The sequence below is a fragment of the Apus apus genome, chromosome Z (assembly GCF_020740795.1).
Source record: "Apus apus isolate bApuApu2 chromosome Z, bApuApu2.pri.cur, whole genome shotgun sequence".
In the NCBI taxonomy this organism is placed as follows: Eukaryota; Metazoa; Chordata; class Aves; order Apodiformes; family Apodidae; genus Apus; species Apus apus.
In genome coordinates this window covers 66573459-66717637 of record NC_067312.1, presented here as the reverse complement: position 1 = coordinate 66717637, position 144179 = coordinate 66573459, and the positions used below count along the sequence as shown (strand labels likewise).

The following is a 144179-nucleotide window of genomic DNA, read 5'->3' as shown; positions in this document are numbered from 1 at the left end:
GTTTTGCCAAGCTTTTATGGCCCACAGGACAAAAAAAGAAGTGAGAGGGGCAGGGAGAGTGATACAGGCTGAGCAGGATGGAGTAAAGAGGTGGAGGCTGGGAGGCTGCTGCTGAACCACCCACAGCATATTCTGCCAGATGTCAAGAGACTTCAGGGTTGGGGACTGGTAAATGCAACCTGACTAACCCCCAGAGTTGGAAAGCCAGGAGCTGCCACGCAGGCAGCACAGGCTGACCTGAGGGTTTTGGGTCAAGCTGAGCAATTGCTTGATTCCCAAAAAGGAAGCTCCTGCACAGATGCTAAGAGCCCCAAGGACTCCGGTGGCACATTGCATGGAAACAACAACAAAGGAAAGGGGACAGGGATTAAAATGGAACAAGCCAGAGATTCCCAGTGTCTGAATCACAAGTTTAACATCCAGGTCTGCATTATTAGTTTGTAAATCGCAGGCAGCAAGCCTTGGCTCAGATGGTTTTCCTCCTCCCAGTCCCATTTGTACACTGGGAGTGAGAGGCTCAGAGAGCAGGGCTTTCCTGCTTCCTCCTCTAATCCCTGGGACACTGTTCCCACAGTCTCTGGACTATGTGAGGAGGCCAGGTGGTGGACCTGAGTTCATGGTGGGGTGGTAGATGGAGCTGAGCCAGGGTGAGTCCAGGAAGGGCAAAGGCACAGATGTAGAGCCAGCATGAGGCGAGAAGGCATGCTGGACAATGGCCTTGGGAATATGAGAACCAGCCCTGCTCTTTCACACTTCTTGGTTCCAGAGAAATGCAGGGAAAGATGCTTCAGGGAAGTCTCTCTCCTCTGTGAGATTTCCTCCTACCACTTCTCCTGAGGTGGAACATGGTTGTGTCCTGCACTAAGCTCCTCTACACAGATTGAAGAGAAAATGATGGGCAGGATAGCTTTGAAACCAATCAGAGAAAAGGCTGGTGGAGTTCAGTTCTTATTCCAATCCTTTAGAAAAATGGATCCAAAGGATGTAAAAAGCAGCTTTCAAATGCCATGAATTTCAGCCTAACTTTGGTCTCACAAAACTCAGCAGGAATTTTACTCCTGATTAAAAACAGGAACAGAATGAAGTTGGAGCTCAGCTTTTCTCCAAATCTCACCTTTAGAGAGAGGTATTGTTACCTTTACAGAGCAGTATTGTTCCTTCCCTCCAGAGCTGAGCAGAGGCGTGTTTCAGATAATCAGCAAGAAAGCCTGTATTTAATGTCAGCCAAAGAGGGGAAAGTGTTGGAAACCTCAGAGAAACCCTGGGATGTAGCACCCAAAGAGGGGGCTGTACTGAGCAGGGGATGTAAAAATAAACTGGGTGAAAGCAGCACTCACACAGACTCTGACAAAGAAAGACTGAAGGAGGGAAAGAGAGAGCAGGAACACTCGGGGAGCAAAAGGACTAACTAACTGCTTTTACCCAAGCTGAAACAAATCCTGCCGAACTCAGTGGTAACTGAGTGTATCACCCCAGTAGCAAATCTGGGGAGTATGGGAACACTTGCTTTTCCTTTTATTTTTCACAGAGGAATGCATTTATATATATATTAAGTGTCATAGCTGTGCCACACAGATCTGGGTGCAGCAAGTAACTGCTCTGTCCCAAAAGAAAAGAAAAAATAAAACCCCAGAAGTGCCCATTATCAAACCAAAAGGACAACCTTAGTAAGACTTTATACACTCTAAAAAACAGTGACACTTTCTGACTTCACATCTATTACTATAAGGGGCCCAAAGCTGTATCCCTTTAGATCATTACTCCAATACCGACACTGAAAATTAATTACAAAAAATAAAATCCAGAGAATAAAATGCGTTGCTCACCTCTTTCTTTTATATTTGTAGTGGTGAATAGACCTCTAGTGGCAACAGTAAAAATATCTTATCAAGTTCTTGGGTAAGGAAATATACTGGGTAAGAAAGATAAAAAATACCTGAATCAAGGTGAAAGTGAGGAACAGGTACCTTGAGTAAACATAATATTTTTGCTTGTAAATAGCAATGTCATAATTATATCATTATGCTACTAATTTGCTGGTTTTGCCATAGCAAATAATAGTGTTAATCGTGAAAAACAGTTGAAAGTTTCCTCCTAATAGCTATAGCCCATTTTGTGCCTCTTATAATTTTTTTCCTTTTTGTGCAATGGCATCAAGATTAGCTTTTGTTCTTTGAAGCTGAAATTTATACCTGTGAAATATGAAAGACTCTGAAACAGTGCAGAAAATTAGTAGATTCAATCCATACTCATGGCAGTATGACAGCATGGCAGAGTTGCTCAGCTGAAAGATTTTGTGTAGTTTACAAACCCAGACACTTACTTCCAACTAATTCTTCTTGCCTATCATTGCAGTAATATGAATTCCCCCAGGACTGGCCCATGAATTCACCTCACTTTTGGCACTTTGAAAATAGACAGTTGATGTGTCCTTTCCAAAAGAGATTCAGAAATTTAAAATCCTAAGTCTTATTCATTCTTAATAACGCATTAAGTTCTCAAGAAGTGAAGCTAGCTTTGAAAATGACAGTGAAGCACCTGAGATTTTTCTGCTGAAACCTCCAACCACCAATTTTGCAACTAAAGAAGAAACACAAGGATTACGAAAGTACTGTTAAAGCAAGGGCATGTGTGAACATGGTAGAATGAAAATGTGAACAAGGTAGAATGAAAAGCGAATACAAAGAGAAGATGAAGAAAGATAACCTAACAGAAATGTAAATACAACTACACATATGTATACACATATTCCAAATAAAGTGTCCATTTGTGCCTATTGGCCTATATGCAAAGGGATATTGTCTGTCACTAATATGAGTCACAGACCTCTATTTTGTTTAAAAAAAAAAAACACAACTGACATTTTAGGGTCAGATTACAAAGTGGCTCACACAGGACACGCTCACCCATGGTAAGCTGGCATCTTCAAAAGTGGCTTTAACTGGTTTCCCCACTCTGCTTATTAACTGTGCTGAAGCAGAGTGGAGTAGGGGAGACCCAAGTCCTCAGGGATCTGTGGACAACATTGCAGAAGGTTTTGGACCATGAGAGAGCCCTTTTCACTGTTCCTCTGGTTTCTCCTCTTGACAGTCCTTGCCTGGTTTTCTGGCATCTTACTCTCTTTGACTACAAAATCTGTGAATGTCAGAGGTTTTATCGCTGGTATTGACCTCAAAAAACTGTTCTTCACCTGACATAAAGCTCCATTGTGCTACCAAAGTAACAAAAAGCAGCCACTGAATAACAGAAAAATAGGCCCAGATTGTCTCAATTAGATTACTAACTGAGGTGCTGTGAGGAGTCCTACTGCAGCACAGCAAGTCTTGAAGAAACTGTAATGAGCCCAGCTCTGCATAGATACTGTTGTGCCTCCCTAACAGGATCTGAGTACCTCATGCTTTTCATTTTCCTTTAACTTTCACTGGGATGGGGAGGCTTCACTCTTCCTTTTTTTCAGGTGGATAACTGCTGTGCCAAAGGACCAAACAGCCTCAGTGGATCAGAGAGACTAATTGAGGTGTTGGGTTTGCCCCCATCCACCAGTGCCACTGTTGGCCCCAACAAGCACCTCAGCAGGAGCTAGAGAGGTCTCAGCCACCTGCAGTGTAAGCACCTCAACTTGCAGCAGGATTATGCAATGACTTACAGTTCCTCAAGCCAGTGAATGGCTACTTGGCAAATATTTGCATGGGAGCCAGCCCTGAAATGGGGCAAGTACAGGTGGTATAATTGAAGTCCATCTGGCTGTAGGCACAAGGAGTCAGCCTACACTTTCAGTTTAGAGAGGCCAGGTTGTCTCAGTTTTTTTCCTCACGGGAGAGTAAATCCAGGCATTCTAAGTTTGCTCTTTAAAATTAGCAGCTTTTGTTTGTTTGTTTTTCTTTTTTTTTCTTTGTTTTGTCTTTTCTTCTGGAAGTTAGCATCGCACACACCCCAGCTCAGCTCCAGCAAGTGCTGCCATATGTGCAATGACAGGCTGTTCTTCCCTTTGGTATGGCTTTCCCTTTTCTGGCCCCTTTTCACCACTCCTGCAGCAGGAAGGGATGGGAGAGGAGTATGGCTTCCCTATTTGTGACTCGTGGGGGATAGCTGGGTCTTTTAGCAGGCATGGGACTACCTGTGGGCCAAGCTCCATGTTTCCCTCCTCCTTGGTGGGGGAGAGTCAGGAGTCTTGTGCTTTACTGTTGGTCTCTACTCTTGCTTTTCTGACCAAGTTATTGCAGCAACAATGGTAAGTCTCCCTCCTCTTCTGTGCCACATTTATTTGATTATCTACTAGTGGATAACTGAAAGGGAAATAACAGTATATTCAGGTTTAACTTCAGATAAAAGTTCACTTTTTGACCTTGAGGGGGCTGCATCATGTGCAAAGCTGTGCTAGCCAGAGACCTGCCACACTCTGAAGGCTGCTTGTCTTCTTCATATTATTTCTAACTGTATCACTATTGATTAAACAATGGAGTGAAGAAGCCTAGTTGGTCCCAAAACTTGGAACATGGCCTCATTTTGCTAGGCCCCATACAAAATGCTCTTCTTCCCTGAATGACCTTGAAGCAGAGGTATATATGAGTGCTTTACAGAGTTGGATTTCAGGCTGAAGGAACAGCACAGAGCCACTGAGAATCAGGTTTGGAGCCAAAACCCATGTGTCCTAGAACACAGTTGGCAGCTGTAAGCCGCTCCTTTTACAAAATGAAAAGAACAGACCAGCCTAGTTGAAAGAGAAGAATGAGAGCAAGCATTTTCCAACAACTTTCAGTAGATTTCTGCACAGGTAGGACTCCTAGCAGAATAAATCTTTCAGAAGCTAAACCTCTCAACTCTCACCCTGATGCAAACTGGGAATGCCATAGTGCTGTGGGAGACAACTGGGGTACACTGGGGGAGCCTGGCTCCAAGTGGTGCCAAAAAGATTGACATCCATAAATATTTTCAAGACTTTTCTGGCATGCATTTGAAGGTGTGAAACTGCCATCATAGTTTTAATCATGCAAATTTGACAGCCCACCTTGGCCCTAGAAAAGGCTCTTTCTCAGAGCATGTGAGAAATTTATCTGGACAGGTCTGAGGAAGTTTGCACTGCTGCTGCTCTTGCTCTGCAGAGGGGATGATTTTGACTAGTTTGAAAGATGTCGTGCAGATTGCTCATTTCTCACTGTCTCCAAGTTGTCATTAGACAATAATTATTATTAGACAATGTGTTCTAGCTGGGTGGTGTTCATCTCTCCCATCCCATCACTGACAATGCAAAACCTAGTCAACCAGGTTTGTAGCACAGAACAGCTTAGGATGTAACTCATGGGGAAGGAATCTTTTTAGGAGGAGGAGAGGGAGATCAAGCAAAATAAGGCCTACTTTTCATAGAATCATAGAACTATTACAGTTGGAAAAGACCCTTGGGATCACCAAGTCCAACCATCATCCCTACTCTACAAAGTTTGCCCCTAAACCAGATCCACCAACACCACATCCAAACAAACCTTCAACACATCAAGGAATGGTCACTCAACCACCTCCCTGGGCAGTCTATTCCAGCATCTAACCACTCTTTCTGTGAAAAAAATTCTCCTAATGTCCAGTCTAAACCTCCCCTGTTGCAGCTTGAAGCCATTCCCTCTTGTGCTGTCACTAATTACCTGTGAGAAGAGACCAGCACCAACCCCTCTACAATGGCCTTTCAGGTGGCTGTAGAGTCTGATGAGGTCTCCCCTCAGCCTCCTCTTTCTCAAACTAAACATTCCCAGCTTCTTCAAGCGTTCTTCATAACATTTATTCTCTAGGCCCTTCACCAGCTTCGTTGCCCTCCTCTGTACTCGCTCCAGCACCTCGAGATCTCTCTTGAATTGAGGTGCCCAAAACTGGACACAACACTCCAGGTGTGGCCTCACCAGTGCTGAGCACAAGGGAACAATCACCTCTCTACTTCTGCTGGTCACAATATTACTAATGCAAGCCAGGATGCCATTGGCTTTCTTGGCCACCTGGGCACACTGCTGGCTCATATTCAGCCTCTTGTCAATTAGAACCCCCAGGTCCTTTTCTGCCAGACACTTTCCAGCCACACTTCCCCAAGCCTGGAGCGTTGCCTGGGGTTGTTGTGGCCCAAGTGCAGGACCCAGCACTTGGCCTTGTTGAAGCCCAGACCATTAACATTAGCCCAACTATCCAATCTATCCAAGTCTCTCTGTAGAGCCTCCCTATCCTCATGCAGATCAACACCCAGCTTGGTGTCATCTGCAAACTTGCTGATAATACACTCTATGTCCTTATCAAGATCATCAATAAAGATGTTAAGCAGAAACAGACCCAATGCTGAGCCTTGAGGAACACCACTTGTGACTGGCCCCAGCTGGATTTGACTCCATTTATCACCACTCTTTGGGCCTAGCTGTCCAGCCAGTGCTTGATCCAGATCGTGTGCTCATCCAGGCCATGAGCAGCCAGGTTTTGTATGAGAGTTCTATGGGTAACTGTCAAATGCTTTTTGGAGGTCCAGATCGACAATATCCACAGCCTTTCCCTCATCCAATAGCCGGGTCATCAGGTCATTGAAGGAGATCATGTTCGTCAGGCAGGACCTGCCTTTCATAAACCCATGCTGACTGGGCCTGATCCCCTGCTTATCCTCTAGATGGCTTCTAATGACACTCAAGGTGATCTTCTCCATGACCTTCCCTGGTACCGAGGTCAGACCAACATGTCTGTAGTTTCCCATGTCCTCTTTTTTGCCTTTCTTACAGATGGGTGTTACATTTGCTACCTTCCAGTCCATTGGGACCTCCCAAGTTAGCCAGGACTTCAGGTAAATCATGGAAAGTGGCCTGGCAATCATGTCTGCCAACTCTTTCAGCACCCTTGGATGTAGCCCATCCGGTCCCATAGACTTGTGTGCATCTAAGTGGTGTAAAAGTTCTCTGACCACTTCCTCTTTAATTGTCATGACCTCGTTCTGCATCCCCTCCCTGTCTCCTAGCTCATGTGGCTGTGTATCCATGGAACAGCTAGTTCCACTGCTAAAGACTGAGGCAAAGTAGGTGTTGAGCATCTCAGCCTTTTCCTCATCCTTTGATACTAAGATTCCCTTTGCATCCAGCAAAGGATGGAGATTTTGGGCCATGTCTGCCTAAACATCACATTTTTATATCTTATCTGCAAACGATGGCTGTTACCAAAACTCTTTCGGCTTATTTATTTATTTTCAAAACTAAAGTCACAGTTGGAAATAAGTGTTTTCATTCAAGCTCTAAGATTTGATTGTCTCTGAACAAGTTTTTCCCCACTCCGTTTATTTTATAGGAGAACAGTCAAGTGAAAGATAGGGTTATAAAATTGTCCATGGCTAGTAAAGTTAAAATAAGGTAAAGACCTATTTTTCACAAAGTTCCAGGTTTACCCAACTCTAATATAGACAAGGCAGTACAAGTTTCAGCATCCCTTGTCTTGTCCCCATCTCTAACCACATAGTTTATTGGCATATTCTAAAATGTATGCGGAAGTGCTGCAGATTCAACAGTGCCCAGGTGATGTAGGAGGATAAGCCCCAATGAATATCAATGAGAGCTCAGAATATCAAAGCCTTCTTCAGTGTTTTTAAACATCAATTTAAATTGGCACCTACTTGACTGTTATTTGTAAACTTTATGTGGTCCTCTATGCTGGAGAGATTTAGTTGTAACAAACTGAGAAAACACTTCTTTTCACTACATGCTGCTTGTCTTGCAGTCTATCTATTATGTATGTATACAGTGCATGTCAAGTATCATTGTGGGCATGGTGGTGTCAGATATATCACCACATGTATCTTCAATACCCAAATCAGGCTTATGAGGCCTATGCAGGTTTCCAGGTTCTTCAGAGACCTTATAAAGAAATAAGCAAAGAGGTTACCAACCTCCTCTCAGGAAACTGCCTTTTTGGTATTTGTTTGTTGATGAACATTTACTAAGCCCTCTAGTATTAGTAAGCTATTGAAGTCCATGCTTGCACTGTAATAATAATTAAAATATCACCAGTGGGAATCTGGCCCTGTGTGAACAAATCCTGTGTGACAGTTAATGTAGTAGTGAGGTTTGCCTAGAAACAATTAAGATGTAATTGGATGAGCTGATCCAGAAAGCGTACAATTTATTTATAAGAAGACAGAGGGGGAAGAAGTAGGTATTCTCAACATGGTACAAATTAGAGCACAAGAATAGACTACATTATTGCACTCTAATTAATTGAACAGTTTAGTGTCTATTTTTAATTTATATTTTGTCATAGGGAGAACACTGCCTAATCATATGATTTCACAGGCAAAATTTCACTTCCACAAGTTCTTGTGCAGCCAGATGATGCCACCCTCAAATAGATAACAAAGCAACCCTTTCTTTCTTGCATGCAAAATTGCAATCACTAACTCCCTTCTCCTTAGGCCTAAATTTGCGTGGGGCTGGCTTATCCTGACACTGAAATAAGTTAATGCAAGGTAGAGATCACCACGTGATGACAGGAGTGTGGTTTGACAGCAAACAAGAGAGCTAGAACCATTGGAGGATTCTTAAAAGATGCCCCAGGGACAGCCAGCTACTGGTTACTCACTATGCTTTCCTCCTCTCTGCCCAGTCAAAGCTGACCCCAAAAAGCAGTCAAGAAGTACTGCCTGAGTATTAACCTGCTGTTCTGGGAATGATCCCAGTTCATGTCCTTTGCTATGCCACAGGCATCCCTCCTGACTGTGGCTGGATTCATGACTACCTTCTGCACTGTCCATTGACTGTAAAGTAAGATGACCATATTAGGCTGTTAGAAATCCAATGTTAGGCTAAGATCTTTTTCATCTATGTCTATTACATGATTTTATTATTTATTCAATAAAAGGCAATGCATTTCCTTCTTCCAAGCAGTTTCTGGGATTAAAACATAGAAAGAGGGTGTACAATATACACTAACTCTGTTATAATAGGTGCCGTAAAAACACAAGCAAGAAGAAAGTAAGATCTCCAAAATGGCTTAGATAATTTGCTTGAGGATTATATATACTATGAAAGGTTGAGGAGGTCCAATGAAAACACTCATAGTTCCAGTGCTGGGGGGTGAATGATGTTGTGCAGAGACAGTATAAAAACATGGCTGTTTTATGAAAAATCCTGGTCTAAAAGACTTCCTAGACTTCCTTCCATCAGTGCTTGGACCTCTTAGGAACAGTCTTTTCTTTTGGGCTTTATGATTACCCAAAATAGGGCAAGACCACTAATACTGTAAGAGCTCTCCTTCTCTTCCAAGAGAATGAGCAACACTTCGACTCCCACAGTAAATAATGGCATTCTAATAATGCATTAAGGGCATTCACTGAGACAAGCAAGATGAGATCATAACATCTGGATGAATCTTTATGTTCATGATGGGCAGAAAATAACTGCATTCAAACAAATTCTCTCCTTTTTTATGTCCTCTCCCCAGCAAGAAAAAAAACTTATATCATGAGCAGTTAGGTCCACACCACTGCTGTGGTTCAGACCACCTGAAGCCTGGTTGTCTCCACCCCTGTCAGTATGGACTGTTTTGTATCAATAGTGCATGAGACTGGAAGCTACTAGGGGCAGCAGGCTACATTCACACTGTGCCAGTTTTGGCTGACTGGTACCTCCTGATACCAGATACCAGACTGGTATCAGGAGAGCAACCAAAGGTGTGAACAAGTGCTCAAGATTTCCACTGGGCACTTCAGGTGCCATTTACTGAATATAAGGCAATTTTCCCATTGAAAGTAGCTCATACTGTCTCAGTCCTTAACAGAGCCTGAGGAAATCTTTGGATTACGGTAAATATAAGATTAGATAAAGCCTGTTTTTCCTTTGTATATTTTGAACTTTTTCTACCTGCTGCACCGGGAATGATGTAAGGAGGTTACAAACAGTTAGCTATGCCTGCACCAAACACTTTTCCCAAGCAACAGTACCAGTTACAGCTTCAGTGCAGTTTTCCAGCCTGTGTTGTTTCTAAGGACAGAAATTTTGCTGACATGCTTTCCAAGGATGACTATTTAAAAGCCCAGAGGAGAAAAATTCCAATGTACATAAAATACGGGACCCTTGAAACACATCTGGATGCCTGCAAGACACATTTAATCAAGTCATTATCCCATTGGAAATCCAGATTTAATTACATTGCATCAGGAAATGAACCCACCTTTTTCTATAATTAAATATATACTTCAGTGCTCAATCAACAATATAGTCTCAAACTGACAGGGTAGGCTGGATCATCTATAACTTGGTGCATTCTGTTAAATAAGTGAGATAGAACATAGGTACTATTGCTTAAAGAAATTCTGAACCTGAGAAAACTGGTTCAAGTCCTGAAAAAGTTAGAGATGTCTTATATCAGCTAAAAGAATCAGTAATATATAGGTGTCTTAGGCCATATTTTTGGCTAGTAGGACATGCAGACATATCTGTTGCAACCTTTTCGCTTCTTATGTGAGCCCTTCCAGCTCTGGCTGTTGCAATAAGACTGGATTCAAGAATCAAAGGAATTAATTGGTACAGGGGGGAACATGAAGCCCAGTATTATGCATACAAAACACTCCTGGTAACAGATAGTCTTGGGCAATCTGTGTAACTGTTGGTGAGTATCATAGGAAGATTTGGGTATCTGTGAAGTAGTAAAAGAAAGTGAAGGAATAGCACTTTTAAAGTTTTGTACCTTTTCAGTGCTGAGTGAGGCACTGTACTCTGGCAGTCTCTGAAAGTCACATTCCTGGCTATACTGCTTGGTGAGGAAGAGATTCTTAATGCCTTTAGCAAGTTTGGTGAGACCCAAAGCCAGACAGAAGCCTCAGCTATAAAAGAGGTCTGTGTCTCAACTCTGCATCCTTTCCTTGTACAAATCTGTGCTTCTATGATGCATATCTGAAACTGGTATTTTTCTGCATGAGGTAAAACTGAGACATCTTTGAGCTTCCTTTTAGGGAGAAATTATTTAGTGGAATGGAGATTATCTGGGCATAATAAACAGTCAATTTGCAACAATATTCAGATAAAGACTGTGTTCAGTATTTTTCTATTTAGTATCTTTATTGATTTGAGGGACTTGAAAGTATGTTCTTTAGTTTGTAGATGGTAAATAGGGCTTTGGAAATGAGGCTGAGAATTGAAACTGGTCTTGACAAAATGGAAAATTAATCTGGAAAAAGGATTTTAAACTGTCTTAAAAATAATAAAAAAAATTAGGCAGGAACAATCAAAGGTACAAATACAGGATAAAAATACCTGGAGGTCATAGCTGGTCATAAACTAAATGTAAGCTGTGATATCTAAGACATTGTCTGTCCGCTTCTTCACACTTTCAAGTCTTTACGTGTATTTACTTATTTTGGGCATTTTGGGGCATCAATTTATTATAGAAAAGAAAAGAAAAGAAAAGAAAAGAAAAGAAAAGAAAAGAAAAGAAAAGAAAAGAAAAGAAAAGAAAAGAAAAGAAAAGAAAAGAAAAGAAAAGAAAAGAAAAGAAAAGAAAAGAAAAGAAAAGAAAGAAGAAGTAAATTTATTGCAGCAAATTCAGAGGAGAGTGATTGAAAGGCTGGAAATCATGACCTGCAAAGATGGACTGAAAGCACTGCTGGTTGTTCAACTCTGAAGAGTGCAAAGGGTGGTATGACAACAGTCCCAGGCTGCTCTGAGGAAGAATAAAGTAGCCTGTTTTCCATTTACATTGCATGTGGGATACAAAATTATGCTGTGATTTGCAGGAAAAGGTTTTCAGCTCTGTCTGCAGGAAACAAATATTCAAACATCAGGAATAGCTGAGCCCTAGAGCTGGTGTGTCACACCTTCACCTCTGCAGATAATAAATAAGAGATTAGATAAATATCCATCTTGGATAACTTTGGCAAGACTGAACCAGCCTTGCTGCACAGTGATGGAGTAGATATATACCTCTTCCAGGCCTGTATTCTGTGGTTTCCCAATTACAAATTGACTTTTTAAATAAATGACCTTCATAAACTTATTATTTTACTCTTTTCTGTATGAACGATTTGCTCATGCTCGGATTCACTTCCTCCGCTTTTCTCAGGCTCGTTTGTGGATTTTACATTGCAGACAGTCTGAGAGCAGACTTCTCTAGTCATCTGATCACTTCAAGTGTATCACTTGTTTGGAGACTGACACATCTGAAGATTGTGGCCTCAGAGCAGGGGAGGCACTCAGAATACATGAGGTGGAGGTATCCTGAAGTCTCTGAGTGAGAGACTGAATTATACAGTGACATTACTTCTACTTAGTGAGTTGATTGTTGTCAGCCTAACCCACAGCAAAACCAAAAGTGAGGGAAGAGGTTTGCTGTGAGAAGTCTGAATTGGTTAGCCTAACTTCTCTGCTGGAACAAGCAAAGCACTCTCAGCTGTGAGCTACCACAGCTCAGCTGGTACAAGGCACCTCCTCAAGCTATGATTGATCATGTGCTTGAGCCCTGATGATCCTTATGTTACATCCCCAACTCTATTTACTTGTGAAGAGCTTGAAAACTCTGGGGCAGTCACATTTGGAAAGATCACACCGCTCTTGACCCTTCAGTGCTAGAGCTCTATGTGGAGGCAGAGCTCTAAATCACACTTATTTTTGGTAGAGATAAATTTGTAATTAATAAGCCTTTATTCCCCTACCTAAATATCCTCACATGATTCAACTCCTACTCCCACTTCTCTTAAGTCTAGTAACTGGGAGTGCCCAACCCAGAAATTATGGGCTTTCTTGCCAACTGCAGGAGTGTGAAATCAACAGTTTGAAAACTTGTTGATTGTGTACCTGCAATGGATAATTTCTTGTGTGCTGTGTGTTCTGATGCAAGATCACACATGTGATTTAGATAAGAAGGAACTTTGCCGCAGGACTGGGTGATAAGAGGATCCAGAAACTAGTGTTGAGAGGACAATAACAGGAGTCAGAAGAAGGAAGGAGTAGGAGGAATTTCCTGTTGAATGCACACACAGACACACAGAAAAAACAAAATAGCAGCCAGAAACCCACAAAACATATTGCTTACCCCAGAGCTGATATTCACTGCTACCATTCCTTGAGGGACAGGAGGGAGGAATGTATACATTGTGTGGAAGGATGGCAAACTATCACCCAATTTAAAACCACTGCTTTTAACAGAAGACACCTATCCACATCAGCAATCATGGTGTTTTTAATGGCTTGATCCAAAGTGTAGCAATTGTTGGAGAGGAAAACTTCTGTTCCATCCATCAGTCTGGGTGGATGGGGGCCCACATCCTTAGCAGCTGTCCAAAAGCAGCGTAGCTCATGATCATCTGTACAGATATGCTTTCCCAACAGAAAGCCTAGCTGTCTGCCAGCAAAATTCCCTCACTCTAATTTTGGACTTGAGATAGGAGAAACATTCCCAACTGTGTTGCTGTGGCACTTGGATCAAAATGAGTGTTATCAGGGGAAGGAGGAGGAGCTTTTTCCTAGTGTATCTTATTTCTGCTTATCTTTTTGTCTCACAGCCTGAAAAGTTGTAGCTAGAATATGTTGGGGATTTTTGGTTTTGTTTTGTTGGGTTTTCTTGTTTGTTTGGTTGGATTTTGTTGTTGGTTTTGGTTTTTAAGAATAAGATAATCAGGGGAAAAAAACTCCAAAACACTAGTGCAAAATTTGGGGTTTACTTCAGAAAAATATTTGTAGGAAACCACCTTTTTCTGTTCAGAAAAGCTTCCAATAACCACATTTTTCCCTCCAAATGCTGCATTTCTCATGGTCAATTGTTGCCATGTTTAAAGCAACTCGATCGATATGGCAATTATCAAGAACTACCCCAAAAGTGTTATTTCTAATTAAGGATTTCAAAGCTTTTAATTTCTTACACCACATTTGATACTATCACTATTGCTTCATTTGTCTGGAAATAGCACCTAGCAACCTCAATCATTTTGGCAGATGTTATGCAAACATATTGCACATTTACACTTCTCTACATGTCAGCCAGTGAGCTCTCCTTTTATTGTTAGGACTGATTTGCATAGCTGGTTAGTGTTACTATGCTACCTGCCTTTCAGACATCCTTGTCTCAGCGAGATCTCTCAGACAGCTTCTTTAAGTATAAGCAAGCCAAGACTTGGTTGAATCTCTCTTCAAACTGTCATACTCCCTGGGACAGTTTTTTTTGGTCAAAATTAGATGCACCAATGCAAATGGATCAGAAGAGCTCAATGCTTTCTAAGCACTAGGCAGTATGTCATTTATATTCCCCTCACTTTTAGAAACCCTTCTCAAGGCTTTGTTTGCTTTTCAACTGCTGCCAAACATTGTCCAGATGGTCTTAATGTCACATCACTGTAGGTCTTTTATTTTCTAGTCTGTGCTCTGTTTTGTCCTTCCTTCTAAGCTAATGTCTCTAGGACTATTTTTGGCCCCTTACTTCATTTCCTCTCCCTTCTGTACATCTAGCTGGGTGAGTCACACTCATCCACCCAGGATACCTCATCTATTACCCCAATTGTTTTGGATTGAAAGGAGGAGAAGAGCAGTCATCTCCAGATGACATTATTTGCACTACCCTGAAGTGTCTCACCAAGGATTTAGGTACTTAGCACCAACTACTTACTTCACACACACACAAGGCTGCCATAGGGTGTGTAACAACACTGACTGCACCTCCGGGAATGTGCTTTGGAAAGGACCATCTTGCCAGGACCCTGTGGTTATCACACTCTGCTGTACTTTTTAACAGTACCAAGAGATCCAGTTCTCACTATGCACACATGCAAAAGGTACCCATGCATGCCAGTGGAAGAGAGTATGAAAATGTCCAAATGCAAACAGCTGAGCCTGCTCATGTAGAGCAGGTAAAGAAAGATGCACAAAACCTTTGGCTCTTAAATTCAGACAAGTGGATACTTTTATCTAGTGTTTTCCTCACCAACATGGTCATTAGAATCCTCCATTTCCCTCCTTCTTCTAAGTTTCTCTCCTGTATTGCAAGTAGCTATTAATTTTAAATATAACCCAATCATCATTATCTCTTTCCGATTCCTTTTGTCCCATGCTCATTCTCAGGGAAGAAAACTTTTCAGTCTTCTACTACTTCCTTCCAAATTCTGAGATACTATTTTTCCATGCCTATTGCTTTCATCATTGTCCTTAGTCTTCATGCTTACCTGCCTGTTCAGCTTGAAAACCAAATCTTATCTATCACATTCCTCCACAACAGGCAGCTCATTCTCTGGGATGCTACTATCAATTTTGGCAAACATGAAGGCAAAGAAGTTATTTAAGCCTCAAGGAACAGCTATTCCTACACTTCAGAAGTGGAATAGAGGAAGACTGCAGGTTTTGGAGACAAGGCTCTGCATGGTGGCATCCTAGAGCTGCAGACTCCTTTGCCATCCATAGTGTAACAACCCTAATTCACGAAGGAAGTGGAAAGATTCCTGATTTCCTGTTGAGGAAGGATGTGATCAATAGGTCTCTCACCTGTTTGCTATCAGGATCTAAGTAACCAGTGTAACACTCTACCCCCAGCTTCTAGAAACTGAAATGTCTGGTATGAAGATCTGTACTCATAATCTGAACTTGTTCCTACTCCATAAATCCAAGCATTGAGACAAAATGGCGGAAAGACAATGCAGCTCTTCATTCAACACAGTGTGAAAAAGTACTTAGCACCTCAAGCTGTGGATGCCTTGTCGTATTGTGATGGACAACAGGGGTGAACCAGTGTATCTGAGCAGAATTCTAATGCTCTGCAATTTTAAACACTGAATCACAGAATTGTCATGGCTGGAAAAGACCTCTAAGATCACCAAGTCCAAGCATTAACCCAGAAAAAGAAAAAAACCCAAACAATTCCAAACCAACCAAACAAACCAAAACCACACCAAACAAACAAAAAAACCCACGCAGAAGACAAACAAAACCAAACAAAAAATAACAAAAAAACCCCACCATGCCCACTAGGCAATATCCTGATGTGCCACATCCACACGTTTCCTGAATACCTCCAAGAATGGTAACTCCACTACCTCCCTTTGAAGTCCACTCCAGTGCCTAGCTACTCTTTCAGTAAACAAATTCTTCCTGTTACCCAGTCTCAACGTCCCCTGGTGCAACTTCAGTCCATTTCTCCTGTCCTATCATTATTCACTTAGGAGACGAGGCCAATGCCCACCTCACTACAACCTCTTTTCAGGTAGTTGTAGAGAGCAATGTGGTCTCCCCTCAGCCTTCTCATCTCTAAACTAAAAAGTTCCAGTTCCCTCTGCCTCTCCTCATAGGTCTTGTTCTCCAGCCCCTTCACTAACTTGTTTGCTCTTTTCTGGACATGCTCCAGCAAGTCAGTGTCCTTCTTGTAGTGAGAGATGCCAAACTGAACACAGTACTCAAGATGTGGCCTCCCCAGTGCCGAGTACAGGGGCACAATCTCTTCCCTACTCCTGCTGGCTACATTGAGAAGATGTGGCCAATTTGTGCAACTGCACCTAAACTTCTCACCCCCTCTGCTCTTAGCTGACCTATTGCACTATAATAATGTGTGTTAGATGTTGCTGAATTATGCAGTTGGGTGCAGTTCAGAGATGTTCAAACCAGTGTCAACCAACCTCACTCTGGCATCAGAATAGCCCCATCATTGTCATACCCAAGCTAAAATTATTAAGTAAGATGAAAACATTTTGTAAATGGAAGAGTTGATTGACAGGAGTCAAACAGGATTCCCCATGTTCAATTGCCATCATACTTTGTAAGACATGGAGCCAGATTCTCACATTGTTTACCATGTAGATAAGATCCCCTCTAATTCCAGAAAAAAATTTATTTGGAGCTACATACTGCTGTGCTAAGACAGTTCCCAAGAGGAGAACTTGGTGTTTGCACCCTCATCCAGTTCCACAATTACAAAACCAGCTCAGAAGTACTGCAAAACTTTCAGTGGGGAGACAGCCTTTGTATGCTTACCAACATAAAACGTGAAGCAAAAAATTTCTGCAGCCAGCAAATTAACAAGGTAGCAAGATGCTGAGGATTGCAAGCCCTGCATACAGATTAATTTTGATAGGGAAGGAATTTTTATCCTTGCAATCGAGAAAAAATAAAAATGAACTCTACTTCAAAGAAACCCCCAGCTGACCTGATTTTTCTAAAAGCTCTCAATTCCCATAAATCAAAGACACCTGCAACCATTCAACATCTCTGTGAAATCAGGACAGATCTTGGGCTTTTCTTATTTCTCAGAGTAATACAATACAGCAGATGCAAACCAAAGGATCCCTCCCAGCCTGCTCCTGAGACCATCCCATAGGTCCTGACACAATGCTGTCAGTTGGCTGATGGGATCAAATAGCATCCAGGTCAAAACCATGGTAATCCAGAGAACAATGGTTTCAAACTCAGTGGGCTGGGAATGTAAAGGTATGGTGTTCCTTTTATTTTTTTGTACATACACAATGCGACCTTAGGCATATTTTTCATGCTGAGAAAATGAGAGTGAAACTCCCAAAGGTCACACAGCACCTTGCCTGCCCACCAAGGCAATGATCTAGGACCTAACAGCTTGAACTACACAGACGGCCACAGGAGATTACCAAAACCATATATAAAGCAGAGATGTAGTTTACAAAGTCGCTGCAGCAATGATCTAGAGAAAGATGAGTAAGGCAAAGCAGTGTTTGTTAAGGTCAGATAAATGGTTTGGTAGTAATTGACATGCATGGTTTTGTTTGAATGGGTGAGTAGAAAGGGCTGATTTTTGAGTTGTTATGCAGACTGAATAGGCAAAGTCAGAGCATGACCTGAATACACAAGTCTGGTGAGAATCCCAAATAAAAAATTCTTATGAACAGTTTTCCCTGCCACTGTTGCTGTTGTTGTTGTTGTTTCATCAGTTCTAATGGTTACATTTATTCTCCATCTGTCAGGCAGCTGCTGCAGGGCAGGAATCCTCTGTGTATATACAGCTACTTTGGTGACCCAAGTAATTATAGAAGTACTTCATAGCTTTTTCATCCCTAGCCACTACAGAGATGACATCCCTGAGACAGCAGGATACAGCTTTGGTCTGTGACTGTGGATCATCATTAAATTGTTTCCTGAGCTTCTGTTACCACCCTGTAAAGATTAATGTGAATGAAATGGAAAGCAGTGTTCCTTTCATATCCTTCACTTCTCTTGCTTACAAAGGAGGATGAACAACATGCCACGTGTTCTCAGCACTTGAGGTAGAGCACACAAGCCTGGCAGGTGAGAAATAAGGGGCATGTCATTGCACATTGAGGCGCTGTGGATGGGGAGGTCAAAAGTAAGCTGAGCATGCAACTCCATGGCCTACTTCTCCAGGCACTTCTGAGAACAGAGCTGTAATAAAACAGGAAAAGGCTGAGCCTTGGTAAGGGACATCTCTTTGTCAAGAAGTGCACATTTCTTGTTTTCACACCAGTTAGAAGCAGAACAAAATATGAGTGCTACCATGTCTTGAATCTTTTGTGTCAAGAATCACTCAACCTCAGAAAGCAACACTCAGTCACAGCTGAGTCCATACTACTCATGCTGCTTCACATCCAGATGCTCAGCACTATTATATTAGGCCTCTTAGCTTAGCAGAAACTCCAGTAGTACTCTGTGCTTTTGAAATAATGTATACAGTGACCTCCTGAGAGCTCCTCAGTTTTTTGCACTCCTGATATCGGGAGCAACAACTCGCAGATCTGCACAGATTTGTGAGCCACAATTCACCTCATTGCAATCACCATCAGAACATTAAAGAACTAGATCTAGCTGGCTATTTATAGAGCAACATCTGAGAACCTTCCAAATCACTGAAAAAGCTCAAGGGTGACTCATTTTGTCACTGGAACCAAAGGATAGAATTTCAAAGAACCTGACCATGCAAATCTGCACCCCTGAATGCCCAACAGGGCAGCAAAGGATAGAGCATGCATCAGGCCATATTCTTCAGAGGGCACACAGGAAAGTGAATCCATCAGAGTCAGTGGACAGGTGCTGATTTATGCCAGTGGAAGAGCTGATGCCTTGGGGAACTTCACAAGTACATTAGTCATACATTCCAGTTTATCAGGAATTTTTTCTTGAATAGACACTGCAAGATGCATGTGTGTGCATGTGTGAAGCTAGACAAGTATTTTTTTGTAATTTATTTTCTGCCACAGGTTGCGAATAGCTTCATCAAGGCTTATTATGGCCTTACCTTTGTCATTTTTCCCTTCCCAATGCATGTTCTTAACATTGCACCCTGCACCACCTACATGCCACACTTCTGTCATGCAGCACTTGTCCTGGTGATGCCCCAGGCACCACAGAAAAGGATCTGGAACAAGACTTAATGCCACAGCTGCCCACATCAGAGGCCAGAATCTTCACTGTCACTGCCATAGGCTGGGAAATACCATTCAGAAGGTGTCCTTCCGTTGCATTGTTTTCTCTCTTTTTGCAAAATCCTTTTAATAGTACTCAGAGTTTTGTTGTAGATACTCAGTCTTCCTGGAGATAACTTGACAGATCTCATTATCTTCTTTTTCTGCAACAGCATGAAGTGCTAGAAGAAGCAAGAGCTGACCAGTGTGGGTGGGGAAGAAGATGCTGACAAAACTTCTGGATTTTTTTGCATTCTCCTTCACTGAGAAGAACAGGCCACAGATGTGCAGTTGAGCAACATAGGTGTTATTGTAAAGAAGCATTAAAGTTCTGGGTATTGTGTAATCCTCAACATTTCCTGAATTACGGAAACCTCTAGGTAGCAAGAAAGAATACTGAAGAAGAGCAAGTCCACTGACAGTTCAAAACTCTGTTTATTTCCCTTGGTTATATCCCTGTCAAGGCACTATGGGAGGAAAAGTCTCCAGTTTTCAGCCAGGAGCAGATGGTATGAAGACAATAGGGAAAGGAGACAACCAACGTGCTTACATGCTTTAAGACATGCTCCAGCTCCCTGAGACCTTGTTATTTTTCTGCAGAGTAGTATGAGGTACATGCAGTCCTTTAGGATCCACTGTTCCTGTGACTCCTTGGTATCTCTTCTGAACTTCAGAAGATGAGAAGCTGAGCCTAGTGAGGTAATGGGAACACCATCACCATAACACCACGGAAATGTTGCCTGACATGCTCTGCCTTTCCTCAGCCTGTGCTGTTTCTGTAATCCTGACCTCATCCTTTTCTCTGGTGTCCAGCCTGGATCCAGAGATGGTAAAAGAAACTTGTCATCTCAGTTGCTTGACACTTTACCAGAGAAGTTGTCACTATGAAGCACTGACTCCCTGTCTCCTCTGCTGCTGTGGCTTGAGATGACATCAACCTTTAAAGCTTCCTTCACCCTACACCTCAGCTCCAGGTTCACAGAGATGAGGTAATACAGCTTTAATCCCTCCTGTTTGCTCTGCTCCCATTAGACACTCCCACCCTCTGCATTACCTTTAATAGAAATTGGAGAATATGGATTCCTACAGCAGAGTATCTGTTTCACTTTAATTAAGTCTCCAGTTGTAGAAGGATATCAAATGTCTCCTGCACTGAGGGAATTTTGTGAATCTTGGTGAAACAGGAATGCACAAAACCAAACAGGATTCTTGGTTAGGGCTAGACAAATGTATTGCCAGTGAGCAGGGACTGTGGGACGAGCTGCTGAGGTGGGGTTGCTTGCTGCCCCAGCTGGAATGTTCCACTCTGAGGCATCTGAGGCCAGGCTTCAGTGAGGGAAGGGGCAAAACTTCCAGTCATGTTTATTGAAGTCACAAGACAAAACATGATTGGACCCTGCCAGCCTGTAGTGCTTCTGCTCAGTGCTTCCCACAGAAGGGAGCAGAAACCTCTGGGGCCATGCCAAAGGCAGGCAGTAGGAAGGAAAAACTGCAGTTCCCAGCCAAATTGAGGGCCAATGTCAAATCCCAGGGAAAAAGCAGATCCAGCTCTGATGCAGGCCTTAGAAGCCAGCTCTCCCCAGCCAAGGACTCTGCCAACCCACACAGCTGGGGGTGACATACCACACATCCACAGAACTAATCCTTGGGACTGCTCTTAATCCTCTGCCACCTTGAGGTGGAGCTTTGGCTCCTTACACAGGCAGACAAGCAGCCAGAGCCAGGCAAAAGGCAACAGGGTCCCTCCCAAAGAGGAGAAAGGAAATTGTATGGTTCAATCAAAATTAAAATCTTCCATTCCAAATTGAACTCTCAGCAGCATTTTGTCTGTAAACAAAGGCCATCCTTTTCAAGACTTCAAACAATTGAAACAATTGTTTTGATGCGAAAGGAGATTCCAACCAGGGCAATGCTCTTGCAAGGCAGGATTTGCATCCTATGAATCAGCACTTCTCAACAGAAAACCTAGCTTTTGGAAAGTTTACCACCATCTCTGTTTTGGAGACGGTTCTTAAGACAAATCACATTGTCACATCAACACTGAATCATAGTTCAGATGGAGACACAAACCTATAGGATACCCAGAGATACACACCCTTCGTGCAAAATCTCTTTTCCACTTTGAGTTCTTTCAACAGGCAGTTAGCACTGTTGTAAGTTGCATTGCTGCTTTATACCAAATTAACATGGTAACTCTCACCACTATGGGGGCTTCTAGGTAATGCTAGTTACTTGCAAAAAAACAATTTTAGAAGCACCAAAACCAACCAGGATAAATGGTTACATCTGACTGAATCTGCAGTGAAAAATTCTACTGCAACAAACAAGCTTAAATTGTAAACTATGAGGAAATGCTAGAATTTCAGATTTTTCAGTACCTTTCAGATACTTTCAAGCAAGTTGCTTTGAGTGCATACTTTGTTGCTCTTCATTCTTTCAGGCACCATTCCATGGTTGCTATCATATCAGAAGGTAGGTAGTTAGACGTAAGCAAAGCACTACCTAAAATACAAGCTGATGCCATGAGCCAGGTTTGCACAGGTCATTTGATGATTGCCTGTTTTTCAAAAGTCACCTTTTGGCTGCCTTGAACCTCCTAAGGAATTCACTTTCACCATATTCCTGCTATGTAGGATAGCATTGTCCTGACTAAACGAAACATGAATCATAGTGTGGTGCAGAAGACTGAACAATATTAATCTGAACCTTACCCCAAAGACTGACCTTTAAGACTACTTTCCCTCTTCCAGTTGCATGTGGCAAGTCTTGATGCATCATTGTCAGTGGGAAAAATGTAACTGCACTGAAGGAGGAAAAGAACTGGGAGATGTGAAAGTAACTGAGACAATGCACATCTGCCAGAGCTGCTGAGGGCAAATTTACAGTTTGACATTATGCAAATCCAGCTAAATTATCACTTTTACATACAGTTTCCTGGGGGCACAAGAACTAGCACAAATGCACAAGGGATTTTTTATTACTGTCACTTTGTGGGGAAAGTATTAAAAGCTCCATTTCACTAGTGACCATTTCTGGAAGGGGAAGAAAACCAGTGGAGTTCCTCTCAAACTCTCTAAAGTGGGTTAAATGAAGACATTCCTTCAAAAATGTTACACGTACCACGATAATACAGGGAATTACACAACCCTTTAGCTTGCCAAAACCTCTAAAATTAGTTTTCCAAAGTTTTCTAAAAGCTTCTATTAGTTTTCAACAACAATAACAGGAGCCTAAACACTGTAAACAAAGTATTTTTTTCCATGCTGAGCAGTTTAAGGAAAAAAAAAAGAAAAGAAAGAACCAGAATGGAGAAAGCACTGGAGCATCAAGGCTCTCCCTGTTTCTGTGAACGCAGCTCCTCAGTCTTGGCCTGAGTGTCCCACATCTTCAGATTGAGCCCTAACTTTGCCAAACAGGTTCTTGGCTGGTCTCAGCTCATGCTGTTTCATCAAGTCTTCAGCACGCTGTAGGAGAAAGTACTTTCCCTGCTGATTAGTGCTGAGTGACTTACAGCTTGGTGCAAGCTGAAGCAGCATAGCCCTGAGCCTCTGCTGAAATGCACAGTGCTGCCTAAGGGACTTCATTTCTTAAGTCTTGTTAAAATCCATGTCTCAATATTCTCCAGGCTGCCCAGAAAGTTTTGGCCAAGCTTCATCAGTAAGATAGGATGAAATATGCCATCTTGTACTGGAAATATTAATTAGTTACTGCTTCTGAAGTGTATTGAACGTGAAAATGCTTCGTGTTATTGTATCTCTGTCTTTTCTTATCTGCAATATGGGCTTTCTGGCCCTCCTATCTACCCCAGACAATATTTTATATAAACCTGGAGTGCAAAGCTTTCACTGACAACTTAGGGGATGAGCCAAGTGACTATCATTCAAATATTTATTTCATGAGAAGTTAGAACATTTTGCACTTTCCTCCACAACTCTTTCAAAAGCAGCTCATTTCTTCTCACTGGAAGAGTGCCCATTGTTCATTTGACGCTAAAGATAGGGCTTTGCTGTGTTCTTTTAAGTCAGCAATTGGAGGGTGGAGAGCAAAGAGGGAGTTAAGCTTTATTATGCTGCCTTGTCAAAAGGATACAACATTATGCAAAAGGAATGATGTGGAACAAAAAATTGCTTTATTTTCCATGCACTCTCTCTCCCTGGCATACAGATTTCCAACAATATTCTGTCTTCACTTCGACCAGTAGATTGGATTTCATATGGTTGTGTCAATTAAATGGCAAGTTCTCTGTGTACCTTGCTGCCTCAGTCATTTAGGAAGCAGACATCAGTTTCTTGTTGCCCTCAAAATTTCCAAATTGCTGGGGCAGGAGGATGGTGCTATTTGCCTAGTTTTAAATCTGTCTTAAATATCCATTAGATCTCTTCAGTGTTGGAGGACCCTGTGGTCTGGAATGAACAGTGTTCCCTCAGAGTAAAGATGGGCAGAGTTTCATCCAGAGAATGCTAAGTGAGGCACTTACTGATTTTCCTGAGGTCACACCGAGATTCCATGGAGAAGCAGGGATTTAGCCTTACAGCTTCCCTGTCTTTAAACTAAAGGCAAACACAGAGGAACTCTGTGGTCTACCAAGAGAAAAGAGGACAGCCAAATGCTTTTCTTTGTGGCTTCTCAGGATAAATCAGAAAACCCTGAGTGATGCCCCTCCTGATTTGTTTTCCTAACAGTGTGTCCCTACCTCCCAGCAGTTCTCCTCGCTGAAGCATGTTGTGCAGCAGGATCATTTTATAGCCAATAAAGTGTTTCTTGGCATGTGTTTATCATCCCTGAAAGTGGAATCCCTCATGGCTGAACGAAGCTCGCACAGTGAGCGGTGGGGAATGCGTGGCAGACTCCTGGCGAATTCCAGCGTGGAATGTGATTAGCTTCCCTCTACCTCTGAGGAATAGTACCAGCAAATTGCTAACACTGTAAATTGTCTCAAATATGCACTTAGTAAAGCCTTTAAAGAGCAATTACTGTATGTTAACTGAACACCAATCAACTGTAAAAACAGCAGTTATGGGGGTTTAATAGGTATATAACGGAGAAAATCTCACCACCCTGCAATTAATTCTAAAGCATATAAAAAGTATAACTTGTACACTTACTACTTATTAATACCTTAAACATGTATGACATGTTAAAACATTTAATTAGCACTTACATAACAGGCTAAAAGTTAAGCATCAAATTATCACTAAAATACTGTTGAGCTCTTCATTAACCATGTGAAACAACCCCCCAACATGCAGTGCTCAGGTCATTCTAGCAATTAGATGCTTTCAGCTACCGTTCAGTGATTTTATATTGGCTGTGTCCCATGATCTGTTGGGAACAATGATATATTGTCCAGTTTCACTGTCTCCAGAATCACCTTTCTTACAGTAGGGGAAGTTCAGCATGGGCTGAGAAAGCCAGAAAACAAAGAAGGGACATCAGGAAGAGATGCTCCTGAGCAAGCTCTCATGTCTGTGTAGCTTTTTGGAAAACTCCAGCAAAAGATAGCTTAATAGTAATTCACAATGTGTGGGAGACAGCGAGGAGAGTAAAACTGCAGTGAAAGTCCACATGTGGAGGAAGGGAAGATTAGTGCTAAATGACAGCAGCTGGAGGGCTTATGGCAGAGGCCAGGGAAGAGGGGAGCCTCCAGCATTGCCAGGAGGAGAGCAAGGGACTAGGTACAGCACCAGGAGTTCGAAAACATAGAAGGGGGAGCCCTGCACCTTAGACTTGACTTGCCGAGATGGATGCTTACTGGGGATCCCAGAGGGAAGGAAAATAATAGCCAATATATGCCATTGGGAACTTCATCCAATCATACAGTCTGTTGACAGAAGGAAACCACAACATAGAATTACCCTTTGTTTAGTCTAAATCAGCTGCCAGTATGCACATGCACCACATGAAAGGCGAAACCTGAACACGTTCCCAGAAAGTCTTCCTGAAAAAGCCATCTGCTGCCCAAGCTAATCTTACCATCCTCCCCATCACAATGAGTTTTGAAAGGATAAATTCCATTTTCCAGGCAAGATAACATCCCCACCTCAGCAACACAGCTTAAGGCTGCCAAGTGCAGTCAAGAAACTGGTTTCTTTACAGAGGTTCTCAGCTATTGAGTTCAGACTCAGATAAAAGGCACAAGTGTAGAAGGGCTTTGCACTCAGCCAGCACAGCTCATCATTCTTGCAGGTTTGTGAAGGGCTGTGGACTTGGACCACAGGTTCAGAGAAAAGGAGAGATTGCTAATGGCCAGCACAGAGGAAGACAGAGGCACCAGCAAGCTGGACACGGTATTGGAGGGAGACATGTGCTATTGTTCTTCTCTGCTTGCAGAAGGAAAGGTTTACCTTTCCCTCCTTCTTTGCTGCCCACCTTGCTGTTTCTCACACATTTTCTCATTTTTCTCTCACAGCTGCTGCTGTGCAGCATTTCTTGGCCTTTCTTAAATACAGTACCACAGAGGTGCTACTAAAATGGCTGGTAGGTTCAGCTTTGGCCAGCTTAGGGTTGATCTTGGAGATGGCTGGAGCTGTCTCTGTCCAACATGGGAATAGCTTCTGGCATCTTCTTGCAGAATCCACCCCTGTAGCCCTCCCTTCTACCAAAATCTTGCCACATAAAACCAATACAGTCCTAATCCCTGGAAACTGATTCTCCTCAATAACCGTCATCAAGACTACCAGTAATCCTGCTATCAACTAACTTTTAAAGTAACTGATTTGTGAACTTACCAAGACTTTGAAAAGCACAAAACTGCTGAAAGGAAACAAATATTTTGTGGGAGGAAAAGATTTCTCCTCTCTCCTGGACCTGCACATATCTTGAAACCTGTTGTAGACAAAAAAAATCTTTTTACTTTACAACATAGCATGTTCTGGTCTATATTCTTTGTTCAGGGGATATTATTCCTCATCTGGCATTTGTTGCCTTTTTCTGAGATGGGTTTAGTGTCCTTTTATGCACAGGAGCAGATGTTCAGTGCATTTCTCAGGGCTGAACCAGTTTTTTTGTTAGCTTAGTTTGGCAGAATCCAGCTCCATGATGCAGACAGTCCCTTCTGGTTTTACATTCTTATTCCAGTAAATGAGAAGGAAAGGTCTTCAGGAGAAGGCCATGGACAAGGATCCAACTGGCCAGAATTTTTTTTTCTGGTTATGACAGACTTCCCCAAGACAACATGATTTCCTCTACTTCTTATACCAGTTCTCCCTCTTGCAAATGGATATATTAAAACCTCCTTCTTCTCCAACAGTAAGCCACAACTTGTTTGTGCTTTAGATGGTAGATTTTTTCGGTGAACGATTTGTGCCCTTTTCATACTACAGCATGCACCGTGTGACATGACTTCCTTATGCTATTGCCATGTACAAAAAAAATGTCTTGCTCAATTCTTTATTCCAATTCTTCTAACTGTGATTTACTCTCTTTGAGAAAGCATTAGTGAAAAAAGATACTAGCATGGAATACTAACAGGATTTTGCTCAATTTATGACTACCATTAGTAAAAAGAAACACAAGAATTAATATAATTTAAATAGTTCATGAACAACACAAGCCTTCCCAGTGCTATGGATCCTCCATAAAATGGACCTGTAAGAGCTGATAGGAGACATTTACATATAATTTTAAGCCTTTGTCTGTCACTTGACTAAAAACAGGAATTAATGGTTAGGAATTTTGAATGCAAGTTTGAACAACTCTTCCTCCTTTGAGAGGAGTCTTATCTGTCTAGATATTACAGATTCAGTGAATGTTATTCACTACATGGGAAATCTAGTCAAGGGAGGACTATCACTAACTTTCAAAGAAAGAAATTCCAGCCTGAAAGTGGACAGAATCTGGACTAAGTAAAGCTGTGCTGGAAACCTGCTGCTGAAAGAAGAAAAAGAAGTTTCCTCACTGCTCATGGACAACTAAAGATGTCTGGAAAACTTTGTGCAGAACAAAGCAGTCCAACAATGAAACAGCTGCACAGAGAAGTTATTTAGGAACCATCAGTTCAGATGTGCAGATAGAGATGGATTTGAGCCATGAAGTTTTCACCAGGATTCAGACATGCTATAAGTTTTCAGTCTGACTTATCATGGGGACTGGGCAGTATTCAGACCTGACTTGTCCAAAGCTTATGCACAATTTGGATCTGAGAGGACAGTTCACAACCAGCTCCAGCTCCAAGAGATCAGATGCCTCGGTGATGAAAAGAGGAAATGCTTGCATTTTACTCACTTCAACTTCTTCTTTGGGGTCTGCACTATGTCAACGTGGATGGTAACTACACATAACCCATGGACAGAAAAAAATTAGGAAGTGAGCTTGTGTCATGATCCTCTGGTTTTGCTTTTTCTCTTTTCAGTCATTAGCTTTCAGATAACATTAGACATCCAGAAAATACAAGCGTAATAGCCAGTTTTGAGATACTGAAGTCACCTTCATAAGAAGGCAAACCACCTACATGTGCACAGGAACCAAACATGATATGGAGCTCTTGTTATTTGCACAAAGTGCAATAAGACAGTAAACTCTCATAAAGCAGAAACACATCTGAGTGCTGCTCATCTCTATTAGACCCTTAACATTTAATTTACAGCCTTCATACTAGGATGGATCTCTATGAAGTTGAATCTGGTCATTTTAATTGAGAAATCTTGGAGGCTCATCATATTCAAGGTTCTTCTTTTGTATGAAAATCAAAATTATCACTTCTTCCCTGAACAGAGTAACCACCTGTCAGCACAGCACTTTTCCATTGTTGACTGATGGCAGTGCCTGATTATGCTCTGCTTGAACGTAGGGCATGTAATCACAAGGTTGCTCCCAGGGATGACACTGAGGAGGAGGTCTCCTTTTTTATTTTCCCAGGCAAAGACCAAAAAATCTGCAGCAGATTACTGAAGTCCTCTGCTCTAGGTGAATGTATACTCCCCATGAAAAGCAACTCTTCCACATCTGCAATCAGAAAGAAGTGCCAGGAGATTCTGTTGATCACCAGGACACCTATAAAATGAACTCCAGTATTAAGCCCTTAACTCACATCTCCTGCAATGGAAAGCGTGATTTTAAGACCTTTTCTGAAATGTTCAGTTGCCAAAGTATGTCAACAGTCCCCCTGTGACTTCTAAAAATCCCCCTCTGCCATTACAAATGTTGAAAGGGAAGGAGGCTGCCAAGGAAGTAATGCATTCGCTTGTTTTTGCCACCATATGTACAAACCAGTATATTGTTTTGGAGACCCTTAACCTTTAATTCCTCTCTTCCATCTCTCTCTAAGGCTCTCCCAGACTGCACAGTGTCCCCGGGACCAGCCCACTCTGTTAGGGACAACACCCATTCAATGTAAATTAATGGGAAAAAAGCATCTCCTTGTCAGCTTTCCAATTACATTCCATGGAAAGAACTCTTAAGCTACAGCACGAATCCCTGCAGAATGAGGTCCTGATTGCTAAACGTGAATTAAATGGATTTAATAACAACATGCAATTAATCTGATTATAAGAATATAATTATACTTTTATTGCTGCTGTTAGATGAGTTAATTAGATGGGATATGATATCTACATCTGATCACCTGTCCTTCCTGCTTTTGTTGAATAGGACAGAAGAACAACCAGTTGCTCAGACAAGGATCAGGCACCTTTAAATCTGTTCACCACAAAAAAACCTTTTTTCTGCATCTGAGGTGAAAAAGCACACCTCCTGTTTGCACTTCCCCTCCAGTATAAGGATTGATGAAGGCAAACACCAAGATACTCTTTTGATCACCAGGCGTATTATGTCTAGTCCCAAGTGAAGCCTAGCAGACACCTTTCTTTTCTTGCCTTGCTTTCTGCTCCTGCCTGTCAGGCAGGGATAGTGTCTGTATAGTCTCAGTCTTGCATGTATATGAGCCTGGGCTTCCTCTAGCACCAACAAGCACGATGATGTTCTCAGTCTCCTAAATAAAACAGCCCATCTCCTACAAGCTCCAGCATGGCCAGACTTTGTTGTCTGGTTACTGAGAATAATCCTGCAAGGGAAAGTTGAAGAGCTGATTACAGGGGCAGCTGAAGAACAGGAGAAGAAAACCTCATTTTCTAACCTGTTTTCCAGGATGAGACTCCTATACTAACAGCAAGAAACATCTTGCACCTGCAGCAAGGTGGCTCAAAGATCTTACTTCTTTCTACAGACATCAGGCTGTGTTTTTATTTACCTGTGAGAAACCAAATCCTTTCTACTTCTGAATGACTGTTTTTCTTCAATCATGTATTTTCAACAGTCACATACCTGAGGTTCTGAAGAGTCTAAGCAGAGCAAAACATTTTCTCTGGATGTAACACATCAAAGACTCATTGCTTTACAGAGCTTGCCTTCCAATAATCCAATTATCTACTAATTCTAAAGGGCCAAAACTACCACTCCTTGTACTGCAGCATCTCTGTTAAAAATCTTTGGTGACTTCAGTCTGAGTCTACAAAGAACCTGAAGCATCATTTGGCCCAGTAGCTTAATATGATTTCCTTCAGTAGTTTGAAAAGTTCAAATTTCAGCCCAACATTTTCAATTCAAGCTGAACTAATTTGAGGCATAGCTGATAAATATATTTCTCTCTTTAAACACTACTCAGAGCACAACAAAACAGCTGCAGAGAGACATATTTTGCTTAGATTTGGAAGCCATGCATGTACATTTGGCGAGACTGAGTTAAGCTCTTCATTAATAGAAGTGTAAACTCAACAGAGAATTCAAGAATCAAGATGAGGTGTATTTGCTTTTACACCAACTATTCAAAGAGTCAGAGTATTTGAGAAGCAGAGAAGCATGTCTCTTCTCATTCCAGCAGCTGATTTCATTTTGTCCTAAGCATCTTAGCTGAAATGAATCAATTGGAATTCTTGACATATTATTTTAAGCACACGAAAAATGCATTTTATGAACAACATAAGAACAACAGAGATCACACAACTAAATTTAGGGAGTATTTATTTTTGAGATAATAAAATAACAATTATTTTTCTACCATAAAAATATCTTCCCTCAGTTCTCATCAGAGAAAACAAGAGCTGAGTAGAATTTAAAATAGCAAAAGTAACAAAAGTACTGTAACTTACATTACTATAACATAAAATGAATGTGAAAGAGGTAGAACTCCTTCAGCATCTATGCATAAAGCTGTCATCAAAACAGATTAAGATGAGACTTTCTTTAGGGACAGATTATTATTCCTTTCCTGCTTCCGATGGTATTTCCTGCTTTTTCCTTCAGGAGTCAAGACACTGAACGGGACAGGGAACAGATGTGTTCTGATAAATTCCCACATTCTGCTAGTACAAAATAGATCTCAATGCAGTAAAAGAAAAGCCAATAATGCTACCTGACACTTAGCTGCACACTCCATCTGTTGCTCCACAATGGAGTGCATTGCACGAGAAGTTATTTTGCTTTTTCATGCAGTTTTCCTCATATTTTTTCCAAGCTGACATAACTTTGGATTGGATTCTTCCAATTGTAAGAAGCGAGAATACTGGCTCACAAAACAAAAGCAAAAACAAAACCTCACCACACGGACACTACTTTTTTGGGTATTTCACTTGATTTGTAGCATATCTGGGGAGTGCTGGAGAAAGGGAACTGCAGAATCCAAGTCTGAACTAATGAAGTAGTTTGGGCCAAGAAGAAATGCAGAAATACAGATCCATATCTTATCCTAAATAATAGCAATTTTCTGTGGCTAAGAGCTGTTCAGTGCTGCCCCTGCTAATGATGCATATAAAAACATAGAGAAAGTCTGCTAGAGACTTGCTTTGATCCTGCTAAGAGACCATTGCCTTAGGTACATTACATGTCACAGAGCATACATCTCCATGGAAAGCATGCCTTCTGGTAAAAAATGTCTGGACATAGGACAGACAGAAATTCTGGTCAGGGAGAAGTCTGTGATTCAGTGAGCATGTCCTTGAGGTAGATCACACCTCACCAAAAATGTGGCCTTGCAAAAAGTCAGCCAAGCTGGAGAAATCAAAGAACACCCAAGAAATGGGGAAACATGAAATTCAAATAGGAAATGGCCTGGCAGTGAGTTCTGGTGGTCTCTTATCCAACTTGTTGCCAAAAGCAGGGTTATTGCCAACACTAGACCAGGTCATTCATGGCTTTGTCTGCATTACTCCAGAAAACCACCAACACTGAAGACAGTACGTGCTCATGGGGTGACCTGCACCAGTGCTGCACCACTCTCCCAATAGGAAAACTATCCTGTTGTCCAACTGGAATGTCTTTTCCTTTTATAGCCACCCATGCATGAGTCCCATGAGTCTGGTGAATCCAGGTTTCTTCTCTGTCTCTGCCTTGCACTGTACTTCCACACACAGGTAAGTAACTGCAAACAGCACGAAAGACAATGCTTTCAGCTAGGCTCTCTGAACACTATTTGAGCCAAATAGGCACCAGCATTTTTTACCTAGACTTTGGCTGAGAGGATTGCCTTTTAACTTATGTCACCCAGCCCCACCTTTGGTACACACAGCATTTTCACCCATTTCATTCATCTGAGGACCATTTGGTATGTGCAGATGAGAAGACACTAAAAGGTTTACAAGCTGCATCCTGGATGGACTTTAGCCTTCAATGCTCAACTTTGTACTACAGGCTGGTCAAACTGAAATCCCCATTTCCAGCAGTGGTTGGTGTGAAGGACATGGAATTAATGATGCTGCAAATAATGAGAAGTTTCTCTAATATCTTAAGCCTATCTTGGATTAAAATATTCCCTTTTCCAAAATTTTCTTACCCAGAATTAATGTTGCTATCTTGCAACTTTGGAGCCAGACAGCTGGCTTTCCAGGTAAAATAGTCCTGTGCTACCAGAAAAATATTGAAGAAAGATTTCAGTGTGAGGAAGAGTGGAGAAACTTGGGGCAGTTTCCATTGAAATGTACTGAACGTCTGCAATTGTATTAAGATGTTTTCTTGAAGCCAGGAGACTGACTTTTGCTGTCTACATTCACATGAAGTCTTCTGCGTGGCACCATTTTCCAAGATAACTGGGCCACAAGTATCAACTTTTCACACAGTCCTTCTCACGTTGGCGATGAGTGGACTTTCTGCTGGAAAACCTACAGCTCTGGGCCTATAATGCTTACTTTATGTGCCCCTGCCAGTCCTGTGTTGCTCCTGAGTCACAGGGTAACCTTAACTGTTCAACTCTTCTCCAGGGGGGCTGTGTGTTTGCAAGGGAGGCAGATAGCAGGGTCCCTTCCTATAGCAACTCCTGCAGTGCCTTTGCACCGGTGTGAATATGATGGCAAGATCTTTGCATAGAAGGCATTCAGGCACTCTAGATCAAAAGGAAATGCCAGCAGTCACCTAGCAATAACATGGCAAACATTTACCCAGACTTCTTAAGCAAAAGAAGGACAATGAGCCTGTGAATACAGTGTGTGCAGAACACCAGTTGTCCCACGGTAGAAATCCTCCCTATGAAGTCCAGGGCTCCCAGTTATGAGAAAGGGAATTATCCTGCAAGGCAGAGAGGTAATGTGAGTAAAGGGTCATGTCAGAAACTATTTCCTTCGCCTCTTCCCTCTAACCCACTTGTAATTCAGTTCAGCACAGGAATGTCAAAGCAGGTGGACCAGGCATATTCAGTCAGAAACCTAACATGGGAAAACCAAGGGCTTTGTTTCAAACTCACACAATCCTGCCATGGAGGCAAATGGGAGGGATAATGCAACTGTAATACTCTGGAAATCATCTCAGGGTCTTTCACTACTTAAGTTGTGTAGTTCTTGCTAAATGATGTGCCGCTGAGCAACCCTTTCTCTTTTTAAGTTGGTGGAATTGCAGGTTAGCTCTGGGCTAGAACACACAGTGTGCAAATTATTTGTAAGTCTCCCTCATGAACAAATATTTCCAAAGACCCCTTTAAAAAGGCAATGTCTAAGAGCCTAAAACACAGGGGGTTTTCTGTCTTGTGTTTTTGTTTTGTTTTGTTTTGTTTTGTTTTGTTTTGTTTGTTGTGGGTTTTTTTGTATGGTTTTGTTTGGTTTTGTGGGTTTTTTTTCTTTTCTTTAAACATAGGATATGGAATTAAGCACTTTAATAGAGATGTATGTTGATTCCTAGGGAGAAAGGTGGAAGTATCTAAGCTACCAAGCAATCAAAGCTTTCATACTGTTTAACATACACATTCAGTTGAGATCCAATTGCAACACAATCTAAAAGCTACTTCAACTGGAAACAGGATCTGATTAAAACATAGCCAAGAAACCCCTCTGACATCTTCTGTCTTTACAATTATAAGTCAGTGTTTGGTAAAGAATGATTCCAAGACAATGCCAAAAAATGATGCCAAAGCATAATTTTAAACTTTCAATGGAAAAAAGGGGAAAAATAGCACCTTCTACTCCATCTTACTGGTTGTATATTCAACTCCAATTAAGCACAGCCTCAAGAATGGATCTAGGAGGTCTTCATATATTTGAGAGTACAGTTTCCCAACTCATGAAGAGACTGAGTTGATATTTAACAGCCTGTCCCTACTTACTTTGATCTTTCAAGACAGCCTGCAAAATGTCTTCATGTCTATGCTTAGGTTCAGGGGGAGTCAGCAGACCTTGGTACTGTGCCCTTGACCTCTAACAGATGTTGGGCTGTGGATATTAAGGCATTCTTCAGGCATGTGGTAGACCTCAGCCTTGTGTAAGCTAGGGAAAGTCACCCCCCACCCTGCCAAGATCCCCCTGTCCATAACCTAAAATCCCCTGTGAAACAGGGGAACAAAGGGGAAAAAGGGTGCTTTGCTCCCTCCCAGAGCTGCCAACTGCAGCAACAGTAACCTGTGCAGACCCATCATCAGAGCAGCAAATAAAAAACCACACACACACGAGCACACACTCTTAAAAAGTTTTTATTAAGTTTCATTGTTTTTTTTTTTAAAAAAAACAAACCCGTCAGTGCAACAGTTCAGTATCCCCTTCCTATCCCCCATCAGTAAGCAGTAATTTTAAAATGAGGAAATACCGAGTGCTGAAGCCAATGGGTTAGCATTTTGCTATTATCTCCTTCTGTCAAACTCTGAAAAAGTCCTCTGTATAAATTAAACAATGAAAAAAATGTTATTTTTCAATTCTATGCCATTACAGTCAACAGAATCATAATAATGCATCTAAAATGTGTGACCACAATATAGCAGGTATACATTTTTGAGAAAAGAAAAAAAGGAAAAAAAAATATGACATTCTAGGCTTGTTAAAAGGATAATGGTCCCGTATTTTTTATTAACAGGTTAGCAAAACAAAATCCAATGGATTACAATATTTACATGTTATTTGAAAAATAAAGTAGTGATAAAAGCATGTCACAATCTTTTTTTTTTTTTTTTTTTTCTTTTTCATTTTTGGTAACCATTACAAACACCCAATCCAGGTATGGAACTGTTTAAATACATTTGAAATGAGGCCAATTAAAAAACAAATACAGACACAAAATGTGTATTTATACTTGTCCCTCCAATGTGTGTTTCCATGACATTCCCTCCCTACTTCAAAAAACAAAACAAAAACAAGAAAACAAAAAAATTCAAAAGAATCCCCCTAACACACAACTGATGAATCCCCAAAAAAGCAAAACACCATGCTTCTCAAGTAGCACTTATTCCACAAATGCAACATTTTTGCCATCAATTTAATGTGAAGCTCTCTAGGACACCGTTTCCCCAGCAGCTTCCTATTTTCCCCCCTCCCCCTCCCACAAATCCCCCCGCAAAACAAAAAAAACAAACAAAGACACATGCATTTCTAAAACTAGGTTTCAGTCAAGTACTTTCTACTTTTTGGAAAGAAACTTTTTTTTTTTCTTTTTTTCTTTTTTTTAATTTTTATTTTTGTTCACAATCAGAACATACCATGGGCACCAGATCCTGTATTCGTTGCTTAGGCAAAATTCCCATTGAGTTTGGTAGGCTTTCCACCCAAAAAGTAGTGCAGGATCAGCCACTTAGGTATGCAGGTTCCTATTCACTCTACACTGCTCCCCTCACGCTAAAAGCTAAGGAGGAGGGGAAAAACTCCATCTTGAATCGAGTAAAAGTAGTTCTCCAGGCTCAATGTCGTATGTAACTATTTCACCTCCGCTTGCAAAAAGATGTGTTAACAGACACCCCTCCCTCCCACCACACTAAAACAAAAAGAAAACACGCACACCACAGACAGAAGAAAAAAGGCAGCCAATCTTAATGAAAAGTTACTGGTGTGAGACTGATAGATGTTAATATGACAAGCAACAGAACGGTTATGAGGACCTATGTGTTTGGCCCGCGAGCTGCATAGCTGTGCCGTAAGTTTGGTTCTTTAGTTTTTTTAAAAAAAAAGTTAAAACTTCTTTGTTATATCCACATGTTTAAAATTAACAACAACGACAACAACAACAACAAAAAGTTCTATTCACAAGATCTAGTCTCCTTTCCCTGTCCTCCCCTCAAAAAGAAATACTCATTTTACATGAGAAACTTAATTGTGCTGTATTTGTAACACCTCAGGTTGATAGAAAATAAACATGTGGCAAACAAAACCGCACAATAAGTCACATGAAATCTATCAAATCCTAAAATTATAACTGAATACTAACAAACAGCTTACCTGGAATAAAGGATGACAATTCACAAACAGTTATCTAGGAATTAAAGTCTCTCTCTTTTTTTTGTTTTTTTTTTTACTAAAATAATTAAAAAAATCACAGTATCTTAAGAAATAAAACCCACACTGGGATTTTAAGCACAATTTGTTTTCCTTTCTTTAAAACTTTTTTTCTTTCTCTGTTCACCACCTTGCTCAGCAGTCTCTCTACATTTTAACCACAATGACAACAGGTAGTACTGACAAATGCAGAGATCTCCCTTGGTTAATTCTGAGGTACTAGGAAACAGGTGACTGTTTCAAGCAAAGCAGTTTCTGTTTTGTTTTTGTTTTCTTTTTTTTTCTTTTTTTTTTTTTCCTCTTTTTTTTTCTTTTCTAAAGCAGTTGCATTCAGTCTGGAAAAGCATTAGGTATTAAAACTATAAAAACGCACCCAAATTTGTGCGTTGAAAAGTTGTCCCCCCCCACTTCTTCCATGCTCACGATGCTTCCACTCACAAACAATCCAAGTCTCCACTGCAAAGCACGATGTGTAATGTAGGAATACAGGGAGTTGCTTCATTAGTCCAAGATGAATGTAACTTCCCATTGTCAAGATCCAGAAGAAAAGATGCAGTGATGTAATGGAGCCACTTATTCCATCACTTAAATAATTTTAATATACACACACTCACACGGGTACCAGTGCTTTGAAAATAGATCATTCAGTCCTAAAAGCAGCTTTAATTCTTCCTTCTGCCCACCCCACCCACCCACCCCACCCCATTCGTTACGTTCAAGTACGTTGATTAGAATCACACCAAATGCTTATTCATTTTTGGCCTCCGAGTCGTCTTGGAGAGGTTTGTCAGCAGCTACCATGCTGACCGATGTTTCACTGTTGTGGGAATAGTCGACCACCACTTCAATGTCTTCTTTTTCTTCTGGCAGTGTGCTAACCGTTTCTTCTATATCCTCCTTCGGCTGACTGTCCTCACTGGTCCTGTGCTTGCTTTCACTGAGTGCCCTGGAAAGCCAAGCAGCAGAAACACAGTCAATAAAGAGAACAGCAAAGCCAATCTGCTTGTATCACATCAGGGAGAAAAACAGATCACGTTCTGAAAAGGCAGACACAAGCAGCCACACCACTGCCACCTCATGCTCAGGAGGAGAGGCAGTGGCATCAAGTTACCAGTGGGACCCATGACATTCTAGCTTTGAAACAAAATCTTTATTTGCTCTACACTGGACAGATATGAGATGAGAGGGAAGAACTCCAATTCTCATGTTTAAAAGTTTATTGCCATTTCCCCAGTCCCTTGTAAACAAGACTTACAGGGCACCAAACAAAGGTGCAGGAAAAGAGTACTTTTCCAACAGTTAACGACCCAATAAAACTTTTTATAGGTTGCAAAATTTCAAGTACTCCTACTTAGGCAGAGAAGACAAAGGGTAAGAGAAGTACTATTTCTCATCCTATTAACCTACAATATTGTATTCAAAAGTCTTCTACATGTCAGCAATCTTGAATGAAATCTGCTCTTGGAAGAAACTCTGGTTAGCAAAGGTATCACTGCTACTGATGAGATCTTCATCAAAAGAAGAAAAATTACTGTTCAGGAGATACCTATTTGTGTTTCGTGTCCTCCCAGAGTGTGCAAACTGCTATAGATACACAAAGATCTTCACTGTGAAGATGAACTACTGAGCTTCACTATGCACTTTTTGGGAGTAATTAATTCAGATTGATTTTACTCCCCTTGAAGGTCTTGACATTTCTCTGCATATAACTCTTTGCACTGTTATGAAAGTTTAGCTGCAAGCATGCAAAAGGAGATATAACAATAAAGGGGGGGAAAAAAACCCAGTTCCTTCCTAGCACATTGTGTATAATTTTCCTTCATTTTTATGCTTCTTTGATGGCAAGCAAAAGCAACAGTACAGTCAGGTAAAGTTAATGCAGGGCCAAGTAGTATTCATCTTGGGACAATCTTAAATTCAGAACCACAGTTAAACCCTGCAGTCTACAGCCACCCTGGGCAGCAGAGTTGCAAAGGATGAACTGGAAGTTCCCATGCAGAGGTACCTTACAACGGTACCCACACTTGCGACAGACAGAACTGTTCTTCACAGAACTGTTTGCCTTCACCACTTTAGCTTTTTGGGAGGCAAAGAATGTGGTGGGGGAACACACATATATCTACTGTTACCTCTGGCTGTTTGGCAAAGGAGTGTAAATCAACTTACATGCCGTGTCTCAGCACATGTCGCTCCCACTCTGAGCCTTCTGTAAATGAGCGGCCACAGAATTCACACGGGAAGCGTTTCTCTGGAGCGCCACTGTCAGAAAACATCATGGCATCTGGAAAAAAAGACAGCACAGCCCATGAATTCAGAAGTGCAAGGGCAAGAAGATCCACTGTGATCCTACTCTGACCCCTTCTGCTAAACCGTCTCATTCTTGAGAAGCAAAATTACTTACCTATCAAATAATCGTATTTGTGAAAATGCAACTCCCCCAAAGCAAAGTGATACTGAAAGTGACAAACCCTGTCCTAAGTCTTAAAGCATCTCTGAAAATAAGGGTAATGCATTTCTACTCCCTGTTCCTGTATTTCAACAAATGAAGAGACTGTGGAGCTTTAATTCAAAACCAAAACTGAGGAGTTGAGGGCTGAAATGGCTTCAAAGCAAAACAAACAAAAAAACCCCCACTTAAAGCCCTTCTCTAATTTTTGCATTGGTAGTACAAATTTTAGGAAACAAAGGTCTGTTACATTTAACCTGTGATCCTCATAATAAACAGATAGCCATTCCTCATGAAGTCTCACGGGTAAAGTCCTACATCTTATTGCATAGGTGTGTCATCCCATCCTAATCTTTTATATTAAGTGCTTGGGGCCTCATTTGCAGAAGCATCAAGCATCTAGTAATACCAGTGAAGTCACTGGCAGCTCAGGGAGCGGTATTTCTGAAAGCCAAGCTCCATGTGAACACAGTCAGCTTTAACAAAAGATGAAACATTTTCTCACAAATTAAGAAGATCACCACACAAGCCATTAAAAATAATTGCATGGACTATCTCACTTGCTTCTTTTGCTGGAAATGAGACAGCACCATCTGCTCAGAGGATTAATTCCTTAGCAGGGATCATTTGAACAGAGAAATCAACAGAATGTCTTTCTTACTCCTCCCAAACCACACAATGAAAGAAAAGGGATTTTTCTTCATTTTGGTTCTGCTCACTTGGTGTCTTCACTCTCAGATTTAGTCTGTTCAAGATCAGCCTATGAACTTAAAATTGCCCACACATTCCCTATTAACCTTATTTTAGTCCTGTAAATGTTTTTTTGTGACACACTTCCCACCAGTTAGCCTTTTTCTAAAGTTCCATAAGGAGTAGTTTTTAACATTACATTTTTACCTTTCCCCCCAGAAGAAAAAAACCCTCACTTTGTATTTCTTACTATCAGTGACTTATGTGGTTAAATATCACAAAGCAAGGTGCTGTGTAAAGAGGAATACCAGAGCACCAGGAAGTCAGTGCCGTTTGCTCAGTTTATATATGGATTTTAGTATCTTGTGTGTGGTACAAATTTATAAACACACTGAAACATGCAGATTAGTCATGCCATGGAGACAAATATTTATGGAGGGTTTTGGAGGCAAACTCTGCTGTTCTGTACAAGAACACACCTGCCATATAGTACAGAACAGGAAGTTTATTCTGGGCCTCTGCAGAGAGGAGACAGGCAAGACAGACGCTGCTTTGCTCAAACAGGGAGGAGCTGGGGCTGTTCAGCCTGGAGGAGATTCTGGGGAGACCTTATTGCAGCCTTTCAATACTGAAGAGAGGCTTATAAGAAAGATGGAGAGGCTTTTTACCAGGTATTATAGTGAAGGTCAAGGGGTAATGGTTTTAAACTAAAGGAGGGTTAAGTTTAGATTGGATATAAGGCAATACTTTTTAAGATTAGGGTGCTGAGACACTGGAAGCAGGCTGCGCAGAGGAGTTGTGGCTGCCCCCTCTCTTCAAGTGTTCAATGCCCAGCTGGATAGATCTTGGAGGAATCTGGTCTAGTGGGAAGTTTGCCTGCTCATGGCAAGGGAGTTGGACTTAAGGTCTTTTAAGGACCTTTCCAACCCAAACAAGCTTATGACTTACACCTGCAACTTCTGTTAAGATTAGCAAGTGCTATTTTAGTATATCTATCACCTCTTCAGAAAACACTATCTTGTTCACCCTACTTCCTGATCAGTTTAGCTTCTAGGGTTGGGAATTTGGATCGCTTCTCCGGAGGAGCACCAGAAGCTACTCTCCTCTGGGGCTTGCAGAAGAGAGGTAACAGACTGCAGCGACACCTGACCTCTCTGCAGTTTTCCTGTATCACACACATATGAGCATTCATGGACATTTATTTTTGTTTACTGTGGAAAAGTATCACTTGACTCCAGTTTCTGTTAAGATCAAGACATAAAGGTTGGTGAAGACAGATAATCCCTCTAGGATGCAGTCCCTACCAGTGGCAGCTGTTCTGTCCATGGTGTATGGAAAGACATTATCTTTTTCCTCCCTCATCTTCTCCCTGGGTCAATATATTTCTACTATCCTGCAGCAGCAGCCAACCACTCCATTTCCCATCCTAGACAGCAGTTAGCTCTGCTGCCCAGCTCTGTTCACACGGGCAATAACCCTTATTTGGTCCACTGTCCAACAGCCCACTCTTGTTTCCCCTTCTGTACTACACATACCAGCCTGAAACCAAAGTGGCCAATCTAGGCAGTTTGACTTCTGGGAAGAAATCCTGATTCTGTCAAAGTCTCACTCTTCAGAAGGTTCAGACAGCATTTGCTTCCAGATACTCAGAGGCACTCTCAGCAAATCCCACTTCCTGCTAACACCACAAAGGCTAGAATTGTCAAAGGCACCCGAGTCGCATACAGGATTACACAGTTTGATGTGGTTTGAGTGCTGTGACAGCATTAGCTCCTGTGACAGGCTATATTTAAAACCATAGGTCTAGCCCTCTGCTAACAGGGCAAACCATTTCTGTGTTAGAACTGTCTTCTGAAAATCCACAGGGAGATGTCAGCATGCATCTCGGCATCCAACCACACCTTCAGTTCCAGTCTCACCAGGGTATTTTTCAACAGTGTATCTTATATCTTGCACAGTCATAATCCACAATTTGTCTGGAAAAATATTGTCAATACAACTGGATCTTTTCTAAATGCCCTTGCTGTAGCAGGTGTAAGGGTTTTATGCATTTTCTATCTATTTTATTAAAATATATTACAAATGGTAAGAGATTAAAAAGGAAAAAACAATGGTGAAACACGGGCCCTACAGGCCAGTCAGGAAAGAATAGCTGCAAAACAAACTCGGATATATGCATGGCATTTTTTTTAGATTGGTCATCTGAATGATCATGCTAAGCATTTTAGCCATTCACAGATTAAAATAACACAGATACAGATGAAAAAATGACAAAAGAAAAAAAAAAATTACTAAGACACTGTCCTTTGCTCAACTTTTGAACACAGGAAACATGGGGATAACACTTCCCTATTAGCCCTGCTAATTTGTATCTCCAGTATAGAAGGTATTGTTTTCCCAGTGTAACCTAAAGCCAGTTTTAACCATGAACTTCACCTTGTGCTGTTCCCCTCCTCATGGTGCATTTACAGAGATTTTTAAAGCCTGGCAAATAGCATCTTCTTCTCCTTGGTCTAGATACCATGCCTTCCAAGGTCACTTCAGCACCTGTGCTTGTATGTAATGCTAAGGTAATCCTCACAAGGACGGCATGACTCTTCATATCCTACTAGCTGTGGTCTCTATGAAACATTAATCAGCTTGCAACATCTGCAACTAAGGTGAACTGGTCCTTTAGACAAACCGTATCACAAGTAATTGTTCCAGCCATAATGCTCTGAGGGACAAAGCTGTCCCTGAACAAACACCCAAGTACATTTCCAAATGAGTTACTAAAGTTGAACTTTGAAATGCATTATTGTCAGCTATTAATTGAAATAAGTAGAACTTTGGTTGAAAATCACATAAAAGAGAACAAAGAAACATACAGAATAAAAGCAGAGCTTACATAACACTGAAACAGCAAGAATTAAAGAAAAACACATCCCAAGTTGTCAAGAAACCATCGTTGAGACATAAGCCTGCAAGACAGAAGAAAGAGATGGAAGGGAGTACTTCCCACAACTTATCTTGGCCATAGCCTTGAGCACGAGGTGGAAAACACTGACTAATTGGACTTAACCATATCAGCATCTCATCAGTATATTAATGTACTGTTAGCACACTAAAATACCCACTCATAGGCTAGAGGGACCCCTGCTAACAAAAAGCCCCCAACTCTTTGAGCGTGGGTAGTGAAATTACTAAGTACTGTCACTTTAAATGGAAGTGAAGAACTAGTTAACCAATCCTGTATACAAGTGATAAAATATAATTAAGAGATAATTTTACATGTTTCTGTGTATAAAAGTGGCCCTGGTGATTCAGGAAGATGAGCTTACTTTGTGGAACATCATCCTGCTCCCTGTTCTGCAGAGAACTGGAAATTAAGGCAAGTATCTTGACTCTATATGGATCAGCTTATTGTATACCCAGTGATTGACTCTGCTTTTGGGACAGCATTATGGAACAAAGATCCCTCTAGGTCCTCCTCTGATTTTTCTGCTGCTCTACTGAAGATCTTGTGAAGGATATTTTTCATTAAAACAAATGGTTTCCTATCCAACTGGCTTCCTTTCTCATTTAAACAAAAAGTAACCAAACTTGAAATGATGTGCTAGTGATAAGCACCAGCTGAATTTATGCAGGGTCATTAAACAAAAGGCAAGGTGCTGAGGTCTTGCTATTAAAATGTTAAAAAGCATGATCTGAGCCCCTACTGTTCTGTAAAAATCCTGTGAATCCAGAAGTTGAAATTTTTCAAGGCCTGGAAAGATATAGGAAGACACATCATATTTTGCGAACAACTCCTGAGTGAGTTTGAAAGCTGAAAATTCAACAGGAAAAAGGTAAACATGTTGGCACACCTTCTGTTAGAAGTAACTAGAACTTGGCTAACTGCAGTTGTCAACATCAGGAGAGTGGGTGACCCCATGAACCTGACATTCAGACATCACAGGGCTTAAAATGTTAAAAAGCAATGAATATACTGCATTTGACTGATTAACTGTGCAACAGAGCCAACTAGACAACACACAGTCTACAATAGATACTGCAATAACCTGGTTTTCATGGGGGAAGGCTGTTGCAAGGGAAGGTCAAGAAACCCATAGTTTAATTTACAGAAAACTTAACATTTTTCCTGCTGATCTAACTTTGACCAAAACAAAACCTTATTAGCAAGCATGTGGCCTAGTCTTGCTGAAGTCAGTCAGATTAGTCTTAGATACAAAATTAGACAAATACAAATAAATGTAATAAATGTATTTATTTGTTTAATAAAATTTATCTCAAATAAATTTAGAGATACAAATCTCTAAATATGCAATGGTACAGGTGGGGCATGGACCTACCCTGGTTCCAGAGTCACCTACTGCAACAATTGCAACAGGACTGACTGCAACAGGACTGACTCCCTCTGCTAAGGAATGCTGGGCACAGAGTTAATAACAGCACATACAAAAGTTTGTCCATAACCCCATCATCCCCCAACTGAACAACATCCAATGAAAAGTTGAAAACTGGTCACCAAAACAGAAAATCTGACAGACCACTGAAGTACTCCACTCACATAGTTTTCCAAGCCCTTATAGATGTTATCTGTATGGGCATGTAAGTCACAGATGCTATCTGTGTTTTCTCATAGTACTTATTTTCCTAACAGACAGAAAACTTGTAACAGGGATTAGAAACACGAGACTCCCTCAGGAGCAGTGTCTTCACAAAAGCCCCATTCTGCTCCTGCTGGCATGTTTGCGTGGCTCTACAGGAATGTGCTGTAGAGTCAACAGCTGACCTTGGTGGGACTGGTGGGGCATGCTGCAATGCCAAAAACAAAATTTAAAAAATAAATATAAAAAAAGAGATGCACTGACCTCTCTCTTCAGTATTGGGGCTTAACTCTTCTTCTTTTTCTTCTTCATCACTGCTGGAGGTCTCTGTTTTCCCCTTCATTTGTTCCAACTGGTCCAAGTTAACCCGTCCAACCAGCTCAAAATTACGACTCACCTTTGAAAGAAACACTTTTATCAGCAATTAGCAAAATCATCAGCTAATCAGAAAAATCACCACTATGCAAAACAAAATCTACTATACCCCACAGCCTACTCAGCTTTAGGTGACACGCAGTCACCTGAACAAATTAACATTAATTTCATTTCAATGAGTGAATCTTCTTTTGCTGTGTATTCTGCATTTTTCATCTTTGGTTTTCAAAAATTAATGACATTCAGTAAAACTTCTTCCTGTTTTCCATGTATTGAAAAAAAAATAATTCAAGAAATGCAAAACACTAAATTGTATCCCCTTTTTATGGCACTACTCAACCACTGTAATCAAATGCTGCTGTTGCACATCGACATGGAAGGAAAATTCTTTGTGACTGGTTCATTCAACTTCATGCATGAAAGGATGAGGCCCTCACTAAGCACATGGCTGCTGTGTGCCCCATACACTTTCACTCATTAATAACAGATTAATTTTCATTACCAAGGGCTGCAAAGTGCTTTGCAAACTGATATACAGACTATAATGGGAACACTTCACCCAGCCGTCAAATTCAGCTAGCCCTAGGGAGAAATGTACCAGCTACTTAACAGCTCACAGCAACAGCACCAAAGCAGCAGCTTAGGGCACAGAAGTCAGGAACTCCACCACATCCAATAGAAACAGCAGATGAGCAGACCAGATTTACAGTAGAGGCACAGAGCGTGGAGCATGACCAGGACTAGGGCTAAAACTTGTTGTATGACAAGCACCCTCTGAGCTCATTGATCACTGCTGGGAAGGATTCTGGATTCATCTTTCATGCAAAGAGACAGCTCGCCAGAGCACAAGCACTGAGCCACAACGGAGGCACAGAGAGAATGGAGGCAGGGGCACCTCTTGCAAGATGCTGGATGAAATATCAACACCCATTGGCTATTTTTTATCCCTATGCAGAAAAGAAAACATGAAGGAACATAAAGAGCTTGTAAATTTGACTGCAGTGTATCTCCAAACAGCATACCATCCTAAATGTGGTGGTGTGCAGATTCCTAGCACTGCTCCACAGAGACAGCTGTGATCAGGTTCTCTGACTTGTTATCCACTGAGATGTAAAGAAACAAGATCACATGCAAGGCACTTAATTCAACTCAGTTCATGGCACAGGAACTCTTTAAGGTGCAATATATCACTTGGGTGTCTGCACCCAGATGACAGGACACCAATTAGCAAAACATAAATTACCAAAGAGATATGGGGAAAAGATACCCTAAACTAGAGGCATCACCACTGCAGGTCTGGATTGGAGGGAGAGCTAACTAAAGGCATAATCTTCCCAGCCTAATGCACTGTGTCAAAAGAATCTCCTGGATATGCCAGACACCTTGCTCTGGTGACTAGAAGGGGTGTGGAGTATCTCACATGCAGTGTGAATTGTGGAAGACTCTTCAGAAGTAATAAAGAAGAGGGTAGTTAAGCACAGCAGGCAAACTTAAGTTTACAGCATTTGTTTTTATGAGGCTGTCAAATATTTTAAAGTTTTGTCTGTACTTCTACTGCTAATGCTATCAATACAAATGTATCAGGCTGTAAGAAAAGTGGTGTTCAATCAGTGAATCAGGAGTGGGTTGTTAGTAAAGACCCGGGCAGTGGAGCTCCAGCAGGTGGAGACATGTAGCTGCCCTCTCCCCCCGCCCCGGAAACGTGAAGGAAGTACTCTTAACAAATACTCCAAAACACATCTCGGTTCTAGAACTTAAAATGCCTCTCAGCTACATAGTTCACAAGTACAGAAATTGAAAAACTAATACTCGGTGCAAAGTCTCTAATGACTTCTCAAAGTTTGGATGAGGCCTGCATTCAGGCACTCCACAAAAACTCCAAAGCAGTCTTAACGTAGGATCTGGCTATACTTACTGTTTCTCTTTCCCTTGAAAAATGTAAACAGCAATGTGCCAATGTACTGCCCTCTTTGTTATTAAAATATGCACGGCATGTCATGCTGCCAGAGCAATCTTATGTTTGCAATCTCCTGCCTTTTAGAGAGCCTGAATAACACAGCCTTAATATTGTTTTACAACTCTCCCCCCGCCCCCCCCCCCCCCCCCCCCCCTCTTTAAATAAACTTAGCAACACAAGTGTCTCTTCCAGATAATCATACTCTGCATAAAACAGTCTGTCAATTCTGGTCAATCTGAACAGCTTTAGAAACCCTCAATTTTATGTTTTTAAAAAACAAAACAAAACAAAACTGAAATCAGAGGAAGTGAAGTCCAACACAAAAGGGATTAGTTTCCAGATTTAGGGAGGGAGAGAAAAAAAAACAAACAAAAAAACCTATGGCAAGTTGGCTACTCAGAATTCATATGCAAACAAACTAATACAGCATTTACAAAGAGCAGATTGCTACAAATTAGAACTATTAGGATCTTACCTTGTGCTCATCTCGAAGGTGAGCATCCAGCTCCTCTGTATGTTTGGTCTCATAGTAGCAGAGTTGGCATTTGTAAGGTTTCAGTTCATTGTGCTTCTCTATGTGCTGCTGCAAGCTCTCATCACTGGAGCAGGTAAAGGTACACTTATCACAGCGGAAAACAACTCCCTGCAAGTACTTTGACAGTTTGGAACGGCAGACTTCAATGGGAACGACCCGCTCTTCTGTAGGGACAGGACAACATTCACTTAACAAATTTTATGAAATATGAGGCCCACTTGGGCACTAATACCCACACAAAGAATAGGATCTGCTATATGGCAAGGCAGTCCGTCTATAAAGGAATAAGAGCTAAGCTGAACAGAACAAAAAACCCACAAGACAAAAATTCTTCCTGCTATGACAGGGTTAATCCTCCAAGGCTACAAATGCAGGTGTCCTCACAAATTTAACTGCCTAGTGGGTGAAGAGAATGGGAATGGAAGCTTGGGGGCAAATTAGACTCCACCTGTAAGACAGAGTGGTAGAGCCTGGAAATACAAAACCATCCAAAAAAATCAGCCAGACCAGAAGTCCATTTTGGTTCAACACTTAATAGGAGCCAGGAACGGCTAATAGAAATGTAGTGAACAGGAAAGCTGCAGGGCACTTCCCAATGCATCACCTTGCTGGGTCTATAAAAACTGGAGCTGGTATCCTCATCATCACATCTAAATGTACTCTCTTGGGACTAAGGGGTCATAAGAAGATCATCATCATGGGCTTTTGTTACTCAACTGGCCTTTTGAACTAGAACAATGAAATTTAGTACTGTTACTTTTTACAGACTGCAGATGAAAGGAGGAGTTTGATCCTCCTTACTAAAGTTAATGGCAGATTAAAACAAAAGAATAAAAAACACAGGCCTGAATCTCAGATGGTAGATTTGAAGGCTAGGGGAATCTGAGATGTGGCAATCCACAGATGGATCTGAACCAATGGCCCCTTTTCTATAGTGATGATGATAATATCATATCCAAAGACAACTATAGAAATACAGCTCTTAGGGCTTCTCGAAGGTGGCAAAAGCTCCACTGTTCATTCACTTCTGACCAATCCACATGCCACCACTGCTCACAACACTTTTTTCACAGCCCAACAAAATACTTCATCCTTCTCAGCTACTCCCTGAACACAAAAGTTATCCTACCTCAGAACTTCCCCTCTGACCATTTAAAAAGTGGAAGTTTCCCCTAAAGCTATACTTCTAAAAAAAGCTGCAGACTTGTAATTCTTTTCTACACCAACAACTGCTTCTCTAGCTATAAAGACAGCAAGTTGTAGACATTCAGGGTAGGAAAAGGGATTGGAGGTGGGCGAGAATAGGGTCTAGGAGACAACAGAATTTAAAGCTGCTGTTCTGAGGTGGTAAGACTTCTTACAAAGTTGTTGCAGCTGTGTGGTTTGAACTCACTGAAATAAGTGATGCAGCTCATTTCAAAAGTGAGTAAGTCAAATAAAGTTTTCAAAAACAGAACTACTAATTAAATTATTTGAAAATTCACTTTTCCTGTAGCAGCTGGCACAGATTAAAACAGCTAAAATATAGGATGATGCAAATTTTTTAACCTACCAGCACGAAGTAATGCAGCATTCCCCATTTCACATTAGCAAAACCTATTCTCCCACAATCACACACACCCCATCCCAAATGAGAGGCAGTACAACAATATGAGGAGAGCAACATAAATATTAATTCTAGCCTGAAGCATTTCACTTTCAAGGGACAATTTAAAACTTTGCAATGGTGTATTCCAGTCAGTGAACTTCTTCCAGGCAATGAATTTGTAACTTCAAGGGTTATTCAGATCCAGAACCCCACATTTTATAAGGTGATGCTCTCATCTCCAGCCTGCCCCTACAAAGCTCTATTTACTTAATTACTCATTTAGAATGCACTTACGTATCTGGCAACTCATAAAATTACAGCAAACCATAAAGCCCAATACACAAATTGGAAGAGGTAGCTTCTTCATCCATGTTCAAGTTCAGCTATATCTAAACAAATACTACTGTATATCCCTCCCAAAAAGGTGTCCTGAATTGTGGAACAATTTAGCAAGAGGAGCAATTAAAAAACCACAACAAAATACACACCTAAAAAGTATCATCTCAGTTTAAGAAATCCAGTCCTTCCATTAGACTGAAATATTCAGGCTAAATGTAATGCAGATCAGAGATTAAACTAAAAGGCTATTAATGCACTAGGCATTTACAGTACAGTAACTCAAAGCAGATATACATTATTTTGCTCAAGGCATAAAAGAGCCCATGACTCTTATCAGTTCTTCGCTGTAAGGAAAAATCTTTACTCAGCAACACAACACAGCATATAAAAGTTATTTCCTTCCCTTAAAGGTAAACCAAGTACAAACAAAAGAGGCCTACTCTCTAGACATAGACCAATTATTTGGTCATGTTGAGTGTTTGAAAACATGCATTTTTGCCTGCAAATCCAAGCTACAGTCAAAGAACATGTTGAAATTGCATTCCAGTAGCTAAAAGCAAGCACAGCACAAAGGGGTCTGCATGTATCAATGAAGCTGTGTGTACAAGGCATAATGCCAGAAAAAATCATGTGCAAGAAATCCGTATATATAACAATGAAGCCTTTAGTAAGGTAAATGACTTTGAAAATGTAACTTTCTTAAAAAATCTTAAACTTATTCAAGAGAAATGGGTATGCTTTCTATTCTCTATCAGGAAGAGAATAAAATTATCACTAAAAGAAGAAAACATAATGCTCCAAGGATTTTTAAGTAGACCAAATGCTGATCTTTTTAAGTTCATTTAGCCCTGGAAAAATACCAATGTGTTTCAAAATGTGTGATAGGAATGCCACTGGAAGGGATAATGAAAACTGATTTAATTGTTTCAGACTAAATTAAAGATCAACACCTCTTCTAGCCACAGAGCAAGAGTTCACCATCTCCTCTGTCTCTCCTCTCCCCAGGCTTGCCTGTCACAAAGGTCAGAAGAAACCAAAAGCCAAACTTCTTTTCACCTACCTGCACAGCAGCTTCTAGCCATGTCAGTCCCCTGCTACAAGCTACCTGTAAGGAGTCTGTGCTCCATCTCTGTCTGCAGAAGGCATGGTTAACTGCTTTTACACTGATGAGGTATAGGTGATAACATGGAAGAAGGCTCTGGGAGGCTTCCTGTTTGCCAAAATTCAATAGGAAACAAATTTCTTGCCTTACTTTTTCTAACTAGGCATTCAGCCTTCTTGCTGATAATGCTTTAGGCCTGTAAAACTTAGCTTCTGTAGCCACTTGTTAAGAGGCAAATACACTCTTCATTTCAAACACATAGTGTTTCACCAAGGATTAGGGGTGCAGAAACTTGGACGTAATTTTAAAAGTCACACACCTGTAAACATATCATTTATACAGGGGGAACATTAACTATGAAATTAATCAAATCCTTCACTCTTGATTTTACACACTGCAGCACTCCATCTACCTCAAAACTAACTTTCTTGGGCCACAGCTGAGGGTGCCCTTGTTTCACCAACGCAATGTCTATAAAAAAGGAAGGCCATCTCAGACTACACTCGCAACAGCTCAGTCTGTCTTTCAGTACATGCTAACTATTGTCAACACTGGCTGCTTCAGCTGCAGCACAATTCAACATTAGAGTATTTTTTAGCTGGATAAAAGTGCCAGAAAGAACTTTAAGGAAGGACCTTACTTCCTCTCTTATGTGGATGCTTGATGCTACAGAAAATCCTCATCCTTTCCTCAGTGGCTTCCGAGCTTTTTTATGAGATAAAATTCTATTTGCATTAAAACTTGTTTTACTCTGTTCTACCTCTCCCAGCACTCTAGCAGATGCATCATTATGTCCTTTGCTATCAGCATTACTTCAGCAGGACAAAGGCTCAAGGATGGTTTGGGCAACTGAAGCCAACAGCTCTACAAAACGACTAAGTGACTAAGTGTCCTTTACTCAGGAGGTAACCACCTCCCTGCTACTGGTCAGAAACAGCTCTGTATGGACAGTACAGCTGTTGAGCTCATGAAGTACTCTTTGACTTCTGCAACTGGATATTCCCAGTGTCAAGTTGGAATGGTGGAAAAATATCCTAACTAAGCCCATCAAGTTCTCCCTCAGCCTGTCTATCTGTGTTTCAAAGGTCTGGTGGTGTGCACTGGAGCCCTGGCACAGCCACAAACCCGAGCACACTTCAGTAGCACTTGGAACTGCACGGTCCCCTGCTCAGGGTTAACTAAACCCTCCTCTGCTCGAAAGTGAGGTAATTCTGGATTATGCCCTGAAGCTGAGCAACATCCACACAGTAACACCTTCAAAGACAGGAAGTAAAACCTAAAGTACCTGCCAAACTCATACAACCAAATAAAGCAGCTTTGTAACATGCTTTCTGCATGACTGACAGGTCATTTTTCCCAGATGTTCCTTCAGAATACCCCTGCTAGGAGAGAGAAATTTGTATGAACTCTGCCAACCTCACTGCTTAGGTACAAGAATGACTTTAAGCTACCAACACTGAAAAGGGATATGTTACATGGAATTATGATAGTGCTTGTCACACCAGGATCTCCTCCAGGAAAAAGATGGCATGCAAAACTTGTGTTTGCTCACCACCAATAGCGTACAGTGAAATTCTGCCCAACCTGCAAGCAGGCAGAGTGCCATCCCAACACATGGGTTTGGATTTCGGCAGCCAACAGACCATCTACAAGCATCAAGTGTGATAGCTATGGGCAGGAGTCCCAGCCCAGAGAGCCCAAACAGCTGTCTCTTCTGAGCTAGCAAGCCTGCAGTTAATGGAATACAGAAATCCCTAATCCCACTTTTAACTGGCTTAAAAAAAGGAAGGGAGAGGTGAAGATAGAAAAGGAGTCTTTAAGAGAAACAAAAATATCATAACTCATTTTTGATCCTAAGAATGCTCAAGAGAAAAAATTCAAGTGAGTAATCAAATGATATTTTGGCAACTCTATGGTTAGTTGGTACACCCTGTCACAGAGTTTATTATACCAAGGACTTTATGATAACAAGGACATAAGCAGGAAACAACTCTGGCCTAAATCAGATCTGTAAATTAGGGCAAGTCTTGCTAAACAGGTGTTTGATGACTGTTAACCTCTCTTGAGGAAAAGCTTAAAACCAATTTTAAATCTGCCCTGTTTCAGCACTGGCTAACTGAATTTTACAGGAAATAAATAAGAAACCTCATTTAGAAATTAAACACAAGATACTCAAGGGCTGATGACTTATTCAACATACTTGTCCTCATGTACAGAGAGGAGAAAATTTAATCATGTACACAGATGGAAAATTTTAATGAAACCAGACTGAAAGACAAGGACATTGTTCAGCATTCCCCTCATCAGATACAGACACATACAGGGATATTGTTACCTCTGTGCAGAACTATATGGTCAATCATGTTGCGTTTATATTTGGTGTGATATAGGCAAAGAGGACAGCGAAGGTCTTTGGGTCCTTCCTCAGGAACTGCCGAATGCCCAGCTTCCACGTGCATAGTAAAAGCAGATCTGTGAAACGGGAGGGAGAGATGGAAGCAGTCAGAAGAAGGTGAGCAGGGAATGATGAAGTGTCATAGCTCTATAAGGGACGTGTTGTGTAAAATGGTACAGATACCACTCAGCCTTGTCTTCACAGCGCCGCATGGCATTTCAGCAGGGCTACTCACATGAGTAACATGTGAGCAGAGATATTTGCAGGCTTGTATCCTCAAGTAACAAACATTCATTCTGGCAAGATACTATTTTGCATGGGTTGCTATACAGTCATATGGCTATAGTTAAGATGGCAGAAGAACTCCCATCTTCTAAGATCATTATTTGTCTTCAGGCTGAAATATTCAGTGCACTTACTCTGGCAAAGATTAACATTTTACCAAGTTGTACAAAACCTGTCAATTGTTCTGGACTTGAAGAAGTGAGGACAGACTTATTTCTGGAGGCAGAAAACACCCTTAACCACCTCTGCCTTTCTAGGACAAGCCCAAAACCAGCTAAAACGTTTAGATTCAGGAGTCAAAACAGTCTTGTGTTCACAGTGAGTTTGCACCGAGTTAAGTTTTAAATCAGCTATCAGGAATTGAAAACCTAAGACTAGGAATACTTAGTAATGCAGAGCAATTAATGAATACTCTACAGTATTTTTATACAAAAAGAATAAAATAATGCTGTCTTTACAATGTCTGCATATATAAAAGTTGCAAAAGACATGCATACAGGGGAAATTAACTATACACTTACCTAATCAAAAGCTCAACTACTGAAATTAGAAGCATCTGTAAACTTGGGGAACTTGGTAATTTTTTTCCTAAAGCAGTGGTAAATCTTGAAAAAGCTAAAGAGCTTGCCACACTGAATTAGAGTAAGAAGTATTTTTTTAAGCTCTTCAAGACTGTTACCTTGAACACAAAAAAACTTACTAACACAAAGTGGCTTTGGGCCTAACCCAGCAACCATTAATTCTACAGGTGCACTTCCATCAAACTCAGGGAGTGCTTTCATACATTTAACTTTCTCTAGTGAGTTGAAGAGGGCATTTGTATGGGAGTTTCCCAAACTCCTGTTTTTTTGCTGTGCTTCTAAAAGATGCAAGACTTACTAATCCCTGAATGTCTGAGACACCACATGAAAGGAACGGTACGCCCTTATGCAACTATGAAGGTGTTTAACGCTGCTTGATTTAAGATTATTTCACTGCATCCAGGTAGAAGAAAATGGCACTCCCAAGACATGGACTGACTGAATGGACCTGGCAATTGCTGGTATTCCTTAAGACAGATAGCAATCGGGATATAAAGCACAAGCAGCAAATTATACCATAGTGGCAGCAAGGGGCTGAAGAAACAGCAACTAGAGACATGTAACTAGGTATTGCTCATGTAGATTCTCTCAGGTTTGTGCTCCACATTGGCTTCAACAGAACTCCTCCCATTTATCCAGTCATACTGCTTATTGTCACCAGACTCCTAAGTAGAATTTAGCAAGTTTGAAACTTGAAAATGTCAGCTGAGGGCGTTATGCTCAAGGGTCCAGCATATCAGGAAGAAATGATGAACAGCACAGGTGCACAGGCCTTTATTTTTTCCCCTCATGGAACAGCAGCTAAAAACACACATAGAGAAACACTCAGAGCACCAAGTTTTAAAATTTTGCACATCTAATGGGATTTTCTGCAATGTCTCTATATGCGATCAGATATGCTAAAGAATGCTTTGCTTTTCAGCTAAAGAATGGTGGGAGAAATAAAATTACATGAGAGAGGTTTCTTCATGAGGCAAATTCTCCTGCCTCCCTAGGACACGTGATTGTCCCACGCATGCTTCATGCTGGTTGCTCCAGGAAATGACCTTTTGTAAAGAATATTGTCACATAAAGATAGCCTTCTGATTGCCTAGGTTGAGGAAAATGTACTACCTGTACCATTTGCTCCAGCAAATAAAACCTACTGTAAGGTCTTACTGTGCTTTCGCCTGCAGCAGATGGTACTGGCTGTTGCAGGAGAGAGGAAAATGGATTACATGGATGCTGCTGTGATCTGGCTTGGCATTTCCTACATTCCTATCCCTGGTCAGCAGTAGCCATGTTTCTATTAGCTACAGCCAGCTCTCAGAGATCTCAGAAGTCTTTTCAAGTGCCAAAAAACCCCTTAGGAGTTCAGTTTATCTGTTTTGCACTGTACTTACTTAAAGCCTGTATAAAAGGAACAGTCTTTGCACTTGAAGAGCTTTTTTCCTCCATGCTTGTCACGGTAATGACGACGAATGCTCTGTATGTAACCCGAGGAGAATTCACAAAATTCACAGTTAAGGATGGCTTCTGTTTTTTCCAATCCTGCAGCATTCCCAGAAAGTGGGATTGGGCTGATGTTGTTGTTTTTCCTGGCCAAAGCTGCCGACTGGTAGTGGTTCAACTGCTGCTGAACATCAGGTGGCTCAGAGTATGAAGAGTCTGTAGAGAAACAAAGGGAAGTTGTTATTCCAGGTGAATTGACGAATCTTAAAAAGGTTTGAGGCCTGCTCCAGCAGCTATTGGCATTTTGAAGCGGTTGATCAGGATGTTAGTTTTGAAATTTACTGACAGCTTTCTGAAGGGATTAGGAAAGGAGTGGTGTACCACTTCTTAATCTAATCTAATGTGCATTCTACAATTTAAAAGGTGATCAGTATAAATGATGCTTCTTAGATCTCATTTGGGGGGCAAGAACTGAGAGATTTAAAGTAAAAGTAGTCTAAAAAGAAGTCTGGTTTTAAGGCATTTTTAATTTGTGAAGGTAAAGTACATTAATCATACTGCCAAGTGTTACGTGTTTTGTGCATAAATCAGAGCAGATCCTCCCAAATGCCTCATGCCAGTTTACATTAGATGAAGATCTGGCACAGTATACATGTAAACAGCATATCTAAAAGAGGGTGGGTTATAATAAAAATTCTTCTCTTCCCTGCTTGTTCGTGGAATTATTTAAGAAACCCGTATCTAAAGTTAACTAGCAAAATGATACAATTTTGTCATATTTGAAGCAGTCTTCACAAAAGGTAAACTGAAGTTCTCCTAGATGATGATGTTCAAAATGAAGTCATCATTGCAAGAAAAGATATTGAATCATAAATTCCAGTAAAGCAACTTCTACATCACATTTCCTTAGAAGATGCTAACTTTTGCTCTACTGAGAAAGAGATCTCATTATAAAGGTACTTCTGTATCGATGCATCCCTTCTCTAACCCAGGAGAACTTTCTTACACCATTTTAATGGCATGTGAAGAAACAGACTAGAGATGTCTTAGCACTTAAATGGAAAACTCTAATTCTTTAGTTTGATCTCTCATAAAAGGAGTAGGTGCAGGGGGGTGGTACTGAACCTTTCCCAACACACTGCTTGAATATGGAAGTTAGGAATTCATCTGCTGTGTCCTATGTAACCCACAGCTGCCCATGAATGGCACAAATTAAAGCACATGAATAAAGCCCAGATGAATTTCAGTGTAACTTTTCAGGAAAGAGGACAAAAGGCTATCCTCTTAAACCTTCTGGAAGAAGGAAAAAACATCCAAGGAGTGGGGGGAGGGAGGGAAGTCATGATACAAACTGTACCAGTTTTCCAAAGGTAATTCCCTAAGGCTGAGGATATGTAGGAATTCTATAACACACATACTTGTGGGAACTTAACACCATCCATTCTAACCAATTAGTACTGAGAAAAAAAAGGCAAACAAGCCTATTCAGCACTCAATGTGGGGACTTCTTCACCTGTCTTGAAAAGTGCAAAATGCTTGCTTTCTTTTCTTATTACCACAGAAAGGGGTTATACATGCCCATGAAATGAAAAACAAACTAACCAAAAAACCCAAACACACAACAAAACACAAGGAGATGAATGTCTCCAGGCTTCCCTGACTCCAACACCAGGTTTACAGCAAAGACAAAGGCAAAGACATGAAAGATTCTAGTAAAATAAATGAAATAGTTTTTGCGTTTCCTTTCTAAGCCTCCTGAACTCAGGCTGGATTATAATGCAGCATTTATCTCGTTTCAAACATTTCTACAGCAGGTTTGCTGACCATGGGGGCTGACAAGTGTGTTCCACTGGTCAAATGTCAAGGCCTTATTTTCCTTGTGTTTGAAACTGGCTGCCCACTTCCTCTACTTTGGCACAGGGCAGACCAGAGGAGCTGCAAACCTCTGCAGAAGCCTCTTCTCCCTCAAAGGCAGCAACTGTGTGCTTGCCCTCTTCTGGAACAGGACTTTGAGGTCCAAAAGGACACATAGCTCAGAGCAGATTTGCCGACTTGCATATCTGCAGCCTGATGCCTGGACTAGTGGGTTGAATGTTTCTAAAAGCTCTAAGCACAGTTAAGACAGATTTCCTGACAAGGACATTACAGCCTGAAAAAAGTTCATAGCACTGGAAACAGGTATTTCTGTATGTGTACTAGTCAGGTTACTTGTAGGGCACTGATTAAAGTTTAATTTGTAGCTTACTTTTCACTTCCTCAGGAAGAAAGGATGAAAAATTTCCATCACATCTTTAAGGTTCCTAACCAAAGCCTCAATGATATCCACTGCAGAGAAAGTTACAGGTTTAAAAACTATTATTTTCATAACAAGGAATTTTTGTTGTTGCTTGGAAGATACACTATACTTTGTAAGTTTTTACTTCCTCTATCATCTGGTGTCTATTATTTCAGCTTTCAAACTTTCAGTCAGATATTTATATACTTCTGTGGAATCTGGTAGAAGACTACAACAGTAGATAGCCACATGTCTATTTCTACAGAAAAAAAAATAACCCAACAACAACCTACAGAGTAGCTTTCCTTGTCATCAGCTATAGCCAAAAGCAGATTCTTCTTTTAATATCCAAATTCTTATTTTCTTTCAACCAGGATTCATGTTGTCCACCTTACAATTTTTAGTATACTGCTCCATTACAATTAAGATTGTTATGTTTTTTACCGAAAGAAAAAAAAAAAGCCACATGAAGAGCTTATACAGTCTTAGAATTAAGCAATGGTTGCATGCATGTCCCTACTCTACCTGTGTACTCTTCACCTCTTCCCTTACCAAATGCTTTCATTATTTTGCAGTCCTTCTGGAGTGCAAGATTTAACATTTCCTGAAGAAAAACAGCCAGGATTAATGCATGTGCGTAGGGCTTCTGTCGTTTTCTGAGAATCAGCTTGCCAAAGAGATATCCTAGAATGCAGGTGCAACCCAGCTCCACCAGAAATGCTTTGGACAGAGCATGAAGCCAACTAAAGGCAGGGGAGGTTTTCCACTGACTTCAGTGAACCGCACTTTTTCATGTCCACTCCAAAACCACTGAAGGCAGTGGAAAGATAGCAACTGACTTCTGTGTGTTTCCAAACATGCGTTTTAGCACACAGCACAGAATGAACTCCCATCAAATGAGAAGCAGATGATGGGGTTGAGATCTGGGTTTTTTTCATTTATTTTTCAAAAGCAGTACCTGAGAAAAGGACTAGGGAGACAAATCCACAGCCAGGGAGCAACAACACCGCCTTGAAGTGGCAAAGCACTTCCACACAGGCACCTCCTCTGTTTCTGCTGGAAGAGCACACGGATGTTCCAAACAGCTCTGCATGTACTTAAGTGCTATGCTGACTTAAGATGATGACCAAGTATTATAATAACCTTAGCATTTACACAAGCCTTGAACATCTGTGCACCGAAGAGCTGGACACCTTTTGGCAGTGTTGCTGCAACAACTGGATGCTTAGATGTACAAGTGGAGAATGAAGGGGGAGGAGAGCAGAGCTTTTCCTCAGAACTGACCAACAGCTGAGCTATGGCTGTACCCAATGCATGTTCCACCTCAGTCTTGTTTCCTGCACTCAACACACAAAGGGTTGAGAGCATTGCAGGAAAATGTTAACAGTGTTGGCCTAGAGGATGAAGAGGGTCTAGCCATCCATGTCTGAAAATAGTAAATGGCCTTAGAAGCCTACGTCAAAGTCAGAAAAGAGACAAAAGACCTAAGAAAAGGGATGAGTTCGAGAACTTGTATTAAGTAATGTAAAACATGAGGGCAAATAGAAAACACGAAGGGGGAGAAAATGAAGAAAAATGGAACATCAGGAAGTACCACTTACATATTAAGGAAAAAAATGTCATTTTTTTTCTTTGAACAGCTTGGAGGCAGCACAAGTAAATAAGGATGTTGATAAATGCAATGCAACAAAAGAAAACTGAATACTTAGCCCTGATTTAAAACAATCGGATAAACAAACAAAAAAAGCTCACTCCAAAAACAGTGAGATCCATTTTTTAAAGTAAATTATAAAAAATGAATGGAGGGACTTCACCATGCAGCTCCAAAAGCAAGGCATGGGATGATCTGACATAAAAGGAAGGACACCGATAGTCATGCCAAGAGGCAAAAATTAAGAGTAATTGATGTAGTCAAAAACAGAAGAACAGCAACAATGCTGGAGATTTCAATTTTGAGATTTCATGTATCACATCTACCTACAGACTACCTGTGTAGGAAAAATAACAAGGTTAGTAAGTAGTGTAATCCCTGGCAGCACCTATGGATCTAAAAGACCACAGAATCTACACTCAGTATACAACAGCGTTCTCATATGCAAATGCAAAAATGAAAGCAGTGGATATAACTGTCCACATGGTGCCCCATTGACATGGTCATATCTAAATTACTACTGCATGCTGTTAATAATCCTTAAGTAAGTCTCACAGTGTCTCTGCATGAGGTAAAGAGAGACAGTATTTCCAGAGTGCCTAACCCACATAAATGCCTTGTAAGTGATGTTGCCATCCCAAAAATTTTATTCAGAGTACAGACACAAAGATTGGCACAGTAAGTCTATCAATAGTACTACAAGTTGCTACCTCATCCAGAAGAGCATTCACAGTCTCTACAACACAATGCATTAGTGAAAATGCAGTTTAATACACACCTGCATAACCTGGGATCATGCACTGGGGAAAAAATACACAGTGGAAACCCACCACAAAAGCAAAATAAAGATCCGGGTTTTAATTGATCCTCTGCAGCATGTAGTGTGTTTCAGGTACCTTAAAAGACAACAGCAAAATACACTAAAACAAGCCATCTAAACCAAACACCAACAGACCAGAAAACCATCTGGACATGTCTAAGTAAGAGCTGCTGAGCAGCGGTTGAGAAACCAAAGGAAAAATATCTATTAAAGGAAATAAATCAAACCACTGCTTCACCCTTTGAGGGTGAATAGAACCAAACATATAAAATACAAGTGTTTGTATGCCTGCACAGTGAGTGATAGGGATGGAGGGAGAAACACTGTTCAGGAAAAGCAACTGTTTGAGTACACTGTAAAGCAAGCTTATTGTATTTGCAAACTACTAATAATTGAGTAGCTTAATGACCAGGAGACAGTAGAAGACAAAAATGAAGACACAACAATTTCCTGGTATATCCACACACAAAAAAACAATCCAAGTCAAAAGAGATCAGCATTTGTATGACAAATGAAACTGTGGAGGGGCATGTTTGGCTCCTGATATTTAAAAATAATAGTATAAAGATCAAAAAGAGCTTGAAAACAGTTTTGAGGAAAAAAAATCTAATGTAGCAACAATATAGGCTTAGGACATTATGGACTAAAAGGAAAATACTTGGAATGTTTTTTTATTTTCTCTGAATTTCTTCACATAAATAGAGTATTTCTATGAAGAAAGACACAGAAATTCCAAGGAATTAAGAAAAGCAGCAGACAAATTGTTTCCTCTGGATTTCACATATTTGTGAAATTAAATCAAGATGCAATAATATATTAAAAAAAAATTATTTAAAAATGTACTACCAAAAGCATGTAGGATAGAAATAATAAGGAGAATTGTTATTATTTTAAAAAGACATAAGATAAGGCTTAGAGTAAAACCTATGGCATTTAGGAACACAGTCCCTTCTGAAATCCTACGAAACTCAAAATTACCATCTCACTGAATGGTAGGATAACATATAGTCTTGAATGGCAACAGCTTGAAAAGTGGGAAGGTGGCAAAGCAGGGTGTCATACAAAGATTACACACATTTGTTCATTTTATGCCATGCAGCATTGACCTGGAAGGAAGACTATGTGGGAGGGTGAAATGTTCTGGCAGTAAATTAAACTGAGGGGAGGGGCAGATAGAAGAAAATAAGATTCAGGGGGATGCAGCAGAACATTCAAAAAGAAGCTGAGAAAACCATACAGGACAAGGAAGCTTTAATCACTGCATGTTTAAAAACAGAATGTGAACCTACTCCTCTATATAAATTCTGAATTCCCATGAAGAACTTTTACACTGCTAGGATGTTGTTAACAAGATGAAACAGAAACAAACTTTTGCACACTCTGAAAGACCAAAGAAAAGAGTAATCACAGAGGAATAAAATTGCCATTTAAAGGATTTACACAAAAAAATACCCCAAAAAAACCTTGTGGGAGGAATTTATTTCAGCGTTATCCATAAAGCCCAATTTTTGGATCATTTTGGGCCAGATTTTGCGAGAAAGATATTACATACATGTCTAAGGCTCAGAAGAGGGCAACTAGAAAGACAGATGGACTGTGAAATCTTGTTTATTTGTAAGAGATGAGACACTATATCTGTATTTCTTTATACCTTTTAATTTCCTTCTGAGTTATGTGCATACCTATCTCTGAATGGAACTGAGAAAGAATATATACTATGCAGCTTGCTGTGCTAATAGGAAAATCATCTCAAAGGGACATAAATGTCATTTAAGAAGAAAATAATGAATAATTTTATCATCTAAATTCCTTTATACAGAGAGAGTCTTCATGCTGCTTCCTATTGAAGAATCTTTTGAGTTTCACAGTTGAGATAAAGGAGGGAGTGGCTATAAAACTCTTTTATAAGATGATGCAAAGGAAAGCAGTAAGCATTGTATAATTCTTTAGAAGAAAAACTCATTAGGAAAGAATAAGGTGATTAGTAAAATAAGTTATATCATATTATTTCCACCATAGAGAAGGGTCGTTCCAAGAGCTTCCCATGCCCTCCTGTTTTTTTATCCAATGCTTCCAGGAATTTCTGTTAGCATCAGCTTTCAAGACAGGCACAACATGGTCATGACCACTGCCTGCTTCTTTATCCTGCTCTGCAAGTGCTGTGATTTGCAAGGATCAGTTTTAGAGGTCAGGAAAAACATCATCATATACCCATTGAATTTCTAGTTATCCTTTCTTTTCATCCATCCTCTTTACCACAAATTTTCTTTCCTGGCTTCAACTTTATTTAACTCTCCTATGGTTCTTTAGGTGACTTGGCCTCTTACTAGTCACATTCAGACTGCACACAGCCCTCCCAGTATAAACTGGACTCTCAGTACTGCTCTACTACTTGCAAGCTTTGGAACATCAGTGCCAAGCCACTACAGCTTTTCAGCCCCACCGGTTGCTTTGTCCATTGCTATTTTCACTTACAACACAGAGATTATGCATGAGGAGCACATAGTGTTTCTCTTCCTCTGGCATTCATATTATCTCACCTCTGTTTATCCACTGCCTTCTGTTTAAAAATTGCTGCAGGCTAAGAATCTGCTGCCACTGGCTTATACTGGGTGAACAGTTCAAACTGTCATGTTTCAACCCTATGTTTTTACCATTTGTTATTCAAGGAATAGATTTCTATTGTCTAAAACCCAAGACTTTTGTTACATGTCAAAACACTGGGATCTCCATGTGCTTATCTATTTCTATAAAATGCATACAAGAAAAGTTCTCTAGCTACTTCTTAGCCTGTTGAGCTAAACTCAAACCACATGAATGGAAGTGCACTTACAGAAAAGAAGAACACAACAGATCTGTAAATAGCTTTAGCAAGATGATGACTTAACCAATCTGTCAAAAGGCCTTACTGGTAACAGGTTCTTTTCTGAATTTACAAAGATTTCCTACCTTGATTGATTCTTCACTCAGACAATAACACACTGACCAATTTAAATTTTTTTTGGCACTGGTAACAGAATCATCCTCATGCTACTATGCTCCATGATTTCCTTGTTTTTAAGGGCAGTTCATAAGGTACTTCCCAGAGCACTCCACATTCCCTTCCCTATTGCTATGGTCCTTTTAAGTATTTGTATTAATGCAAACACATAGCCACAAATTCACATGACGCTATTGCCTAAATCCTCGCTTGCCTCTAAGCTTGAAATGAAGAGGGGAAAGAAGTCCAGCATTATAAAGTGCTGCATTTTTACATTTTGCTTTAAAACTGACCCTAAAATTACAGTGATGATACTTAGAGGTCAGGAACTTGTAATTTGTTTTGGTGACTTCCAGCATAACACCTTGACATTATTATTATTACAGCCAACAAAAAAACCTCATCTCTATCACCAGTTCTGTGTGATCTCAGATCACTTCAGGCAGTATTTTCAAACATTGGTACCCCAATTTTTTTTATTTTTTTTTTTACATTGGCAGTAACAATGTCCCTTAAAGATGAAATAAAACCAGCTGCTTAAATGTCAAACTTTCATCTGTCAACTATGACAATGGAATACGCCCATTTCGACAGAGCTAAAATGGGCAAAGGAGTTTTACCTCTCTGTGAAGCAGCAAATCCCTCTAGCAGGTTTTAGATCAACAGAAAGTAACTGGAGTCTCAGGGGACAGGGACAATATCAGTTAGTGTACACAAGAAGGCTACTAACATGTGGGAATGATAGCCTTAAGAAATACTGTCTTGCACAGCACTGATCAAGTCATACCATGTACCGCTTCACAGCAATAGCATTCTTTTTATGCTGTATAGAGTGTTCACAAATTCAACAGACAGTAGTAGTATGTAACAGCTGAGAGCATCACCTATCACTTTGACCCCTAATCTGAACATAAAAATCAGAGCCAAAAGCAAGCAAAAACCTCAGAGGAAAAAAACCCCACATATATATAAAAAAACCAGCAGGATATCCTTCTTTCTTTCCCCCTTGAGTGGAATCAGGTCATTTCTGTCTGTCTGGAAGGAATCCAGAAGATGTTTCTTCCTTCATTTATTACTTGATCCACCCAAACAACTATTTCTGTCTTGTCTCTACCCTAGGCAATTCTTTCAGTATCACATCAATTCTGTCTTAGCAAGCTGGCCAAATCTATACAAAGACTGGCAGCAACCTTCTCCCAGCTGCATGAGTTCCTGTCTCCATCCTGTTGAATCTCCATTTTTTGCTTTACCCATTCAGTTCAAGCACAAAAAGCTCAAGATCAGAAAAGTGCACAACGAACAGCAAGTTGACACCTCCCTGAGCACAGCCAGTAGCAGAATAAACATATCCCTCTGTTCCACTAGCCACAAAACTCTTCTCAACACTCTGTAGGAAAAGGCCAAAAGCCAAATAATGCACCAGTGGAAGTGAGCTGCAGAGAACAAGGTCATCCCCAGTGCTCTAGGTCCTTGAAACAGTGAGGAGTTTGTTCAGTAAACTTGGGAGGTGAACAAGCCCTGCACTTGTTTCACCAGTCCCTGACAATTTGATGCAGTAGAAAAGTTCCCATCTGATCCAATATCTGATAATTACTTTAATACTGACCAGAAGAAGTAAGACACCAACAAGTACCAGAGAGTTTTAACAAGCACTGGCAGGCAGTGTGGCCACTGGCAGGACCTCTGGGACAGAAAGACAGACAAAGTCTGAGGGTAAAGCACAAAGTTGCCCTAGGTTACAGAAGGAAGAAACATGGCTGGGGGGAGAAAAAGCAGCCTGCAAGGAATAAGGGTTAACCTCATACTTAAAAAGTGAGAAGATGCTGCACCACAAAAGCAGGCAGAACAAGTAGACAACTCTTTGCAGCCTGACAGTAACTAGAAAAGCACTAGAGGCATCTTCTGTTCTGCAGTATGCAGATCACCATCTTGCATCCTTAGCATAGATGCTGTCCTTCCTACTCACCTTACAATTAAAGCAATCAGGTGTTCAAGGTCTGCCTGAATTTGCCCTGTAGTTATGACTAGCTCTCTGCCTACCCAGTCAAACAACAATGAAATAAAAGGTTCTCAGACCTCAAAAGAGTGGGGTCCCAGCCCTTCCTCCTGGAAAAATAAAAACTGAAAACTAAAAGCAAAGAAAAGGGTATTATTCTGCCCTCATACAAGGCTTATGGGCTGTGAGGACTTTGACCATTGTGGTCTGCCCCGAACAGCAGCAGCTATAAAACACTAAGATGCAGTAGCAATAATGAGAGAGAAATGGCACCAAAGGTGAAGAGTGACCACCTTAGAAACTTTCTACCTAGACTGGAAGGTTAGAAAATATCCCTTACCAAGAGAAACAGTGCACATGACTAGAAATAAACAAATCAGCCAAAAACTATGGTGCAGATTAAAAAAAAAAAAAAATATATATATATATATATATAAAAAAAATAATCAGGGGTAGTATGTCTGAGCATATGGAAAGCACACCTCTTTTCTTAAAGGTGGAAGGAAGAGGAAGGGAGACCTATGGCTCTGGGGCTGAGTGGATCACTTTAACAATCCTGTCTCACTGGCACCAGCTGAGATAATTTTGTTGAAAAGGCTACTTGCTTCCCTCTGCTCTCCTCTCCTTCTGGTAGTACCTGAAACTGCTTTAGCAAACCTGCTGAAGACCCTCTGTACCCTTCAGGATTTCATCTGTCAAATGACATAGAAGACTGTCCTGGTTTGAGCCAGGAGAGAACCAGCACTCTTTTAGTAGTTTAACTTTTCAGTTAAGTCTCTTCCAAGTAACTGCACTTGCTGAAGTTAGTGTCATGTTTCTCAGTCACTGCCTGCTTCTAAGACTGATAACACTCCATGTTTATAGTTACTGCTGGAGAATGGTATGCAGAACCAAGGCCACTACTTGGTTCTGACAAACATACTATGCTCCAGAAACAAACAGGAGTAACAGGGGTCATACCTGCAACCCTCCACTGGGGAAGAACGGACCAGACAGGTGACCAAAACAGGCCAAATAAAGTATTCCATCCCATTATGTGTCATACTGAGTATAAAACTGAGATATCACAAAGGTCAAGCTCCCTCTTCGTCCATCTGCCTTTAATCCCAATCTGTGCACTCCTGAATCTGTGTGTTTCTGCATCCAGCACCTGTCTGCTGCTGACACTAGGAGACCAGTGCAGGACTTTCCCAGGGCTGTCCCTGCAGCCTTGGTGGTGATGTGACAATTACTGGGGGAAAGCGTGATAGTGGGTTTTGTATGCATTTGTATATATTCCATTTTTCTTTTGCATCATTGCAGTTTCATTAAAGCTATATAGCTTATTTTCAAACTCTTAAGTCTCCCTCCCTTATTCTCTTTCCTTTCCCTTTCTGGGAATTGAGAGGGGTAAATAGAGAGTGTCTGTCATTTGTTTAATTACCAGCCCAGTATTGACACAGATTTTGATTATGTATTATCTACTTTGAAAAAGTCTACAGAAATGGGAAGGCACTCACAATTCTTAACAGTCCCAGGAACAAGACTTAGGCAGTTTTGTACCCAGCCTAGCTCTGGCAAAGCAAGCCAGATGTATTTATACTTCAGTCTCTAAATGAGGCAAAGTTCTTTTCCACTGGCAAAGGCTAAAGTTCAGAAAAAACTGGAACAGGGCACTGGGTGTTGCACTTAGCAGTTTTCAACGCATTTCCTGCTGCAAGTAATTAAATTTAATTAAGATGTTGACATACCATGTACTGACATAATCTAGTTCTGACCCTGCATGTGTTTTGTGATCTGTGCAGGTATTACTGATAGATCCTGTTTGGCTTGCACAACAATTTAAGACATAATTATTGAGTTTCAAGGACACACATCAAGTGTGCTGCTTTCTACATTTCAAGAACTGGTTACTACTAAAAAGGAATAATCTTGTACAATAGCAGCATGACTGAGAAGACATTCGAAGCCACATTCAGATCTGTCTAGTTTATCACCTGACTTTACTGTTTAACAATTTTATTTTCTTATCAGTAAAATTTAAAAACTATTATTTTGAATTACTGCACACAGTCATGATCCAAAAAAACCTGAGGTTCCAAATCTGCCAATCCTATAAATCAAGAGTAGCATTCTGCTCTACAAAGAGCAGAAGAGCCAAAAGTGTTATTTTCACAAAAATAAAGATCTACTCAAAAAAGCAGTAGTACTAGCCAGGGCAATTTAGGGCAAGTATTTTACATGCTCCCAAGAATCTTTTGCTGAGGGTGAGGTAATAACAAAAATCATAATTTGTCAATCTATTGAGACATTCTGCTTTATGGGCTTTATGACAATAGGCTGCACTCACGGATTTATCCAGTTTATAAAAGGGATGCAGTTCACTACTTCCACAGCCCTTGAATACAAGCAAACATGCACAGCACCAGTAGTTACACAGGTGGTACTTGTTGCCACATGCTTGCTCCTTGGCTGATCACTTTGCAAGTAACATGTTGCTGCTATTCCTATTCACATTTTCTGGTATTCTGTCACCAACAATTTTTGTGTCTCTGCTTTGCTTCCAACTCTTCCTCACTGAAATATACAGTAGCCTTTTAATGTTATGCCTTGAAAATGTAGGTTGTGGTATTGCATTGCTGTGCACCCAAGTCAACAGGGACGGAGCTGGCCCTACACAGTGCAACACTGGAAACACTTCTCTATGACACACACTGCACCACCGGTATCATCAATACATCCATACAACCCTTCTCAATAGAGATTAACATGAATATAACTATCAATTCTCACAAAGACTGTGAAAGATCACAGAAACAGATCTTGTTAGGGTTTCACCCAATCCACATAGCAGTTGCAGTATTTCAATTTACACTGTATTTTTACTTTGTAAATGCTCTGGTGTGTTCAGTCACATTTCAGTGTAAAGGGCAAGTAAGTAAGTAAATTCAAACACACAAAACCCCCAACTACACTAATGCAAATAAATACTCAAACATCGCCATTTATTTCTTGCAACAGGAAACAGTGATCAGGGATGAGTAGAAGGCTGAGGTACTTAATGTCTTCTTTGCCTCAATTTTTAGTAGTAGAACCAGTTGTTTGCCTGGGTACCCAGTCCCCTAAGCTGGAAGACAGGGATGGGAGCTGAATGAAGACCCCATTATCCACGAGGAGATGGTTAGAGGCCTGCTGCACAACTTAGTTACACAGAAGTCTATGGGGCTGGATGGGATCCATTCCAGGGTACTGAAGGAGCTGGCAGAAATGCTCACCAAACCACTTTCCATCAGTTACCAGTTACCTGGCTAACCAGAGAGGTCCCAGTAGACTGGAGACTGGCAATGTGACACGCATCTACACGAAGTGCTGGAAGGAGGATCCAAAGAATTACAGGCCTGTCAGTCTAAACCTGGAGTCAGGAAAGGTTATGGAACAGGTAATTTTGAGTGCCATTATGCAGCACATGGAGGACAACCAGGTGATCAGGTCCAGTCACAATGGGTTCATGAAGGCCAGGTAGGTCATGCTTGACAAATCTAATCTTCTAAGACAAGGTGACCTGCTTAGTGGATGAAGGAAAGGCTGTGGATGTTGTTTCCCTGGACCTGAGTAAAGCCTTTGACACTGTTTCCCACAGCATTGTCCTGGAGAAACTGGTGGCTCATGGCTTGGACAGCTGCACTCTTCACTGGGTAAAAAACTGGATGGTTGGCCAGGCCCAAAGAGTTGTGGTGAATGGTTAAATCCAGTTGATGGCTGGTCACAAGTGGTGTGTGGTGTTACCGAGGCCTCAGTGTTGGGGCCAGTTCTCTTTAATCTCTTCATCAATGATCTGGACAAGGGGGGATTGAGTGCACCCTCAGTACCTTTGCACTAGACTGGGTGGGAGTGTTGATCTGCCTGAGGGCAGGAAGGCTCTACAGAGGGACCTGGACAGGCTGGATCAATGGGCTGATGCCAATTATGTGAGGTTCAACAAGGCAAGTGCTGAATCCTGCACTTGTGTCACAAGAACCCCATGCCTCGGGCAGAGTAGCTGGAAAGCTGCCCAGTGGAAGAGGACCTCAGGGTGATGAATGACAGGTGGCTGAATATGAGGCAGCAGTGTGCCCAGGTGGCTAACAAGGCCAACAGCACCCTGGCTTGTATTAGAAATAGTGTGGCCAGAAGGACCAGGGAAGTGATTATCCCCCTGTACTCAGCACTGGTGAGGACACACCTGGAGTACTGTGTTCAGTTCTGGGCCCCTCACTGCAGGAAAGTGTACAGGAATGTCTCCAACATTGAGTTGTTGGAGAGTCCAGAGAAGAGCAATGAAGCTGGTGAAAGGTCTAGAGAACAAGTCTTATGAGGAGCATCTGAGGGAACTGGGGTTGTTTGGTCTGGAGGAAAGGAGGCTGAAGGGAGACCTTATCAGTCTCTAGAACTACCTGAAAGGAGGCTGCAGCAAGGGGAGGGTTGGTTTATTTTCCCTAGTAACAATCAACAAGACAAGAGGAAAGGGGCTGAAGTTGTGCCAGGGGAGGTTTAGATTGGATCTTAGAATAAACTTCTTCACTGAAAGGGTAATTAAACACTGCAACAGGCTGCCAAGGGAGGTGATTGAATCACCATCCCTGGAGGTGTTCAAAAGATATGTAGATTTGGTGCTTAGGAATATGGCTTAGCACGGTCTTGGTAAAGTTAGGTTAATGGTTGGACTCAAAGATCTTAAAGGTCTTTTCCAACCAGAACGATTCTGTGATCCTGTGAAAAACAGCGGTAAACTATCAGGAGAGCAAAAGAACATCTTATGACAATGGCAATTGTGTAATTTCAACAAGAGCTGGATAGCACAAACCATTCAGTGCCTCTGTGCTAGAAAAGCTGCACTGGTGATAAACATTTGCTGTTTTTCTGTGGCTGTTAGAAAAAATACTCCCAAAACAGAAGTTAGATTGGGATAGAATTAAATCAGGCTCCTTACATATCAAGATAGGCTGACAGCACTGAGGTTGTTCAGCCTGGAGAAGAGAAGGCTCTAGGGAGACCTTGTAGCAGCCTTTCAGTATCTGAAGGGGGTCTACAGGGAACCTGGGGAGAGACTTTTTACAAGGGCAGTTAGCAAAAGGACAAGCAGTAATGGCCTTAAGCAAGAAGACGGTAGATCTAGGCTAGACATCAGGAAGAAATTCTTCACTATGTAGGGTATTCAAGACACTGGCACAGGTTGTCCAGGGAAGTTCTGCCTGCCCCCTATCTGGAAGTGTTCAAGGCCAGGTTGGTTTGAAGCTTTTTTTTTTTTCCATTTATTCCCAAAAAAAAAACCCCAAAAATCAATGGTGTCGTAAAAGCAGCCATCATTAACTTGAATGTTAATATGATTATTATAACACCTGTACTTGTCTGACTAGCTCCCCGGTGGGGGCTTCTATTATTGTCCAAGTAACTTAACCATGAGCTGCTTAAAGATGATAAAACTAATTGAGACAAATTCTGCCTTGATTTCAGACTGCAGTATAGATCTAGGTAACGGAGTCAACCTCATGAAATGTTTTAACAGAGTCATCATTTCATGCATTTTTGGGAAAAGTTCCTAAAGGCCAAAAACTATCTTCTACTGAGAGTCTGAGCTCAACTTTAACTTCACCAATCATGACTCTGAGCTCCTTGGACAAGCAAAAAAAGGAGTAAAGGAATGATAATTCCCAAATTAAAACATTGTCCTTCTGTATCTCTCAACGTACCACTGTTACCAAAAAATTGCAAACACACAGGTAAGACAAGGACAGCCACTGAAAATTATTCTCCATTTCTTATTCAGTAATGCAACTTTTTTTTTTTTTAAAAAGCAATTAAAAAACCCAGCAGAATGCATCATAAGGTGTACACTACATGTTGAATTCGTGTAAGCTAGCATTAGCAAAAATAAAAGCTCAGTTACTAAGTCTTCATTGCACTGTTCCAGACAGCCCTTTGACAAAAGGTAGTCTGAGAGCAGCTGGTCAAAATCTTTTAATCTGATCCCAGAAGAGACATGGTGAACCACAAAAATACTATTCCTATCTCTTTCTTCAATAAGGTACTTCTGTGATGATTACTTTTTTTCTCTAAATTCCTTTCTGCCATTTTCTGAACTTATTTCTTATCTTTCACTCCTTTTCACTTCACATTTTCTTCAGGTGAGGAAGGAAAGAAGGGAAGATGTGAGAAGAAAAATGCTGCAAAATGATTACTGGTAATATTTACAGCCCACCCTTAGTTTGCCAGCAATCCAAGCAATACAGCAACAAGAAAAACCCCTAAGAATGTCTCAAACTTCTGGAGAAACAGGTATTTTTTGCCCTTTTCTAATACACCCTCCATTCATCCCAGTTCCTTGAACATCTGCAGGTCTCAAGCTTTCATTTATAGCCATCTACATTCTCCTCCTCTCAATGCAACTCATCCAGGATTCAAATATTTTTCTCCAAGACCATCTCTTCTCTTAATTGGCAGGAAGTGACACCCAAAACATGCCTCATAAGCTACCACCTAAAAAGCTTTAACATTTGCTGTGATACCACACAGCACCTCTTCTATGAGTCTGCAATTTCTCTGTTAACAGTGTCCCTTCCTCTGCTGCTTTCCAAGTATCTTCTGCATACTCTTCCAGTACAAGGGGATTAACGGCTTTCAAACAAAGCATGGAAAATAAAACCATTCTCAGATTCTCCTTCCTGCAGATGCAGCTTAATATCTGAAGGTACTTTTGGTGTCCTCTGTAGCAAGGACAAGAAGAATAATTACTTTTTCTATTATTACAGGTTCACATTTTAAGCTTAATCATGTGGTTTCACTAAAGTCCTCTACTAACAAGATAAAGGAGTGTTCTTCAGGAGCATGGATGGAATTAGATGATGCATTTTCCACTTGCTATCAATAGAAGCTCTGCCTTGGAAAATTTTCTACAATTTAAATCTCTGCTAAGACGTTAAGCCAGCACTGACATATTCCAAAGTCTACTGGTGACAGGACAAGCTAATGTAGAATGAACTGGCGAGGATCTAGAGCAGGTCACTTCCTATAGCACCGTGTTTACTCTTGGTCTTGATGAAACTTCTGTTTTTTCTTAATGATCAAATGAATCTGCTTTTTGGGCAAGCTGCCTGCTCTATTTTTTTTTAAATTTTTTTTTTTTTGTAATAAAAAAATTAAGTGGCACCTTAGACAATTAAATTCTTGCTCTGAGGCACCTCTTACCATTAGAGTCCTCCACTTCTTCAGCAGGAGTGTGGTTCTTGGAGGTGTGGTGGGCGTATGAGGCTGCAAGGTTGACAATGCGGGGTCTTGGTAGTGTCAGTGCTTTCCCATGCACTTTCAAGGAGTGCTCTTTCAGCTGGCTGATTGTCATGGTGGAAAATGAGCAGGAGGAACATTTGTAGGCATGTTCACCTGGGTGAGCGAAATACAGGCAAGTCATCAGCTCACAAAAGAAACAAAACGGGGCCCCCATACTTCTCTTACTGAACTCAGCAGTAAAATTCCCGTGGACTCTTCAGCGAAAATCTGATCCCAAAGAGAACAAGCTATGCATGTCTCCTTGTTGAAGCAGTCGAGTCTGTAGGTCTAGATACCTGCTTTGGACCAAAAAAATCACTTTCTTAAAACTGCAGATCCTTGTAAAGTGACCAATGCTAAAAAACAGAGACCAGACTCTTAGCATGCCTGTGTTGCATGGTATGAGAAGAAAACAGACTCTGGGATGAAAATGGAGTCACTTAACTATAGCACTTCCAAATTTTTTTGGGAGCACAGCGACTGGAGAGGGTGAAGTAATCTGTTTCTGCATGCAGCACATCCAGAGGTCATTATTAATGAAGAAAGGACACTACAAAATGCTAAAAAATGTCCCTCTAGAAAAAACAGAAAAAAAAATGTGGGGGGAAAGAGAAGGGGAAAAACATTTACATTTGGGGAAGGTCACATTTTCCTTATGAAAAATCTGCCATTATATGGGAATAGTCTTCAAAGAACCAGCAATGAAGGCAAGGCTGATTTAATAAAAGAAGTGAATATGGCAATACCAAGAACAGTGCCTTTCTGTAAGGCTACATGAAGTGTGTTACCAAAAAAGCACTAAAAGAAGTGAGAGAACAGAAATAATGAACAGCAGTGCATTTAATTTTTAATACATTCCAAGCCATAGAGACAGCAAACAAGGGGAAACAAATCCTCAGACAAGATTTGTTTTGCTTTAAGCATGGAGGCAATCGGAACACAAAGTGAAACTGTCCCATTACAATGTACTATTATACAGGTTCTAAGTTATTGTTTTGGAAGTGCCACTTCCATGTGTAAGAGCAACACTGGCCACATATGAATTGTACATGAAGTGCCAAAACTAATGTAGGAGTGAAATATTCATGAATAATAAAAGAAGGACACGAGTTCTGGTAATGAACGAAGCAGAACATGTTTTCCACCTCTCAACAAACTTCGCAAACAAGGTTTTCAAAATGCATTGTTTCCAACACCAGAAATAAGTAAACCAAAAGAGAATGGGAAAACACACGTATTGCAGCAAGTCAGAGTAAATACATGTGAAAAGATTAGCAACCATCCTACATAAAAATAACTCCCATCCCTCTCTTCCAGAAAAACTATCCTAATCATGAGGACAAAATACAAACTCTTAAAAATCTTCTCTTAGCACCTCTGTAAAAGAACAGATCACTTAAGAGTCTGAAATGGTAAAATATGAAATTGTCCCACATGCTTTTTCAAATTACATTCCTCACCTGTATTTTGTATCAGTTATAGATCACCTTTTTACAAATAGAAAGAAAACATTTTTGTGTAGTACATACAACAAGTTGCTCAATGGAACAGTATAAGGTAAGGACAAAAGAAACTCCATGGTGTAAGATAGCAGTGAGATGCAGATATAGAACTTCACAGTTTGTCAGTATAAGAGATTCCTGAACCACAGTAGGCACCAACCGTTAACTTAAAAGCACCACAAAACGTTTAAGCAAATAGAGGACGATTACAAATTAAGCAGTCTAGACACAACTAATAAAAATAGCCACTATTCAGCCACAACAGTTCAGGTAAACATCAGCATGAAAGGATGTGTCTAAATGCAGAGGAAAGGCTATAGTTCGGCTAATAGAAGCCTTCTGCACTTTTTGGTCATCTAATTTTGCATTTCATAAAACCATTCTATTAATACACATACAAATAAATTCATCTAAAAATTTACATGGTAGGTCTCAACACCCAGGAGGCACTCAAAGCATTATGTTCCAGATTGCATAGAAACTGAGAAGAACCAATACTCTGTCTTACAATCATCCATTTGTGCATGCAGCACATTCAGTGTCATGACTAATGAAACAAGGACACTAGAAAATTCTAACAAAGGCCCATCAAAAAACATAAATAAAAACAAAACAAAACAAAAAACTCCACAGGTGAAAAAGTTCCTATGAAAACAACAGACACTCCATGTAGAGATACTGTAAACTGCTCTGCTTAGTGCCAAAGGAGATGGCACATAATAGTGGATGAAAAAACAATTGCCAGAAACTCTGACTAGTACCAGCTGTTAGGCAAGAACACATTTTATAGCCCCATGAATTTTGACCCATGCCCAGAAAATAAGGGAGAGGCCATTTAAGTGAAAGACTTCAGGATTTTACTGAATTTTAAAGATCTCTGGGAAACTTCAGAAAAATTCAGGAGAACTGAAGTTTCCACTTCTGAAAAACTAATAATGAGATGACTGACAAGAGACAAAAAAAATAGTAACATTCAGAGAACCACTGTGTTATTGAAAAACTGGGGAGTCTGAGGAAAAGTCTTTATAACATGTTTATTCAGTAGTATTTATTTCTGAAGGTCTGACTCAAAACACAACAAAGCAAAGCTTTGAAAAACATACAAGCAATTTTTCTTCAATGTGAATATTCATTTGGTAGAAATGGACAGAGGCAGAAAAAGATCATAAGCATTTGGAAACTACACAAGACATTGTGCAAGCACTATCTAGGCAACCATGAAATTGTGTTCTTGTATGATGCAAATCATGGTTCCTTTCAGTGCGTGTCCACTGATCAAGTCCCAGAGCATGAATTCATAAAAAATAAATCAATGATTCTATTAAGAGAATTGTGAAATATTATCAGAAATATCAGTTGCATGCTAACTTTGGCTCTAAAGATCTGGCAGATTCAAACAATGTAACGCAAAGTAGCCCAACTGTACAATAGCATAAATAAAACATTGTTTTATGATTTGTGAAGATAAAGAACCATGTCACCTCCATACAGGATGTGGGACTCTGTAAACTGGAACTGCTGCATACAGTTGTATTTCCTAGAAGGGATAGAATGCCATAGTTCCATACTACAGGAGATGGCAAAAGTTAAGCCAAACTACAATACCAGTCCAAGTACAGAAAAGGTTCCTGGCACAAGCTCTGTGAAATCCAAAATCAGTAAAGAAAATGAAATATAAGTGATCATCAATCCCTTTTTTTTTAAGACTAAAAATGCCCTGGATCAATGATGTCAATTACTTAAAAAATAAAAATTAAAAAAATAAAAAATCAGACAGTTATAAATTCCATCTGTCTTTCCCCCCGTTTTCCCATCTTCCTCCTCCACCCCAACCTGAGTGTCAGACACAGTGGAAAGAACTAATAAAGAAAGGAACATACTTCTATCCCTTTTGTAATCTGTGCCAGGAGTTTCTACTCTTTATCAACAAGTTTTAACAACTGGGCTAGTTTGCAGTTTTTTCAGGTTGGTCAATATTCTGTTATTTGCATCAGAATGCACATTTGGAGCATGGTTTGATGGTTGATGTTTTTTTGTCCTTTTAATGACCAAGGTGCAACTGTAGCCAATGGAACCAATGTTTTTTTATTCCGATCTTCTTACAGCATATCAATGCATGATGGTGCCAATATTTTAGGGCCAAGGAGTAAACAGGAGGAGATTCTGAGTCTTGCACTTTTTAATAATCAAAGATGCAACACTCCAAGGTGACCTATCCTGTATGATGCATCACCTTTCCAATTCCTGTTAATCAGAAGTATGCCTGATTGCTTGCTTGTACGGATTCCATACTGCAATACAGAGATTTGCAAGACAAATTGCCATGTACAATAATGGAATCATGCTACTTTCAGTCTGCTGCCCAGAGATCTGACTCCCAAAGTTTGCTATTTTTGGTTTTAACATAAAAGCCGGCATAAGACTGTACCAAAACCAAGGTGCAATGCACAATCCTTTTCCCAGAGTCACCTGAAGCACAAAAGTAAATACAAATGTAGTGGAGCAAAGCTCACTGCCAACCTGTTAAGACACCAATGGTATAAGAGGACTGATTTCCAAATTATCTCAGAAAAAAGCAGAAATAATTGAAAAAAAAAAAAATCATGGAAAAGAAAAGTAAGAAGTTCTTGAAGAACTCATCACTATTTTAAATTCTTGTCTTTCCAAAAACATCCAGACTCCCATTGATTACAACAGATGCATAAGCTGGCCAATCCTGATTTGCCTTTGAAAATCTTACCCAGAACTTGGTGACAAATCACGTGATTCAAATCAGCATCTCTGATCAGCAACAAGAATACATGGCCCATTTCAGCAGCTGCACTGCAAAACTGAGAGAGGTAACTTACCAGCATGAGCCTTGAGTATATGGGTTTTCAGGCGGCTGTTGTAAGAGGACTTGAATGGGCACAGTTTGCAACGGAATGGCTTGTGGTGTCCATGATGGGTCTGCATATGACGATCCAGACTTAAAAAGAGAAAGACAGAAAAGGGAAACACAGAAGAGTGAATAATTTCAACTGCTTTTTCAGATGCAAAGCAAAACATTTAACAGCATTAATAAATTAGAGGCAGACCAGGCTCAATTATAATTTCTCATACTCTCTCTTAAAATTCAATAGGTTTGCTTGCAGAATAAAATAATGTCTAATCTGAGGAAAAAGAGCAGAAGCTGACACCAATTCTGTAAGGCAGAAAGCAAGACACTTCAAGAAACTTACAGGGGAAGATTAGTATAAATTAAATTATGCCTGATCCAGACTTAAAGGAGCAGTTGAAGAAATAAGAAACACACAATAATAATAAAATTATTATTACAGAATTTTTCTCCTGGCAAACATATTTGTGAAAATATGCCCCCTTTCGTCTTGTTGAGAAAGGGAGGAGGAGAGGGGGAAATTTGACCAGCTTTACTGAGGAAGCCTTCTCTTGGTTACAGCAGCAAAAGCAGATTAGAGATCCTGCTCTGAGGAGGGTGCCAGCAGGCTGCAGTTGATGAGTTCCAGGATTAAAAGGCAGCAGAGTTCCAGTAACAGTGTGGAAGATTCTGCATGAAGCTCAACAACAGAAGAAGGGATGGCAAACACCAGCCTCTGTTTTCTTCAGGGAAACTGGAAGTTACGGACAGTGTGAATAATGAGGGGTGCTCAGTACCCACTCTCTCTCCAGTTTCTCTTAACAGCTCTGTGAAGTTTGGAAGGGGAAAAAGGAGGTTTTCCACATTTTCTAAAAGAAGATAAAAATCATTCTATCTGAGTGAGTCCTGCAGAGCTCTGCAGTTCCTGCACTGCCATTATAGTAATGAATTCACAGTCTCCAGGTGGCAGGAGGGTAGTTTCAGCTCAGTATGTATACATTTCCAGTAGAGCCTCTTCTTTGGAGACATTCATGCTTTGTGACCCACTCTTAAAGTTTGAGTTATTTTATACATGGTGACAGAACAACAGGGCAGATACAGCACACTCATTGGAGGAGTGGCAATTTGCCAAAACTACCCGTCACCTTAATTATGTATGTATTTCTGGCTTATTTCCTTTTATTTTTCCTAAATTGTCCTGTTCATTTGTTACTGAACATCAACGCACAGATCAAGTGGAGTATGTTCCAGCCCTCTCACACTACAGAACACTGTAATGGGATCTTAAGTCTCACACTGACAAGAGCTTGAGCCAGAGAATCCCTGTTCACGTGAGCTAACACTGAAGTCTATGTATTGAAAGATCTGGTGACAGAAAAAACAAACCAAAACAAAACAAACAAAAAAAGCCTTATGTCTCCTCTCAGGGCCACTTCATACAAATACAATTTAATAGAAATCCAAGATGGAGTTTGTGGCAATATAGAATGTACAGCTTCTTCAAAGAAATGGGAAAAACATCTCTTAAATAAGACATTGAACACTTTCAGCGCATACTTCACAGAACAAAACTTGTTTTAAATAGCTGACAGGGAATGAATGAGCTTACTTCATAATTAAAGCAGACTGCCAAAGGTGTATATAATACATATAGGTCTTGTAATACCTTAAGGTATTCTCCATAGTAATAATTAAAACTTTATGTATAACCATATACTTTGCAACATTCTTCCAAAGGTAGGTTTTAAAGTTTTGGTCAGATCTGGGAGAACAGTGGGCTGTTTAAATGTTTGGTTTAGTTTCTTTCACAGACATCATCTCCCAGGAGAGTAATTCCATCAGAAAGAAAAGTAAGAAATGAAGCAGACTACACTACTTCAACAACACCTATCAAGTTAGGTGATAACTGCAGAGTTTGCCTTTGCCATCCACCACTTTCTAACTTACCTGTCCTACTTGGAGGACACAACGTTATTTATTTCCTAGGTAGGGAATAGAGTGACTAGAGACCAAACTCAACACAACTCTGATTTTGGAAGCAAACCAGTTTACTAGACAAATAGCAGGTTGTGTAAGCTATGTGATGTTGGGTTGTCCCCCCACTGTCAGCCTTGCCAAAGCAGGGTGGTATATGCCCAGTAGTACCCATCCTTCTCCCAGTCCCTTTCTTACTGTTGGCTGCTCACTCCCCTAGACCTTTACAACAACTGTGGCATCCATTTGCAACACTGTGACATTAGCAGAAATCTTGGTTTTTAACATAAAGAGTTTAAAAATGCTTTTTATCATCCTTTCTCTCCCACATGCAAAACACGTGACATGCATTTGATTGCAAAGCAGTGAATCTTCACAAGTTTTAAGAGTGCTACTGACAGTGCCATGAATTGTCTACATCAAAAGAGCACCTGAACATCTCCTGTTTTGTTAAAATAATAATCATCTCTCTCCCCAGAAATTAGAGAAAAACATGTACTTGAGAGTGAGTCCCAGATGCCAGTGGAAAGTATCCCACAAACCCCGTATTTTGGTGGCATGACTTTATAGATATATAGATATAATTACAATTAAAGTATATTTGTAAATTACCAAGCTCAAGGAAAAACCAACCTTATTGAAAAAAGCGTAAGAAAAGAGGCTATTAATGATAACTATGTAGTGTTCACATGCTACATCAGACAAGGAAACAGGCGGAGGGAGTCACCAGTATACCGCACTGGTGTGATCTTGGAATATTTATAGACTGAAATAGCATAACATAATTAAGAAAAAAAAATAAGGCAAGTTTATGATAATTATTTTAACACTAGATGTGAAAACTCAATCATCAAAGAGTTGTAATAATTATAAACAAGGTAGTTAAATGCAGCAGAAATTCCTTATATATGAACGATTAACAAGGAAAATACTTCCCACCTTCTTGACTTAAGTCTCATGCATTCCACAAGGCTGCATAAGTGGTAGGCTTCACTGCCTACTGAAATTTTTAAATTCTTTTCCTTGCATGCTTTTCCCCTACATGTAAAAAAATTAAAGACTTAAATAAATTCAAGAAGACACAATGACACGAACTTTTATAGACAGCCACTTATAACGGCCAAAGATTCTGCAGCATAGAAAACATCTACACGCTGAGAAAAGTGTTGCTTAAGATCAAGTTTGAGGATGCTCGTCTTCAGTGTCAACCTACAAAACAGTAGTGCTAGTTTATGCTTCTTTTGAAAACAAAAATAGAAGCCATAACTTACTTGTGCCTGAAAGCAGAGACAAAGGAGCAATACTGGCAGCTGTACTTGTCTTCCCGGGCAAACATAGCCAGAGCCAAGTGACTCCTCTCGTGAGATCGCAGACCCTGCATAGACATCAAAACCCGGTCACACTGGCTGCAGTGGTAGCCCCAAGGCCTGGTTTCATCTTCCAAGGATGCTCCAAAATCAGCTTCTGTAAATTCCACAATGCCAGGGTACTGGGCTCCCTCAAAACCCTCCATGAAAGTTGTGTTTGAAGAATCTTCAGCTTCCTGCTAAAAAATACATACACCCCCCCCCAAGCCATCAATTCTCTCTCCCTTCTGCCTCTCAGTCTTTCCCATGTGTCCATTATAGTGCCTAGGTTTCCCACTGCATTACTTTTCTACATGTATCCCTACACAAACTCCTTATCAATGACTTTCTGAAAAAAGGGCCTACTCTTGGGAGGGAAAAACATTATTATATCTGAATTGTATCTGTTCTATACAAACATGTGTATGTAAAAATAAGCTCACTTCTTGATCCCCTTTGTGTCAGATAATGCAAAAAGAGAAGAAACTCAATTATCTTTCCATAGTCTGGATATAAATCTCCTAAATTTGATCAGATAAGTAAGGTATAGAGCAAGTTCATTTTAGTTTACTGTGCTCTACCTTATAGTGTACCTACTCTGCAGACTAATCAGTAGTCTAGTCTAGAGCAGACTTGTCCATCAGTGTCAAAATGACAAGAAAGAAGTTGGTACTCTAAGACCATAGAATCCTCTTTAAAACTAAAAAGCAAACACAAAAGGTCTTTTATTTCCCCTATCCTAACTTTTCTTTCCTTTACCTTTTCTAACCAGAGCATGTTTTTTTGCAGCAACCTTAACAAGCTCCTAAGATTATTTCCATCACATCCTTTTGGCCACAGATTTCAGCTTTTGTTCCCTGCTGCAAAAATTTTATTTACTCCAAGCATTGACCCTACACAAACTTCACTCAAGAAGCCTGGAGAAGAGGGAATGGCCCATTAGGAGGGAAGCATCTGAATTTGTCAGTAGTATTAGGTAAGGTAAAGGAAGGTCAGTGGTAGGGCAATGAAAGCTCCCCCAGGAACCATGAGTTAGGCAATGAAGGACTCAGCTTCCTCACAACAAGCAGACAATGTCTAGAGACCTGCAGCAGGAAGGAGTCCTTGCTGACAGTTCACTGCAGCACAAGGAGGAATACACAGCTAAGTTCCCATAACCTTGTTGCACTTACACTACCCTTGCTGATACCCTGGAAATCAAGCTGTGGAGCATCACCTATCACTGGAGATGTCCTAGAAGGCATCCCTTTTCACAGGGAGAAAGGAGTAACACAGTTACGCCTAATCACCTGAATGGGACCACTGGCTCAATTGGCCATTGAATGTTTTGTTTGGAGCCAGTGTGCAAATTTCACGTGGGAAGGTGTACTGCAAGCAACTTCGCACATTTGTATGTGCACACTTCTTAAAAAAAAATAAAGAAATAAAAAAATTATCAAGCAGCTCTTTTAGGGTTTAACTAAGCAGAAAAGCAGCCCAGAATAGCTGAGAGAAAGCCTCCTGATCATAAACCAAGTCTTTCGGTCATCAATGCCATCAGCTCCTTTGTGTCTGAGAAGAAATTAATTAGTCTTCATGCCCCTGGAGTGGAAAGAAGTTAAAACATCTTAAAATAAATCAAACGAAGTTCTGAAACTTAGTGTTATAATAAAACATCATGCTGAACTGGAGTACCCAGTTCAAAACCGATTCAACTTCACAAGAGACTTCCACAGGTTTTCAGTAAGTTCTTTATTTTAAACAATGCAAGAAGTCCCAGTCACCTTCAGTCACCTTTTAAAATTCTTACCTTTACTGTAGCTGACACAGAAGAGACATTCCCATACTGGACATGCTTGCGGAGGTGATTACAGATGGCTCGAAGTGTTGGATGAACTTCCACGCAAAATTTGCATTTGTAGCCAACCACCTTCCTCTCCTTAAGTTTTGAAACATCTTCCAAGTGTCCAAAAGCCTGTTCAAGTACACAAACATACAACACTGAAGTATGCTTTGTTACCTCAGTTTTAGGGACAGAGACCAGATTTTACGCCTAAATTCTTGACGCACACATACCCTGTTTTGCAGAACTGCAAGGTGAAATTTTATTGATGTCTATTAATAAGTGGATAAGAATAAGTGGATAAGAATAAGTGGATAAGACATCCATGCAGGAGAAACCTTCAGTTTCTGCAGAACAGCAGGCCTCTAGAAGACCACTCAGTTTGGCCTCTTTAATGACACCACAACTTCCCCAACAGCTGTATGAAGCTTTTCCACAGCAAGTATGTTTCAAACTGAAGCAGAACGAAGCAGGTAAGTGGACATGAAGAACAACACGATTTGGTCTTCTGCTTATGAGACACTTGCTCAAAGCTTCAGTCACCAGATAGATTCTTATCATGTTAATATTGAGTGCTTAATCAGACAAAGTGCTTAGAGAGAGAGTTTGAGAAGGACACATTTGTTATTCAGAGGTACACTGAGGAGGGGGGTGGGACATTTTGTAAAGAATATGCAATGAAGTACATGACAGCCTTGACATAAAACAAGAAGGAACTGTCAGATACAGATGGCTTTCCAGAAGGAAGAGAGGAAGGAAAGAAGATAAAAAAAATACTGAAGGAAGCAGTAAGAAGAAGCAGAACTTCCTACAAAACCTAAGGGGAGTGGAGAATGGATGAGGAAATTAAAGCAGAATGTGTAATTGACTTATGGAGCTCACTGGCAGGCCAAGTCAGTCCTTAGCCTGTGGTCATTTGGCTGTCAAAGAGAACATGCAAGTGGGCATTAGTAACAGGCAGCCTCTCAGGGTGTGGAAAGAAGGTAGTGGTTTTGGTTCTCTCCCCTGGCAGGGAGCAGGGATCAGGGAAAGAGACCAGACACACAAATCCTTACCCTCTCTTGTTTGAAATCTGCAAAAGCACCATCTGCATATTTCTGCTTGCTCAAAAGCTGCTTCCTCCTCTCCTGACGTTTGGCACGCTTCTGGAATTCCTCGTTGTGACCATTCAAGTGTGCAGTCAGCTCTGCCGTGCTATGCAATTTCATGTCACAGTGCTTGCACTGGTAGACAGGGTTCTGAGACCGAGTGCCACTTCCCAGTATGGCAAAGTCCCTCTTTAAATCCTTGCTGTGGTGGTCAGTGTAATGCATGCACAGCAGTTCTGCTGTGCTGAAGGACAGCTTGAAACATTTTATGCACCTGAAAGGAAGCCACTCAATCTCCTGAGCCTCAGTCTCCACCTCAGGCTTTTCAAAGTCATTCCTTTCCTCAGCTGGAGCCGGCTTTTCATGCTCATCGGCATACACGGCAGTGAAGTAACCCCCCAGCTTGCTAGCATGCTGCTTCTTAGGGAAGACACCAGGGTGACGCTTCATGTAGTGGGACACAATCCCCTTTTTGCTAAAGGACTGGAAGGAACAAAGTGAGCATTTCTTCTTCTCTACAGCCCTCCTCAGCTCCTCACTTAACTGAGGAGTGTCATCCTTGGGAGGAGATGGAATGATCACTTTATTGGGTTTGTCACTCACTGTCCTGGAGGCTGCTAAGCAGTGAGTGTAGTAAGCATCAATGTCATGCCTTTTCTGGTAGTGTGCTGCAAGCCCTTTGCGGATAGGATTGGTGTATGAACACAAAGCACATTTGAAGAGGTTGTTCTTGCCCTCTGGCTGTGCCCGAACATTGTTATGCTTGATGCGGTAGTGCCTCGCTATCCCCTTCCGGGTTGAGCAAAAATATTTACAGAGCTGACACCGGAAAACTGTGTGAGACACTAAGTGAGAACTGGAGAAATGAGGTGCTGGTAGAGAGACTTCTCCAATATCCTCAGCAACAAGTTCTGGGGACGCCTTGATTTCAGTCACCAGGTCTGGCTCCACTGAGGCAGAAACCTTTGGTGGTGACTGGGCAAAAACATCAAATTCAGGTTGATTGTGATACTTCTCATAGTGAATTTTCAGTTTCTCAAGTGTTCCATGGGTGTAAGGGCAGAGTTTACACCGATAAGCACCATAGCCTTGCTTGAAAATCCTACTTGTCTCTTCCACATCATTCTGAGCAATATCATTTGACTGCTCCACATCATGCACAAAGTCTTCAGCAGTGACCTTTACTGATGGGTGCCGTTTCTGGTAGTGTGTGAGAACGCCATGAATACGTGTATTAATGTATGGGCAATGTCTGCACTTATATACAGCCCCTGGGTTAATATCTATATCCTGAGCAAAGTCCGCAGCTTTCACTTTCATGCCAGGATGCTTTTTTCCATAATGTGTCAGGAGACCATGCAAGTTATTGTATTCAGACTGGCAAACTGTACACTGATAAGGAGTGGAAGAGATGGCAGGATTTGCAGAAGACAGCTGGACAGTTTTCTCCTGGGAAAGGCTGGGATCCTCTCCACACTCTGCATCCTGATCCATGTGTGATGTTGTTATCTGGTCTTCAGAATCCATCCTGGCCCCAACTTCATCAGGCTGTGGGATGGATTTATCAACAGCATCTTTCTCCTTAATTATATCTACCAGCACAGATTCATCTCCATTCATGGCCCAAGGGTGAAATGCCTGATAGTGATTAGTAATATCCCAAATGGAAGATGCTTCAAAAATGCAGTCTCTGCATCTATAGGTTTTTATCTCTGTTGGCATCACTAGGGCAGGAGGGGAAGGATCAGGACCTGCCCAGAGTTTAGTTGCCATATATGTATAGTCAACATAATGCTCAGGATGTCTCCTTTGGTAATGCACAAGCAAACCACTTGGCTCTGTGTGTGAATAAATGCACCATTCACAGTGATAACCAGCTTCTATCATGCCATCCAAAAATGCCCATCTCAGAATGGATGTGACTGTGGCCTTCAGATTTGGGTGGTCTTTCTTAATATGCTTCCTCAATGCATAGAAGTAAGGTGATGTGTAGCTGCACTGCCTGCATTTGAGGGCTCTCAGCTTTGACTTGTCCCGTTCAGTGCCAGAGGTGTGTCCAGGCATACTGCCAGACAATTTCTTCTGGCTGCGATCACAAAGGCTTCTAATGGTGGCTGTATGCTGCCTTATCACATCTGCATTAGCTTTGAAGTCACGATGCTTCTTCTGATAATGAATGAGCACACCCTTCACAGTCCGATTTCCATAATCACAGTGTTGGCAGAAGAACATTTCATTCTCCGAAGGATTCATAGAGGTCTCAGATCCAGCCCGGCTCAACGGTTGCATTGACACTGGTGGTCTCTGAATACCAGGTGGCAACTCACTGGCTCTCATCATTGCTGCGGTGGGGGGTGCCTGTCTGATATATTTGGCAGTGACCTTTATTTCTGGGTGCCTTTTCTGGTAGTGGACAAGCACTCCCACAACTGATCGGTTGCTGTATGAACAGTGTTTGCAATAGTAGAGTTCGGTAGAAAGGTCTGGAGGGGGTGGTGGGCCATGTGGGGGTTGAGAAGCCAAGCTGGACAATTTTGGGGAGACTGGTGTCCCCAGCTCAAAAGACATCTGAGCCAGGGCAGAGCCCCTCTCTACGGAGACTACACGCATGGTCTTCTGAATTCTGAAATATGATGCTTTTTCTTCAGGGTGCTTTTTCTGGTAATGCACCAGAACTGAATGCATGTTAGGGCTTGCAAATGAACACACATCACAGTCATAAACAACCACAGAACTGACTGAAGGTTCCTTCTGATTTTCACATTCAGGACTAAAACTCTTGGCGGCACTTTTGTTAAAACCAGCTGGCACACCAGCCCCGCGAGCCATGGGGGTGGAGGTTGCCATAGTTTTTGGAGCAGAATTCAAGATCTCTCTCAGTGTCTGAGACTCTGTGTTCAGCCCTTCTTGCTGCTCAACAACATAGCTTGAAAATATCATTGCATTGTTAATTTTCACTGTGGGATGCATTCTTTGGTAATGTGGCATCAGGCTTCTAACATTCGGGCTTGTATAAGAGCAGAAGCGGCAGCGGTAAATCAGATCAGAATGATCAAAGTTCAGTACATTCATAGCTTCGGGGTGATGCTCTCCATAATGCTGCTGCAGGTCTTCAAAGTTTGTGTAGTCAATATAGCACTCAAGACACCGGTATACTGCACTGTGATCATTTGGATCCAGGATATACCTAAAACTGAATTTAATATATGGATGCATTCGCTGGTAGTGGGTGCTAACACTCCTGGCAGATTTGTTGCTGAAATCACAGTGTTTACAATAGTAAAGCCTGCCAGAGTCGTTAAACTCTGAATTTTCATTGTTCTGATCAGTACCATACATGTTGGTCTGGGTCCCCAGAACAGAGGCATTAGGGCTCTGATGGTCCTTCATGCTGACAGAAGAATAATAGTCTTCCTCATCTTCAGATAAAGTGAGCTCAATTTCTGCTCCATTTGTGGAATTATAGTCATGCTGCATGCTTCTAAAGTTTGTCTCCTTCTGGGAATCATTAGCCTCTCTGCCCCACATTTGCTGGGGTGTGTAAGAACTGGAAACCTCTATCATTGGCTCTGTTTGCTCTTCTTCTCTGTCTAACTCCACTTCTATCTCCACCTCATTGTCCTCCTCCTCTTCCTCATCGTCCTCTACATTAATCACAGCATCTTCTTGCTGTTTGTTTTGGTTGATTTTGCTCTGCAGATTGCTGGCTATTTCATCAATTCTAGTTCTCTTTTTCACTGGAGAGAGATCTAAAGGGAAGTCATTTGATACCTTTCGAGGGGCCTTCGCAACAAAGTTATTTTTAGATGACAGTCCAAGGATGGAGGTCTGGCTCTTCTTCACTGTGCTGGCAGAGGTGTGAGCATCCCCCTCACTCTCTTGTGGCGTGTTTGATGGCGGTCCATCGTATTTTGGCAAATTGTCACAGAATGAATGCTTGTGCTGCTGATGAACTCTAAGGCCTTTTAAAGTTGTGGTGGAATAGGTGCACATTGTGCACTTGTAGGGATGCTGTGAATGGGGCTGGGGTGACTGTTGTTGTGGCTGCTGTGGCTGTACTGGTTCCATCATCCCAGCTGACTTCCTGCCATTTATATTTCCACTCTCGTAAGACACTGTGCTGTCATTCAAAGAAGAGGCAATGCTTTCCGTCTGAGAGTTGATAGTGTCCCAGTCTGATGTTGTTCCTGTGTGACACTGCTTGTGGGCACCAAGCTTTAATGAACTCTTGCAGGTGAAAGGGCATTCATCACACTTGTACACAGCTGTCTTTCCAGACAGGTGGATGTTCTCAATGTGACGAGAAATGCTTCGGCGGTGCATTGTCAGGAAAGGGCAAAAAGGACACTGGAACCTGTTCATATACCTTCTGAAGGGAATCCCCTTTGTTTCCAATAGTTTGTTGCCATCAGATCCCATCAGCTGCTCTGCAGACATTCCAGAGGTCTGGTGATCCATGGAGTTCAAACCATTCTCGCTGTCCACTTCATTTAGCTCTTCATCTGAGCTGGAGTCATTTAGCATACTGCTTGTTTCCAGGTCAGCAGAAGAATTCGTCATATCAGCAATTCCATAGCGGGATCTGTCAGACAAATTAACCATGCCCGAGTTGTGAGGTGACTTAGGCTTTATTTGAGGGTAAGACACAGAAGAAAACTTGGAAGATGTAGAAGAGTTGGGCCTGATAAGGGAATTGCTCATAGAGCTCCTGAAGTTTGAGACATTAGCATTCGACATCTCACGCCCTGTTGTATTCATGGAGATATAATTAGAGTTTGGAGAGGCATTCTGGGCACTCTTACTCTGTACATCAGGTGCACCACTTCCATCTTGTTGCTGCCTCAGGCTTGACAGTATTTTTACCATGCTGCGGTGCTTCTTCATCATGTGGTCACACCAACGCTCCCTTCGAGGTGTCTGGTAGCTGCACCATTCACAGCAAAAGTTGCCTCTAGACTTTGTCAGGGGCTTGACCATGGATTCCAAAATGCTCCGCTCCACCACCTCTGCAGGCAGCTCCTTGCAGGCTTCCTGAACTGGCATGGAAGCAGATGTTGATTCGGACATAGCAGCAGCAGCAGGAGGAGTTGAACTCTCTTTCAGGTTGCTTTTGTGATACATTTTCTGGTGTTTAATAATCCTTGCGCGCCTGGGTGACTTGTAGGTGCAGAACTGGCAACTGAAAACTTTGCCAAACCCTTCGTGCATCATCACGTTGTAATTAAGGGAACTAGCAGTTGGTGGCCCCACCGAGCTCCCCCCAGCCTGTGCTCCATGAACCTTGCGTGTGTGCTCTATCAGGAGGTTTTTGGAACGGAAGTAACGCACACAGAACTTGCACTGGAAAAACTTGTTGGTTGGTTTAGGATTTGGAGCCATGTGCTGACCATAGAAAGTCTGGCTCTGGCTATAGTAACTTCCAGTCCCCATCTGACTTGTTGCATTTTGCCCTAAAATGAGAATTAAGGTGTATATGTAAATAAGTAAAATCAAATTAGAGGCTTTTTCTCCACCCATCCTGTATGCATAAGAATGCTATCACATCCTGAAGAGATAAAAATCACATCAGGATTCCCCCGCTTACTTTTTGTGAGATCCACATATCTGACTATGGTTACAAACACAACCATTATGCATAGTGTTTATGTATGTATGACTGATGTATAGTCTGGGACAGACAATTTAAAAAATAATCTTCTAATGGGAAAAAAAGAAAGCTACCACAGTAATAAAGTTGAAAATTTTGAGATGGTTCATGGTAGTGAAGAAGAACCATGAAAATCTGAAAACCAAACAGCAGTATGAAGAAATACATGAAAAGCAGCTGGGAAATAAAATCATCCGCCATGTTTGCATTTATAGAAAAAGACATAGTGTGAACCAATATGGCTGAAGCTAGACACCTGCTTAGCTGACATAGGAATAAAGATAATGTGAGTTTTTGAGATCACATTAAAAGCAGAAACTAAAACACACTGAGATAAGCCACATGTGAAATAGGGGTTAGAGTTGAGATCTGAAGTTGAGATCAATTTTAGAGTTGAGATTTACCTGCTATTTCATCTGCAATAGTAAATTCATCCTTTACAGAGGAAAATTCAACCTCAGTCTGGTTGCTAGCATTCATAGAACCAGATCTTGGCTGGGTAGGGCTTTCCTCGGAGACATCAGTTGGCTGCAGAAAAGCAGTATGAACATCCTGAATGTGAGCTTTTAGATCTTCATAAGATGGAGCTCGAAAATCACAGCCATCACACTGCAGCACCTCCATGGTTCAGGGATGATCTTTTACATCAGTAAATTCTGCAAGAGAGGGGAAGGAAAGAAAAAGAAAGAGTTACGTTTTACAGCAATGTCATTGTAATGAACCTTGAAAACAGGTAATACCAAGCTTACGATGACTCAGTCATTTCCAGTGATTCTGCAAATAGTGTGGTGTAAAAATCAACCTTTGCTTACCATATTAAGGAGCATAAATTCAGATTCACATGAAGTCTTATCAAGGTAGCTCACAAGTTGCTGATTCAACACTATGAACAGTAAATTTTCTGAAAAGTGACTAATGATACTTTGTCTTCTTGGCTTTTCTATTACACAGGATAGAGCTGTTGTTCAGAAATTGTCTTGTTCAAAGACCACAACTCAGAGGAACAGTACATTACCTCCAGTCAGGCACTGGCATTTATAATCAGAAAACAGTGCTTCTGCCTTATGAGACCCACTCTAACCTTGGTGTAAGTTGCTATGTCCTGCCTGTTTCACTACTATAGATCAAAAAGCCTTCACAGGAAGAAGTCTGCCTTCCTATCAGTCCCGATTTTGGTGGAATACCGAGACATAACAGCAAGACAAGATGCAGCTACATGAACCCAACTTAGAATGTTTTGCTCTGCTCTCATTCCACCAAGCTTTGTGAGGGTATCTCCGTTCTTTGTTAAAATGTTACAGTTTCATTTTAGTCTAGTCTAGGGATGTGACCTTTTTGTGGCAGGAGTCTGGGGAATGGAAACGGCTGGAGGAAGAGAGAGACAGCAATGGGAATAGCAATACTGCAAAAAATGCAATGGAAACAAACGCTACAAACACTCAGAGGCATCATGACTTCCTTTATTTATCCAAAAGCTTTGAATATGCTGAAGAACAAAGCAAGGTAAGACATGGTAATATGCATCATGTTGGTTCAGCTTGTGATCAATTACTCCTGCAACAAAGAGTTGTGTTTGCGTGATGCCATGAGAGGAGACACAAAGCACAAGCAAGACAAAAGCCTTATGCCCTCCTACTCTGTGCAGTACTTGACACAAAAGCAACCTATGTTAATAAAGGAATTACTTCTTTAAGCTTCCATATGCTGCACTGGGAAAGGGTGATAAACTGGGTGTCTCAGTGGTCCAACACACAAGGGCAGCCCAAAACACTGAAAATTCCTTGTGTTTATTGTATGTAGAGTATGAAGCTACTTCCACAGTGAGGAGAATGCTCCAAAATATTAGGGCACAAAAATAAGAGACAGTACTGCATCAGGATCTTACACGAAGGAATGCTTCTTCTGATAGACTACTAAAATAAACTTCTAGCAAGTCAAATTCTGGTCAGTTGAGAGCTCTTCACATATTTACCTACATTACTTTGCAGGCTGGACTGTGTCCGTTCTCTCCCCCCACTCCCTCCCACCACCAAGAAAGAAAATGAACGCTGGACCAGCTTCTTTTCAGCTAACAAAGTTACAATAATCGAGATACTCAAGCTTTTATGTGCAAGCACCAGACCAAATTGTGTGGAAGAGGTTGCTATCTGCTCTGGATCAAATTACAGCAGTGAGTGAAGCCCCACCCCACGTCTCCTTTAGCACAGTCCATTAGACCTGAAAACAAATTTTTCCATGGAGCAGACGACTCCTGCATTTAGAGCACTTGACAGAAAAGCAGATCATCCAGTTTTCACTACCCATCCCCCAAGCTTAGTCCTTTCATCTCAGCCAAACAAGCCACAGCTCCGATGAATGTGTTTATCACACTTTCAAGAGATACGAGCCCCTGCGTCACTGAAGCTTTAAGACTCACTAAGCTGCCCTAGTCCTCTGAGCTTTGGGAGCAGCCATTTTAGCTCAGACAACTCCTGCTCTCAGAGGCTCAGAGCTTCTCGGCTGTGCACAACATGGCCTCACTTATCTCAGCTTCATCTCAAACACACTAGGCTTTTCCTTTTTTTCCCTCCTCCTCCTTGGGTGACGCTTGAAAAATCATCACCCCCAGAACGTATCTCCCCTTCTCCTGCATGACTTGCTTTCCAGGTCTTGTCACTGCTCTCCCCCTGCACTGCCAAAGCAGCACCTTCCCACCCTGAGCTGCTGATTGCCGGCAACCATCTCCTAGGGTTGGTTCCCCTGTCCCATGGATGACAAATGTGACGGTTCGTTCCAGGAAGAGCATTACAGCATCAAGACACTGGTCCAAGCTGTCCTACAGGCAGAGACAACACACAGCTTAGCCTCGCAGAATGGGGGAAACGGGAGGGGGAGTGAAGGGGGGAGGCAGGCAGGGGGCCTCCAGCATGCCCTGTCCCTGGGGAGCCCTCCTGCTTGGCGGGGAAGACATACAACCCCACTCCCCTGCCAGATTCCAAAGTCTAATGACCTTTGTTAATTACCAGCCAGCCTGTCTGCATCAGCAAACCCTGCCAGCAGACACACCCTTCACACAAAGGCGGTAGCTATGCCTTTTAAGAGAGGTTCTCTGAAAGCTCCATTGTATAGAACACAGGAAAAACAACGCACTCAAAAAATCTCTCTCTTCCCCGCTCACAGCACCACCACCACCACCACTCCCCACGCCCCCCAGAAAACTTCAGACCCTTTAGAAACACCACCACAAAGCGCTTTCAGCTCTGTCTCTTTTGGAAACTTAAGGCCAGCTTGCTAAGTAGAAAACCAGAAAGGAGAGCAAACCTGAGGTTCTGAAAAATGAGAATCCTGGCGGCTTCAGGAGGTAAAACCCACCACCATCCCCATCTCCTGCAGTCACTATACATTGGTGCTTGAAAGTATCTTCAAGGATCCTGGTTGCTGTCTAAACGGTCTTAAACCAACAGTATTCTTACACAAATCAGAGGAAAAGGTTGAGAGATCATTAATAGCTGCTGACTACAAAAACTGATGGAGACTTTCTAATGGGTTCCAGCTTGAATTTCAGCAGGGTCTATTTCACAAAGACACTACCAATTCAGATAAGAGGTTAATCTTACTGCAGCTATGAGGAACAAACATCAGGTACAGCTTGAATGGACTTAAATTTGATGTTTTCACCATGCATCACTGAAAGCCGGGTGAAGCATAACAGATTTTGCTCTACCATTTCCACATTTTTCTTTAAAATTCAAGCATTGCACAAAAGCGAAGACAAACACAAACTGCTAGTTCAAGCTCATATATCAAAAGAAACTTAGACACAATGTGTGTCTTTCATCATTTTGTCTGCATATGATGTGGAACCGAGAGAGAGCCATCTACCCACCAGCAAAGAGCATTTTCAACTGCAGATGTTAATATACTGGCAAGACACAAACCCCAAGCAAAGGAGACAAAGCAAGATTTGCACGTTTCCATCACAACCACCTAGGGCAATGCATTCCATAATCATTTACATTTTCAAACAGCACAATAATGGAGGGGGAGAGGGAGAGAGAGAGGGAGAACAAGAGGGAGAGGGAGGGAGAGAGGAGTTACAAAATCCACTATCTCAAAACCAGAACAGGAAGTCTAGGAAAAAAAAAACCAAAACAACCAAACACAACCACCATGAAATAAATCTGTAAATCCCACAAACCTTCTAACATATTCACAACCCATCTTGAGACCACATTGCCCACAGATAATGCAACTTCTAAAATACCCTTACTAATGTGATACTAACCTCAGCAAACAGATTATTAAAATGCCATTGTCTGACTAATTTGCATTTACAACCTCTTCTTAAAATATATGGCTTTAATGCTTAGTATGGAGAAGAGGTATTATCATTTTTCTTACTAGTGGAAAGCTTCCAAAGCAATGGTCAAAAGATATTCTCATAGTTCTAAAAACCCAAGGTGAAGTCTCAAACACTCATAATGTGTGAGAACATCAGGGACACAGTTGCATTAGTTTTCTAGGTTTTTAAAAATCCAAAACAAAAGATAATTGTGCTTGTTGAACAACAGTCATTACAGAATTTGGCAGCAGCCAAAGTAGTACAACTCGTTATGTTTAAGTTGGGTTTTAAAGCTTCAAAATACAAAATTAATTGTGAAGCCCAAGGCACTGACCTCAAAATTGAGCGTCTGTGGTTTGACTACCCATCCGTTACATTTTGAGATGGAGTCAGAAGAGCTTGCAGAAGTTAAGAATATGCACATGCATAACCACAACTGAAAAGGTCAGTCAGACCACACACTATGTGAACTTCCAGCTCAATATTAGTAACTCTGCATGTCAAACAAAAAAAATCTCAAGTTCTCCAAGTCCTCCTCTAGTCAGATGATCAGAGGGCATCTTCATCCCTACCTCATACGTGCAGGCTGAGCACACAACTTTTATTTTATTCTGTGCCAAGGTGGAGATGAAAAGAGATTTCTTCACCAAAAGGCTTCTCAAGCATTGGCACAGGCTGCCCAGGGAAGTGGTGGAGTCACCAACCCTCAAAGCATTTATTTACGGATGGGGTTTAGTGGTGGACCTGGCTGGACTGGATGATCCTAAAGGTCTTTTCCAACCTAAATTATTCTATGTTCCACACCCCATCTCTGGCACAAATGGTGCCAAATGCCTTTCAACAGGACAAAGTCCCCCAAGAGATGCAGAGTGTGTTGGGGCCCTGAGGGCACCACACAGGCCTCACACCCCTGAACAGCCCTCCTGGGGCTCCCCCACAGCTCAGGACCCCTTTTCACACACACCCCCTTTCACTCCCCGGGCAACACCAGCCCCTGCCCCGGCAATGCCGCAGCAGGGCCATCTCCAGGTCCCCAACACCGTACCTTGGATTCTGGTGAGCCAGGCACAGCTGCAGGCGCTGGGCTCAGCTGGAGCTGGGGGGTGGGCAGTGCCCGGGGCTGCCCCTCAGCCTGCCCTGCTCCCAGGGGCGGCGGGAACACAGGCCCTGGCTCCAGCTCTCCATGGGCATCCCCAGCGGCTCCAGTGCAGTGCCTTGAGGCACAGCAGAACAACATCAACAAAGTATCTTAGCAGAGGCAGGAACCATCTCTAGAGCCGTATTTTTCCTTCAGAACATGCAGGAAGCTTCAGTGTTTGTCTGATCTCTTTGGTAATTTTTTTTCTTGCCGTTGGAGATCAACCTACCAGAAATCAACTACCAGATACTATGGCAATGCGATTCACAAGCAACTAATTGCAGACATGACAACTTTTCAAAATTCCCATGAGTAACACCACCTGCATTTGTCCCTGCTAGAAAAGCCTCAGTTTTATGAGGCACCAGTGTCTTCTTCAGCTGTGCTGAGGACCTTCCAGCCATGCTACCCTGGCTCCTAACCAAGTTCTGCTCATGCACGATAGAACCACTGCTATGATGTCCTTGGGTTTGTGGTTGTTCTGTCTTTTTTTTAAAAAAAAAACAAAACAAGACTTTTTTTTTTTTGGCGTAAGATTTGAATAGGGAATAAGACAACTAAAAAAGTAAAATCATCAGAGCAATGTAAAAATTTATACATTTGAGAAACTGGAAACCTAAAAGCTATTCCAACTGGAGAAAACCAGCTTCATCTTTCATATATGGAAAATAGCACCATAATTAATGAGGAATGCAATGAATAAATTCAGCTCTCAACTATCATCAGGCAAACCTACTCAACTCATGGGTCTTTTTCAATGACCAAACTCCAGTCAAGCTACTGTGATTCTTGGTCCTCCGAGGGTTTTTTTTGGAGGTGCTCCTCCAAGTGATATCAAAATAACAAAGTTGAAGTACCATTTGTTTTGTCAACTCTTTTTATTTGATAGAACTGGATTTTGACAGAACCCCAAAGGGGATTGCAACTGTCCATTGTATTACACTTTGTGGTTGTCTTTTCAAGTAAAGGACTTAAGGTAAAATTTTTTCACCTGTTACACCTTTTATTATCAAAATCTCCATACTGGTGTCCAGTTTTTGATAATTTATTACATTTTGAAAATCAACAGTTATACCTATGAGAGAAATATGTTAGCTGATACATGTCACCCCAATGCCCGTTTCTTCCAGTAAATATTTCTACAACACATTACAATGTAAGATATTTTCAGGAATGACCTTTGATTACAGACACATTACAACTCAAAAGTAAAAACAACGATCTAAATTAGGCAGAGATGTATTAATTTCTTTCCTAAAATCTACGTATCCAGCCACCTGGAAGACTGTTTGAAGTGGACTCCAGGTCAGATTCCACAAAAGGAGGTCTTCCTACTACACATTCTTTGTAAATCATACTCTAGACTTTTCAGAAATCTCCCAGTCATGGAAAACAGGACAACAAACTTTGTTGATCCCTATACAGTTACTGTTTACTTATTTGTGAATATGCACATTCATTTAACATACCTGATACCATAGCATGGATCACCATAAAGCTACCACATAGCTTGCAAAATCTTCCACACATTTTGAAGGAAATGTAAACCACATTACTCTTAAAGCTCGTGGAAGAGGCGGTACACAGTGGTAAGAGCTGCCAAAAGCATAAACAGGTTTTTCAGTTCAAGAAGAGAACAAGGGTTCACAGAACCTCAGGTTATTTTTATTTTGGGGAACTTAATACATAAACACATGAATGACCTGAAACCCTTCTAGATGATGGCTACACGTTGCTGTCAGCTCAATCAGTTCTCCAAGATTGTGACTTCAAAAAATAGAAAAAAAACCAACCAAAATAAATACCAAAAAAACCCCAAAACAGAAAACTACATTGTTCAGTTACTGAACACTACTGGGTATTAGCTATCTTACTGCAAGACCTTAGCAGAATAAAGGCATATCATAGATTTTTACAAGGAGGTATGAAAGAAAGCAGGATCACAGATAGGAACACAATGTCAGCTTCTGCAAGGTATCTTGAGGGAAAGACTGCAGCCTCCAGCCTCAAGCAGACACAGCAAACTGATAGTTATCTCACTGCGGAAAACACAGACTTCCCTAGTAAGGAAGACTAAAGTCCAAGATAGAATACTTGATGTTACACCCACGTGTTACTTGCAAGGCAATAAAATCAACAAAGACAATTCACATATTAGTAAATAAACTACAAAGAGCAACAGGCTGGGACTTCACTGATTCAAGCTACCTAAATGCTGACCACTTATTTTCCATTTCTCACAAGTAATGTCTCTTTTCCTTCTTTCTTGGGCTCCTGGATTATGTATATACATCTGTTATTTAAAGAAAAAAAAAAAAAGGTATGAAGAGTCCATCTAAATGTCTGAAGGATACTTTAAAACATCAAACCTCCAGAGTAAAAGCAGATTCAAATAAAATGCTATGACTTAATTAAAACACAAATAGAGAACTATACAAAGTATGATTCCAACATTTTTGTCTTCCCTTCTTGAAGGTAATCTGTGATGCATTACATGGTACAGAGCGTGTGCAACTGAATTTTAGAATGAAGATATTTGCTTATGAGAAGGCTCTCAAATATTAAATGCTTTTGCTCCAAGCAATACTATGATGGGCTTTTCTGATCTTTTGAATGACTTTCATGGCACATTATTAATCCCTACAGAAATCAAAAAGACTAAATATATGTAAGAATCTGACCAGCTAAATGGTCAGAATAGGACTTTTATTAAGTATGGCAGGTACTTCATTTACTGCACAAAAGTAGGTGAGGAGGTGCAAATACAGACACACAAACAGTTTCCAGTGTTGCACAAGAGTCAATAAACAGACTACTAGTTTGACCATGAGTTACAAGAAGATGCAAAACTATTTTATGAGGAAGGGGGGAAATTTCGATCAGGTAAGCTCCTCTTTTTTTACAGAATAACTTTGCTTCCTTTCCTACCAAAAAGTGAAGATGAGGAAAAAAACAAAAACATGCTCACAAAAAAATGCATTAAACTAATTTCCCAGCCAAAACCTGTAAACAAAGTACCTGTTTTAATCCTTTCAGGATTTAAGAGGAAGATGGAACAGCATAGGGAAAAGCTCTAGAGTAGAAACGTGGTCTGCCACTTGGTTCCCATACTAAATGCTCACAGGAAATGAGCCAAGTCATCCAACTGACACAAGCCAACCTCTCCAGCACCCTTCTGCATAGACATACGTGTAAGAGGCAAGTGGGCTGGCCCAACCTAGGAAGACAGATACCAGAGCCAAGAAACTTGGCTTTTGTACCATGCTCCTTAGTGCTCCCCATATGGCATAATGCAACTGAAAGCTGTGGGTCTGGGGTTTCTAATTTATAGCCAAGAGTGTATCATTAATCACCTAAGAAATCTAGTTCTTGCAGGTTAAAAGTACACTCCCCCGTGTACATGGACTTGGGAGAGGAAGATGTCAATAGGTGGTGCTGAAGAACACGGCAGCACTCTGCCTGGCTATTCCAGAAACAACCTAATTCTTTCTCATGCATTGCAAATAACATCTTCTAGGCGCTTTTTACACAAAGGAATCATTACCAACCTCACCCTGGAAGGAGCAGGGGGAGGAGCAGGCTTCTCAGTCTGGCATAACCCCAGCAAAGATCTCTTTCTTGCCAAGAAGAGTCAGAGCTGTTATAAAGGGGGATCTGCCAGTTGCAAATCAGATATTACAAACTCAGCCATCTACCCTGCTACACCATAAACTGATGTGGGAAAGAGCAAAGCTGTGACTCAAGGCAGAAAGGATTATCTCCTGATGACCATCTGCCCTTAAATGAACCCTAAAACAGATTTGCACAGCCTGTAGTGACTTTAAATGTAATCTTGCCATTCACCCCGAACTACATGCACCATTCTGTGGTCACTTATAGTGCTGCAGCTGGTGACTTGCAAGCATGCTTTAGAGAGGACCAATGTTAGTTTGCAGGGAGCCTGGTGGTTTTACAGAGGCTAAATACAGCTTATAAACTGGTGACAGAGCTAAACCATGGGAACACATGAACTGCTGGATTATTTTAGGGGCCACAGAATTTTAATCTTAGAGATCTGAGATTAGACCAGTCAACACAGCTGGTTCAAAACACAAGCAGGGACTCTTAATGTAGTCACAGAGGTGAAAATCCAGCACTCAGAAAACACAAATGCCACAGACAAAGCTCTGCTTTGGTACTGCTACTGAAAAATGTCTTCAAGAAGGCAAAATAAAGAGAAATTGTCACGATCTTGAAAGACAGATATGAAAAGATGCTTTGCTGGACATGTGTTCCTTCTTTAAGTGCAGAGATTGGACCTAAGTCATAGCAGCGGTGACAGACTGAACTTGGTTGGTGAGAGGAGTAATCTTTCAGCCAGAGATAATTTCCATACCTAAGTGATCAGTTTGGTAGACACTCAAGACTCTTGAAGCATTTGGGAATCAAAGAAATATTAGGTGGATCACACCCAAGCAAGCCAAAGCCCACTGCTTGCTTTTCATCACTGATATGAGCTCAGCTTAATAAGGACCTTGAGGATGATGCAGACCTCTCCCTCAGTCCATCCTGAGATCTTACATGCTCCGGAGGTACTCCTTTAAAGGGTTAACCCCATGCAGAGAGCATTTGGAAACAATGAAAAATGGCATTCAGATGAATGGGTTAAACCCTATAAAACCAAAGCACCAGAAGTCATGTTCTATACCAGCAAACAAAGTGGAATAGATCAGTACATAAACTCATGCAGACCCAAACCCATTTCTTGCACAACTCTAATTATAAAGCAGGATCCATGGCTAAAACCTTACCAGAGGACAAGAAAATGCTAATTAATGAAGTCTAAAGATTGTTCTGCTTTCCCAGTTCACTCCTTAGAAACACTCACTTGAGGAGCTCCACTGATATCCTAGCTATTTTAACACCATCTTTGTCTCCAGCTATCCCTCCCCTTCCCCCAAGCTTCCTGCTATATTTGACATTTGCTGGGCAGCAAGTAGAAGCCTCTCTGTCAGCCAGTTCATTTCCTCAGGTAATACAAATCCATCACTGACCCATTTATAATGCCAGACAGAATACACAGTTTTATTTGCCCACTGACTCACCCACAGTATGGCAACCAGCATCTCCACACCAGCTAGAAAAATATATACTTTTCCAGTATTTGACAGATCTCAGATAGGTGACTACCACTAGGCTGCTACCCTTCTCCCTGCCACGCTATCCAAAAGATCTTTTCCAGCTTTTCAAGTGAAGATCCTCTGGCTGTTGGGGATGGTGGCAGCAAGATGCCAGTCCTATCACTGATGGCTGAAAAGTGACACTGCTACTATGGAGAAACAAGTTGCAACTAACATATATGTTGTCCAAAATACTTTGTCCAAAATAACTTTATATAACTTTATATAAACTTCATATAATGTCATATAACATTGGATTACATGTTGGGAGGGAATTTATATACACTAGAATGCAGTATCCTGGGTCCAAATGAGAACCTTGTTTCTTTTACTCTTCCTTCAACCTCTACCCACTTGGTCCTTCCAGGAAACAAGTTTTTGCAGTACAAGCTATTGCTCAAGTACAAACTATCTAGAATAGCCTACCGGCTCAGTCATCATCATTTATGTGATATGCAGGTAACAGTCCTAGGAGAAATTAAGTGGAGCATCTGCAGTGCACTTCAAGGGATGGAAGGGAGGGGAGGGGACAGGAAAGGAATTCACAGTTATCTGAGCATCGTGGATCGCAATATCTATGAATTGACCAAGGTTAATGAAAGTTCTCCCACCAGAAAGTGTTTCAATCAAAGAGGCATTAGAAATTATTACATTAAAAGTGGGGGAAAACTGCTGTTTCCTCTCTATAAAAGAAACACAGGTTGTTATGTAGGCAATAATTAAGAACAATCTCCCTCACAAGAACAAACAAACCAACCAACAAAAAAAAAAACAACCACCAAACCAAACCTGTTGCTAAACTTATTTCTTATCTTTCCAGTAATGAGCAGTCCCTTCCCCTGACTACTCTGGACATAGGCAAATTAAGGAGAAAACTTAGGAGTTTTGTCCAAAGTGGTAAGATGTTTAAGCTCCTAATGCAGTTCTTCTGTTCTGGTTTAATCCTTTTTGGTTTAGATTAACTGTTTGAGAGTCAGCCATTAAGATTCAATTTCTTTTTCTTCCTCCCAAGAAATACCCAAACAGGAAATGGACCATAAAGAAGAAAAAATAATTAAGACTTTCTTTGTAATAATACCCATGGCTAAGAGGGACAAAGATTAGAACCAACTGCATCCTTCAAAAGCCACAATCCTTGTAAGTATGTAGACGTTACAGAAACATCGCAGATTTTTTTCTCTTCTGCAAGTCCATTACACAACACCTTTGTTTTTTCTGCTGTTGCAAATGCTTTACATTTAACCATTTAAAACTGAGAAATGTTAAAAGCATTTTAAATAACTAAGAAGGAAGCATTACATTACTCTCATTTTGAAGAAAATGAAACCATTCTTGCTTTACCCTAAAGATACAGGGCAAAAGCTGATAAGAGACACTAGTTGCCCAAAACTTTATCCCAGAATATGTAAACAATTGCAAAACAATATAAAAATAAAACAGTATCTCTTATAATAAGGAAAGTTCAGCTTAAGACTAGTTCCGGAACATTAAAAGTATTTTTTTAAAAAACAAGATAAAAGGGAGACCTGTTCTTATGTTTTATCAGCAATGTTTCACTCATTCCTTTTATTTAACCCAGTGAATTAAACGAACAACTTTTCATAATTTACAAATAGTTCATTAAGAATTTTAGCTGCCTCAGGTTATCACTAATTTGAAACCTAGTAGTCATATTTTATTATAACACTCTTAAAGAAGATGGCATATTTTCATTATGAAAAAAGAAAAGGTTAGGACAGTCCACTTCAGAGAAAACCTTGGGATAAATTACTTTTCCTAACCTTTGGAAATCTGTGCAACCTGGAAACTGAACCCAAATTCTTGATTTTTGTAAAAGGCAGGATACAGATAACACAGGTCATGAAATCTCGTTTCATTACAAAGTCAGGTATGTTATTGAAAATTCATGGAACAGGGGGTTTTCAGGACAGATACTTGGCTTTTGGCTACAACCAGAAGCCCATCCATGCTTGGCTCTAGAAAAGCACCCTGGGCAGAAGTTCTCCTCCCTCCCCATTGGCACACTTGTCATTGCTTTAGCTGCAGAGGGAATAACTGGTCCAGAGATACTCCTTCTCTGGAATGGACAGAACAGAACATCTGGACTGCCAACAGCTCTACAACCAAGACAAAGAAATACAGTGAGGTCATGTATCTGCATATGGAGCAGATCCTTTTTGCACTGGAGGATCTTCTTAGTGATACTGTTTTCACTAGAAGTCCTCTGCAACTCACCTCAGCATGTCTTCCTACAAACACTTCCATCAAGCCTCCAGGTCATCCTGCGTGTCACAACAAGCCATGGGTGTGAGAAGAACCAGAAGTGAGGTTGTACCCACACTTAGACATGGTGCAATAGCTCTTTCTAAATAACTCCATGGGTAGACAAACTTTGACATTTAGTCTGCATGCAAAACAGATCAAGTGGATAACTTTTAAGCTAACAAAGACTGCAAAAAATCTTTTTTAAAATACCCAATAGAACCCAGAAGATTCAAGCCCTGTGGTGGTTTAAAGCATCCAAAAAAACTTTCAACCTGATGAGATACAAACAAAATCATGCCATATAATGTGCCTTTAAATGAATCTCAGAACTTCAGAAGTAATGTTCTAAAAGCAAACAAGTAATCTAGCTCACAATGTCTTCAAAAAAATGGAAAGAATATTCACCTATGGTAATGACAAAGACATGCTGTGATGTTCTACAGTTCCAAAGGAGAAGTGTACATAATTGAAATTGGTTTTATTGATGATAATACAACAACATAGAAAAGGAGCCAAAGCTTAATTTAAAGGGAACTTCCCAACTTACTGCTTTTTTAGGAGGTAGACATAAATACGTTAGGTAGATCAAGTGTTACTAAATCCTCCAGCTCAAGAGGTTTTAAAATACAGCAGTTACTTCAAAGGAGAACCATATAAAAAATTATTTTCGTCTCACTAAAGAACAGAGATGGGAGACAGGCAAGCAAGAAGCAAAAAAAAAAAAAGCAAAAAAATGCCAACCTAAACCACCACAAACTCAATTGTTATAAAATTGTATGTCCTCAGATTCATGCTGGTTGAAAGGGACAGGATGCATTTTTTTTCAACTACATATGGAGAAGAGACGTGGACAGTCACAGAGATAAACAACACGTCTCTTTTCAGTAAGAGTCCAGCTAAGTGAACAGCCCCTTCAGACACAGAATTCGGCAACACCACTTGCCAGTCAGGTCAATCTCCCCCATGTTTATTCATTCCAAAGAAGGCATACATGAACCATATCACACAAAAATACATACATAATATTTTGAGGCACTTCATTTATGTTAACTAACATCCTTTAACACTATGGAAGAGAAAAAAACAAGAATGCAATCTGTTTTGTAGTCCTTTCCAGACTTTTTTTCCCTTTAAACTGCATTTAAAAGGCATTTGTACTTCTTTATTTGTTTCTTGCAATAAGCATTCATTCAAGCGTGGGTTCTTGTTTGCAGGAATGTATGCAGAGTGAAAGTTTCGCATTAATTTAGGACTTCATTGACAAAAGAGTCTATGCTAAAAGTATACAATCAATCCTACAGAAATTTCATATTTCCTTCTTCTGTTTATGGAACACCAAAGCAAGACAAAAGACAATACTGTATGTTTCAGGTTTCCATTCATTTATCACGAACAAGTAATTTAAGTCACTTGCTAACAGAGGGAGAAAAGACTAAAGTATTCCCCTGGTTTTTAAACAGCCTCATATTATTGAACAAAATCTGAATACTCACTACTAGACGGTAATATGTAAGGAACAAAATGACAAAATTAAATTTATCAAGTAGCAATAATGACACTCTATTCCTTGCAATTACTACCTATTTATTTGACTCACACAGCTTCAGGCCATGCTGCGGTGAAAAGCAAGATGAGAAAGTCTGCACCATAGAGAACCTTATTGCTTTACCTGGTAATGGAGAAGCACAGGGAAGTGAAGTAACCTGGCTTCAGGTCACACAGTTGGTCTGTCGCACAGCCAGCAGCAGAAAGTGGGTTTTCATACTTCAGCCCTTCCCTGTTAAACTCCACACTAGCTTTCTGTGCCACTGTGCCTAAAATCCCAGTGCATACTTTTTACAAGAAGAAGTACAAATGAAAGCTTTTCCACCACAGCGGAAGTTAAAATTTCAGGAGCAGGGGTAAATTATACACACCAGACACAAGTGTATTAACTGATGCTCTTTATTTATATTTGTATTTATAGAGTTGTCATTTCCAGATTTCTGCACAGAATCAACGCCTTTTGCTGAAAAATTTAGGTTAGCTCGGCAAAATGTCTGTAGAGCTGAGGAGAATAATACCAGGGGAGGGAGACTTTAGGGTTGGTGAACATGGTCTATCCCTTTTATTACTTGAAATCACAGTGGGAGGAAGAATATAGAAAAAAGGGTGGCCATACCAAAAGGGAGGTTCAGATGGGTGCAAGGAAGGATATTTGTTTTGAAGGTCTGATGGCTAGAAAAACTAAAATAATTATATGGTCCAAAAGGTCCTCCTAGTTTTTTCCCCAAACTTTTCTAAATAATGGGCAACATATTAGTAATTATTCTGTTCCAGAAAATGTCTGAACAAGAAATCATCAAAACTTACAAATCATCAAAGGTAATCTTTATAGCACCTTTATAAAAGTATCTGTAAGAGGAACATTCTGGGTCTTCCTTGATGACTTCTGTAAGCAGGAGATATTACTGACCAAAGAAGAGGAAGTTAGATTTAATCAGACTTCTCTTTCACACATGCTAGCTGGAGCCACAAAGTGTGTGCACACTTCCACTCCACCCTGGCTAGCTAAATTTATGAGAACAAACTAAGCCGTTAGTTTTCACACGCTGACAGTTACACATACCTGTCACTGTTAGGACATCACCACAAACACCACCTAGATATTTTATGGTTTTTTGTTTTGTTGTGTTTGGGTTTTTTTAAATGTTTAGATTATAAGATAATCAAGTCCTACAAAATCTTTAGGGTACAGCATCACCTTCTATGTCTTTTCAACTAGTATGTAAAACTAGTATATTTTTTTTCTGAAAAACTCCAAGAAAATAAGTGTTCCAATTTGAGAGTCTGGATGTCTAAGAAAGTACAAGTTTCCAGAAAAGCTGAGTAGCCTGTGCTAAGAGGCTACCAAGGACTCCTGCTCCCATTTAATGGGAATCCAAATTCTGCAGGAGGAGCTCACAGACTCAGAACAGTCTCTGCAGTAATCCAAGATACTGCTGGCATTCCTGTTGAAGGAAGCATACTGAGCATGCTTTATCCTGTGTCTGCAGAGCAGAACCAGCCTGAGCTCTGCCAAAAGCCAAGGGTGTCATGGGCAGCTCTGACTGCTACTTTGCCTGGGCAAAGATACAAAGTGGTAACACCTCTTCTTCGGCTTTTTTTCCCCCTGTAGCTCTCAACTTGAGATATACAAACATATTTGCTGCAGCTGGAAGAAGCACAGCTAAAAATCCAGTTTGTCTTTACTATGAGGTGCATCTGAGGATTAGGGTTTTTTTCTGGAAACTGCATCTGTCCACTCCATGCAGTTAAAAGTGTAGGCTCCAAACTTCTAGTGCACTAGCTTGAAGCAGCATTCAGGCAGATAAGACTATGCGCAGCTGCTACTTGCACCTAGTTTATATCATGTAACCTGAGAGAAGCACACTGTGCAGCTTCACACTGAGCCACTGGAGGAACCCTGACTTCCCACCCTTGTCAGCCCAGCTCAAAATTATCAAAAAAGTGTGTAGGTTGACATGACATCAACATTTTGAGGATACAGGCAAAAAATGGTTAAATCTTTGACCTTCATCATCATTTCACATGTCTTCCAATATTCTTAGGACTGTCTGAGTAGTGTCACCTTTTATTTCAAAAGATCATTACTTTCTAACATAACTTCTCTCACCTTCCAAGCTCTATTCCTGGCATTAAACATTATGTTTCTGCTTTTCATCCATAAATAATTCTTTGTCGTCTATCTACTACCTCCTTATTTAGACCTATACGGTCTCTCCTTTTCCAGGTGTTCTGCAAAGATACAAATTGATCATCTACTGTTTCCACAGCCAAAAAGAGAATGATGCTGGTGATGCATATCTTTAAAGTTGGGCTTTCATTTCTTCTGAAGATGTTAGGTGTGCTGATCCCTCAGCACTCAGTATGAAATACAAGCCACTGCTTTTATGTCTTTAAGAAAGGCACATACTTTTAAGAAAGACTGATCTGTCCAGAACCATTACTCCTAATTAGAACAGAGAAAATGAGGGAGAGAAAAAGAACGGCTGAGAAGGGGCTACAGACACCACCAGGAATGACTGACAGTCATCTGGTCTTAGTGTCTCTCAACCCTGCTGGTGATGAGGGGCCTCCCATGCACTCCAGAAACTAGTATCTGAGGCTGCAGCAGTCTTACACTTCTTCCTTTTTTCTTTTTAAGGAACAAGATTCCCCTTTGGTTGTCATTGTCTGTTGCTCTGAACTCAGTAACTGATACAACTGTGGTCAGTCAAGATACTGCATATGTGTGTGTGTGTATGCTATGTCTGGATCCTCAGGAAGGCAGCCTGGTATTTTATTTTTAAACTTTGGCTCCTGTTGCACAGCGCCACATATAATGGCTCCACTCCTGAAGGTTGGATAGTCTTCTGCTATCAGTTTTCAAAGAAAAACAAAGCCATGCAAGCCAATACCACCAAGAGGATAGGAGCAAAGTTCTCTCCTGAAGTTTTCTTTCCTTCATAAAAAACCAAGAGATCACAGAAAGATTAAGCCATCAGTGTCGTTCCAGCTTCCCGCTCCTGTATTCTTATGAGGTGCAGAATACTGTGCAAGTCCCTGTAACTGCTATGCTTTTGGAATTTTCTCTAGTTTTGTATTTCTAGAAATTTGCTGGAATTCTGCCAATTTTTCCCAGCTGAGGACCAGACCTTTATGTGGATCAGTACTTACTAAAGCCTTTTATTATGTAGTGGAGGGTGAAAATAACCATAAGTTTCTTCTTACCATGCAGAACCTGCAATGGATCTTCAAGTTCTCAGAAGCTGAAGGAGGCAGAACTAGACTTGTTAATCATACGACTTTTCTGAAAAGCCTGCCCTTCAGATGTGTTCCAAAGCTGACAAACTAACTTGTATCATATACCTCTAGCACCTGCAGTAGAAGATCATTTTGGCAGTAAAGCTCCACTGTCAAAAAAAAAAAAAAAAAGTGAGTGGTTTCCTTTTCAGCTGAGCATACAAGGCTCTATCTGTAGGCTTAATTACTAGAAGAAAGGAAACATTCAAGTTAATGACAAGGCACCCTATTTGCACCCCTGCCGGGGAGAAAAGATTTTACACAGAATATGAAAGAGAAATGGAGAAGGTACTGTTTGCCAAGAGGAAGTTACCTTCTCATCTTAACTTCACTTGCATTTCATTATGAAAGACAGCCACTATCTCAGCATTACATACAGGTTAAAATAATTAAGTCAGAGGGCTGAAGCACCTCCCTATGATGACACGCAGAGCGCGTTGGGGTTGTTCAGCCTGGGGAAGAGAAGGCTCCAGAAGACCTCATAACAGCCTTCCAGTACCTGAAGGGGCTGCGGGAAAGCTGGGGTGGGGGGAGTGGGACAGGACTTTTTTCAAGGGTATGTAGCAATAGGACAAGAGGTACTGGATCAAAACTGGAAGGCTAAACATTGGGAAGAAACTGTTAATTGTAAGAGTAGTGAGACACTGGAACGGAATGTCCTGGGAACTTGTGGAAGCCCCATCCCTGGAAGTGTTCAAGGCCAGGTTGGATGGGGCTTTTAACAATGTAGTCTAGTGGGAGGTGACCCTGCCCATGTAGGGGGGGGTGGAACTAGATGATTTTCAAGATCCCTTCCGACCCAAACCATTCCATGCTTCTATGATTCTGAAACCAAGAAACAGAGGAAACAGCTCAGACCTCTTTCTCCTTTTTCATTCCTGAACTCCTTTGTTCTCCCATTGCCTTCTAACAAGAATTGACAACAATTTGTCAATTAGGGAATCAAAACTCTCCTTCATTCTACTGTAGTAATTGGTTTATAAAATAAAAAAGGAGAGCATTTACATTGAGGCTTCTGCTGCAGCATGACCTTTGATACACCTTTTACTAGACAAGTTGTCCATGTCCAACTCAATGGTAACAGCCTGCCTCCCACTATAGCATCTGAAGAGAAACTACACTTAGGCTTGACACCTTAGGACCTTCTACAGAATCCACTGGTCATTCCAACAGCTCTTAATCTTTTTCCACTATTGAATTAGAAATTAAGAACTATTTATATAGCAAACATGTTCTAGTCTTAGGTTTCAGCCACTGCATCTTTTACAGCTTAGTACAGATTCCGTATTCCTATGATCTTGAACACAGCCTAGCAAATTAGCTGGTTTTAGTCCTTTAAATGTCACTTCTGAAAACCTCTGAAAGGGAGGAATGGACTATCTTAAAGCTCTCACTGTGAAGCACAGTTTTCCATACTTCAAATCATTACTATCCTCAGCGTTTCCACAGTTGTTTTTACAGACATGGCAACTTTAGGAATGGCTTTAGTATTCCAAGAGCAGTACTTGCACAGATGAGCAGGGGACAACAGTATCTCCTGTGTTTATAAAGCTAAATGTTGGCTGACTGGTTGACTTAGGTATTTTGACCATTACTCCTTTGCAGGACCACTGTTCTCTGATTTAAAAAGAAGACAGGACTCTTAAAGTCCACATAAGCTACAAAGCCAAGACATTTCTTCAGTGAGTCACAGAGCATTTTCTGTTCCACATTTTCTATCTGTTACAGATGTAAGCTGAATAAGGAGCTCTTAGATCTGATATATTTTTGAATATAAATTACTGGTGTAGAGAACTGAAGGAAAAAGGAAAAGTCTCAAAATCCTGTCAAGATACCCTTCTTGTCTGACCTGTAGGATGCTTTTGTTTGCAGTGGAATAGGTCCAAAATAAAAAGGAAAAACCTTGCTTTTCTCTTTGGGATCAAGGGCTCTCAAAGGCACAACACTGGTGTTATTTGTTTGATCTATCAAAGCGAGGTCATTATTTATTTTGGTCATGGAAAGCCCCAAAAGTCTTTTCTGATACACATGGCTAATAAGACCTGTTTTTCCTATGCATTCTCTGTGTGATGTTTTCTCATCCCACAGTGCTCTTATCCATAAGCTGGAAAAGCAAGGGACTCCCATCTGGATGATCCCTGAGGAACTGACCCAATTTTCAATACCTTTGACTTGAGGAAGAAAAAAAAAAGCACAAAAGGTGTTAAGACTTAGATCTAAATATTGCACAAATATGTTTTGATTATTTGCCTCCTTCAGCTCAACTCCTTTGTGAACATGTGATGACAGCCCAAAATTTTTCTCGTCTTTGAAGTATAAATTCCAAAATTCAATATTTGGTCATAGCAACTTCAGATATCCACCTTGCTTGACCTGATGGATGACTGAGCAAGCAAGCACATTGCTCTTGTTCAGAGTTTCATGCAAGCCAATCCTTCATGGTTCCTCTTACCTAGGCCACAATACAGCCTCTTGTTTTGTGGAAACATTATCAGCTTTATGACTGGTACAGTGTTCTGACTTTTCAGAAAACAGTGATTGGTCCAAGTGTCCTGTATCTAATTTTGCATTAGTATTTAACTTTGTATCTAGTTTTGCATTTGGGGAAGAAAAATGTCATTCACCAGTAGAGGTTGGGGGCTGACCTGCTGGAGAGCAGTGTAGGTGAAAGGGACCTGGGGGTCCTGGTAGACAGGAGGATGACCATGAGCCAGCAATGTGCCCTTGTGGCTAAGAAGGCCAGTGGCATCCTGGGGTGTATTAGAAAGGGTGTGGTTAGTAGGTCAAGAGAGGTTCTCCTCCCCCTCTATTCTGCATTGGTGAGGCCGCATCTGGAGTATTGTGTCCAGTTCTGGGCCCCTCAGTTCAAGAAGGACAGGGAACTGCTTGAATGAGTCCAGTGCAGAGCCACAAAGATGATTAAGGGAGTGGAACATCTCCCTGATGAGGAAAGGCTGAGGGAGCTGGGTCTCTTTAGTTTGGAGAAAAGGAGACTGAGGGGTGACCTCATCAGTGTTTACAAATACGTAAAGGGTGAGTGTCAAGAAGATGGAGTTAAGCTTTTTTCAGTGATGACCAGTGATAGGACAAGGAGTAATGGATACAAATTGGAGCATAGGAGGTTTAAGGTGAATATCAGAAAAAATTTTTTTACTGTGAGAGTGACAGAGCCCTGGAACAGGCTTCCCAGAGAGGTTGTGGAGTCTCCTTCGCTGGAGACATTCAAAACCCACCTGGACGCCTTCCTGTGTGATGTACTCTAGGTGACCCTGCTCTGGCAGGGGGGTTGGACTAGATGATCTTTCAAGGTCCCTTCCAACCCCTATGATTCTATGATTCTATGATTCTATCTTAAGCAATTATATTATTAAAAAAATAATTTAAAACATCCAACAAAACAAAGATAAGATCTGCTTAATATAAAGTTGGGAAATACAATAGCTTCAAAGGATGCTTTTCTGAAGATCTCCAAAAATAGCCAAGATCCTCTGTTGTGCCTTCTATTTCTTGAAGAGGTAATCAGAAGATAGTAAGAAATTATTTTGCAGCCTTCACTGATAGAAAATTGACTTTTCATCTCTGCTTAGCACCAGGCTTATACTGTTCTTTCAGAAAGCGCTTGCTTTCAGACCCAGATCTTTATCACTTGGGAGAATGCTTCTTGAGCATTTGTGAGATTTATGTCCACCCTGGAGATTTTCCCTCTTGTCTTCACACACTGGTATTGCTGGAAAGCTCACTGAACTCTTTTTGAATAGACATTTCTGGAATATATGCATTTTTTATTACCTTGTCCAAGTAACACTAATTTAGTGTAGACATGGGTGTAGCCTTGTAAGATGGTAAACAGCTGAAGAAAGAAGGCAAATCAGCCATAAGAGTCCAGCCATTGAGGAACCAGTATAATTATTTCCTCTCCCCAACAGTACTTCCTCTAAGTTGAAGCAGCTGGAAACAGAAGGTTCTGTTGAGTCAAAACCAGCATGGCACATAGTCTGGAATGGGTTTTAAACTTCTCAGAATAAACAGAGGTAATTTTCACAACTGCTTCTTGATACTAAACATGCCAATTGTGGACGGCCATTCATCGCACAATAAAAAGGCTTCCACTCAAGGGGTCTGATGACTTTCTGATGTGCTTTTATAATCTGGCTCCAAAACCAGCATCTTCATCCCACTGTACACTAATGAGGTACTCTGTCAGCATCTGTGGAACTGATTGCTTCTCTTTTGAATTGACATACCTTCTAGACAGTATGTGGGAGAACAAAGAATGGAAGGGATTCCATGGTTCACTAAGTCTGACTGTATTATCACAGACACAAATCTAATCTTCATTAAAGAAAAAAAAATAGCATGGTTGCTAAAAAAAATGACAGCTATGGGTCCCTGAGCCAAGAAAAGCTTGATTTTGAAGAAAACTGATTCCATATGAATGTATCTTCATCATAAGAAACCTGACTGCTAGCAGTTTTTAGTCCCAGTGACCATATGATCATAAATTGGTTTGCCTTAAAGATCATCTAGTTCCACCCTCCTGCATGGGCATCTCCCACTAGACCACGTTGCTCAAAGCCCCATCCAACCTGGTCTTGAACATTTCCAGGGAGGGGGTATTCAGCCTCCCTGGGCTACCTGTTCCAGTGCTTCACCACCTTCACAGAGAACAGTTTATTCCCAATGTCTAGGCTAAATATATGCTCTTCCAGTTTTGATCCATTACCGCTTGTCCTGTCGCTACATACCCTTGAAAAAAGTCCCTCCCCAGTTTTCCTGTAGGCCTCTTCAGGTACTGGACGGTGACTAAAATGTGTTACTGGAGCCTCCTCTTCCCCAGGTTGAACAACCCCAAATCTTTCAGCTTGTCTTTAGAGGAGAGGCGCTCCAGCCCTTTGATCATCTTCATGGCCTCCTCTGGAAGCTCCATGTCCTTCTTATGTTGTGGGCTCCAGAGCTGGACACAGTACTACAGGTGGGTTCTCATAAAAGCAGAGTAGAGGGGAAGAATCACCTCCCTCAATCTGCTGGCCACAATTCTTTTGATGCAGCCCAGGACACAGTTGGTTTTCTGGGCTGCAAGCACATGTTGCCCTCTCAGGTTGAGCTTTTCATCAACCAACACCTCCATGCCCTTCTTCTCAGGGCTGTTCTCAATCCATTCTCCACCCAGCCTGTATTTATTCTTGGGATTGCCCCAATCCAAGTGCAGGACCTTGCACTTGGCCTTGCTGAGCTTCATGCAGGTTGCAGAGCCCATCTCTCAAGCCTGTGAAGGGCCCTCTGGATGGCACCCCTTCACTCCAGCACGTCAGCAACACCACACAGCTTGGTGTCATCAGCAGACTAGCTGAGGATGCACTCCACTATCCATGTTGCTGACAAAGGTGTTAAACAGCACTGGTCCCAGTACCAAACCCTGAGGAATGCCACCCGTCACTGGTCTTTACTTGGACATTGAGCCATTGACAACAACTCTGAGTGTGACCATCCAGCTAATTCCTTATCCACTAAGTGGTCACAGAATCACAGAATCGTTGTGGTTGGAGAGGACCTCCGAGATCACAGAGTCCAACCATCAAACCTAAAAAATACCCAAAACCACCACTCCCCCCAAAAAATCCAAAACAACAACCCCCCCAAACCAATAACAATCACACACACCCCACAAAAAACTACCCACAAAACACCCCACGATCTCAGCAACTAGAGCATGCCCTAAAGTGCCACATCTACACATTTATTGCATACTTCTAAAGAATGGTGACTCAACCACCTCCCTGGGAAGGCGGTTCCAGTGCCTGAGCACTATCTCAGTATAGAAATTCTTCCTAATATGCAATCTGAACCTTCCCTGCCACAACTTCAGGCCATTTCCTCTGGTCTTGTTATTTACTTGGGAGAAGAGGCCAACACCCACCTCACTACAACATCCTTTCAGGTAGCTGTAGAGGACAATGAGTCTCCTTTTCTTCAGACTAAACAACTCCAGTTCCCTTAGCCACTCCTCATATGACTTGTTATCTAGACCCTTCACCAGCTTCATAGCTTCCATCTGGACACGCTCCAGCACCTCAGTGTTCTTCTTATAGTCAGAGGCCCAGAACTGAACACAGCACTTGAGGTGCGGCCTCACCAGTGCCAAGTTTAGGGACATGACCATTTCCCTAGTCCTGTTGGTCACGCTATTCCTGATGCAGGCTGGGATGCTGTTGGCCTTCTTGGGCACATTGCTGGCTCATGTTAAGCCACCTGTTAAAAAGCCACCCCCAGGTCCTTTTCCGCTGGGCAGCTCTCCAGCTACTCTGCCCCAAGCCTGTAGCACTGTCGGGGGTTGTTGTGACCCAGCACTTGGCCTTATTGAACCTGGCCTTGGGCCATCGGTCCAGCCTGTCTAGGTCCCCCTGTAGAGCCTTCCTACCCTCAAGCAGATCAACACTCCCACCTGGTTTGGTGTTGTCTGCAAACTTACTGAGGGTGCACTCAATTCCCTCATCCAGATCATTGATAAAGATATGGAACAAGACTAGCTCCAAAACTGAGCTCTGAGGGACACCACTGGTGAGTAGTCGCCAACTAGATTTGACCCCATTTACCGCAACTCTCTGTGCCCAGCCATCCAGCCAGTTTTTTACCCAGTGAAGAGTAGACTTGTCTATATCATGATTTGCCAGCTTCTCCAGAAGAATGCTGTGGGAGATGGTGTCAAAGGCCATCCATCACATCCATGTCTCTCCAACTGAGAGACAAGGATGTCACGCAGGACAATGTTAAATGCTTTGCACATGCAAAGCCACGCAAGAAGGTAATACACAAAGATCTAACTGGCTACGATATTGAAATAACTTTCTGCTCCCTCTAAATAATTAATTTCTTAGCTGAAATCCCCTTGAGGCTGGAAGTCAAATATTATAGCTCTGAATGTGAAGTAGCCTTCAATTCTGCCCAGCTTATCAAAAATCCATGTCCTGCTGTCTCTCACACTTCCTTGGCCTCATTATGCCTTTAAAATGAGAGCTTGCTACTAAAATCCCACTTTAGTTGGTTTGGCTATGACAGCTAGACAGCTGGAGCAAGAGAAACAGAGGATTCTCCTAAGCAGAAGACTCTGACTGTCTAGGTAATTTGATCAGTCCATTTCTATGTAAAAATCTCATCATGAGCACAACTGAGAAGCTTCTCAGAACTCACAGACGAGTTTTTCAGGGGAGACACAAAAAGAACACAAAAAAGCACACATCTCTGAATTTCCTCATGTATAGAAAAAAGTCTTAAATAATTTCTTACTAGCAAGTCAGAATTAATTGGAATTTTATACCCACTGAACTTCCTTCAAGGTAGGCTTGGTCCCATATTCCAAGCTTGGAACATTTAATCAGCTTCCTAATACCAGTTAGTTATTTCTAGGAAAAAGGAGAGAAAGTACTTGTTCAATTATCAGTAGTCCATTGCCACACTTTCCTATTAAAAGCTTGTCAACCTGCCAGTGCAGAGAACTTCTAGAACTCCTGGTTACTTTCTTGCCACAGAACACAAAACAGCATATTCCTTCAGAAGCTCTCTTCAACCTCCCTTTCTTCCACATGAGCCTGCATCTTTGAGACAATGGATAAGAGGAGGCAGACCACCTTCCTGCATTCATTTGCTCAGCCTGCTGAAGTGTCAAATCTGTCTGATCTTGCGGCAGAAGCATTATCCTTTGTTCTGATCAGGTTGCACAAATAGCTATGCTCGTGTCTGTCCCCAGAGCAGAGATTTTTTTTCATGACCAATATGATTGTAGCTCATTCAACACATTGTGTCCTACTAAAAATGTTGCAGTTTGTTTCACCCCAGATCCAGGAGTTCTACAGAAATACCATTCACTGTTATGCACTCAGGCAGAAGGTGACACTGTCATTACATGTATCCTAGCCAAATAAGCCAAAATATTCATAATCTCACCAAATAAGCCCAGAGTCATGAAGCACATGAAGCTGAAGGAGTAACGGGTACAAAATTATTATGACTTCCAGGACATCCCACCACTTCTCTGCAGGTTAGGCACTCCCCATGATGATCAGCAACAGCTGCCTTTACAGGTCCTGACAGCTTATATCTTCACACACACAAAAAACAGGTTGGCCCCAGCCACCCCCACCACTCTCGTGACATAACTTTGCCCAGAATTCACACCTGGACTGCTTGCAAGCCATCTGGCAACTGGAGAGAGACAAGTTATCCACTGCCAGGCTATATGAACATTCAAAGCAGTATGTCTGGTAAGTAGTTCAGTTTCCCACACTGAAGACTAATAAAACACCACATCTACTGATAGAGTCTTGAGCTCTCTAAAGGTTAGAAAGGATGGTTTTAATTTTCCCTCCCCCTGTTCTACTATAATGCACACGACTTATGAAAACAGTAATTATCGCACATCCTTCCTTTTCCTAGGGCAGAAAATCAAATTAACCAGAAAACACAGCCTATAGGTTCTTCAGCTTGTCAGAAAGTACTTACTCAGGCTGGAGGCTGAACTTTATCTAGCAACTGAACATTTCTTATTTTTTTGCCTCAGTGTAAGTATGTATGCTGGGTTGTCTCTGATGCTAGGTAAAAGCTTGAATCCCCATTTCTGGCTTCTAGACAGGATTTAAAGTGGAAAAAAAAAAATGCTAATCCATGGTTTGCAATCAAAAGAACACCTACCACATGGAAAAATCCTCCTGCCTTTAGCCAAATCTAATCTAAAATTTCCTCACAGCTCTAGTATCACTGTGAGTGCTTCACTCCCTAACTTTCACTTCACATATAGTGTGCAGAGAATTACTGATAAAAACCTTTTGCCAGTCTGAAAAAAAAATACATAAATGGGTCTGTAACATTCCTGAGTTTGCAGTCAGAATCAATACAGGTCTATGAAGATACTGCCATTTTTAGTAACTACAATAACCTCCAAAATGCAACAGCATTACATTGTTGTTTTTTTTTTTCATAAAGGCTTTGATTTTCCTTCTATTATCTCAATCTTGCTTTAGCACATATTTTATATTAGAATGCATTCCAGGAGGCATATGGCAAGAGAACTAGGTCAACCATTAACCAAATAACAGGAAGCTGCTCTGCAGAGCACACCCTTCAAAGCTTGCTTAATGAGCTAGCTCTTCAGAATGTGTCCTTCAGTAAGGTTGAAAATAACAGTTTCATGGGATTTTCTTTAAAGACACATGGTCATCCAAGTTAGGCAGATTCTGAATATGACAGACTCTGAACAGCCATCCCAAAATGTGAAGTCATCTAGGACAGATGTTAAGAGATGAAGAGCACTCCACAATCATGTATGGGTCATTGAACATCAGGAACCAGTTCCAATGATTTCTTCATCTTATCAGCCAGCAGAACCCATCCCATTCTTAACCTACTCCCACAACTTCAGCAAAGAACACACAGATTTGCCTTAATAGAGCTTATGGGGAAGGATACCCTCACTAGATAGTTACCAACTCTCTGCCTCCTTCTATGCTTTCCTTCCAGAGGATGGCAAATTATTTCCCAGATGACAGTCAACTCCAAACACTTGTAAGGTTTGAAAAAAAGGTTTGGCATTAAGGCTTGAAAGTCACTGTCTCACTAAATTCTTCATGTCTTGTTTTCCCCTTGATATTATTGAGATACATACAGGATTTAACATGACCTGTCAAATCAGGAAGGAAAAGAAATTCCAGCATCATTGCTGATACCTTCATTTGCTCCATCTCAATCTTACCAATTTCTTCCACTATATATGACATTCCATACTTTTAAACAGCCATAGATGCCCAAGCTTGAAATACAAGTTGTTAGGACTCTGAGAAGCATCAAGCACCAAGGAACAGAATCCATGAGTTAACACGGAGATTAGAAAAAGTTCTGATTCATATTATATGGTTAGCAACGCAGTAAACATGGCCTGATCGAGTGGTTTCTAAACAAAAAAAAACCCAAGAAAACACTTTCCAGCACTGTACTTGAAAACAATTTTGCATACAACAGCCAGTGCTATGCACAACTGTTGCAGTCAACAGCCATGTACCACAAACCAGTATTAACTTTTCAAATTCAAAAAAGTTACCATCAAGCTATGTGACTACAGTCAAATCTTGACACTAAACATATATGGGTATTAGTTTTCCAGTACCCTCAAAAACAGTACAGCCTCATCTTTTATTATAGTCTCTTTTAGTCAGTATTTCTACAAAACAAAACTTTCAGAGATCTTGACATTATTATTTACCCAAATAATACCAAACCCCCTCTTTACATCACTGCAATTGGTAGACTTATGTTTCTGCATAATTTCTAATAGGAAAGTGTGCTGTGAACATATTAATGTCAAGAGTTTCCCCAGTAGTTCTCATCTATCCTTGTGACATCAAAAATAAAATAAACAGAAAAAGGAAAAAAAAACAAAACACCCTGCAGCCATGTCCAACAGACATTCTCCCATTAGAGCTTCCATAACTGAGAACTTCTCTGTAACGTGATGTTTATGAGACAGGAATTTACGTCCATCTTTCTAGTGCTAGACCCTGGTCTACCAGATAATAATTCCAGTTCCTAATTATCAGACACAGGAAATTATGAGGCATCCATGATGACAGAAAAAATAGTCAATGTGTGTGATCATATGTCCCTGCAGATTGCTTTGTATCTTAAGCGACAGCTCCTTGCTGAAACAGGCTAACTCAGTGGAAGACTGCCAAGCATGCTGTGGTGAGATTATCATCTTAGTAGTTATTTATAATAAACTATCTTTGACAAGTAGCACCTTTTTCGGTATGAAAAAGTCAAGGACAATATATATATATATATATATTTTTTTTCAGTATAGAGATGTTCTTTGAGAAAAGGTGCAGACAAAATCTAGAAGTATTACTCATTTGCACATGAAGAAGCACTTTTTAATGAACATCCTCCAGTGTGTTCTAAAAACTGTTCAGCACCACTAGAAAACCACAAAATTACCAGCTACAAGAGAATAAAATCTGCAAGGGAAATTATATGGGCAGACACAACAGAGCAAGCAAATCTTAGGAAAAGACTCTTTGATTTCTCTGCATCCTTTATATTTCTGATGCTACCACAACTTGGGAGTTATCTATGGAACCAAGAAAAATTCTACCCTGAGAGATGTGTTCAGGTTTCACATAATTCTTCAGTGCCATTTTTTTTGCAACTGTCCTATGCAGAAGTGATAGACTGCCATAGCTACCATAAAAAAAATCTCCTGAATGGGGCCAATGGAGCAAGAAGAACTGAATAAGGATGAAGTTACTGCAGAACTGAGTAAACAGTCTTCACACACAAGCCATGTTTTCATATGCATCCCCTCCTCCCATCACCAAATTGCAACTGGGAAAACATACCTGTGGGTTCACTACTCCCAAACCTCCATTCCGGCTCTTCAAAATATATGAAGAATGTAATACCTTCGCAGAGCTACTACAGAACAGCATCTAAGACAAGGATTCATTCAAGGGGAGCTGTAATGTTCTTTGAAAACCCGGCTGAACAGGCAATAGAAACCATGAGAGCTCTGATTATGATGTTCTACTCTGCCATACCCATCAGGAATCAAGCTATGGTATTCTAGAGCTTCCAAGGCTGCAGATACAGGTGGTTATCTCCAAATGTTTTTGGGAAAAAAAAAAACAACAAACAATTAAAAACCTCAAACCAATTGATCAGTCCATGACTGGACCTCACAGAAAACATACCACTAGATTTTTAAGTCCACAGAATGCCTAGTAAGCGTATTTAGATTTATTTTTTTTTCCTTAGACTTAGACAGTCATGTAACAGTATTTTGCTCTTAAAAAATAAAAACGGTGTCATGTTTATTTGCCACTAGCTTTAAGCAAATAGGAAAACAGAAATTCTTATAGGACATTCCTAGTACAAGAGGAGAAGAAACAATTACAATAGCTTTCTACAGTTTCTTATTAATTACAGAGTTTCAAAGTGTACACAGTATCACTTATAGCATTTCACGCCTTTTTGCATTTTTGCACCTGCAGTACAACGTTCTCAAATGGTTACAGCTTTTGAAGAAACTGTGTCTGCACTAATGCCAAAATTTTCTACAATGAAACTTCATCTGAAGCTCAGGACTTTCACATGACTGAACTCCTCTCTCTTTTTCCAGATCTGCTTAGCTCTTCAGCCTTCCCCCAGCCTCTTTTATAATCCATCAGACACGCTTTTAGAGTGCACTTCACTTGTTTTAAAAAACAAACTAATAAACAAACAACAGGTTAAGAAATAAATTAAACCCTGCTGGGCTGAAATTTTCAGATGATAAAGCAGAAGGTAATCATTAATAAGAAAGTATGAAAGCAGCATAAAAGGACAAGATGCAGTGGGGAAAATATCTATTTAGGCTAACTGCACTGGCATGAAATGGCTGCTTTCCTTCTTACTGCCAGCTCCCATGCTTCATGTTGACATTACACATCCTGTACTGTAGATCCACCCCCATGCTGATGCTTGCCCAACAGAATTATCTCCTGCGTCACAGCAGTGGTAAGAGAACTGCTGGCTCTGCAGATCTGAAAGCACCATTTCAATGCTTAATACATGCAGCAACTGGACACACCACCAGATATTCTGGGTTGGTTTGTTGTCCTCTCAGCACTGTATTACTTGGCCTAATCTTCTGTTAACCAGATGGTCTGTTCTCTCTTTGGGACCAAACCATTGGACATTATTTTATTAATTTCTACCAAAATGCAGGGACAGTTTACAGCACTTGTGTCTGTTTTATCTCCAACAGGGTTGCTAAGGTGAAAATTACCTAAAAATAACTGGAAATGCTGCTTCACACCAACAGAGAACAAGATCTTTTGGAGTAAATATTTAAATGATCTGCCAGATGAACTACCATAGCAGTATGAACCCCATGGATAGGAACTTGTATTACATACGCATATGCAAAGGTAAACACTGTAATTGTAAAAGGAAGGGCTTAGGTTGCATTTTCCTTGATCCAGAGCACCTCTGTCTTGAATAGGCAATTACCATATTATATTAGTATTGATTCAAACCAATCACCCAATTAAAAAAAAGTGTGAAAACCCATGGCTTCTGAATATACCATAGTAAGTGATGGGACTCCAGAATACATTAGCAGTACAGCAGCATGAACATTCTGGCTAGGCCACCCACAACTCATATGAAATTATATTTCAGGGACATGCCAGCATTAACTGAAGTCACCCTTGGGTATTTATAACATACATGCTCCCCATTGACAAAAAATAGTGAGAACGAAAGGAGTACATGAATGAAAGCAAGAGAATTACCTAAAGCATAAGCTTCTGTTGACTCTTGGAAGTCAGCTACAACCATGCCCTCATATGCAACCACAAATGAACTTCGCATGCATCTAGGTGGTAGCTTTTGAAAACTAAAGGCTATCTTCTATTCAAGATGTAATTTCCAAACACCTCCCTGAAAACTCCACCAGAATTAGAATTAGTCCATGTAGCTAAGAATTTGATCTTCAAATATTTACTCACAGGAGTACCTGCAGTAAAATTAAAAATCAGATGACACCAACTAATCACATGAAGTCCCCATCTTCTGTTATATGCCAAATGTACTGCAGTAACAAGAAAATGAAATGGTAGCTGAGGTCTGACCTATTAAAAAGCCTTTGTTAACATTCCTAACGGTGGCAGTGAGGATTTACTAAACAAACAAACAAACAAATAAAGTGTACATGCCTGCACACAAAACAAAATCCCAGGAATGTAAGAAGCCTATAAAAGTTGCAGTTTTACTGCCTTCCAAAGAAAATAGTAAGCAAATCCACATAAAATCTAACCATAATAAATCATTAAAATCTGTTCTTCATGGCTACCACTACAGTGCAGTGCTTCCAAAGCAAGGTTGGATTTACTGTTGAGATTGCTGCATGCACGCATTTGTCTGAGGCAGTCTTCCCAACCTAAAGCTCAAAATCTCTGCACACTGGGGTGTCAAATATGTTTAAATAGGACAGGACTACTATTATCCAACTTGGCACATGCGACAAACTTCTGATGTGGAAAGAGATAACGAACCATCTTCTTCACACCACCTGAGCAACTAAAAGTCTTCTGGTCACCTATTACTAAAATTCTTACTTGGACATGATTAACCCTCCAGTCTGGAAGTCAACAGATCAGCAGGCATTGCCTTCAGCTCGTAAGTAGGCTACTTATTTCACCTGTAAAGAGGATTACGTGTCTTCAGCACATCAGGGAAACATGCATGAGCAGACTGTGTGGCATTTTAGCTCCATCTATCTTTAAAATTTCCCCAAAGAACAGCATTTTTTTTAAAGTCCCATTAAAGTTACTACCTCATCATCATATGACTGGCCTCCACTGCCATGACATACAAAACTTCAGTATATGGTAACAGGCCCCCCAGAAAGTCATTCCACAACCTGAAACATCATCTACCCTTCAAACACACTAAAAATAGGTTGCTCACCCCCCTGAGGTCTCAGCAGCCCATCTGATATTACAGTACAGTATTAACAAACCTATGTAGACACAAATTCTTAAAATAAGTCTCTTCAGAGATAAGAACAGAATACCAGCAAGCAACTTTATATTTCTGTACACCACTGAAGTACCATGGGCAAACCTGTAGAAGCACTGAAGAACCATGGAGGGCAATGAGCATTTCATGTTCCTTTTGCAAGAGCAAACCACATACAACCTTTGGTCAACCTGTCTGTCATCCCGCCAAGCAACTTCTGAACCAAGACTTTTGGTCTGAATGACATTTTCTGAGTGCAACCTCAGCAGTTTTTACATGGTTCCTTGGGAGAACAACACACTGGAAATCTTGTATTCTTTCCCTGCTCCACAGGAAGGAGAGCAGCACGCTTGTAGAGGACATGGAATGGAAAATTCATTGTAGTATGTTATCACATCTGCAACCTTATTATTAAAAATAATTCAGGTTTCATTTATTCATGCAGCTGGGAGACCCAAATATATTGACTCATTCTTTCAGCAGCTCCAGTGAGTAATACAGTTATGCCCTTGGAGCCAGGGATTTCAGAAGGTCTCACACATCCATGGATAACATGGCAGGAAAAATCTGCATGCTTGTGAGAAACGGCAGCTTCTTCTCAACCTGCCAGGGTGGAAACAAACCAGAAGCCAGAACAACTGAGGGGTTAAATACATGAATCCTGCAAGCCCTGAGCTGAGATCCATCATATATAAGGACTCACAACATGGCCTTCAGTCATACTTACCTCCAGAAGGCCTGATAAAGTCCTCCTTTCCTCAGGTCCTGGTGCTATCGCACACTGGGCTGTTTTACACCATATGCTTGATCACAGACAAGAGAACTTGACCTCTATACGACCTGACATAGCTGAAAGCTGATATGCTTTCTCCCCACTGCCCTCCCCCAATGAAGATAAAAGGTCATTTAGACCAAAAGGAACCAGTCCACACTGACTTCAAGTTACACGAATTCAACTTTTGGGATGCACTCCTGGCCAGGAACCCAAACTGCTTCTTGCAGGGCTGAAAGCCACAGCCATATGAGGGCAGGACCAACTCAGCAGTCAAGGAACTAATTAACCAGGCTGAGAGCTGTCTGGCTGCTCTCAATTTTCCATCAACCATTTGTTAACATTTTTTGCACTTGTCAGGTTATTTAGCTGAGCATGATAGAAGCAGTTTCAGAGTCCACCAGTGCTGGAGGTTCTATACCCTGCAGCCACCCAGATGTAGACAAGGAAGGGAAAAACTGAAATGCAAGAACAGAGCTTGCAATCAAATAAGGAGAGCAATCATTTCAAATTTATTCATATTGACATTTATTTATTTCTCTGACAGTACAACTTGTCACAAAACACAGAAGAAAACAAGATGACTCCTTATGGCCATTGCCTTCCAGACTTTGCTGCATTACCAACTAAATTAAGTAGGTACTGTATCTTCTTCCATACTCACCACAAGCAGCAACAAACCTGAGAACAAATTATCAGTCAGAATGACAGCAGTGACATTGAAACAAAGTGGCAGGTAACTCTAGTTGCCATCTCCCAAGCATCTGTAAACAGCAGAACAGGCCTGCTCCACTTTCACACACCAGAACCACTGCAAAAGATTTTTTTTATCTACATATTTGTTTGTTTCAACATACATGGCAACAAAATCCAGCATCAAGGTCTTAATTTCTAAAATCCCTGTTGAGTGCTAATTATGCCTATTTTACTAAGTAGAGGAATAGATGGTGAAAACAAAATAAAATAGAATAAAAAAATAAAAATAAATAAAAAAGCAAAATTTCAAATTTAGTCTTCCAAGCATTTGGTCAGAAAAGCTTAGAATGCCATTATAAAAAGCTACTGAAGTCTCCAAATCTGAGTTAAAATAAATATTCTGGGACAGTTTGCTCAACTAGAGATTAACGATCATGCCTGATTCACTGCATCCACCTCAAGACCAGCACTACCTCAAGCCATCTCATAGTTTAACCCAGAGTGGAATGTTCACACTGTTAAAAAAAAAATTAAAAAAAAAAAAAAGGAGGAAGAAGTTTTTAAACAACCATGACATCAGCCACCTTCACCAATCCCTCCAGAACTTCTGACGTAGGAACTATTTGAGCTGTCAATCTAAGATCAACAAGAGGAAGTCAGAAAGAAAAAAAAATAAATCACTTCAGACAGCTGAATTCTGGCATTTGGACCACAGCAAAACCTTCATTAACAATCCCTTTCCCAGTCAGAGACTAAAATAAAGTCTTCAACAAGTCAGTCATTAAAATGTAAAGGCACCATCCTGCATCTCACACTCATGCAGGACCAAAATCTTTCAGCACATGCAGTCTTCCCTTAGCTACTCAGTTTATTTGATAAATAAAAAGAAAACTCAAAATATGGGCTGCTGGAGCACAGGTTCTGGGTGTCACATTCCCTCATTCTGCTCCTTTCTTTGCCAGCAATGAAAGGTCTAGGAACAATGTGTGGGAGGAATGTGTTTGCCTGGGTCCTGTGCTAAGTAGCTATTGTATTTTGAAGCCATTTGCATGACAAGAGTCCAATCCAGTATGACCCATCTTCTTCCCAAAAAGAATATCCTGTGATGCCTTCTTTCCACAACCACTGATACCACCCTGAAGCAGCACTATTTGAACCTTATGAGCTGCAAGCGGGAAGGAAGAGTTTGCTCATTCAGGCAGTGCTAAGAAGCCCCTATTGTCCTACAAGGCCAGGGAAACAGTGACCACATGTACATCAGAAGATTCCATTTTTAGCATCTTTCAAAACAAAGTCTTCTCTTTCACATTATCACGAGCACACTGAATCCTCAGTCTTCCTATATCATTCACTGCAATGTCTGCTTTGTTTTGTCTTGAAAAATCATTCTCCTGCCTCTCTACCCCACGCAATTGCTCTATTAGCAGCAAGTTTCCACTACACATAATTATGGCATGCCTTAGCCTACTTTTCTGTTTGCTGAATAGCTCTGCCTATTTTCTACTTGTGCTGATGCTACCATTTACTTTTCCTGACACTCTAATCCTTGTATCCTTTGAAGGCCTGACTTCCTCTCCTCCACCACGACAGCAGCTGGGGTTCTCAGGCCCATTTCCAGGACTTTTTAATAGCAACAGTAATGGCATCGCTGAACATCCCACTTCTTAATCTTGAGGTCAGCATAGAGCCTGTACCTGTAATGGGTGCTGCAAATACACCACTCAGTGCTGCTGACCACCCATTATCTAAATCACTAGCAAGTTATTAATTGCATAATCCTGGCATTGAAAGGAGAAGGAAAAACAAAGGCACACAATCCAAGCACCTAGCTTCTCCTACAGGCAGGAAATAACTCAAATTTTCTGCATAATCTCAAGTAGATTGTTTTATCCAAGTAACCACTGACACACTTCAGCAACTGAATTCTTAATTTAACTGGTTCAAAACTAACAGGAGTAGTCCAGTGAGCAAGTATTTTCTCAGAATTATGTGTACTCAACACACTGGCCTTGCAATGATTGCTACCCTGATAAGCTCTCAGTAAGTCCTTCCTAATCACTCATGACATTGATGCTGTGCCTACAGCTCTTTATGCTGACATTATTAAACTTGTATTCTTAAAGAGACTGTGTATTTGACTCCACTCAAGAATGCTGACTGCATATCCTGAGATGTCTCATTTCCATCTTCCAACGTAAACTGGTTATTTGGTTTCTTTGAGCAATCTTTCCATCTTCTACTCAGAAAGCTTTGTTACCCCAAGTCAACCAATAGTGTTCCCTCTAGACAACTGCTGTGGAAGCCCACAATTATTTTGAAGAGACTTACAACAAACAAAGAGGCTTTTAGATCAAGAGGAAATAAAAGGTATAGCACTATTTCTAGGTCTGGAACTCATGTTCTGATAGCCAGTGTGCCTCAAAAATTACTACAAAGCCATCACAGCCAATGGCGAGGGAAGCTCCTTTTCAAACAATGCTTAAAGAAAAGTTATTTCAAGTAGTGACCAGGCAAGGATCTTTTGAGTTCCTGCAGTAACACATACTGCCTCAAGCTGAACAAAGCAACTGTACCAAGATCTTCAACTCCTGAAGAGCTGAAGAGGACACAGAAAAAAACTGAAATTGTGTGTAAGACTGTGTGTTTCAAATATGCCACCAGAAATAAAGACTCCTTTTTTCCCCATCTCAAACCCCCTCTTTCAAACCCCTCTAGAGTTGTCTTTGCACTGCAACATCTGGCACAGCTTCATAGAACTTGAGAGGTGAGGGACAGACTTTAAATCTTTGGTATTGTTTTAAAAGAAAAAAATGGAACAAAACCCAAAATAGTATCACATTATTTTTTATTTACCTTTGTGTTCAACTTCCCACAAAACACAAGCTGAAAGCAGAATAATACTTCCAAAACTCAGGACACACATGAAGACTGCATTCCATTAAATCTAGTCCTCTCTTTTGGAAACTTCTGCTAAAGCCTTTTCACTACAACCAACAAGATAATTATCATAAGTTGAGCTATCTCCCTTCCTCCCCCTTTTTCTTCTTTCAGTACTGGCATACAAACCATGCTATTTTAACTTCTTTCCTGTTCTCCCAGTTCTTCTGGAACATTTTATTTTCAACAGTCAACTCATTTGGAGAAGTGCCATGGTGAAGTTCAACCTTTTACAATGTTAACTGTGTCTCTGCCAGCAGCTGAAGACTCGCATCACACCACCTTCTCCAGCACCTCTAGATTAAACAGAGTTCCTGTCTCTTAAGAGTCTAGCACATATTTAAGCAGGCTTCATTCTCATCAAACTTTTTTTTCCTTCAAAATTATCCTAACTCTCTGAAGAGCCAGGTGGCATTTCTCATCCCCTTGTCAACTAATATTTCACAGACCTCCTACTCGCCTCCTATGGGCCCATAATATATTTTGATAATACCTGAAAGATTTCCATTAAACAAACCCTTTCAGACAGATTGTTTGATTATTTAGATTATTTACTCTAGAAGAAAGCAATGGTTTGAAAAGCAAGAAAGCGTTTAGACTGATGCAGTTGAACATTTTTACTGAAGCCACCAATTAGAAGTTCATACTTTATCATAATCTTGATCAAGTATGCAAGTTAAGTAAATCACAGTTCTGGCACTAGCAGCAGACTGTTTTCATCCAGAACAAATTCACAAAATACACTCCTGAATTTCAAAATAGAGAAGTATCTGTGAAGAGCAGTTACATTATTTTTCTACCCCAATGGATTGGAAGCATAACAAAGGATAAAGAAATAAAAATGTGAAAAGACAAAGACTGTGTAGACCTTTCCTGATCTGTCAAAACAGGGTTCTACTTCCTCTACCAGCATGCTGCTTCAGAATACTCAGTAGTTCACTGGCGGTTTCTGGATACTATAGGTTTTGTCCTTAAGTTTGTGTAGTGATAGATAGCTTCATAACAGAGCACTGTTAGTTAATGAGTAGTACACAGATGTTGACCAGTTTCACACTTTTGCCTCAATTTCTTACTACCAAGCAGCATTCTTCAGCTAAATTTAAGAAATTATCCACACCACCATGCAGAGAAAGTGTTACAGCACACTGGAGCAAACTCAGTTTATACTGTAACTCTACACATGTTGTTTGGAATAACAGGAAAACTCAATAGGAATAACTCATTTACACTTGTTTCTAGAAGTTCCAAATGTCAAGAAATATCTGAGCTTTTCTGAAGTACCCTACCTCAAACTGCAAGTTGTACTATTATAAGACTTCAGTTCTTCCCATTTCCTTTTCAAAGCTAAAATTAAACTTGTCCATTCCTTGGGGCCCAGAGTAACATCTGCCAGATGTCCAGATATCTATATGGAGCACAGTTCTTCTCCAATACTCATCTACTTAACAACTCTCTTTTCCATCACTTATGTCTTCATAAAAGTCAATCCTCCTGTAAGTCACAGTTCACAATACTAAAGAAATTGTTATAAACTTCACTGATTTAAATGGTATTTTTTTTCCCCCCACTTCTTCAGTTGTTCCACTTTCCTTTTCCAGCATCCAATTATGTACTCATATTGTTCATAGTTTGGACATTCACAACATATTTTTAATTTTCCTCTTGTAACAAAATTGTTTTTAAAAATTCTGGAAAGAAATTCTAAACATGACATTTTAACTTTCTCAACAATGTAATCCATTATGAACCCAGTAAAAACGCATAAGGAAATCAAAAAATTAATTTTTTTAAAAGTGGTCCATAGGCTATGTCCAATAGGGTTGAGAAAAGGAATCAAGAAAAGCAAGTTTATATACTGAAGAATAAACTATGAATGCCTTTTCTGTTAGAGCTTACACCATGAAAATGTTCTGGGTACCCACAAGCCAAAAAGCGATTGAAAGCCATTGTCCAAATGAAGAAATCTGTGCCTGATTACAAGAAACATTCTAGTCACCACCATCTCATTAATTAAGATTATCTTTATAGAGCGCCTTTCAAGGTCACTGCTTGGGATTTGGGTTTGGTTGGGGTTTTTTTCAGAATTTGTTTTGGTTTGTTTTTAAAAATAAAAGTTCCTCAGCTAGAATTTTAACAAGGTGAACTTCTGTCTGTCTGGGCAGCACTACAGCAAGGAACACCATTAACAAGAGTAAAGCATCATTCTCTAAAGGGATTTCGGTCTCATAGTGAAAAAAAACTCCAAAGAACTAACATCACTTTCACTCCAACTCAAACTCCTGCAATGATGTTTGATCTTCTAGGGTGCCTGTCACCACAGGAGGGTGGTAAGAGGCCCTCTCATAAAGATCCTCAGCCTAAATCTCAAACTTGTTCTTGGATTGCACGTCATGTTCCAAAGCAATGTACCTGCAGGGCACATAGTAGAGCATGCAGTAAGCTGACCTCTCAAGAAGACCAGATTCACAATTATCAATTATAAAGTACATCAAAATACCTAAGAAGACTATTAAGAAGACTGCATACAGTCTTCTTATATAGGGATTGGATATTTAGCATCTGTCCCAAACAAGCAAAAGTCAGTGGTGACTTTTTCAGTTTCTTCAGTGGCTGCTGATTTGGACCTGTGCAGAGATGCCAAGTGCATCAAAGAATATAACCTCAGGGGAAAAAAAGTTAACCTCGCTCTTTTCATTGTCAAAATCTAAGACGAGACATACCTGAAATGGTACATTCCATGGCCCACTTCTGAAAGATGGAGACAACCACAGGATCTCAGAAATTTGGGTGACATATCCACAACCAGAACTTAAGAAATGCAGTTGATAATGCAATATCCTTCCCAAGTATATTATATACTAAACCATTTCTTCCATAGCAAATATAAAACAAGAGCGTTGATTCTAACCTTGCAGCAGCTGGATCCCATGTTCATTGCTAGTCACTGCAATCTTCAAATCTTTCTGTTCTTTTCGCACATCTGGGAGCATGTTCTGATTGAGATGCAGTGGTCCCCTATCTGTCACACCTCCCATACGTAACACATACCTTCTTAAACTCTTCAGAGTAACCTATGTATGAACATTACTGATACCCTTCTATGGAGCTGTGCCTTCAAGCTCAGTAGCACTGCACTCTGGTATCCCCATCATGGATTTTAGTGTGTAGTTTCAGTTTTTTGAGGAACTGCCTCTACTATGTAACTGATGTGCAAATTTAGGTTGATGAGAAAAGAGTGAGGCCTGGTTTGAGTCTACTAAAAATTATTTCATATTAAAAGGTGAGTTAAAAAAAAAAACACAAATGTCTGTTCAACTGCTATCTCACTTTAAAGATCTTAGGTTTCCACAATTACATTAAAATCATAACAAGAATGATGCCGTAAGTTTTCAGAAAAAAAAAAAAAAAAATCTTAAGACACCAAAAAGACAGCTGTGGAAACTGTTTTGTTTTTTTCCAAGAGAAATTATGTATGTTATGATGCTCTGAGGAACCTACTAAAAGCTTGCCAGTATCATTTTAATGCAACCTAGTGAGCGGGGAGAAATATTCCATCTTAATTTAAAATACATCCAAAAGAAGGAATGCTCTTGAAAATCAGATGTTAAAAATCCCCAAAATCAGGCATCACGATCATCACCTAGAAAAAAAATGACATTTCATGATGTTCTCTGGAAGAACCTGAGCAGCCTCAAGCTGCATGCACTTACCTCCAAATGCTTTGAAAAATCTATAAACATATATATATACACACACTATGTCTTTGGCCAACTGATCAACCTCCTAAAATCTGTGGTCTTTAACCAAAGAAAAATATCTAGAAAGGTGACATCCGCATGAAAGCATAAGAGCAAAAAAGCCTGAGGATGTGTTTCTCTGTGTGAAGGAGAATCTGAGCAATTTCCTCCAATCCTCATTTCCTGATAGCATGAAGTCAGAGAGAAGACCCATCACAATGTTGTACATTGAAAAAAATGAAGAAACCTTAGGGGGAAAAATCATCATTAAGCCAGCTACTGGCAGCAAAGCTTCAAAACATGGAGACATCCACGATGTTAGGAGCACTTCCCATCTCAGCTTTGTCTACTCTCACTCTCCTCCATTTTCTGGTGGAGCTAGAGAACATGACATGGCTTACCTGACTCAGATCACAGCTCTCTGCCAAACTAGTCACTTCCTCTTAGACATGCAAGCAGCTTCATGAGACAAACAGACCCCCACAGACACACACACAAAAGCAGCAGCAGAAAGCACTCAAACTTGAAGGTCTTTCTCCTTCCAAACACCAGAAAAACGATTTGAAACTTTTCCTTTTTCTCCCTCAAAAGAGGGAGGTGAGGGGGGGAGAAATCCTATCAGATCACAACTACATGAAGCTCCAGGAGGATCTCTGTATGGAGAACAGAAACCACAATGCTAAGAGAAGCCGAGGGTGGGGGTGGGGGGGGAAGAAGAAGGTTACTCCAGAAGACATAAAGAGCCTGTAGACTGTGTGTGTGCATGTGTGCGAGAGCGAGGAGAAGCTTTGTGTTGTGGAGCCTGGACTGGAACCAAAGCAGACAGCTTGCAAATGGAGGACAGGGAGATAAAGAAAGGGAAAGAGGCAGAGATAGGGAGAAAGCTTCTCCGGATGGTTGAGAAAGGGGCACGGGAGAAAGAGCCTTCTCCCTCTCCTGGTTTAAAGGTAGGGACATTGGGGAACTGAGCAAGAAGTGGGCTCCTTCCCCTTCCTTTCTTCCCTTCTCGCTCTCTTTCTCTCAAAGGAGAGCATAAGCGTGTGTAATGGCTCCTGCTCTCCAGCTGAACGCTGTCCTCCTCCAAGCAACCTCCTGCGGGCACCACCAGCCCCCCAGCCCCGACGCCGCCGGGGACCCCCGCATCCCAACTCCAGGAGAGCCGCGGTGGGGGCACCACCACCGGGGTGAGGGACCAGCCTCACCAGCAGCGAGGAGGCGGGCAGCGAGAGGAGACGAGGAGAAAGAGGAGAGGAAGAAGGGGAGAGAAAGAGAGAAAGAAAGGAAGAAAGAAAGAAAGAGGTCACCCGATTGCCTGGGTCGTGCCAGCACGGAGCTTTTCTCTTCTCCGTGTCTCTCCCGTCTCTGATCCAAGTCCACACGCACAGCACCATCCAGACCTCATACACACACACACACATACACACACACATATCCTCTCGGGCACCCCCCACCCCGAAAGCTCGTCTGATATCTCACTTATCTCCCCATATCCACCCCCCCCCAAATGCAACAACAAAAAATTAATTAACCGCCTTCCTCCTCCTCCCACCACTACCACCACCACCACCAGCACCTCCTCCTCTTCTCCTCCTCCATGCAAGAGACTTCTCTCAAACAAAACACCCCGCTCTTGCTCCATTCTCTTCTTTTTTTTTTTTTTTCCTTCCTTTCTTTCTTCCTCCCTCCTCAGTTGACCGAATGAATGGATTTCAGAGGAAGGTGGTGAAGAGAAAGAAAGACAGAAAAGACCAAACAACAACAAAAAATAATATATCTATACACACACACGAGAGATGATCTCTCCAATGCCAAACCGGAGATGGGTTTTAATTGCAAGAACTTACAGGAGCGTCCCGGCACTGCTGCTCTTGCTGCTGCCTCCTCTCCTCTTCCTCTCTGCCTAGCTCTTCTTCTTGTTATTGTTGTGGAAGTTGTTTTGTGAGTCTCATGTGCTCCTTGCCAGGTCTCAGCAATGGAGGATCGCCATCTTTCCCTGCTTTTCCCCCCCCTCTCTCTCTCCCTCTCTCTCTCTCCTTCACTGGTTTGCTGCAGCTGCAGATGACCTGAGATATCCGTCTCTCTCTCTCTCTCTCACTCACCCTGTGTCTCTCTCTGAATAATGAGCAACCAGAGGGAGAGGGAGAAAGAAGACAATCTCCTCTCCTACCACACAAAACGCAAGAGCACCAGGGGGTGCAAGAATCCTTTCTAACAACAACAACAACGTGTAGGGGAAGAGAAGGAAAAAGAGAAAGAAAAGAGAAGAAAAGAGAGGAGGAAAAGGCAAGAAGAAAGAGAGGGAGGGAGGTGGAAGAGGAGGGGGGAAAGCAAGCAAACAAGAAGAGATCCAGGAGGCAGACAGATGGAGGAGAAGATGGTAGTGATAGAGGAGGAGGTGTTGAAGATGAAGGAGATTAAGAGGAGGAAGGTGGTAACAAAAAGTTAAGGTTTGGGACACTGAATCACTCACAGGCCAGGGAGGAGGAGAAGAAGGGGGAAAGATCTGAAGAGCTTCCCCTTCCAAGCTGTTGCCTTCACAAAGCTTCCTGTGCAGGAGCGCTCAGCAGCTCCTGCGATGCTGGGGGAGCCGCTCGGATGGAGCGCTCTGCTAGGTCATAGCTCTCTTCCAGCCATGGCAAAAACCGGTTTCTGCATGCAGATCTGCCCCTGAGGTGATCCCTCAGACACATCCATCTAGAGGCTAATCTTCCCTGAGCAGGGTAAAGAACATAAATGGAGCTGGAGGTTGCAAAGTATAAAACCAGATCTACCACGTGGTTGGTTTTTAATCCCCCTTCCAGCTCTCATTTGATGTGGAGAAAGGAGACTCAAATTGTCCATTTCTGGCACGTATTTTGAAGTCTACTCCCGGAAATAAAGACAGTCATCTCCAGGTTTTTTATTTCTCACAAGCATTTAGGAGAAAAGAGAGCTTGTACTGCCGAGCACCAAAATCACTTCCTACCTTGGTGAAACGTTTTTGGCTGTAAAGTAAAATAAATAATTCTACTTAAAATAACTTTTGTGCCTTCTAACACCTAGTTGTCTGCTCCTTTGTGACTGATTATTTAAAACCGTGGAAACTAACGATCATGGCTCACAAAGAAAGGTATCTTGATGATGAAGGCAAGCAGGCAAAGACAAAGCAGCTATAGCCTGCATTTTTATTTAGTGTTGCTTCTATTAAGCATTGTGCTGAGCTACTTCTTTTGGTCGTCATCCCCCCCTCTCCCCCTCCAGTCTTCCTGCAGCACCAGGTCAGATTCTTTCTAGGGTTATGTCTAGCACTGGAGGCGGGGGGGAGAGTGGGAGGGGTGGAGGTGGGGGGGTGGGTGCGGATTAGGGGCTATGTGCAGACTCAGAAAATCAATACAAGGGAGTGAGGCAAAATCAATTTGAGCACAAGGGCATGACTGGTATTGGAACATCACTGGGATTTCTCGAGCCCTCAAGCGCTGCAATTTGTATGGGTGGAAGAGAGACTAGAACCACAAAGCTCCGGTTCGGGTGAACGGGAAGATCCCTCCCCTGCTCCAAGGAAGTTTTATGTGAGTGGTGAAGCTGAGATGATCTTCTTAAAAGAGTCCAGATTTTACTAGCTATGGGAGAGGTCAGGCATGTTAGAACTTCATTGTCTGAACTCTCCCAGCTCATCTGAAGACCAAATGCAGAAATGCTAACGATAGCAATAAAACAAAATAACAAAAAATTGTTCGCCCAGGTACTAGTAAAATATTAAACCCGTGCATTCTCCGATCTTCACATCCACAAGACTGCCGTGAGTACAAAGCACACAGGCTAGACCTCTCCCATTAAATCTTCTCTTTCTTTGAGCCGTGCAAGTTAATCACTAAACGGGAGGAAGATCTCTCTCCTCCTCTCCCCTCTTTCTGCTCCCCCCCTCCTCGCCCCAAACAAGTGCTGTGAGAAATAGGAGGAAGGATACTATCTGGGCAGAAGGAGCATACTTGGATTTAGAGAATCCTTCTTAAGGGGAAAAAAACATCAAAACTGGGGATTCCTACTAAGACTACTGGTTTCTTGCAGACAAATGAAGCGGACACCTTCTAAGAAGCTGATAAAAGAACATTAAGGAAAAGGGAGGGACTGTCTTTACGGCTGCCAGAATGTGCATGTGTTCTGCCTGCAATTTTCTATAAATCATCCTCTTCGCAGGAAGAGAGAGCCTGGGCTTTGCAATCTTTGACGTACCATCAACGCCGAGGCAGATAATTTACCTCTTTGTCTCTCAGCATTACATTTTAAATTAAAACAAACAAACAAAAAAAAAACAACCCAAAGCAAACAAACAAATAAAAAACAAAACCACACACATACACACAAAAAACACCAAACAAAATTAAATAAAATAAATTAAAAAAAAAAAAAAAGACAGCGAGAGAAAATAAGAGCAACCCCACAACCACAAACCCCAAAACACCGGACTTCTGACCAGCCACTCTCCAGGGAAACAGCAATCCCATTTGAAAATGAAGGAAGGCTCTTGGGAGGAGTGGGCATCAAACTCCAGGGGAGTAGGGGGGGAGAGGGGACGGGGGGATTAAGAGAAGAGGGGGAAAAAAAGGAACGAAAGAAGTAAGATGTGTCTTCTTGGAGGTAGCCTGGAGATGTTTTCCCACACTGTCCTCCCGTCCTTTGGCGGGGAGGGGTCCTTCCAGCACCGGTCCCGTGGGCGAACCCCGCGGAGAGCGGGGGTGTCCGGTCACCCACCCGGGGTCCTGGGGAGGAGGTAGAGGCGGCCAGAGGAACCCTGGCACTGGAGAGCAGTGCAGGGGGGCAGGGGGGGGGAGGCTTCTCCCTAGGGGTGGGCTGGTCCATAACTTCCTCCGACAGGCTTTCTGCCATCCCCGCCATGCTCCGAGCGCCGCCGGGGAAAGCCAGCGGCGAGGTGGACTCGCTGGGCTAGGACAGCCCCACCAAGAATCAGCCTTCAGGGTAAAGAGAGGGGGGAAACCTCCCCGGAGCCTCCAGTGTCCGGCTGGTTTCGCGCAGGAAGTGTCTACCGAATCCAGTTGAGGCGAGGGGGCCAAGTCCTGCGGGTGCAGGACACTCGAGGGGTGAGGGGAAAGGGCTGTAAGCTGTGGAGCAGCCCCCTTGTCTACCCCCGGTGCAATGTCCTGCAATGAAGAGGTTAACTGTGCTGACAGCCCCCTGCTCCTAATTGCCCCGGAGGGTTAACAGCCCCATTAAGAGGAATGAAAATAGTTCGCATCTCTCCCGCTGCTGGCATTTGGGTCGCCAGGGACGCCCGAGAAGGTCGGGATGTAGACAAAGGCGCCGGTACCTCCTCTGCCAGGCAGCCAGGCTTCGGGACGGGAATGGGGAAGCCGGGACGGAGCCCACGCTGGGACTCAGTACCCCTGCTTCCTACCTGGGCTAGCGGAGATTTCGATTTCTGTCCGTCTTCCTAGAAGGAACTGTGTCCCACCTCTGTGTTGGCTGAAGCCGCAATAAAAGGGATATTCTTGGTTTTAAATAATAAGTGAACACACACACCCTGTCTACAGTCGACCTGGGGTAGACGGATGATGTTCCACCACGGGGCCAGGTGGAGGAGGGCCTGAGGTTGGGGGAAAAAAACACACATTTTCCAGCCTCTCAGAATGGCTAAATAGTCCCTTCACTCAGAAAATCTGACCAAGTGCTTCATCCCCAGGCCAGGTCTTTGCTGGTATGAGGTGATCCAGGTTTGCATGGGCCTGCCTGACACCTGCATTCTGCTCCTGCAGCCACTGGAAGCCCATGGGGGCTGCACATGGACCCCCATGGCAGCAAGACAGGAAGATCAAGATGGTGCTACTCTGCCTTCCTGGTTTTTGTTTTTATTTTTACTGGGTTTTTTGGTGTGTTTTTTGTTTGTTTGTTTGTTTGTTTTTCCAGCCAAACCCATTGATCTATGGGCTCTAATTAGCTCCTCAGAATGGTAAATTATGATATATTTTGCACAGATAGGGAACACAGCTTTAGTGAGCAGAAGACATTAGGAAAACAATATAGAAAATAAGACACTGAAAGCACACTTTATAAATTATCAGCTGTGAGGCAGTGTTTTTAATGTTCCCTCATAGAACTGAAAATGGCTTTTCTCTCCCAAAATTTGAAAGAGTTCCTTACTTTTCCTGCAGCAAGTTTGAGTGAAGTTCTATTGATTCTCCACTTCTTCATGGCTAGTTTACCCTACCACAGCAAGGTTTCGCAGCCCTTATGCAAGAGGCAAGCACTGTATCAGCTCACTGGAGAAGTGAATTTCACTCTCTCTTTCTAGAATATTATGTTCAGCAGCTATTGAGAGAATTTCACTTTCCTATCTAAGAAGATTAGAAATATGCTGTTCTGACCTTTACCCTGGCAACTCACTTTTTTCTTTAACGTCCAAGGGTTTCCTTATTGTGAAGGACTTTGAGGAGAGACTGGTTGGTTGGAAGCACATAAAACCTACTCTGACCCATGAAGGACCAGGGATATCTAATCAGCAAAATTTTATTTTAGCAAATACTCCTATAGAGGATAGTGGATTCAAAGAGGGGGAGGTAGTGCGTTCATGAAAATAATCCAAATCTAGGCTCTTAAGAACCCTTCAGAAAATCCTACTTTTAAAACCTAAAACTTCCAGCTTGTTAATAAAATTTTGAATGTTGTTTTTTTTTTTCTGGCAGAGGTCAGACTGTAATCTCCAAGAACAAGTTCTTCCCTGTGAGATCACTTTGTTATCTAAAAGGACACCTCAGAATGTAGTACACATGTTGCAGACCCATGGAAAGCAATATTTTTTTGTTGTTGGGAATCCTTAAGAGAAGTCAACTGGTGAGGACCAGGTTGGGTATGATAGTCACTTCCTTATCTGACAAGTGTATAGGTTGCAACTGTTAGAAATACAGGTTTGCTCCTTTGAGGAAACTAAATCTTCAGCAGATGTTTAAGTAAACTCATAGTTATGTTTTCTGCCTGTCCCCCAGCTCTTGGTCCTCAGAAAATCTGAGGACCAAGAGCCGAGAAGTCACTTACAAAGAGTGACTTCCAAAAACCTTTTCATTTAGGTGTGAGTCAAGAATAATGGATGTATGGTGTTGGAAGGCTATGGCAGTCATCAGAGTGGATTTGGTGAACACTCCAGGTCATCACCTATCCAATCTAAGAACACGTAAAAAACATAGGCAGTATAAAACCTTGTGTTTAAAGCCCAGTCAAGCTCCCAGTAGAGTTACTGAAAAAAAAAATCCTTCAGTGTTAAAATTAACTGGGTTGAAACAGAACAGAGCACATCGTTAGTAGCTGAAACATGAATCATCAATGGCCCTAGATCTTTAGTAAGTAATTCTTCAGTCTATGTCCTCTTTTTAATGATCAATTTGATTTAATAAAATAATAAAATGCAGTCTCGTGAAAAGAGTGTTTAATCCATAACCAGAAGACAGGCAACAAACTAATTTTGAGGAAATCCTTAATTACCAGGACAAGGATTTGCTAAGCAGCTAAAGGCACATCCTGACTCCACTTCTTACTGTTAAAAAACAGTGACCATGATGCTTAATTAAATTCACTTTGCACTATTAAAATTTTTAGAAGCAATACAGGCTTTTCTATAAGAGCAAATTAAGTTTTAAGAAATTCAGTCCTTCCAATTCCACAGCTGGATTTCATTTAACTTCTGTGTGTTTTTGATGGAGTCGTTGAGATTGAAACTGCAATCTCTTTAAAGCATCTGACCTTCTGGATCATGACAACTGTTTGCTGGTTAGTATAGAATCATCATATCCCACCATTATATTATACTCACTAATAAGAAGACTTCAAGAGAGAAACAGTTTGATTTTGTCTTCAGGAAAAACAGGTACTGAGTGATTGGTGAAATAGTTTTGGATTTATTGGTCTGATACAAATGGTCCCTAGTAATTTTTTAGTCCCCTCACCCTGTATATTTTACTAGATCTATACAGTTCAATATACAGCTATTCTTACTTGGATACCCTTGAAAAATGCTTTTTCTTTTTCTTTTTTTTTGAGCTTTAAATGCAACACATGCCTCTCTTGATCTGTCTCTGTAGCACTCCAGTATTTCCAAAACTGAAGATCTCAAATGCCAGTCAAATAATTTTTATTCTGTATGTCCTATTCAACCTGTATAATATACAGCCTCTGATAGATTTGAGTTCCACTTCCTAGACAGTATTTTTGATATCTAATTTTTCTAGACCCACCATAAAATTGAACAAGGCCATCTCTAGCTTTGTGGGGAAGTGCCTGGTACTGCTGAATAGTCTCTCTGGTATATGCAGTTTGATGACATTTTTATTGGTACATTACAAATTTAGCCCAAGTTTCATTTTTTTGAAGCAACTGCTGTAGGTATTTTCATTTCCCGTGGAAGCATTTCAGGCATAGCTGATTTCCCATCTTGCATGTCTTTGAAGATATAAAAAGGAAACAATGCATTTTATCTCCTACTTTAGAGCTACTTCAGCTTACAGTTTGTTTCCTAATGAAATTGTTTCTTCTTCAGCTTTTGCTGAAGTCCCAGTTGTACACATGGGTCAAGTCCAGTTCATTTTCCCTGTGAGCTTAGCAATGCACACTGCAGAAAGTTGAACATTGCTGAAGTGCATGCCAAAACTCTGTTCTTCTAATAATGTCATTTGTTTCAGGCACGCCTTTCCTATCTGTAAGCTTGCCACTGCTACTGCTAATCTGGAGATGTTTTAACAAATGCCGTTGAAGACTTCTCATGATCTTAAGTATTTGACCAAAACAAAATAAAGGTCTTCCTCATCCATCTGCTGTCCATTTATCTCTGGTAAAAGACTGATTTATATTTATTATTATTATTATTATTCCCATGTATTTATGACTGATTTTTTTTTTTTTCCCATTCCACGTCTCCACATTATCAGCCAAATCCTCAACTGATGTAATTTGGCTGGCTTCAGTGACTTCAATGGATACACTGCTAATTTAAACCTTCTGTCTCATTCTTGCATCTAATTGGCTTAATAATCTTCACAATTACTTTCAATAGTTTAAATATTTCTTTTTCCTTTTTTTCTTTTTTATTTTTTTTTTCACTTGTAGGTATTACATACTAAAATGGCATATTTTTCTCCATTGATGTTTTCACTGTGATTTCACTTTCATTGATATTTCATGTCTTGCATCTCACAAAGTGTTACTCTGTTTTTAAAATGTCGTCTGCTACCCTTTCTGATCTCTACAGTGTCACTCAGTTTTCTAATGCCCACCTTGACTTCCTACAGTTTAAACTGTAGCCTTTTTACAGAGTTTCTCTCTGCATTAATTTATTTCAATATGTTATATTTCACAGGAGCCTCTCTTCTCATCTATATCAGAGTTGTGCCATTTATGAAGAGGGCATTGTTTCCAGTTTTCATCTTCACAGCTAGCTCTTCTCTAGAATTGAAGAGACACCATTCTTTATATAAATTCATATTTACAATGTCCACTAAATACTCAAATGTGGACAGTCATGCTGCCACATATGTAAGAAAGCAGGTGCCATAGAATAAATTTCAAATAATATATCATAACCAATGGCTATTCTTATCTGTCCTGAGAATGGCCATAATGAAGTTTCTACACTAACACATGTAAATGGCTTGGTGTGTTTGGAGTCCTTTTTGGCAGCACCATTTCAGTATCAGAATTTTCAAGCTCTTTTTTGGAAACCCAGGCTACATTTCATCCTTCAAGGTGACTGAGTGGATCCTGTTAATAGGGAGAAGATAGGACAAAAGAAAGACACAAAGAAGAACACAAAAGGGAGTCCATAAATAGCACCAGTACACTAGGAAAAAATCCTCATGAATAATTACAAAAACATTTCAGCATTCTGTTCTGTCTTCAGAAAGGTAACAATTATTTATACATATCAGTTTCTATGTAAATGCCACCTGTCCAATCAATATATTAATATTAGAATTAATTTCAAAAGAAGATGGGAGAAAAAAAGCCATCATTTCCTCAGTAATGAACTAATTTATCTTAAAATTTGACAACTGCAAGTGGGTGGGACTCTTTTCTGTGTAGTCTTACAAAAGATACTGCAGCAATCAAGCTGGTACTTACTATTCTAATAGTAAAACATGCTAAGCATCAAAACTTGACATGGGATGTAATGAGAAGTGATATGATTCTATGATTGAGCAGAGTTTTAGCAGATACGTTAGGTATATTATGTTAGCATGATTTCTGCTGTGGGGCTTGAAATGTTTATACATGCACACCTGACTAGTGAGAAAATGTCTTCTGTAAAGTGTACCTTAAGGAAAAGCTTGGAAGGAAAAACAAGAAGATACGGCCAGTCTAAGGAGAATGCTCTAATTTTAAATAGCCAACATAGAATCATAAAATGTCTTGGGTTGGAAGGGACCTATGAAGGTCGTCTAGCCCAACCCTCCTAAAATAAGCAGGAACATCTCACACTAGAAGAGATTGCTCAGAGCCTCATCAAGCCTGACCTTGAGTGTCTCCAGGGATGGGGCTTACAGCACCTCTCTAGATAAACTGTTCCACCACCCTCGTATTAAAGAACTTTTTCCTAATGTCCAACCCAAATCCACCCTTCTCTAGCTTAAAACCTTTACCACTTGTCCTATTGTTACATGTCCTAGTGAACCTTCTTTTAGGCCCATTTCAGGTTTTGGAAGGTCGCTATAAGGTTTCCCTGGAGCCTTCTCTTCTTCAGTCTGAACAACCCCAACTCCCTCAGCCTGTCTTCATAAGAGAAGCGCTCCAGCTCTCTGGTAATTTTCATGGCCTGATAGAAGAAGTTTTTATGACATATGTAGAGTGCTTAGTTTCACAGGATCCAGTTCCACAGGATCCAGTTCCACTTTCCTGGTCCTTTTGGTAGTGTCCTGAAAGTGACAGAGAAGGGGATCAACCATGTCTAGTCCTCAAAGATAAGGGAGAAAAAGTTACAAAGTTTCATAATGCTGAAGACAAGCAAGGTGCTGTGTAAAGGGGAAGGGAGGAGAGGGGAGGGAAGGGGTGGGGAGAGGAGAGGAGAGGAGAGGAGAGGAGAGGAGAGGAGAGGAGAGGAGAGGAGAGGAGAGGAGAGGAGAGGAGGGGAGGGGAGGGGAGGGGAGAGGAGAGGAGAGGAGAGGAGAGGAGAGGAGAGGAGAGGAGAGGAGAGGAGAGGAGAGGAGAGGAGAGGAGAGGAGAGGAGAGGAGAGGAGAGGAGAGGAGGAGAGGAGAGGAGAGGAGAGGAGAGAAGAGAAGAGAAGAGAAGAGAAGAGAAGAGAAGAGAAGAGAAGAGAAGAGAAGAGAAGAGAAGAGAAGAGAAGAGAAGAGAAGAGAAGAGAAGAGAAGAGAAGAGAAGAGAAGAGAAGAGAAGAGAAGAGAAGAGAAGAGAAGAGAAGAGAAGAGAAGAGAAGAGAAGAGAAGAGAAGAGAAGAGAAGAGAAGAGAAGAGAAGAGAAGAGATGAGATTTAGGAGAACACTCAGTTGTATCTGGAATGAGAAGAGATTTAGGAGAACACTCAGTTGTATCTGGAATGACGGGCTAATATTTGGCAATATAATTTGGGTTAGATTGAAGGGGACATGGCAGGTATCAGGAAATCCAGCAGAACAGTATTTGTAATCAAGCCAAAGATTTGCAGAATGGGAACAAAGAAATTAATAGCTTCAGGTAAAACAGTAAGGATTCATGTGTTGGATAGAAGAGTTGAGGGCAGCAGCGAGTTTGCAGCCAGTTAGATCCAGTTTAGTTGAATTTGCACTGAAAATTACTCCCTGACTCTAGACTTGTCACTACTTCCTTGTTTTGTTCTCAGGTGCTGTTTTTTGCTGCCGTTGCTGTTGCCTGTGGAAGCTTCTGCCAGAAGCCCAGTTGTTCTCCAAGGTACATGCATGGATGTTGTGTAATGTATTTCTAGTAATTGTGACTGCAAAGGAAATTCTGATAAATGTACCTCAAATACCAGTAGGTGCAGATACTTCTTCTGAGTCTGCAGAGAGCCTGGAGCAATAGGTCCAAGAGGCTTGAACTTTCTCATTCATCTCAATGCGTTCTTAAATTGTCATTCTTCAGCTTTTAACTCAATCATCATCTTTAGAGATGGCCTCACATTTTAACTGCTTCTCTTTTGATAATTTCTCAGAAGCTCTCTGAAGTTTTTATTCGCTAATTTCAAAGTGTTTCTTGTGCCCTCCAGGTGAGAAAGTCCAGACTCACAATGATACCTATTTTCCCTATTTTCCCCAACTTTCAAACTGCAGATGAGAATTGCCTGTGCAAGAACCCATGGCATACTGGAAAAAAAGATAAGGATTCCAATAAATTAATTGGTTTTGCCTACCTACTTAATTGTCCCTGGGATTAATATACTGAATGATTAATTGCTTTCATAGCTAGTTAATCACAGATTTCAATATTATCAGTGTAAAATCTGCTGCCATATAATTTCACAGCAACAAGGATCCTTTGGTATGCCAGCTCATGTGTGGTTTGCTGGCAAGGAGGCATGGAGCCATAAGTGTCTTCCTCACTCTTGATCTTACACTCCTTGGGTTAGAGGGCTGGTGTTAGCCAATTTTGTTCCATCAAATACTACCTACTTGCACTGACCAAATGTCAAACCACAATGCTTTAGTGTTCTACAAACATCCATCTCCTCTTCCCATAAGTTAAACAACTGCTCTTCATCCAGTGGGCAGAAAGATTGAAGAACACAAGCAGAGAAAGTATGAGTCACAGGAGATGGACACTGCCATTCCTATGGAATGTGCAGCTCTTGTCTCAGTATTCACGAGCCAGAAGGACTCCAGTTTCTTATCTAACATGTCCATCTGTCAGAAGTTGTTTTCCTTGGTCTTTTCCAACAAGCAGGACTGAAAGTCATCTTTGGAGTAAGCCCATCCAACCTTGCATCTTTCCTCTCATAAGGACTTATTTGCCTTAAGGACTTCTTTACACTGGAAAACTGATCAGCCAAACTATAGCAATATTATTATCTCTATATAACCAGTCCATTTCCTGTGCAGACAAGCCCTTAGAGTAATCTTGCCTGACCCACAGCCTCAGTTGCAGAGACCTTGGAACATGATTTGGAGTCTTATTCCATTCCTAGATTATGAAGCTTGCCAAACCTTTTCAGTTTGTTCAAGACTTCCTACCATTTTAGCTCTGGAGCCCATCTGATTTCAGACCTTTTGCCCATCAGCCAAGTCTCTTAAGCCAAGCCACATACATCCTGCCACCAGGATGCTTTCGTTTTTGCCAAGCTCAAAATCCTTTTCTGTTCTTCTGCCCATGGATACCTAACCTTGTTTGAATGTGAACAAACTGAGCAATGGACATCTTGAGGCCAGAATTCACATTTGAAATTGAGCAGGTCTGTTCCTTTTCCTCATTGCTAACTTTCACATAGATGGATGTACAGGTCCCTGCTCCTGTGTCATGGCTTAGTGCTAGGCCAGCAATTAAACAAATAGAAAACACTATTAACGCCTCTCCCTTCCCAGAAAGAGAATAAGGAAGACTAGCATATTGAAATTAAGCTATACAGCTTGAATGGAACAATGAAGTACATACAAAACCACTATCAGCCCCCCCTTCTCCTGACTAATTCCCACATAACCACCAAGGCTGCAGGGCTGGCCCTGGGAAACTCCTGGATTTGGCTCCTTGTGTCAGCAGCAGACAGGAGCTGAATGCAGGAACACATGGATTCAGGAGTGCACAGATTGGGGTCCTCTCAGGATGCTTGCCATGGATTAAGAGAGAGCTTGAAGCTTGTGATCTCTTGGATTTGTACCAAGTATGACGTGTATGGGATGGAATACTTCATTTGGTCAGTTTTGGTCACCTGTCTGCTCCACTCTTCCCCACCTGTCTGGTCCTACCCCTCCCCTTTTCCTCCCTTTGTTTCTGGAGCATAGTATGTTTGTCAGAACCAAGCAGTGGCCTTGGTTCTGCATACCATTGTCCAGCAGTAACTATAAACATCAAGCATTATCAGTCCTAGAAGCAGGCAGTGACTGAGAAATATGCCATTAATTTTAAGCAAGTGCCGTTACTTAGAAGAGATTTAAGTAGAATTACTAGAAGAAAATTGTTTCCATCCTGGCTCAAACCAGATCATTCTAAGAGAGCTGAGTGATGTGAAGGCACCCATACACTCCACTGTCTCAGATAGATTTGCCTTATGAAGATACTTAAATGCAAGTACACATCATAAGGTGAGTGAATTTTTTTTCAATTGGCTAAGTGTAACTCTTAGTTTTAATTAGTATCACACACCATCCTTGGGGTTTTTGTTATTAGATTCCAAGCCAGAATAGCAAAAGCAAGCTTAACGGGGATTTTAGCATTGTGGACATGCATTATAAAAAGAGAGTTGCAACAGACACACAAGTTCCATGGCATAGCAGTTATTATTTTTCTTGCTATGTAAAATTCAACCAACAGCTAAAATGCTCTCAGGTAGTTTGTGTGGTGACTTCTGTAGCCTGCCAGTCTGTCCCTTCACTGAAAAAAAAAAAAAATACCACCACATCAAGATCACAGTTCAGGCTATTTTCTTCACAATTTCAACCTTGTCTCTACCAAGTAATGCAAAGCTATAGTATTGTCAGGGCCTTCCATTGCATTCCCAGTGTCTCCTAAAGCTCTGCTGCTGACTGCCACCAGACTGGCCTGTCATCCAGATCTTTCCTCTCTCATTTGACTTCAGACTTTGGGGACCACACCAGTGAATGGTCTTCACTTGTCATATATATATATAGGGATCTGCTTTCAAACAGGGCTAGGTAGCCTTGCTGCCTAAGAGAGACATTTGAAGTCCATTTGAAGTCAAGGAAGGAGTGTCTCCCTGCTTGTGACCTCATCTTTCATCCTGCTCTGCCAACCATTCTTTTTCTCCACTGAGTGCTGAAGGATAGAATCAGGACTGGGAAGGGCCTTGAAGATGAAAGAACCGCCCTGAAACAAATGCTATGAGGGACAGTGTGTCTAGAGGTCAATCTAACCTTTTCCTATCTCAAGAAAGTGGGTATGAAAGAAAAAAAAAAGAAAAAGTGTTAACATTTTTAGACTTGAATACTGTTGATTATTTTATTTGGTTTATTAAGAAATACTCTTGCATGTGCGGACAGAAATCCATTTAATCCCATTGCCTGCCATTGGCAAAATGACTCTCTTCTCTATGGTCTTGGGAACATAAATCATTATCTATTGTCTCTTTTCCTCAGAAATGTATGAGAACAAGATGCAGTGGCTTTCAGTTGATCTTCCAAGAAAAACAGGTATATTGGGTCACCTCAGCCATGCAATGAAACCAAATTAAACCTATCTAAAAGATTAAAAGACACATCACAAAAGTCCATCAATGATTTTTGGCACTTTTTATTTTAGGTTTCCTTTCATAAATGGATGTTATGTTTAATAAACATTAAATACAGTTGGCTGGAAAACACTTTTGATTTCATGAAAGCTTGGATATTTTGAAATTGGTTTTTAATTTGATTCAGAAGAGGAAGACAAAAATACTTGTGAATATTTCAACACATTTCCTTTTAATAATTCACTTTCTGATTAAAAGTAACCAAAATCATAATATAGCATTTTGGTGAGACCATGTTCCAAAGAAAACTGTTAACTCGGAAGTTATTTAACTAATTCTTGTATGCATCTATACATGTGTCTAGCAGTAAGTGACAAACTAATTCCAGCTGATTCAATTTTTAAAATAATTCATTAACAACATATAAATGAAATCCAAATAACTTGCTGATAGAGGTTTTTTTTTAAAAAAAACTGCCTTTCCAACTGAGGTTTGAATGGAATAATAGTTTTACTGAAATATTTTCTTTTTTATAACATTTGTTTGAATAAAATGTGGTAATTTGAAGAGGTTTAAAACATGGATTGAAGATTTTCACACTATATTTGTCACAACACTTTAGAAGTTATTAACATCCCAGCTTATTAAACAGATTCATCCCCTAGTATAAGAATTTAGGAATATTATAACCACAGTCATTGAGATTTACAGAACAGTTTAACTGGAATTTATAATTCATAGATCATGGCAAATTTGGTAGAAGAATTTGTATTACAGTTATATAAACAACTTCAGTATATAATGGAAGAAAACATCTTTTAAAAATGAGTTGGTATAGTAGATACTAAAGGCTGATACTCATCAAACTAAAGCTTTTCCGGCAAGTGTCAAAATGA

At 41.0% G+C, this 144179-nt stretch overlaps 1 protein-coding gene across 4 annotated transcripts; it reads right to left on the bottom strand.

The window, feature by feature from the left end:
* Window positions 1-34216: 34216 nt before the first annotated feature.
* ZNF462 (zinc finger protein 462) lies at window positions 34217-130210 on the bottom strand. Of its 4 annotated transcripts, none has more exons than XM_051641907.1 (13): window positions 129808-130210; window positions 87975-88226; window positions 81891-87373; window positions 80803-80967; window positions 78939-79042; window positions 75686-75804; window positions 71257-71448; window positions 54283-54547; window positions 51975-52111; window positions 46551-46774; window positions 44008-44140; window positions 38185-38299; window positions 34217-36964 (listed from the first exon to the last, which is right to left on the bottom strand). In XM_051641907.1, the coding sequence occupies exons 2-13, from the start codon at window positions 88192-88194 to the stop codon at window positions 36766-36768; spliced, it is 7356 nt and encodes a 2451-aa protein (XP_051497867.1). In that variant the 5' UTR covers window positions 88195-88226; window positions 129808-130210; the 3' UTR covers window positions 34217-36765. The 4 variants fall into 4 exon arrangements, with proteins under 4 accessions (XP_051497867.1, XP_051497869.1, XP_051497870.1 ...); XM_051641909.1 differs by lacking the exon at window positions 129808-130210 and adding an exon at window positions 127135-127585; XM_051641910.1 differs by lacking the exon at window positions 71257-71448.
* Between the last annotated feature and the right edge of the window lie 13969 nt (window positions 130211-144179).

What these genes read in the sequence shown, in the direction of transcription:
- ZNF462 (XM_051641907.1), bottom strand. Translation starts at nt 88,194, where the DNA reads ATGGAGGTGCTGCAGTGTGATGGCTGTGATTTTCGAGCTCCATCTTAT. An exon ending in CAGATTTCAAACAAGAGAGG is followed by an intron (nt 80,968 to 81,890) that starts GTAAGGATTTGT and finishes GTACTTGAACAG; the next exon opens with GCTTTTGGACACTTGGAAGA. An exon ending in CTGTGTCAGCTACAGTAAAG is followed by an intron (nt 79,043 to 80,802) that starts GTAAGAATTTTA and finishes ATGTCTATGCAG; the next exon opens with GGTCTGCGATCTCACGAGAG.